At 43.2% G+C, this 134,499-nt stretch overlaps 4 protein-coding genes across 4 annotated transcripts; 2 read left to right on the forward strand and 2 right to left on the reverse strand.

Annotated features, from left to right (window-relative positions):
* The first annotated feature begins 1,686 nt into the window (after positions 1-1,686).
* Desi2 (desumoylating isopeptidase 2) lies at positions 1,687-51,517 on the forward strand. The gene is made up of 5 exons (XM_021643861.2): positions 1,687-1,946; positions 36,232-36,304; positions 39,996-40,089; positions 41,483-41,624; positions 48,165-51,517. Exons 1-5 carry the CDS (start codon positions 1,905-1,907, stop codon positions 48,396-48,398), a joined length of 585 nt encoding a protein of 194 aa, XP_021499536.1. The 5' UTR covers positions 1,687-1,904; the 3' UTR covers positions 48,399-51,517.
* A 13,435-nt stretch (positions 51,518-64,952) lies between these two features.
* On the reverse strand, positions 64,953-66,445 carry C11H1orf202 (chromosome 11 C1orf202 homolog). The gene has a single exon (XM_060364767.1). It carries the CDS (start codon positions 66,300-66,302, stop codon positions 65,838-65,840), a length of 465 nt encoding a protein of 154 aa, XP_060220750.1. The 5' UTR covers positions 66,303-66,445; the 3' UTR covers positions 64,953-65,837.
* Positions 66,446-91,360: 24,915 nt separating this feature from the next.
* LOC110552492 (cytochrome c oxidase assembly protein COX20, mitochondrial) lies at positions 91,361-97,797 on the forward strand. Its single transcript, XM_021643857.2, has 4 exons — positions 91,361-92,809; positions 95,515-95,629; positions 95,724-95,787; positions 96,295-97,797. The coding sequence occupies exons 1-4, from the start codon at positions 92,453-92,455 to the stop codon at positions 96,425-96,427; spliced, it is 669 nt and encodes a 222-aa protein (XP_021499532.1). The 5' UTR covers positions 91,361-92,452; the 3' UTR covers positions 96,428-97,797.
* A 5,097-nt stretch (positions 97,798-102,894) lies between these two features.
* Hnrnpu (heterogeneous nuclear ribonucleoprotein U) lies at positions 102,895-112,227 on the reverse strand. Its single transcript, XM_021643856.2, has 14 exons — positions 111,376-112,227; positions 110,377-110,488; positions 110,218-110,291; positions 108,264-108,403; positions 107,881-107,980; positions 107,254-107,366; positions 106,482-106,745; positions 106,229-106,348; positions 105,768-105,896; positions 105,504-105,672; positions 104,910-105,164; positions 104,476-104,657; positions 104,171-104,242; positions 102,895-103,721 (listed from the first exon to the last, which is right to left on the reverse strand). The coding sequence occupies exons 1-14, from the start codon at positions 111,986-111,988 to the stop codon at positions 103,668-103,670; spliced, it is 2,397 nt and encodes a 798-aa protein (XP_021499531.1). The 5' UTR covers positions 111,989-112,227; the 3' UTR covers positions 102,895-103,667.
* Between the last annotated feature and the right edge of the window lie 22,272 nt (positions 112,228-134,499).

The following is a 134,499-nucleotide window of genomic DNA, read 5'->3' on the forward strand; positions in this document are numbered from 1 at the left end:
TATAACATGACCAAACTATAACTCTACCGCCCTCTTTCTAACCTGCTCCTCCCTCAAATGTTTCATATATCATAAATAACATACTATCTACCCAAATGTGTCAAAAATCTAGAACCTATTCTTGAAACCATCCCCAACCCCTGCAACAAATTCAGTGTCCAAGTATCTTCATATAATGGTGATTACTACACTCCCAAAATCAGGAAGTAGAAAAAAAAAAAAGCCACAAATCCAAATAGCTTTTCAAGTCTCTTGCATTATATTTGTTAATGTCCTGTTGACCAAAACAAGTCAAGGCTTGCTAGATTCAGTAGAGAGAGACATCAAAGGTTATAATTTGAGATGCTATTTTTACAGCCTACCATGTTTATCTTCATGTTTCCATTTCCTTGGCCTCTTTAAAGTTCCACACGGAAACTCAAGCAATCTTTTTAAAAGACTTATGCGCATACTCATGTCAATCCGTGGCCCAAACCTCACCAAGTCTTCATTTAAAATCCCACCTCGGGGGCTGGAGAGATGGCTCACCCACTAAGAGCACTTGCTGCTCTTCCGAAGACCTGAGTTTGGTTCCCAGCACCCAGGCCAACATCTCACAGCTGCCTGTAACTTCAGGTCCAGAGCATCAGTGCCCTCTTTTGGTCTCCTTGGGCACGTGCATTCCCCTTGCTCATTGTATTCTAGCCACAGAGGACTTTTATTTTGCCTCTTGAATACAGAAAACTTTGTTATGTTATACCTATGCGCTTTCGTCTCCTCTAATTGGAATTCTTGGATCTCTTATATTTGACGACCTGACTTTCTGTCATTCAAACTAAATATAGCAGTCCTTCCCCACACATTTTAAGATAACTCACAATCATCTTAATTTTTGTACAAAACACACAATGCTGGAACTTTGTCCCCCATGTCTGTTCTATCACTACAGTCATTCCTCAGTCTTACCATATTGCATGGCACAAGGCAGGACCACAAAAAAATATCTGTTTTTGGGTGCACAAACGGTGTGCCCTAGGACTAAGCTAATCTATGAGCTGCTACACTCTTCAATGCCCAGGATATTCTCGCGAAATGTGAATTCCATCTTGAGGGTTAACTGAGTGCACCCTAACCTTTCTACAGTAACCTTCCTTCTTTTATTTCTTCACTCCTACGCTTGCAAAAGAAAAATAAGTAGAAGGGCTTTGGAAAACTTAGTCATCACTTCCTCACACTGCTTTTAATTCACATGTCACGCTACCAGTGCCAGAAACAGCACTGAAACCTAGAAGGTATAAGACTTCTTAGCTCGCCAAGGACGAACTGCGAAGGTTTCCCCTGACAAATCCATTGCAGGGCATGCTGGGAGCTGTAGTCTCCCAGGGAGACGTGAGGGCACACACGGTCCCGATGCATGCTGGGAGATGTAGTCAGATTGGCTGTACGCCCAATAGGAGCCTAGGATTCCCGCGTTCCATTCTGGGAAATGTAGTCTCTCTGCGACCTCGACTCTCCAGGGTGAAGAGGCACCCAGCCTGGCGCCATTTTAGGTCTCGAGGTGCGGCGCTTAAGAGTCAGCGCGCAGGCGGGCTCAGCCCTGGCTCCGGGCGGGCCCCGCCTCCAGGGTGCCTGGAGCCCGCCCCTCGCCCAGGCTCCGCCTTCCCCCACGTGTCTGCGGCCAAGGGGAGGCGCCTGAGCCGGAGCGGGCTCTCCACCGGTCTGGCCCGGTCCTCACACAGGTTTCTGTCAGCGGCTCCCGGGAGCGGCCCCGGCTGCCGGATGCTTCCGGCCCGGCTGCGGCGGGCCGGGCTGGACGCTTAGTGCCCGGCTCGAGCCCTGCGTGAGGCGCCCGCGGGGGAGGCGGCGGCCTCCGCCCCGTGGAGACCGAGCGGCTGGAGGACAAGGCGGCGGCCGCGGAGAAGAGGATGGGGGCTAACCAGTTAGTGGTGCTCAACGTGTACGACATGGTGAGTGCGGCCCCCGGCGGCCCGCCGTCGGGGACGGCCCCCGGCCCGCTGCTCCCCGCCTCGGGTCCCCGCCTCCAGCTTAGTTCTCGGGGTGGGGGGAGGGGACCGGCGCGCTGGCTTCTAAGCCCTAGACTGGCCGGCGCGCCTCCCGGAGGTGTCCGCTCGGCCCGGGGGAGGGCCCCGGCGTCCTCCCAGCCCTCGGCTCCCCTGGCTGTGGGCCCGACCCCCCGGGAGGAGCAGCGGCGGCCCCTCCGCGAGGCTTCCGTCGCCCGGCGACCTCCCCGCCGCCGCCTGGCCCCCGAGCCGCCCCTGCTCCCCGCTGCCCTGCCCCGGCTGACCCTTGCCCGGCTCCAGATGCTCGGGTCTTCCGCCAACTCCCGAGCCCCTCGAGTCGAGAGAGAAAGTCACAGCTGCGAGGCGGATGCTAGAGTCTTTCCCCCGAGGGAGAACAGGAGCCAACACACCCTCTCACCTCCGAGGCAGCCTCATTAAAATGAATGAAGCTAAAATTTATCTAGAAAAAGAGCGCCGCTGAATTATTTAGAGGGCACAGGGGGACTCCTTTCCTAGATTCTAGAAGACCACTTTCCAGGTGATGCAACAGGTGGATGACGTGACCACTAGAAAGGGAAGGGAAGCCTAGTTTATTATGTCACCTAACTTTGAAGAACTGTAAACACACCGGGGAGGGTTCAAAGACCCGGCCTCCTGCCGTTGCAGTTGCAGTACCCCTAGAAGAGCACTGGGTAGGGAATGGTCCCCTCAGTGAGATGCAGGTTTGGGTTTGTTCCCCTTGCCTTTGGTTACTTAATATTTCTTTTGTAAAGGATTACCTTTGCCTGAAAAGCCTGAAATTTCCTGTATGTGCGTTGACAGATGATAATTCTCCATCATTGGTTCCTTGTGTTTTTTGTTTGTTTGTTTGTTTGTTTGTTTGTTTTTGGCTTAAATACTTGGAAATTCAGCAGGAAGTAGTCTTGGTTCTTATTTACAGCTCTAATATCTTTATTCTTTGTATTGTTTATAAGCTTTTAATTGAACAGGGAACTATTAATAGAAAGGGATTCCTCCTGCCATATCTAGGAGTTAACGTTGCAGGTCTGCCTGTAAATAGAAGTGAGGCTTCCAGCAGATTCCAGTGTACGTCTGGAGGTGAAAGGATGTGAGTGAACAGACTAGGGGGTGTGAAAATCATGTGTATTATACTACAGCCTACATTACTGGTTAAGAAGTAATCTCGGTCATTACAGCTGAGAAATTCCAGGGGGATGGTCCTGACCAAAGTCCATCTTTTGATCAGTATTTAATGTTTAATAAATGCTTGCTTTAAGTTTGGGGGGGGCAGTTATTCTCTGGATTTAAACTTTTTTGTTCATGGAAATCCTTTCTAAGACTTAATATTGAGCCTATAATCCCAGCACTCAGGGAGGCAGAGGCAGGTGGATCTTCTGTGAGTTCAAGGCTAGCCTGGCCTACAAAGCAAGTCCAGGACAGCCAAGGCTACACAGGGAAACCCTGTCTCAAAGAGGGAGACACTCACGGACAGACTTACTATTGCCTCCCCTCCCCCTTCTTTGAGGCAGGGTTTCTCTGTGTAGCTCTGGCTGCTGTTATAAACTATTCCTTAGGATATGTTTTACTCTGGAGAATATATATTGAGATCATCTATATTTTTAATAAATTAGGATTATGCAATTACCAGTGGCTATAGTTTCAGAACCCAAAAGAAATTTGTAAAATAGTTTTGCTTTTTTGATTAAATTTCAAATACATTACACAGCATATAGTGTATTCTGTTGATTGAGAAAATCATTACTAATTTTGAAGTGGTAAGGGCTAGGGATGATATTCAAACCAATTTTTTTTAGGGGAAAAGTGTTTTGAATGATGTTAAAATATGAAGTAGTTAAAAAGGAACTTATTCTTCCTGCCATTCTATAGATGCAGGAAAAAAAAAAAAAAACAGAAAAAAAGAGCAAGTGACCTTCCCAGGTGACTAAAAAACAGAATCTAGAATTTCTAGATGGCAGTTTTGATTTAGTATTTTCTCTGTTGAATAATTCCCTTAATTTCTTACATATTGCTTAATTTCATCAACAGGAAGAGAAGCATTTGAATAAAATGTTTATTTGTTTAAGAAACTTGTGTGTTCTTTTGAAGGCCTTTGGTCTATGAATGTTTATATCTCTAATTCAGAAACTTATCATTACTTATTTAATTTTGACCTGTAGAAACCACAGGCAGGATCTATTATCTCTGCTTTAAGGAACTTGAGATATCATAAGGAAGATACAAGAGTTATAATTTAGAGCAAAAGAGGCTCCTGGAGATTATTTGGTGTTGTAGGATCGGGAAATGCTGAAAGAGAAAAGGGGTAAACTAGAAGCATTGTCTCAAGACCAGTCAGCATTACCAGAGAACAAGAGTAGGAAAGCACAGGCTGAGCGGGGATCTGAGCTGGTCCAGTTTAACTGGAGGGTAGGAGAGTGAGTGAAGGATTGTGGGGACTTTGTGAACCAGGGGGAAACACTTGTTTACCTCAAGGGGACAGTGTGATCACAGTTACATTTAAGGACAAAGCCAAGTAGATTAAGGTATACATTTTTTTCCTATTACACCCTTTTTTTTCTCTAATCAGTTTTACTTTTTGATGTAGTTTTGCTTGCTGTCCAGGGTAAATTCCTTTTATCTTTGGTTATAATTTCTGTTCTTTGTAGATGGCCTTTGATGATAATTGCTGTTTATAAGCCTCGTATATCAGCTGTCCCTAAACCAACCATTGGTTTTTCCTGTTGTCATGTATCCATTGTCTTTTCGTCACCTGCTTCAGCTATGACTGTATTTTCTTATTCACTAGATTGGATAGTTGTGGATCATTCCCCCTCATGTACACCTAGCACATATATGTAAATAACCAGAAGGGTTGCTGTGTTACCTTCCTTTTTGTGGAGGACTCACATCATCCTCAAAATGTTATTTATCATCTACAGAATTGCTAAATCATTACTTACTTTCTTTTTGCTAATTATAGTCTTCTGCATACTTTGGGACAATTTAATACCAATAAAATAGGGCCAGGAGTGATTCTCTGAATCTTGAGAATGAATATTCATACATTCCTAATTTACCTGTATATAGAGCAAGTCTGTGATTCAGATTTCTTTAAATTACTGGAATAAATCTCTGTTATAGTTGCGTTAACACGGTCTTTATTTTTCGTAGATCTATAATTTGTATAAGGCTATCTCAGCTACTTATGAATTTCTTAAACATTAAAATATACAAGTGTTTATGTTTTAATCAATTCATTCTAGAAACAAGTTTCTTCCTTTTTAAAAAATAATGCCTATTTATTTCAAAGTCTTTGAAAAATAGGAAAGAAACACCCTAGAACTCTTGAGTGGGCTGCATTGTTTTGGCCGGAATTTCAGATTCCTCCAAGAGAGTATGAAGTTAGTTGGGTGTGATAAGGTCGGACTTTTCATACATCTGTAGATTTAATTCAGACTTTCTAAATGAGTTCCATGTGCTTGACAGTTGGCTACCTGGTCTGGTCCAGCTCAGTTTTGGTTGATCTGTGTAAAAGTAACAGAACTTGACCATCATCAGTTTAAATTGGAAAGATGCTGTCTTAAATCCAGAGATTAAAAAGCTCCTCAGATAGTTCAGCAGCTCAGTCATGTCATTAGGATTCTGCAGCCTCCTACTTCTGTGCTCAGCTTGCTGGCGTTTGTCTTTGATTTGTGTCCTCTGAGTTGCAAAATTACTGCCAAAGCACTAAATTTGGTGTCATCATGTAACAGAATGTGGAGGTTAGCTATAGTAGGGTGGGAGGAGGGGGAGGGCTCTACCTGTACCTCTGTTTTAACAAAAAGGAAAGGCTTTGGCAATCCCTCCAGAGATTGTTCAGAACTGGCTCCCATGTAACTATGCTGAACCTGAATAAGTGGATCATGGGCTTTTCTAGCCTTTATAGGCAAATTGTAGGCAGCTAGCTTGGAACTTAGAGTGTCATGCATTTGACTTTCTGAATTCTGTGGTCACATGTGGATATGGATGTCAAACAACCTCCGGTGTTGCTTCTCAGGTGCCCTCTACCTTTTTTTTTTTTTTTTTTTTTTTTAAGTTGGGGTTTCTTACTGGTCTGGAACTCACCCAGTAAGGTAAATTGGCTGGCTGTGAGTCCCAGGAATACACCTATCTCTGTCTGTCCTGTGTTTATAATACAAATACTATCATGCTTGAGCCCAGAGAGATGGCTTAATTGTTAAGAGCACTGGCCGTTCTTCCAGAGGACCTGGATTCAATTCACAGCACCCCATGGCAGCTCACAACTGTGTGTAACTCCAGTTCCAGGGGGATCTAACACCCTCACACAGACATATATGCAGCCAAAACACCAATGCAGATAAAAATAAATATTTAGAAAACAACAACAAAAATCCAAATGCTATCATGCTTGGCTTTTTTTTTTTTTTTGGTGAGGGGCGTGCAGAGGGGGAATAAGTCTCTCACCGTGTATCACACCAAGGCGGCCTGGAACTCACAGAGAGCCTTCTGCCTCTGCCTCCTGAGTACTAAGATTAAAGGTGTGTGTGGCCATGGCCAGTGGCCAATGTTTTTGTTTTTGTTTTTTTTTTTTTTGACATGGGTCCTAGAGGTTGAACTCAGATCCTTATGCTTTCAAGGCAAGTACTTACCAAACGAGCTACCTGCTATCCCCAACTTTTGAATATTTAAAGTTTTTCAAATTAAATTTATTCAGTTTTCTTTATGTGTACTTACTTACATGTATGTAATTTTTGTTGTTGTTTGGTCGTTCCATTGTTTAATTGGTTGGTTAATTTTTAGACAATCTTTTTTTTCCTTTTACAATTTTATTTATTTATTACAGTTTATTTACTTTGTATCCCGGCTGTAGCCCCCTCTGTCTCCTCCCAGTCCCACCCTCCATCCCTCTTCTTCCCCAAACCCCTTCCTTAGTCCCCTGATAGGGGAGGACCTTTTACTTCTTCCCCTTCCATCTGACCCTAGCCTATCAGGTTTCATTAGGACTGGCTACATCATTGTCCTCTGTGGCCTGACAAGGCTGCACCCCCCAGGGGAGGTGATCAAAGAGCCGGCAACTGAGTTTATGCCACAGACAGCTCCTGCTCCCCTTACTAAGGAACCCACTTGGAAACTGAGAAGCCTATGAGCTTCCTCTGTTCAGGGTGTCTAGGTCCTCTCCATGCATGGTCCTTGGTTGGAATATCAGTGTCTGCAGGAACCCCTGGGTTCAGTTTTTTTGGCTTTGTTGATCAATCTGGCACTTTGTCAGAAAATTAGGAATAGTGCTACCTCAAGATCCAGCTATACCACTCCTGGGCCTATATCTGAAAGATGCTTAACCATATAAGAACATTTGCTCAACTATGTTCATAGCAGCTTTATTCGTAATAGCCAGAATCTGGAAACAACTAGATGTCCCTCAACTGAAGAATGGATATAGAAATTGTGGTACATTTGCACAATGGAATACTACTCAGCAATTAAAAACAAGGAAATCATGAAGTTTGCAGGCAAATGGTAGGGACTAGAAAAGATCATCTTGAGTGAGGTAACCCAGAAGCAGAAAGACACATATGGTATATACTCACTTATAGATGGATATTAGCCTTGTAATATAGGGAAACATACTAAAATCTTGAGACAGAATTTTATGTTGACCAAGCTTGCCCTGAATTCCTGGTCTCCATGCCTTTGCCTTCTGGGCCTTACCTCCTTAAGTTGGTGTGCCTTTTAAAGGCTCATCTCACTAAATGGGCCCATCCAGATATTTCAGTCACTTAACTAAAGACTTTTAGTTACATCTGTTAGTTACATTTTAGCCTTCTGCCATATAATATAGTCACAGATTCTGGGCATTAGGTTGTAGGATATCTTTGGGAGTCATTTTACCTAGCACACCATCAGTGAAAGATATAATTATAATCCCTCAAATACTCAAGAGTTCCCTCTTAGCAGCTCCTTGACTTTGCATAGAGTAACTGTTAACCTAATACCTAAAAATAGAAAATTTGAAGTATACAAATCAATTAAGTATAGAAATCTTTTATTATTGGGCAATACGCAGATGTCAATTGACCACAAGCATATTATTAACCAAAAGTGTAGGGATGTTGTATTAGTTACTTTTCTTGTTTCAGTAGTAAAATTCCTAAGAAAAGCAACTTGAGGGAAGGATTTATTTTGGTTCACTGCTTGAAGGTACAGTCCAGGCATGGTGGCAAATATGTGAGTGTCTAGGTCACAGCTCATCTTCAGAAAGCAGAGATGTGAATGCTGCTATTCCATTTGCTTCCTTTTGATTTGGTTCAGGAGCTCAGCCCAGGGAACGATGATGTCCACATTCAGAGTGGGGCTTCCCTCCTGGGTTCCACCTCTCTGGAAATGTCCTCAAAGACATGCACAGAGTTTTATCTCCTAGGTGATTCTAAATACTTATAGTCAAGCTTATAATCAAGATTAACTATTACACGTCTACTTTTTGTCAGCAGGACACCCAAACATATTTTTAAGTCATAAATTTCTGCCTCTGGACTCTATAGCCTCATGCCCACCTTAATGCAAAATGTGCTATTCTATTTCAGATGTCCTGTAGTCTTAACAGTTCCAATACTGTTAAAAATCCCAAACTCTTCTGAGACTGAGTATTCTGTGAACTCCATCAGAGTTAAAGAATAGTTTATATACTTCCAATGTACAATGGCACAGAATTTTGAAAATCCTTTCTAAAAGGATTTTAAAAGATCAGGTTAAAGCAAGACTGAAACCAGACACTAAGTTCTGAAGCTCTCTTCATGGTCTGGAGATCTTGAGATGATCACCCATATTTTGGACATTTGAATACTTGGTCCCCAGTTGGTAATGTTGTTTGGGAAGGTACAGGAGGTGTGGTCTTGTTGGAAGAGCTATGTCACTGGAGGTGGGCATCAAGAGTTTGAAGACTCATGGCAGTTTGAGTGTCCTTGCTGCCTACAGTTCAAGATATGAGCTCTCAACTGTTCCTGCCATCCTGTCGGCCTGCTGCCATGCTTTCCGCCTGTGATGGTGATAGCCTCTTATCCCTTTAGAACCATAAGCCCAAATAAACCCTCTTTCTGTAGGTTGCCTTGGTCATGGTATTCTATCAGAACAATAGAAAAGTATCTAATACAGAACAGAATTTGGTACCAGGAGTTGGCCTAGTACTGTGAAGAACCTGACCATGTGGGGTCTCAGTGGAGTGCGGAAAGCTTTGGGGACATTGTACTAGGCAAGCTGTAGAATGCTATAAGCAAGGCTTATCAGCTCATCCTAGTAGGAGCCTGGAAGGCAGTGCAGAGAACTGTTCAGTTTGTGGAGTTCCAGTCCAAAGGAAAGAGTGTTAACAACTGGGTTAGAAACACTTCCTGTGCTATTGGGGAGGCGGGAGATATGTGGCTTTTTTCTGCCTGTGTCCTAAGAACTTACTTGAGGCTAAATTTAAAAGTAATGGACTGATTTCCTTTGCAGAGAGTTTAATATTATCTTTGTCATGCAGTTATTAGTAATTACTCTTAAGCATATCTACAAAGAAAAAGAACAACTAGGTGAAAAGAAATACAAAACATACTTTAAGAAGAGGAAAAAGGCACCAGGAGACTTAATGTTTCAGCTTCTGCTGAGACAAATGAGATTAATGCCTGATCTGCATTGAAAAAAAGAGACGGGTACCAGCTTGTGAAAGGAGATGCCTAAGCAATTTTCTGCTCCTAGAAAATATATACAAAAGCTTCTGCATTTTAATGGACCACGTATCTATCTCAAACCAACAGCCAAACTTGGCATTGTCGTCCATGTAGGCACTGCCTTTACAGTCATGAAGGACGGAACCAGCTCAAGAGAGAAAAGAATGTTACAGGCAGCAAAACTGGAAGGGCAGAGTGATCTAAGCTCATTGACACCAGACATGGAGCTACAGGGTTTGGAGTTTGCCCTGCTGGCTTTCAGTTGGTCTTCTTTGGTCCAGTATTCTTTCTATGCCCTGATTCCTTCCTTTTGGGATGGTAGTGTACAGTCTGTGCCATTGTATTTTGGAAGTATGCAATTTGCTTTTTGATTTTACAGGGGGTTACAATTAAGAGATTGCCTGGAGTCTGAGAAGAGAATTTGGGCTTTTAAGCTGTGTTGAGATTATGGGTACTTTCACAGTTGGACTATCTTTTGTGTTATGATATGACCAGCTGCCATGCTTCTCCATTATGATGGAGATAAGAGTCTTATCCCTCTGGAACCATAAGCATGAAACAAACACTTCTATAAGTTATGGCTAAGACCATAACTTGGTCATGGTGTTTTATCACAACAATAGAAAAGTAACTAAGATAATGTATGTTTTAACAGCCTTCAGTAGTCCTTTCCCTCCAATTCTACCTGCAGCATATGCAACCGTGCTCTTGGACCACCAGCTGTACTCAGTGCCTATAGCTTCCTTTGGTGGGCATCCCATAGTTCTGGGGTTCCATGTTGTAACTGACTCCACCTTCACAGCTTTTACACTGTGACCTCTCAGGGCTACATTGAAAATACTTCAACCCTGCCACACAATTGCCTGGCTATAGTGGCTTTCTGGAACCATTGTGCTAGCCTCATGATGTTTTCTTGTTTTGTGTGCCTGCAAAACTGATACTGTTTGAATAATGATGCTGAATAGTTCTGCTGCAGGCTTCAGATGTAGTTTCTTCCCCTTCTATCACAGCTTTGGCTTCCATGTGCCTTAGCAGTTCAGCTTGGAAGCACACTTTTCTAGGCAGTTTGTTGTTGTTTTTAATCAAAGAACCTCTTTTCTCATTCTCAATTCAGGCACTCTCCTATTAAATTTTCATTTTCACAAGTCTTTAATAGGCAGAGATATTATTACTATTATTATTATTATTATTATTATTATTATTATTTTAATCAAAGATACCTTTCCTATTATATCATTACAGGGTGCAGGGTTTCTCTTTAAAGACACTAGTCTCTAACAATTGTAGCTGCAGTCTTCACATGTGCCTTTTCTGCATTTTTGTTTTTATTATGTGTATGCTGCATGGTAGGGGCCTGTTATGAGATCATGCCATGGCACACATTTAGAAGCCAGACGATAACTTTGTGAAGGCAGTTCTTTCCTTTTATCTTTACATGAGTTATGAGAACAAACTCAGATTTCAGGGTTGTGTGGCAAGCACATTTATGACATAGCCATCTCCCTGACCCCTTTTCTGCATCTTTAAACTAACAATCCTTTCCTTGCCAAACATTACCTTTCTCATATTTTCCTGCTGTCTTCTATAACTATACATCTTACTAAGAGCAGCGAGCACTAGTAACGAGGCCAATGCCTCAGTCCACTACTTTTGAATTACCATCACTTACATTTTCAAGAGAGAGGCAGAGTGCAGCTAGCTTCTCTACCAGGCTGTAATACAAGTGGCTTTTAGCCCAGATCTCAGTATGGTCCTTGTTTCCCTCTGAAACAAGGGCCTGGGCTTCCCACTGTCTGAATTTCTCTTGGCATTTTTATTAGCTACTTTTCTGTTGCTGTAATAGAACACTCTGACCAAAACAAGAAAGGGTTTATTTGGCTTAAACTTCCAGGCCACAATCATCATGGAAGGAAGTCAGGGCAGAAACTGTGGAGGAACACTACTTCCTGGCTCACTCTGTGGCTCATGGGCATGGGCAGCTAGCTGCCTTTCTTACACAGTCCTGCCTAGGGATAGTACCACTAACAGTGGGCTGGGCTCTCTTCAGTTAGCAATCAAACTAATGCTCCAGACGTGCCCACGGGCCAGTCTGATCAATGCAGTTTTTCAATTGAGATTCCCTCTTCCCAGGTGACTCTAGGTTCTATATTAAGTTAATAATAAAAACTAAGCAGCATAGTATCCTGTTCTTCTAAACTCCCACCAGAATGGTCTTTCTTCACTAAATTATGGTGTTGTCATTATGGAGTTTTTGCCAATACTAATTGCGTTACCACACTATTTTAATTATTGCAATTTCATAATATATTTAGTATTTGACTAAACCACCTTCCCTTCACTATTATGCAAAGGTTTTCTTGGTGTTACTTTCTTTTCTAAAAGTATTTTTTTTTTTAGTCTTAGAAGAGTAATTCTGTAGGGTTTTTTTTTTGTTTGTTTGTTTGTTTGTTTATGTTAAAATACAATGTAAAATTTACCATCATGCATTTTTGTTCGTTTGTTTTTCAAGGCAGGGCTTCTCTGTACAGCCTTGGCTGTTCTGGCACATTGTAGACCAGCCTGGCCTTGAACTCAGAGATCTACCTGCCTCTGCCTCCCTGAGTTCTGGAATTAAAGGTGTGAGCCACACTGCCCACTAACCATTTAGACATTTTAAACCTTGTGCAGTTAGTTAAATATACTCACATCATTTTGCAGTCAACTTCCAGAACTTCTTTTCATCTTGCAAAACAAACTGTCTTTTCTGTTTTCTGCCCTGTAAGTTTGAGTACTTCATGTAATTTTTTGCCTTTTTGTGACTAGCTTGTTACTCAGCATACCCTCCTTAGTGTCTCTGTGTATTGTAATATGTGTGAGAATTTCCCCCCCTTATGGCTGAGTTGTACTCATTGTACTTATGTAACAGTTTGTTTCTCTAGTCATCTGTTGGTCGTTACTTCTAATTTTAGTGTAGAGATCCCTGAATCCTAGCTTTTAATTATTTTGAATATATGCCCAGAAAGTCTATATAGTTTGCTTCTTTTTAAATTGGATGTTCACTCAACCCATAAGCTTGAGAAGAATAGAGTTTAATTTTTGTTTGTTTGTTTGTTTGTTTGCTTGCTTTTAAATTTTTATCTGGAAAATTTATACAAAAAAAAATTTAATAAGTAAATGCCAAGCTTCTATATCTAAGCCATCTTAGAATAAAATTTAATGAGTAAAGTGCTTGGTATATTGAATAACAATAAGTGCTAGAGAAGAAAACAAATAAGAAACAAAGGGACAGTGAAGGTCAGGCTGGTGTATTGTAAGTTATACTAGAGTGTCAAATAGAGTGATCAAGAGAGGCCTAAGAAACATTCCTGGAGCGTGGAAGAGTATGTTAGATTTCTATAGAAAGTGTTGCAAAGGGTGAGCAAATACAAGGGCCCTGAGTTGAGTGACATGCTGCCTTTAAGTAAATATACAGCAAGAAATGAGTTTTGAGAATATTTCTGACTTATGTTCTTAAGTAGACTCGTGAAAATCTTTGAAAATGGGTCAAGCAGTACCATATAGAAGCAGTCAGTTTTGGGGGTAGATGCCACAAATTTGAAAAAGCACCTTTGCCTAACAGAAGGACAATGATAGCTGGTGAAGAGCTGTTTGAAAAGTTAGAATACTAGAGTGCAGAGTTAAAAGTGAAAAAGGATCAGTGCTGGGCAAAAGTAAGTTAGGAAAACTCAAAGCCTGGTCTACCTTAAACTTTAAAATTAAAGTGGTTTATGAAGGCACGAAAAAGTTAGAGAAAACAAAAGTCAAGCTAATTTTATGCTTTTTCATGGCCTTACTAAATCCTCAAGTTATTTTAACCACTTTTATCTTTTACAGAAAAGATAAAAGCAGTGTAAAAGATAAAAGCAGTGAGCACATTTGCAGAGGAGGGTAATCAGCGGGTACAAGTGACTAACCTTGTTAGTACTGGAAAAATTATACTGAAATATTTGTGTAATTTTTTCATTTAAATATAACTATTTGGAAGCCAACAATCAGACCTGGTCTGATGAGAACAGGCAAAACATAGCCATGCTACATAAGAAAGAAAGCGAAAAGGGTGCAAAGTTAAATAAAAATATTAAGATAAACATGTTGTGTTAGGATTCTCGAGAGGAACATAACAGAGAGAGAGAGAGACAGAGAGAATGGAATTTATTATGACTTACAGGCTGTGGTCTCAGTGGAAGATCCAAGAATATAGTTGTTCAGTCCACAAGCCTGGATGTCTCAGCTGACCTTCAGAATATGCCGGAATCCTGAAGAAGTAGGGTCTAATGCCAGGGAAGGAATGGACTTACTAAGGAGACAGCAAACTTCCTTTCCTGTCCTTGATATAGGCTGCCAGCAGAAGGTGTGGTCCAGATTAAAGGTGAATCTTTCCAGATCTGGAATAAAGGTATATCTTTCCACCTCAAAGATCCAGGTTAGAAGTACGTCTTCCCACGTCAAATGATTTAATTAAAAAAAAAAAAAAGTGTGGGGGGAGGAGGAGAGGCAGAGGGGGCAGAAACAGGTAGATCTCTCTGAGTTCCAGGACAGCCAGAGAAAACCATATCTTGGGGAGGGAGGAATCCCTCACAGGTGTGCCCAGCCATTTAGGTTTTAGTTAATTCCAGCTTGACAACCAAGAATAGCATCGCAAATGATATGAAATAATATTAAAATCCCCTACTGAGTTTATTAGTTGTATTTATAATGTCCATTGCCTTATTGAAAATTTGAAAACCTATTGGCCTTTTATGGCCTTTAAGCTTTATGTCTTCCATTTGGAAGTTTTATTGTTACTTTTTAAATTTTTGTTTTTCTGTTTGCCTCTCTGCATAGCCTTGTCCCCCTGGAACTCACTGTATAAATCAGGTTGGCTTCAAATTCACAGAGAAATACCTGCCTGCCTCTGTCTCCCAAGTGCTAAAATTAATGTTTAATTTAAATTTAATTTTTTAATTTTTAGTTTGCCATAATCTGGAATCACCTCAACTAGGAATTGAAAGTGGAACATCTTCACATAAAATTTTATAAATCTGTGTTTGTTCTCAAGTACTACTTGTTTCAAACGGTTTATGAAATAATCCCATACTCCCTGTATTAACTTGGCAATAAGCTAACTGAAGAAGTTTGTAAAAAAAAAAAAAATTAAGTAATAACATTTAATAATTTGAGGAGGGAGATAATTGATAGACATAGGACATAGGAGTCTTTCTATTAAAAAGAGCTAACATTTTTAAGGGCTTTGTTTACCAGCCATTATGAGGAGAAAGGAAGCTACCTCTTAAGTTAAATTAAAGGCAAAAAAGAAAAGGAACTCAGAAGGGAAGGAAAGAGAAAGAGAGAAAGGAGAAAAATCTGCCCAAAATGGTAGAGCACAGATATAACTAAGAGCTCTTTACACTCAAACTGTACTCTAATCCAGCATATTTTCTCTCTGTAGGGTTGGGGGTGGCTTAGCAGTAGGTCTCAACCTTCTTAACGCTAGGACTGTTGTTATGGATATTAATGTAAATATCAGATATATGGGATAGCTAATATGCCACTGTGAGGGGTCATGACCCACAGGTTGAGAACCATCGAGCCATTTGCCCAGTATGTGCAAGTTCCTGGATTCCATCACTTTCAACTGAAAAAAAAAAAAAAAGAGAACTGTGTTTCTCTGCTTGTCCTGCTCTCACACTTCTTAACTGAACTTCAGTTTCCTCAGTGCTCTCTGTAACTCATGAATGGACAGTAAAAAAGAAAAAAGAAAGAAAAAAGAATACCGTATATCCTAAACTGTTTTTTGGTGATGGTTAAGTATAATTGTCAGCCTGTCTGGGCCATGGTAGCAGTCTATGTTGCTGCCCTAGGTCCTGGACTTGCTGGTCCCCACAAGTTATGTGGTCCCCACAGTCTTACGATCTAGTTCTTTAAACTAGCCATTCACACTTCCTCATTGTCTGGGGTTGGATTCCACAGCCTTCCATTAGTCGCTCTCTGCCACATAGCTAGCTGCTCCAATTCAAACGACTCTATCTACTCCACACCTCAGCAGCTCAGTGTGGCTCGAGAAAAGCACATAACCACTCTGACTGATCTCACTTAGAAATTGTGACCACATATCCCAAGAGGCCCTTAAATGCTCTCTGGCAGTGCTTCCTTTTTCTTCTAGTCAATCAACTTTCCCAGTCTCCAAGGCAGATACAGAGTATTTCATACCCTTTCCTACTCCTTATTCTCAGCTCACTTTCCAAGATGACCTCACAGCTTATTTCACTGAAGGTAGGGATTTTTAAAATGCAAGTGTTTTCCTCTCTTTCCACCACCACTGGCCTATTACTACCCTGTTTGCTCCATTGCATGAAGTGAACGGACACCCATGGCTCTCCTGTGGTCAGACATTCTACCATGTTGTTGTAGAGCCACCTCTCTTCTAGCCTGCCAGTGTAAGCACATCTCTCTCGGAGTAATTACTACTCTCCTGTGTCATTTCCCTCTCTACTGCATCATTTCAAGTATATGTGCTAAAATTTTTCCAGTGCAGAGCCAGTTAAATGAAATTTACCATTACATTTATTTAGCATCCGCTGTATTGTACAATGATGTCAGGATGGAGATTTGTCCTTTTTAAAAAAGATTCTTATTATTTTTAAGTTTGTATATGTGTGCATCGGTATCTGTGTGTCTGTGTCTGTATGAGTGTATGACACCTGCGTGCGGATATCCATGGAGAATAAATAAGGGCATCAGATCCCTTGGAGCTGGAGTTAACAAGCGGTTGTGAGCTGCTCAGTTTCAAGTGTTAGCAACTGAAATGTAGTCCTCTGGAAGAACAAACACACTCTTAACTGTAGAATCATGTCTCCAGCCTTGGACTGATCTTCTAAAATCAATTTCTCCAGAACTTTATCACTCTTATTTATAAAAGCGTTTTTCCTTTTTGAGGTAGAGTCTTGCTGTGTATGCTAGACTGGCCTTCAATTTACTATTGTTTTCCGTTTACTGCCTCGGTAGTGCTAAGACTAATAATAATAAGAACTAACCTGTTTATCTTTTATCTTTAAATACCAAACAGTGATGCAATGGCATAGATTTCAGGCTTCTCACAACAGGGTAGTGAACTTGAGGGCAGAAGCTAGTTGTTAGCTCATCCTTTTGTTGTTGTTTTGTCTCCTTAAAAAAAGGTTTGTTGGAGGCAGGTGTGGTGGTGCACCTGGAGGCAGGCGCAGGAGGATCTCTGATTTTCAGGCTAGCCAAGCAGCCAATGCTGTAATGTTTAGCTCCCTGTACAGAGAGAAGAGGGAGTGTGGGGAGAAGAGAGAGAGAGAATGAGAATAAAAGGGTTATTGGGCTTTCTTTAAAGCTTACAGAAGGTAAAGCTAGAGGCTTCTGGAGACAGGTAATGGTACTGTTCTCTACCCCCTCAGCTATCTACTGTCCTGATGGGTCTTCCTAATCCATCAGACTGGAAGCCGAAAGCTCTTGCCTATCGTTATTGATTTAGTGTAAGAGGCAGAACTGAGAACAAAACAGCAGATGGCTATATTTGATCTCCTTCTTGGTCAAGCTTGTTGTCTGAAGTCTGTTATCAGGGGCAGTATATTACCGTTCTTTATTTTTGTGATAAAGCCTAGAATCAGGGAACATGATTTTTATACCCTTAGGTATTATGGTTGTGTGGCCTTGGGCAAGTCAGCTTAACTTCTGTGACTGTGTTTCTCTCTGAAATGGGAATCACAGCAATGTCTACATCATGCAGTTATTGAAAGGATCATGAGTCAATTAAAATGCTTATAAAGATAGCTGATACCTAATAAGCATTAGAAAGTGCTAGCTGTTGTAAGTAGTATTATCATTTACAGGACTGTGTAAGCTAAGTGAGCTACTACCATTTATCTCCTTCAGCAGTTACTTAGTAACTGCAGGTTAGCTGTAGCTCAGTGATAGAGCACTTGCCTAGCATGCGTGAGGCCCTGTCTATGTTCAGTCTCCAATATTTGTGGAGCTTTGCTGGATTGGGTTGAAGTCTGACATCTCCGGATAGCCGTTTGTTTGTGCTCAGTCAATGATGGTGGACTCCCTTTTCTCAGCAGGGGTTCTAAAAGTCTCCCCTGATCTGGGACCCCAGGTTTTATAAGAAGTGTCACATAGCCTTCAAGGCAGATTACAGGCCAGACCCTTTACTGATAAGAAAACTGTTCCAACAAGCATCTGGGAATCCTAGAAATGCCCCACCCTGCTAAGGAAATCTTAGTCTTAAACAGTGCCTTCACTTGTACTTGGATATTCTCCCACTTACAGGATAATTAAGTACTATGTTCTCCTTTTTTTTTTTTTTTTTTGATAGGACCATGCTACTACATGGAAAATGAGGCATTGTACTACTACATGGAAAAATAAGTAGCCTTGACCCCAGTGAATCAAATAAATTCACCCTCAAAATCTCTCCCTCTGTCCAAGGTTTATAAATGCCTGGTTTCAAATACATGCTGACTGGTTGCATGCTGTGTGATACCAACAGCCTTCTACCATGGCCAACGCCTGAGATTCGTAATTTATCCCCTGCTTGGCCTTGTCTCTTTGGGCCCGCCCTCCAGCATGCTGGGCCTGGGATTCCCTAGGCATGTCTCAACTGCAGGCCCACCAGGCATGGGCTTTCTCTCGAATCTCTGCTGTGCCTACCACAGCAGCTTAACCAAGAACTGTAACACTTTGTTATGGCCATAGGCTTTGGAACACCCAAATTTCCACTACCACCAGCGGTATCATTCTAAATGAGCTAGCTAACTGTAACACTATGGAAAATTCTTTCCACAGCCTAGCTTAGCATCTGGGCCTTCATCTGCCCTAAGTCCTTCAGCCATTCCAGAGATCCAGGACCTTTGATGTCGTTCTCTGTCCAGAATCCAAAATCCAGGCCCCCACCGAACAGAGAACGACAAATAATGCCTGGAAAAAAAGCTTTAAGGTTCAGTTTAGGGGGCTGGAGAGATGACTCAGAAGTTATGAGCACTGGCTGCTCTTCCAGAGGTCCTGAGTTCAATTCCCAGCAACCACATGGTGGCTCACAACCATCTTTAATGAGATCTGGTGCCCTCTTCTGGCCTGCGGACATAAGTGCAGGCAGAAAACTGCATACATAATAAATAAATAAGTCTTAAAAAAAATAAAGTGCAGTTTAACTTTCCTCACACTATTTAAAGAAATGTTACACTATAAAGAACAGTGCTAACTGGCTTGAAGTATGATTGTTTTGTTGGACACTAGCTTCAAAGTCTCCATTATATATGTGCAAAGTTAGAATTAATTGGGCATTATAGTGCTCCCAGTGTTAGGAAGTTGTTTTAAAAAAGAGAGAGGGGGAGGAGAGGATTAGCAAAATCATTCAACGAGTACAATAGATCAGCCAGTAAAAGTGCTTGCTCACTATGCACACGGTGACCTGAGTTCAGTCGCCAGAACCATAGAGGAAGAAGAGAACTTACTTCCAAAATTGTCCCGACCTACATGTGCACCCTCACACTCATATACACAGTAATAAATATTTTTTAAAGGAAGATGAACTTAGCCTAAGATAAGTTCATAATACCGTAAGGCAATTAGAATTTCTAGCTTGTTCAAAAATGTGTTGTCTGCAGCAGGTCTCAGTATGCCTGAATTGTATGGCTCACATACATTTGAAATTCTAGTTTGCAAAAAGATGTCTTGTTGGTTTTTCCTGCCCTTCAAATTGGGGTTTAGGTACAGTCAGAATGTTGTTTCAGTAACAGAGGTTACTGAATTAATGGCAAAGGAAGCACATTGTATAATGTTCAAGCAGTAGGAGATCATAGCTTTTTTATTTGTGGTAGTGCCTGAAGGAGCACCATAATTTCATGTTTTAGGAGAGTGATAAATTAACCTCCTCCTTATTCTAAAGTTGTTAAACACATTTCAAGATCATATAGAAAAAAAAGTGGTGCCACATGAGGATAGTTACTAGGAAGTAGAGTTGTGTGACAGAAGGCTAACCACTGTGGGCAATACTTACAGCCACTCATTGGGTAAGTCATTTTCCCAACACAATTCACCTTCCTTTCTTCCTTTCTTTTTCTTTTTCTTTTTTTTTTTTAATTTCTTTTTGTTGCTGTTGTTGGGCCGGGGATTGGGGTAGGGATGTCTACATATTGAGCTCCAGGACAGCCAGGGCTACACAGGGTTTCTCTGGATATTCCTGGCTGTCCTGGAGCTCTGTAGACCAGGCTGGCAGCAAACTAGAGATCTGCCTGCCTCTGCCTCCCAAGTGCTGGGACCAAAGGCGTTTGCCACTACACCTGGCTTATACTTTACATGTTTCACATTGACTATTATCATGAAAGACAGAATAAGTGAAAGGATGTTTTAGAAGGACCTCACAAAATTTGTTCATGTTTCTATTTTAACACCAAATTGTAACTGATTTACATTGTTAATGAATTATTATGGATAGAGATAAAATTCATCGTCTTCCTGTCTCACGATTTAGCACAGTCCTTAGCACAACTAAGGAGATAGGCACATATTTTCTTGAAAAGTTGCCCTTTTTTATTACTCTACAAGTAGGTATGCATTTAAAGTAAAGTTTACAAATAGATGTGGTAGTTCATACTTATAATCACAGCTTTTAAGAGGCTACTGCTCACCCATGAATTCAAAGCCAACCTTCACTGCATTCTGAGTTCTGAGCTAGACTAAGCTAGAGTTGAGACCCTTATCTTGAAACAACACAGTGTAAAATAAAGGTTAAACTGAGACACAGTTTAGAGGTCTCTTCTAAAACAGTATTTCTCAAATTTATCCTGAATCAACAGAAAAATACTTTAATAGAATATCCTCTATGCACACCTGTAACTAAAACCACATATTTAGGAAGGACCTTATCACATGCCCTCAATGGCTACTACTATGTGGTGTTCATCCATTTAAAATGCTGCTGTAACCCATTGAAAAAAATCAGGACTAGGAACCTTCAGTTTAAAATATATTCTCAAGCCAGACAATGGTATGCTTGCCTTTAATTCCAGCACTCAAAAGACAGAGGCAGTCTCTGTGAGTTCAAGGCTAGCCTGGTATACAGAGTGAGTTAGAGGACAGCCAAAACTACACTTAGATAAACCCTGTTTTGAAACATCAAAAAAACATCCGTGCATGGTGGTGCACAACTTGAGTCCCAGCACTTGGGGAGGTAGAGGCAGACAGATCACTGTGAGTTCGAGGCCAGCTTGGTCCATAAGGCAAGTCCTGGACAGCCAAGGCTACACAGAGACACCCTATCTCAAAAAAAAAAAAAAACAGACAAAACAAAAAAAAAGTTATATTCTCAAAAGTAGGAAAAAAATACTTTATAGACTTTTTCAAAAACTTAAAATACTACAGAATTGCTAGCTAATCCATTATAATTAGGAATATAGTGCTTTTAAACTTCAAGGCAGCGGGCACAGTGGCACACACCTGGAATTCCAGCACTCAGGGAGGCAGAAGCAGGTGGATCTCTATAAATTTGAGGCAAGTCTAATCTACAAAGCAAATCCAGGACAGCTAAGGCTATATAGAGAAACCCTGTCTTGGGGAGAAAAGAGGAAAAAAAAAAAGGCTTTTTTTTTTTTTTAGTACTGACTGATACATAAATAATATTATAACGAAATGATTTTATGCAATAACTTTGTAAAATAATGCCGAATCACTAAGAACAGTTTATAGGAGACAGTACTATGGTAATTAATTAGCCTACAGTCTCCATTATTCATGGTTTACTTGAGGCTTTTAAATTCAATAAATGAAATACTTTGTATTCCCTGAGCACTCTTTTTTGGGAGGGAGGAAAGTCACACATTCCAGTCAACATTTTACATAAATACTTGCCATAGCTTTGGAGGAAAACAGCCATACTTTACACTTACTCAAATTGTTTAACACTGTTGTGTACAGAAGTTGTTTTCAAGTCTGAAGTGACTGTATTAAGTATTTTAAGTTCCAGACTGGGGAAACAGCATATGTCATTGTCAGTCTCAAACTGGAAGCATAGGGGTTCATTAAATTGATAAGGCAAGTCATTGAGTAAAGTGAAGTTTAATGAAAGGTCTGTGTCAGAAAAATTAAAAGGCAATAATTCAGCTCATTAGTGTATACAGTAACTTAAAATAATAAAAGAAGTATTTAGGTCAGTTTTTATACTGAAGCAAAACTGAGCCCAAAGTATTTATTGCCTTCTTACATATGTTTCCCATTGTTTCCTTTATATTTGTTAATACTGTGGAACGCTTTTAAGTTTTCTAGATGGGAATGATATCAGAGGAGGTAAAATGGTAAATGTCCATGTGTTCCATGTGTCCCTGTCTTGGCTCTTGTCTGTGTACTTACCATCTCCCTAGACTTTAGGGAAGATTTTGTACCAAAATGAGATTTGAGTCTCTAGCCTTCTCATGGATTTCACAGATACAAACAGCCTATAAAATACAGACTTACTTCAAGAGGCCTTGCACTCACCCTGTACTTCTCCAGAATATAAATAAATCTTGTAGGAGTCAGAAAGTAGAGTCAGATTAACTCTAACGTTGTTTGCACTTCAATTTAGTGAGTCACCACCCTTGGTAATTTGACTTCAGCTCTGAAAGTCTTAAGAATTCACAGATTGGCAGATAACCAGAACTGATCTCCTTGTTTACACATGCATCAGCTTTTCCTAGTATACTGAAAAATAACAGGCCTTTTTTTTTTCAGTAGATATATGCATTTGATACGTTTTTTGTTTGTTTGTTTTGTTTGTTTTTTTAGTATAAAAAGCATATCCCTATTCCTTTTTCTTTTTTTCTTAATCATTTTTTTTCCTGTGACTGGCTTTGTAGCCTCAATGATCTTAAATTCTCCTGAGTATTGTTACTACAGGTTTGTGCCAAGTTTGATATTTGACACTTAATGTTTACCAGGGGTCATTCATTTAAGACTCAGAGAAGCCTCTGTGGTGGCTTCTGTTTATCACCTCCTTGTGTATACACAGACATCTAGGAGCAGAGAAGTTAGTTATCTCCCAATTTGAATTAGTAAATACTAAAACCAGTATTTACACCAGGGTATTCTGGCTCCAGAATTTTGAATTAACATCACATTAACCTTTTATTTCTTTAAACAGATTGAGTACCTTTAGAGTTAGCAAATCCACTAACCAAGGCCAAACAGCTAGAACTTCACTGCACCCAGTGTCTTCTATGCTTTTCTGTTAGTTGTAATATTTAACTTGATTAGCTCAAATACAGTAGGAGAATTTCCCATGTGTTCCAAACTAGAATTTGAAGATTGTGGCCTTTCAGTGACCCTTGGGGTCAGAGGTTGTTAACATGCTGACTCCTCTGTTTTGTGGTTTCAGAGACAACTTGCTGTAGCCTCTGTGTGTCACTGTATTCTTTTGGTATGTTAAGGGTTTGAGAATAACCAAATTGTAAGCTTCAAATAAAAATGTTTGTACCTTTCCCCTACAATTATTGAGGAATCAAATTGAGCCAGCATAGCATAAATTTGAATATGGAGCCTCTTTTAGTTCATCTGCCACCTGAGTTCTGGTTTTTGTATAGCAACCCCTCTGTGATGGGATCTTCTCTGTAGAACTGGTCCCTGGTGTCCCATGTGACTCTATGGCAGTTATGTCAGAGCAAGATCTCTTAGTCCACTCAACTCTAGTTGAACCACACTCTGGGAATATAAGTGACCTTCCCCCGGTTCAGATAAAAAGCTGCCTTCTAAGACTTTGTTTAGATAAAATATCCTGGATAATCCATTTTTTTCTTGAGTGTGTTATGTTTAAACTTTTGGCATCTGTTACTATTTAGACAACAAAATCAATAAAGACATATTCAACACAAATTAACAGAAATCTTGCTAACATCCAGTCATAATCTAGTTCAGCAGCTTGTTTTGTTTTTCATAGATGCTTGTTCTTGGCTGTAATTTCATTTTTGCATATTTATAATATTTTCTGTTAGAAAAAAATGCTTCTAGTTTATAAAATGGATTTAAACAGATATATTTTACTTGTTCTACAGAAGCATGAATTTTCATATTGCAAGTTTAAGAAGCTCTGTGAGCTTTGTAGGGTGACTGTTCTAGATGCTGTGTAAAATAAGTTCTAGTGATAGCAATATAATTTTTCAGCTGGGCAGTGGTGGTGCACACCTTTAAACCCAGCACTTGAGAGGCAAAGGCAGGGGAATCTCTATAAGTTCGAGGCCAGCCTGATCTACAGAGTGAATTCCAGGACAGCCAGGGCTACACAGAGAAAAACCCTGTCTCAGGGGAGAAAATAATATTTTTTTAAAGTAATTTTGAAAGCTAGGCCTGATGGTACGTACTTCTAATCCTAACGCTCCTGAGGCTTTCTGGGCTGCCTAGTTAGTGCATTCAAGTCCATAGCAAGACTGTGACTCAGAAAAACAAAGAACCAAAAAGCGATGACAAGGAATAAACACCCAAGTTAGAGAAGCATTGGAAATCACTACTGCTAATTGTACAAATTTTACTTCAGCATGAGTAATTAGCAGGTATAAATCACTATGGGAGAATTTCACAACTGAGTCATTAAGTAAAAGGCTCAGTTGGCCTAGCTTGTTTGTTTACAGCTATCTCATTAAATCTCAAAACAGGGTCTCATCCTGTCTGTATAGCCGAGGCAGGACTTGATAAGGCATGCTGACCTTGAATTAAATTCCTGTCTTCCTCAGGCAGCCTGCCATTTATGTAAAGAGGGAGCCTTCCAGGCCCCTTCTCTAATAATAGATCTAGGAAGCCTAAACCAAAGCAGAAACGTTTGGAGGGCATCTCTCACTGACCAACACTCCTAAGGAAGGGCTTATCCTTCTGTGATGAATGTATTTCAGAAAAATGCTCACACAAAGAAAAAGCATCTACTTACACATTTTGTAATAAAAACTAACAGTGTTCAGAAACGTGCTGCTTTTGTATATGAAGAGGTGGCTGACTAGAATACATACTTGAGTCCTGTGCACCACCCCTCCTTGTTGAAGTGCTCCTTTTATATCCTGTTTTCCTTGTAACTAAAAGCACACGTTTAAAAGACAGCTTAGTTAGAATTAATTAGAAATGCAGTCTGTAATTTAAGAAGTCATCTATTTAAGGTTGACTAGGACTATAAAGATCAAGAACTAACTACTTCCTTTGGTGTTGCTAGAAAAAATTTTAGGGTATTATATTTTACATATTTTGCTTGTTTCCATTGAGAGTCATAGCCATAATCTGTATGGAGACATGTATCAATTAAGGCAGACCATGCATCAATTGCCTAGTTGTGTTAGTGTGTTAGATAATTGTTTTGTACATACTTTATAGCATATTTATACAAACGTACATGGTACAGTCCAGTCACCTCATGGCCTGGTGCTGTGGTTGAAACCCAGTGCACATAGTACATATGGCTGTGGATACAGTAAAAGGTGAAGTAAACATGAGATGCTTAAGACTCCTGCCCACATAACACATCTTATCTTTGGACTACTATATGTGCTATACTTATGTATTATATCTTTTACATACTTAGAGGTGTGTTTATACCAGCATCACTACAAACATGTCAGTGATGTGTTGCACCATTGCTTTAATGTGTCTACTGTGTCACAGCAATAGGAATTTTTTATCTCTTATAATCTTACGGGATCATCATATATGAGGACTGTCACTGACTAAAGCATCATTGTGGCATGTGACTGTTCCTTTTCTTGTAAAATTGTACTGGATAACATCTCATAATAAGAATAAAGAAAAAGAAAGTTATTTCCTCATGAATTTGTTTGTTTTCAGTTTGCTAAGAAGGAAAAATTGTATTGCCAATTAAAAAAATAAAATCTGTATCATACTTGGAAGAATTACTGCTGAGGGATTCATGGTATGTATAAAATAGTTTTTGTTTAGTCAAAACAGATAACTATAGTATGTATTTATGAAATAATATACTTAGCCAAGTATGGTGTCACACGTTGTAATCTCTGTGCTAAGGAGGCTGAGTAAGAAAGACTTGAGTTCCAGCTAGCCTGGGTTACATAGCAAGATGTTTCGAAATGTGCTTTTATATGTGTTCTTGTGCCATTTGTTAAAAATTAGTGGAGCCTTAATACATTGAGGTCTTTACAACATTTTTATTACCAAAAGCAGAAAACACATACCCATCAGCAGTCATTCTTCATACCCCAAACTTTGTAATCATAAGCGGTGTGTACGCTACTTTCTAACTTTTTCCTTATATAGATTTGCCTATTCTAAGCTTTTCATATGAGTCATGTAATGTGTTATTTGTTGTTTTTGCAAGCAGTGTGTGTAAGCAACAATATTAATTTCTGCCTTACTGCCTTATACACTATTAAAAGCCTACTCCCCCCCCCAAAAAAAAAGGTGTTAGGAATGAGAATTCTACTTGAGCTGTTTAATTCTGCCCAAAGGAATATTTTTGTCATTTTTTTAAAATATTCTTTTATAGCAATTTGGCTTTCTAGAACCTTGAGCAAAACCACCCTGATTGTGAAACTCTCCATCTAAAAATAATACTGCCACTTACAAAGAAAGCTATCTAGTATTCATTTTGTTGTTGTTGTTGTTTTTCATTGTGCTGCCTCAGCAGTTCTTCAGACACTATATAGGCCACGTGTCATTATTATGAATTCCCCAGTTCTGACCAGATTTTGAGGTAATACATGTTTCTTAAGAGTCTCTCATTTTATGGAAAACTGTGTCAAAATGTAGCTAGCCATTTATTTTTAGAATATAAAGACTTGAAGTTTAGACTGAAGTAATAGAGTTCACAAATATGTACTAGTTGTAAGCATGGAATCCTTAAGTATGGGAGAAATTATTTTCATTTGTGAAAAGGAAGAGACTAAAAGCTTTTCTGAGGTCAGGGGCCTTACTCTGCCAAGTGCATTCCAGTCTTACTATCTTGTCAGAAGTTATCATTTGAGTATAATCTTCACAAAATTGTTTTCCTTTTTAATGAAACACTTAGATTCCCACTGTAGAAATATATTACAAAGCACTTTTGGAAGACGATCTGTCTTGTAATTAACAATGAACATTAGATGAAAATAGTCCATTTAGTACTTACTTTAAATATTTTTGAGTGATACAAACACTACACACATATACACTAACATTTTTAGAAAATGTTCTGTATTTTGAAAGAAGTATATATGAAAGAAAGAAATACAGTTGCTTTAAAGTAGAGCTGTTTATACCCAGAATAAAGGCCTGTTGGTGCTTCTGTTAAAGGGTATCATTAGCACAGACCAAAGCATTGGTTCCAAGCTGTATAAACAATTCAGTGCTCAACTGGAAAAGACTAGTGGATAATCCTGAGACTTTGCAGTGTTTTTCCTTTCTTAATATGAAAAAGGGGCAAAAGAATAGGAGAACCGTAGGAAGGCATGTCTTGTTGCGAGGAGGCAAAGAACCAATCATTCTCATTAGTTAGTTTCTGCCTATCCACTCCCTTTTTGTTTTGTTGAACTCCTGCTCACAATCCTTCTGCCAGGGTCTCCTGAGTGCTAGGATTACGGCGTGTTCCACCATGCCTAGCCTTCCCCCTGCGCTTTGTTTTATTTTGATATTCAGAAAAGTTGAAAGAAGAGTATAGTACACATACCCGTTTGTCTAAACTGACCATTTTTAACGTTTATTTTCTATTTCCCATTCTCTGTCTTGCATAGGAAGTAGATGGCAAACATAGCAATTAATACTTAAATATTTATTTGTGTAAGTATGAAAAAAACACTACCTAACCTGGGTATCTTTATTATACCCAGGAAATTTTTTAATTGCTACCATAGTATTTAATTTAGTTTATATTCATATTTCCCCCAGCAATCCTGATAGTGTTCTTTTTAGCTTTTATGTGTTTGACTGTAAGACCCAGTCAGGGTTCATTTGTTAACATTTAGTTTTCCTAAGAATAGTTATTCGCCTTTTCCTGTCATACTTAAGAGACCAGGTCTTTCTCATATTTCACTATGTCCAGACTTAGATGCTTCTTCTTTGTTATTATTGTTCAACACATTTTCAAGAAAACCCAAAGGACACGTAGTATTTGTCCTGTATGCCCTATGGCAGCAGCTGGTCCCACTCTCAGTAGTTTAGTCACTTGAGTAAGGTAATACCATACTTTTCCATTACAAAGGTATCTTTTCTCTTTGTAACTTAAGGGGATGTGAGAGAAGAGGGAATACCTTGAGACAGTGTGATTGTCTGTTATCATCTATCTCTTTTTCCAGTGACTTTATCATCCATTTGTTGCCTGACTCAAATTAAGGCTGCAAAGTGGTGATTACCCAATTCTGCCTTACATCTACATTGCTGCCTCGTTTTCTTTCTTTTCCTCCTTTCCCTTTTTAAAAAAACTTTCTCTAGATTCAGAAAGTATCTTTTTATTCAGTACTCTTGTCTTAGTCACTGTTCTTTTGTTGTGAAGAGGCACCGTGACCACCACAACTCTTACTAAATAAAATATCTGATTGGGGCTTGCTTACAGTTTCAGTGGTTTAGACAATTGTCATCATGGGGGGACCATGGGGGCATGAAGGCAGATATGCTGCTGGAGAAATAGCTGAGAATGCTACTTCTGGGTAGACAGGCAACCAGCAGGAAGAGAGAGACACTGGATCTTGCTTGGGTTTATTAAAAACCTTGAAGTCCATCCCTGGTGACACACTTTCTGCAAGGCCACACCTGCTAGTGCCACCCCCCTGATGACTAAGCATTCAATTCATGAGCCTATGAGGGCCATTCTTATACAAACCACCATAACTATTTAGTTTATTAGAAAGAGGTTCTGATACTCAAGCTAGGAGGTGGTAGCTCACCTCTTTTTTTTTGTTTTGTTTTAAGATTTTTTTAATTTTTTACTTATATAGCATTCTGCCTGCATGTGTGCCTGTGCACCAGAAGAGGGCACCAGATCTCACTATAGATGGTTATGAGCCACCATATGGTTGCTGAGTATTAAACTCAGGACCTTTGGAAGAACAGCCAGTTCTTAACCTCTGAGCCATTTCTTCAGCCCAGTAGTGTACCTCTTTAATGCCAGTGCTCAGGAGGCAGAGTCAGATAGATCTCTTGAGTTGGAGACCAGCCTGGTCTAGAGACCCAAAAAAAAAAAAAAAAAGTTCTGATATTCAAAATTGTTCCACAGTTGGCCAATAGAAACCACTTATGGCTGACTTCTGTATCACTTTAACATGTCTTCATCAGACAGTTCCCCAGTCAGGCTGCTTCATCTCATTGAGTTTTTGAGTTCACAGCAGTACAAAACCATTGTGTAATCAGTAGTAACTAGATTTGAAATCTTGAATTTTGATTTTAGTGTGTTAGACAATTATAGTAAGCCAAAGTTCCAACCATTCAAATGAGCCACAGCCAGTCTGTGACTCTGGCTAAGCTATGATGTTCTGGAAGGTAGGAGTATTTGGTACATTATTAAATTATCAGAAATTGAATATTTGTAGTGTTCTACTTTAAAATACTTAGTTCTAAAGTTTAGAACTCTTTTCTAGTTTTTCCCCTGTGTTTGAGACAGGGCTTTCCTGTCCAACAGCCCTGGCTGCCCAGGAACTCACTTTGTATACCAGGCTGGCCTTGAACTCACAGAGATCCACCTGTCTCTGCCTCCAGAGTGCTAGAATTAAAGGCATGAGCCACTCCGCCAAGCCCTTTTTCTAATTGTTAAATGCATGACATGTAGAAAAACAGTCCTGGAATATAAAAGTGAAAGGATCCCTCTAAATACTACTCCTACCCTAGCCCTTTCTGTGTCCATCGCAGAACTCCTAACAATGTGATGTATTTCAGATCCTGTTTATTTTTGAGACAGGGTCTCAGATAGCCCAGAGTGCCCTCAAATTTATTATGTAGCCAAAGATGATCATGAACGTGATTCTCCTGCCTCTACTTACTGTTGCTGGGATTACATGCATGTGCCACCATGCCCATTGGTGCTTGGAATTAAACCCAGGGCTTTGTGTACATGCTATACTCTATCAACTGAGCTGCATCCTCAGTCCTCTCCCCCCCCCCCCCCGCTTTCTTTTGTTACAGTTGGTCAGTCACTTACAGATACTCTATAACTTGTTTTTTTTTTCCCATTTTATATGACTTTTTGGATTTTGATTTAATGTGTTGGAGCAAAAAGCTCCTAGCTTTGCAAATGAGCAATAGCCAATCTGTAACTGTATTTACTATATAAACCATTACCTCTTTCTTAGTAATTGTGTGATAATTAGTAATTCAGATTTTTATGGTTTCTTTAACATTTGTCTTAGTTTTCTATTGCTTTGATAAACACCATGACCAAAAGCAACCTAGTGAGGAAAGGGTTTATTTGACTGACACTTCTATCACAGTCCCTCATTGAGGGATGTCAGAATAGGAGTTCAAGGAAGGAACCTGGAAGCAGCAACTGAAGCAAAGACTACTTACTGGCTTGCTCAGCCTACTTTTTTTTTTTTTTTTTTTTTTTTTGTGGTGGTTGTTTCCAGTCATGGTTTCTCTGTATAGCCTTGGCTGTCCTGGATTCTCTTTGTAGACAGGTTGGCCTCGGAACTCTCAAACTCACAGCCATCTGCCTGCCTCTGCCTCCATGAGTGCTGAGATTTAAGGCCGTGCCACCATGACAGTATACTTTCTTACACAAGTCAGGACTACCTGCCCAGGTATAACATCATCCACAGTGATCTAGACCCTCCCATATCAGTCATTAATTGGGGGCGGGGGAGCTCCACAGACTAGTTTTGTGGAAGCATTTTCTCAATTGAGGTTCTCAAATAACTCTATAGCTTGTGTCAAGTTGACAAAAAACTAACTCAACACACATTGTTCTTCTACTGATACTTCTTATTTCAAGTTTTTTGTTTTTTGGCATTATGGACAATAATATTTTAAAACATGACTTTGTATATGTACAAGTATTTCTACAGAGTAGATTCTAAGAGGTAGAATAGTTACATATCTAAATTGATTCACAAATGTGCATTCTCCCTCATCCTTTTCCTAACACAAATTATTGATGCTCATATTCAAAACAGGATAGGTTATAATGAGTATTTTGCTGTTTAATTATTAGTTCATGTTGGTTATCTACAATTCATTTCTCTCTTTGCTTTCATGTCTTTGGGGATTCTTTTTTTAATGGAATGTTTGGAGATATATATATATATATACACACACACACACACACACACACACCTGGATGTCCTGAGATTTTGTTTACCAGGACCATAAGGATAGCTATGGTTTTGGTAATGTTTTGTGAAGTCCCTTACTGCATGTGTTTATGCTCCTCTCCTTCCCAAATTATATTGATTCAGTAAATTGCATCCCTCGTGTTGTTGCCTTCCAACTTCTGTCTGTCCAAAATAGGAACCAATCCAGTAGATTTGGGTAGAGAAGGATATTCAGAATGTCATATTAAACTTTTGTTATATGTATTGCATTTTCCCTATGTGTTTTTTTTAATCTTTTGATATTACCTATATAAGTATACATAATGTTTTGGTTTTTGGTTTTTTTGAGATAACGTTTCTCTGTGTAGCCCTGGCTGTCTTGGAACTATCTCTCTCTCTCCCTCCCTCCCTCTCTCCCTCTCTCTCTCTCCTCTTTCTTTCTCTCTGTAGACCAGGCTGGCTTTGAATGCAGAGATCCACCTGCTTCTACCTCCCAAATGCTTGGATTAAAGGCGTACATCACCATTAGAGTTTTCTTTTCTTCCTTTCTTTCTTTCTTTTTTTTTGTTAGATTAGCATACAATGCAATGAGTTTCGTCCTGACACCTTCATATGTTTCATTATTGTTGCTTCTCATTCATTACCTTCTCCCACTGCCCTCCCCTCTGTCTTCTGCCCAGCTCGTTACCTTCTCTTTTTTTTTTTTTTCCTTTTTCTTCTTCTTTTTCCTTTTTTGAAACAGGGCTTTGCTGTGCTGCTCATTCTGGTTTAATTTGCCACCCTTCTGCCTCAGCCTCTCAAATGCTGGGATTAACTACTATTAAGCCATTATTAAACCACTAGTTTAATAATTTATCCATTGTTACTGATTTTAAATAGTACCTTTGTCAAATAGCAACTCTTTATATGTATATAAAAACATCTGTTTCAGGATGTTCTGACTACATCCAGTATTGTTGTGATTAATTTTTCAGTGTTAGGAATCAAACACAGTGCCTGGCACATCTACAACCCACATCCTTGGCTGTAGTATTTCAATATCTAATTAGGAAGTGTTCTAGTTTTCTTTGTTGCTGTGATAAAATGCTATAACCAAGGCAACGTATAAAAGAAAGCATTTAATTGGAATTTCAGTTTCAGAGCATCTCATGCTGGAGCAGTTGAGAGCTCACATCTTGATCCACAGATTAGGAAGCAGAGAGAGAGAGAGCACTGGGAATCCTACCAGTCTTCTGAAACCTCAAAGCCTGCCCCCAATGCACTTCTTCTAACAAGGCCACACCTCCTAATTCTTCTTGTAATCCCAACAAGGGGGAGGATGCATTCTCATTCAAACCACCACAGATTTCTTATTTCTTAATTTTATTCCCAAGTATAATTGGGGGGAGGGGATGACTTGTCCGTTTATGCTTTTTCTAGTAGTATGTGAGAATGTATGTTTTCTAGTTAGGGTTGTAAAGCCAAGGCTAAGACCTGACTAATGTGATGGTATGAACCTGTAATCCCAGCACTGAGTGAATGGATGGGGGCTAAAGCAGGAAGATCTTGAGTTCAAGGGCAGCCTGGACTACATAGCAAAACTTGTCTGGAAATATTAATAGTGGCTAGGACAGTGCCCAGTGGCTCTGGTGGCAAGAGCTGATGCAGAAGCATGGAAGGATTCTGCTCACTGTCCTGTTCTTTATGACTTGCTCAGCCTCCTTTCTTATAGAACCCAGAATGGCTCCCACCCATAATGGGCTGTGCCCTCCTGCATCAATGACTAAGAAACTGCTCTTGCCTATAGCCAGATCTTATTAAGACTTTTGTTTTCCTTTTGAGTCAGGGTTTCTCTGTGTTGCCCTGGCTGTCCTAGAACTCACTCTGTAGACCAGGCTGGTCTCTAACTCAGAGATCTGCCTGCCTTTGCCTCCGGAATGCTGAGATTAAGTGTGTGCGCCACCGCTGCCTGGCAGCCTTTCCTTTTTTATTCATCACCAAAACCTCACTTCAGTAAGACCATCACAATATAAAGTATTTCAAAATTTAAAAGTCCCACAGTCTTTAAAAATTCAAACACTTAAAAATTTAGTCCCTTAAAAATAGCCAGTCTCAAGCAAGGTATGGTAGTATACATCTTTAATCCCAGCACTCAGGGATGCAGAGGCAGGTGGATTGCTGTGATTTTGAGGCCAGCCTGGTCTACAAAGTGAGCACAGGACAACCAGCGCTACATAGAGAAATCAAAATCATAATAATAATTTCTTTAAGAGGGAAGAACCACAGCACAGTCATTTCAAAGGGCTTGGGCCACTTTTTTGGCTCCATCCTCTGCAGCATACACAACTTGTCCTCTAGGCTCAGGCCAGCTCTACTCCATCACTGATGATGTTCTTCGTTGTCATTCCATAGTACTAGAATCTCCAGAATGCTGGGGTCTTCTGTTGCAGTGGGGCTGCACTTTCACTAATAGCCTCTCCTAGGCTTTCGTCATGGTGCTAAACCTCAACTTCTCTGCATGGCCCATTCAATCCTGGGGCTTCAGCTGCCACTGAAACTGCACCTGCATCAATGGACTCTCCTGGTCTCTCATAGTACCAAGCCTCAGTTGCTCTCCACGACCCCTTTCATGCCTTCAAAACCAAGTTTGGCTGCCAGCGTGAGGTACAACCTTGGCTGCCTCTGGAACACAGCTTCTGTATACTGACTCTTTGGAAGCACTTTTCAGAAGATTTCACCTCAGTGATGCTGGTCTCTTCTTAATCACCGTTAAGATCTCAGCCCCAGCTGACCAGCATCAATTATCCCAGAAAAGCAAAGGTTTTACTTTAGTGATTCTAGTCTGTTGTTAAACACAGGTGGTTCTTCAGCTTCAGCTGATCAGATGACACAGATTCTTCACACAGATGGCCCTGTAGAGTCTTTGCTTGCTTTTGAAATTTCATAACCCAGACCTCTATCTTCAGCATTTCTCTCAACGTTCTTACCTTAAAGCTCCAACAGAACATCCCACTAAAGCTCTCAACACTCAATGGCTCTTCTAGCCCACGGTTCCAAAGCCCTTCCATAACCCTCCCCAAAACCACATGGTCAGGGCTCACAGTAATATCCCACTATCCTGGTATCAATATTTGTCCTAGTCAGAGTTTCTAGTGCTCTGATAAACACTATGACCAAAAATAAGTTGGGGAGGAAAGAATTTATTTGGGTTTCACTTTCACATAGTTCATCATTGAGGAAAGTCAGGACAGAAACTCAAACAGGGCAGGAGCTGATACACAGGCCATGGTGGAGGGGACATGATGCTTGCTGGCTTGTTCATCATAGCTTGCTCAGCCTGCTTTCTTACAGACCCTAGGACCAGCAGCCCAGGGATGGTACCACCCTCAATGGGCTGGGCCCTTCCACATCAATTACTAAGTAAGATAATGTTCTACAGGCCTGCCTACAGCCCATCTTATTGAGTTTTTTTTGTTTGTTTTGTTGGTTTTTTGGTTTGGTTTGGTTTGGTTTTTGTTTTTTTGAGACAGGGTTTCTCTTTGTAGCCTTGGCTATCCTGGACCCACCTAGTAGACCAGGCTGGCCTCAAATTCATGTCAGTCTGATTGCTTCTGCCTCCCTGAGTACTGGGATTAAAGACATGCACCACCACACCCAGCTTTGAGGCATTTTCTTAATTGAAGTTCCATCCTTTCTAGCTTGTGTAAAGTTAACATAAAACTAGGTAGCTTGGTGGCTCAAGGGGTAAAGCCTGAGGACCTGAATTAGAATTCCCAGCACCCAAGTAAAAAGCCAGGAATCTTGATATCTGTCTGTGACTCCAGTGCCCAGAGGGTAGAGATAAGCAGATCTCCAGAGCTTGCTGACCAATCAGTCCAGCCAGTCAGTAAACTCCAGGTTGAGTGTGAGACCCTGTCTTACAATAGAATAAAATAAAATACAAGAGAGAAGCAATTGAGAGAGACTTAGTATTGATGTGTGACCTTGGCATGCATATGTACACACACGAACAGGTATATACCATATGCGCTACACTCACACAAAATAATAATTAAAAACTGCAGACAAATCATAGGTCATCTAACCCAGGAGAAGTCCAGTAGCTTTATAACACTAGTCTGTTTAATGCGCTATTAACTCATTTACCTCCTTCTAGGTAAGGCTTTCTGGTCCACCCTTTTAACCCCTTTTATAGTTATTCCCTATAGTTTCATACCATACTGCTAATGTACATCTCCTTTCCCCTTTCATGTTCCTAGATCTTTCTTCTCGTTTTCCCTCCCCTGCCAGTCTACTCTTTATAGCTGAGGAAATCTCATTTGTTCTTGTAGACCCATCTCATACTATCTACCTCCTCTAGGAAGTTTGTCTTTATGCTGATTGTAGGAAGGTTGTTCCTACCTCCTTAGTGTTCCTCTGTGCTTCATACTGCTTATTCCTAGCTTCAGACTTTAGGCTGAATTGGAATAGAAAACAAACCATAAATGTTTGTAAAGAATAAAGTGTCAGCTGAGCGTGGTGACACATGCCTATGGTCCCAGCACTCGGGAAGGTATCGGCAGACTGATCTCTGAGTTTGAGGCCAGCCTGGTCTACAAAGTGAGTCCAAGACAGATAAGGATATACAGAGAAGCCCTGTCTCAAAAAAAAAAACAACAAACAGTGTACCCACCATCAGAGAACTCACTAGAGTATGAAAAAAAAAAGTTTAGGGTAGAAGGAAAATAGATAGAAAACCATATGTGTGTCTGTCCATATGTGATGCTTTTTGGTTTTGTTGTTTATTTGGTTTGGTTTAGTTTGGTTTTATGAGATAGGGTCTCACTGTGTAGCTCTGGCTAAACTGGAACTCAATATAAAGACCAGGCTGGCCTGGAACTCATAGAGATCCACCTATCTAGGGGTTAGGGATTTAGCTCAGCGGTAGAGTGCTTGATAGAGCACAAGGCCCTGGGTTCGATCCTCAGCTCTGGAAAAAAAAAAAAAAAAAGAATGGAGATCCACCTGTCTGCCTCTTGAGTGCTGGGTTTAAAGGTGTGTGCCACCGTGCCCTGGGGACTCTGTGTATATTTTAATCATTAATGGCACTTTTATGTCAATGTTTGTTGCCAACCTAATCCAAATTTAGATTTCATTTCATTTACATTTTATTTATTGTGTGCTAAGCCTTTAATAATGTGCTGGACTCAAGATGAAACATTTATCTAGACACAGGACGGCCTTCCAGGTTAGATGTGGGAAAACTCTTAGTAGAGTTTTTAGTAGCAAGAATTGGGTTCTCTTCAGATCCTGTAGACTTGAGCTGTAAATGAATGGATATTCTAAAGTTGTTTTTTCTCTTCTTAGTACTGGATGAATGAATACACCTCATCTATTGGAATTGGAGTTTTTCATTCTGGAATTGAAGTATATGGCAGAGGTATGTGTGCACACTGTTTAAATATACAGAATTGCAATGTTAGGTCTTTTTCTTTGCCCCTTTTCTTTTAAGCACTTACATGTGTTATTGCAGAAAGTATAATAAAACTCCCACATTTGTTTACACTTGTTTTGAAAGAAATGTTTGTGATAGAGCACAAGAAGGGTACATTTGTTTCATTTTATCTTTTTTTTTTCCTAATTACTGTCTTCTAAGAATTTTCTTAACCAGATGTGGTGGCACACACCTTTATTCCCAGTACTCAGGAGGCAGAGGCAGGCAGATTTCTCTGAGTTTGAGGCCAGCCTGGTCTACAGAGTGAGTTCCAGGACAGCCAGGGCTACAGTGAAGCCCTATCTCCAAAAACCAAACACAAAGAAGCCCTTCTTTCTGAAGTTGTTAAACCATGATTGTTTTTCTCTAATATATATGAGCTTCAAAGAAACTTTTACATTTTGAAAACTGTATAACAAAAATAATCATTTTGTTTAGTAGTAGACAGTGTCAAATTTGAAATACCAGTGTCCTGAGGGTGTTTCGGTAGAACATTTGATTTTGCAGGCCTGTAAGTATCAATGAAGTCTAAAACATTGCTGAGCAAATCTCATCTTGGATAAAGTCTAGTATTTTTCTCAGAGTTATAGTAATAAATCATTATGAATTACAAGCTTATCTTTTAGCATATTTGCATAAGCTAGGCAGTCTTTGTAACCTAGAATACATTATCTAGTTTACGCGGGGTAAACTATATACCTACCTATTCACTAATTTACAGAAAAGTCTTCACTTACTTAAATGTTTCAATATGATGTTTCTGTTGTTTGTGTTTTGGGTGGGGAGGTGCTGATTATTGAATCTAGGGCCTGACACTTGCAAAGCTGGTGTTGTGCCTCTGGTCTATGTCCCTAGCCCCTGTCTATTTTTTTATATTAGTTACTTCTGGCTGAAATTTAGCATATTCAGTCTTGGTTATAAGTATTTGTCATTTAAACTCTTACTTGAAGCAGGTTCCCTTGCTAACCCCAAGAAACAATGAGGAGCTTCAGCTGAAATTTTCAATAATTAGAGTATTGCAGTGGATAGGTAGGATCATAGGCTATGGGTTTCCTCTCTGGCCTTTGCCTATATTGTATTACTGTCTTATGGTTAAATTCGAATAGCGTATGATCATACTCTAAGGTAAGAAAATGTGGCAGTTTTTTATAAAAAGAAATTGGGGCTCTATCTGCTACCATTTACACTGCTAATAACTAACAGAACTAAGACTTTTTTTTTAAAGATTTATTTATTATGTATACAGTGTTATGGCCGCAAATATTCCTGCATGCCAGAAGAGGGCACCAGATCTCACTATAGATGGTTGTGAGCCACCATGTGGTTGCTGGGAATTGAACTCAGGACCTTTGGAGGAACAGTCAGTGCTCTTAACCTCTGAGCCATCTCTCCAGACCTAGAACTAAGATTTTAACTCAGATGTTCTTACATGCCAGTCCAGTGCTTTATTACCTGTACAATCTTTACTTTCCTCATAAAATAATTTAAAAACAAAATATGTTCATGGAAACTCAGGGAAATTGTAATTGTTTCTTGTGGATGGATAGTTAGATGACTTGTGTTTTCCCTTACCATATTTTTATTTTTGCTATACTTATTTTTATAGTATTTTATACTATTACTTAGTATATTTACTTTCCTTACTATACTTATATTTACTATACTTATTTCCCTTACTATACTTATATTTTTTAAATAAAAATCCAAGTTTGAAGCCTGGGGGTGGTCGCCTTTAGTCCCAGCACTCAGGAGGCAGAGGCAGGCAGATCTCTGAATTTGAGGCCAACCTGCTCTACAGAATGAGTTCCAGGACAGCTGGAGATATGCAGAGAAACACTGTCTCCAAAAAAAAACAAAAACAATGTTTTGCCAAACCCAATCTCAGTATATACAATATTATAATAAAAGTTATATTAAAATTTTATTGAATCTTAAAGAGGAGCAGAGAGGGCATGGTGGTATGTATATGGTTTTATCTTAGTGCTTAGAAAGCTAAACTAGGATTGTGGGTTTTAGGCCAGAGTGAAACACCATCTCAAGACCAGAGAGACTAACAAAATTTAGGGCAGGCATAGAAGTGGATACCTATGATCTCAGCATTTAGGGAACAGAGAGTTCTGAGTTCAGAGCTAGCCTGGGTTAGCTAATAGTTAATCAGGTCACCTTAGGGTATGTAACCAAATCATTTATCTTAAAAAAAAAAAGTAGTTAGTTTATATTTCAAAATTAAGTGCTAAGCACCCTCCTCTCAATCATTTTTTAAAAAAAATTCCAGAATCTGAAATGAAAAGTTAATGTTGGAGCTCCATGATTAAGGCTACTTCCGGTGTCCCAGAGGACCAGCGTTCAGCTTTGTTGGGTGTGGAGATGAGGAGACTATAGTTAATAACTGTGACTCTAGCTTCAAGATATATGTTGTCTTCTGGCCTCTGTGGACTTCAGCACATACATGGTGACATACACACCTAGATATATACACACACTCAAATAAAATTTAAATGAAAATCTACCTTGTTCTTTCCTGTGCTTTGTCTTAAAACTTAAGACTGTATATTTAACAAATCTATTCATTTATTTAAGCATTTTGAGACATTCTTGCAATGTAGCCTTGACTGATATGGAACCCACATTGTAGACCAAACTGTCCTCAAGCTTACAGCAATTCTTTTTCCTCTCTATCCCTCAGATTATAGGCATACACTATCTTGCCTGGTTAACTCTTAAGTGATAGGATTAATTTAAACATTTATTTGGAATTTCTTATATTTACTAAGACTTTACCACTTAATATCTAAATGAGATACCATTGAAGCTAGAAATTTTGGTTCTTTCCTGATTTGAAGCTATCTGCATTTTTGTTATAGATGAGAGCATATAGCTGGAAATACATATATTAGAAGAATGTACAGATAGTGTCCTCCTAGCTACAAGACTTTCTGTGAAGAATATGAAAGTGGCTGTGTATTTAATAGTTGGCATCTTACTGTGTTTCAGGTTTGATGTTTTTGTTTTGTTTTAGCTAGGGTCTCAATTTTCATATAGTTCAGACCTGCTTGGAACTCACTAGGAGTATCCAGGTCTAAAATTCATGATTCTCCTTGCCTCCTGAAAGCTGAGATTACAGACATACACCACTATGCCTGGTGCTGGAATGTTTTTACTCCTAATCCAGTATAAATCCAGAGTTTTCCAGGCTGGGTAGATGCATACAGCCCAGGGGCAAAGCAGAGCAAAAGAAAACAATACTTATCTCGGGAACTAGGAAGACTCACTGTCATCAGGTGGTTTCTCCAGTGGAGTGCAAGCTCAAAAAGTGGCCAAGTCCCAAGCTGTTGGCCACTTGATATGATGCCACAGAGCCTGATCACCGTTGAATTCTGGTCACTCTCCTGCCAGTGAAAGCAGAGCAGTATACAGAGCAGTCACAAGCATTGGAGTGTCCAGAGCTGTTTACATTCCAGGCCTTTTAAAGACAGATATTCTGTACTGGTAATACATAAGCAGGACTTTCCAAAAAGTGCTTTCTAAGCTGGAAAGTATTCAGATGATACTCTCTTTGTAGTGTATTAAAGCTGATTCAGCATTCTGATACATTTTATGGAATATATACTAAAACTTTTTACTTTTATCTTTTCAGAATTTGCTTATGGAGGCCATCCTTACCCTTTTTCTGGAATATTTGAAATTTCCCCAGGAAATGCTTCTGAACTAGGAGAAACATTTAAATTTAAGTAAGTAGGGAGGGTAGTTTCTATTACACTGTAATAGGTAGCAGAGCTTGTTTTTCAGGTATAAAGAATTTATCTTGTAGATTAAAAATCCAAACATTTAAAGTAGTCCTAAATTTGGTTTAGTGGCTGACACTTGTTTTTAAATTGAATTAAGTTGTTATGTAAAAAGGGGAAATCAAATGTTGTCTGAAATAACCTGTCTTGCATTTATTCAGAATCTCTTAAGTTTCTTTCTGTCTGCTTCTCAAATATAGTTGCCTTTGTTTTGCTTACATTCTGTCTTAAGAAACTCCTTGCCTAATGATCTCCTGCCTAGTCTCCCTATTTCAGAGGGAGAGTGGACAAGGTAGAATTTTTATTATGAACTACTATAAAAATCTCCATTTCCTCAATGATAAAAAAAACACTTGTAGTAAATTCAGAATTAACTGAACTGATTAATGTCAGAACTTGTCGATAGCATTAGGGCATTGGTAACCCGAAAGCAAGTGGTTATCTCTGGACCTTCCCTTTGTTAATCAACTTTTTTATTCCTTAGTTGTTATATCTAAAGTGATATTTAGAGTCTTCTCAGGACTCTAAATATCAGGAAACTTTAAAGAAACTTCTGGGCCTATAGTAGTAAATTTGCTCAGGATAAAACAAATGATAAATTCAGAGTAGGGCGACAATACTTCTGAGTGTATAGTTCTCGTAACTCAGCACTGAATAAAATATTTGTATATAATGGTGCCTCTAAAGTTTCCATTTTTTTCCATTATTTTTTAAAGTAATTTTTAGATGTCTTTTACAACTAACTTATATCTAAATGTTGAGTAATATCTGTTACATTTTCCAGGAAATATTAAAGTGTTTTTATTTGATTTTTTTGTTTTGTTTGTTTTGTTTTTCAAGACGGGGTTTCTCTGTGTATCCCTGTCTATCCTGGACTTGCTTTGTAGACCAGGCTGGCCTGGAACTCACAGAGATCCACCTGCCTCTGTCTCCCTGAGTGCTGGGATCACAGGTATGCACCACCACTTTATTTGATGTTTTGAATAATCTGTTTTAAAATTTGGTCAAGTGTAATGGCTTATCTCACTGCAGCACAAGAGCCAAAGATTTTTTTTTCCTTAGTGAAAATATGGTCAGCCCCAGTACTTAGCAGGGGTATTTTTAGCTTGAATCTGATTCTCTAATAATACATATGTTTTATAAAGCAAAATAGAAACTAAAATCATTGATAATTTACCTTTGGTCTGAATATGTTAGCCATAATTTATTTCAATATGCCTGGAAATAAGCAAGTGTTTAATTATGCTTATTATAAATAACCTGAATGAAACTCACACAGCTTTGTTTTTTTGTTGTTGTTGCTTTTTGTTTTGTTTTGTTTTGTTTTTTGTTCTTTAAGAGAAGCTGTTGTTTTAGGAAGTACAGACTTTCTAGAAGATGATATAGAAAAAATTGTAGAAGAACTGGGGAAAGAATATAAAGGCAATGCCTACCATTTGATGCACAAAAACTGCAATCACTTTTCTTCAGCTTTATCAGAGGTAAATTCAATTTCATCCTAAAGTTCTGTGGATAATACTTTCCTGGTGTACTTTCTGTGGCATTATATTCAACCTTGGTATTTTTTTTCCTGATTCTTTATGTGCATACAATTACTGTATTTCTTTCCAATATGGGTGATTTTTTTTTTCCAGCATTCTCAAAGTTTTAAGTGATGATTCTGTTCATTTTTTTGTAGTGGGTAGAATGATTACAGATAATTGCCTCTTACTCATTTGATTGCATTCTTATGTTAATATCCTATAACTGTGACATATTTCCGTTCATAGTGGATTGCCATTGTTTGTGGCTGTGGCCACAGTATGTCTTGGTGGGGATTACACAGAAGAGCAAAGCAGCTTACCAATATGTCACCAAGAAAGAGAAGTGGAGGAAGGAGCTGGTATTACACCCAGCTTCCTTCCATTAGTTCCTACCCTTCAAAAGTCTGTACCTTCCAGTAGTACCTAAACTAGCAACCGCTTTTACTTAGTACATGAACCTTGGGAGACTGTTTAAGATTCAAACTATAATACACTAAAACTTTTAACTTAGAAAAAGGGAAGGTTAAAAAACTTCTTAGCTGCCAAGACTTTCTGATAAATTTTAGTTACCTTCCTGAATTTTTCTGGCTCTTGTAAATAGATAACTTGTTTTGTTTTCTGAGACCAGTTTTTCTGGGTAGCCGTGCTATGCTGGAACTCTTTAGAGGAGACTGGCCTTGAACTCATAGAGATCTACCTGCCTCTGCCTCCCAAGTGATTGGATGAAAGGCATGCACCACCACCTGGCTTGTATTGTATTTATTATATACATGATATATTAGTTATTTTTCTGTTGATGTGATAAAACACAATGATGAAGGCAACTTAGAAGGAAGGGTTTATACGGCTTATGGTTCCAAAGGGTAACAGTCCACCGAGGTAAGGAAGCACAGCAGCAAGTATGATGGCAGGAACTGGATGCTACAAGCTCACATCTTGAGCAACAAGTTTTAAGCAGGGAAAAAGTAGATTGGGAGTAGGTGAGGCCTTAAGCTTTAAACCCAACCCCAGTGGTGTATTTCCTCCAACAAGGCCACACCTCCTGAGCCTTGCACACTGTACCACCAACAGGACTAAGTTCAAATGCCTGAGACTATAAGGAACATTTCTCATTTGGACCACTACACATAAATAAAATTTAACAACAAAACAATATTATAACACTATGCTGTAATAGTTATTCAGATCTATCTTGTGTGTGTTTGTTTGTTTGTTTGTTTGTTTGTTTGTTTGTTTTTTGAGACAGGGTCTCTCTCTATATAGCCCAGGCTCTAACTGGAACTCACTCTGTAGACCAGACAGGCTTTCACCTCACAAAGATCTGCTTACCTCTGCCTCTCCCTTCCAATGCTGGGATTAATGGCAGGTGCCACCACGCCCAGCATAATGTAGTCTTTCTTACAAGTGTCTTTAGACTAAAGTTGACCAAGTATAACTGAAACTGCAACAGTAAAACCACAGGTAAGGGGGCCCACTTATGTCCTGGAGTTCACTCTGCTGCAGAATATAGAGATGCTTCTCAGCTGAGCCGTCCTCGTGTGATAGCATAATATTCAACTAATTTCTTATTGCTGGTACTTAGGTTAGTCTAGTCTTTTTGCTATTACACCAAGTATTGCAATGATACCCCTGTGCATACCCATTCATATTTTTGTCAGTATATCACTGACATAGATTCCTAGAAGGATTGGTAGATTCACATTTAAAAGCAAGATGATTCTTCTGTATACATTATTTATTGCTATGACAAGAGTAACTTTAAAAAGTAAGAGCTTCAGGATGTGGAGGCAGATAGATTTCTGTGAGTTTGCAGCCTGGCCTACACAGCCAGAAGTATGTAGAGAGACCCTATGTGATGGATGGATGGATGGATGGATGGATGGATGGATGGATGGATGGATGGATGGAATGAATTGGATGGATGGATGGATGGATGGATGGATGGATGGATGGATGGATGGAATGAATTAGAGTTTATTCTGATATACAGTGAAGGGCAAGGCCCTCATGTCAGGGAAGGCATGGCAGCAAGAGCTTGAGACTACTGATTACATTGTATCCATGATCAGGAAGCAGAGAGAAATGGGCCCTGGTACTCAGCTCAATTTTCTTCCTTTTATTCAATATCCTGGACTCCAGCTTGTGAATCATGCTATCCACATTTAGGGTAGTGGCGGGGGAAATCTTACTGCCTCAATAACTTAACCTAGATAATCCCTCAAAGACATGCCTGGGTGGTTATCTGTTTGCTTATCCTCAGTCTTATAAAGTTGACAGTATTAACCATCAAGTGTTCACTCCTTGTCGAGTTGATATACAAACGTAGTTTTAAGTCATAACTTCTATGCTTTGTCCCAAGAAGCTCATAGCATTTCATAATGCAAAATGCATTCAGTCCAATTTCAAAAGTCCCTGTAGTGTTTAGTAGTTCCAACACCGCTTAAAAGTGTAACTATGATCTCTTAACTGTGAGCTTTTCTCACATAAAACTAAGTTACCTATGTCCACAATATAGTTGCTCAGTAAACATTCTATTTTAAAAGAGAGAAATGAAGCCTAACAGGCAAGACCAAAAACCAGCAAGGAAAACACCAAATTCCACAGCTCCATATCTAACATTTGGGGCTCCTGTTAGACCCTTTTATGACTGACCTAAAGGGCTTGGCTAGCTCCACTCCCCCAGCTCTGTTCCTCAGCACATACACTTTCTCGCTTGTGCCAGTTCCACTTCACACAAGCACCTTTCCTTTGCAGACAACCATGATTCTGGCATCTCCAGGTAACTGGGGTCTCCCCGCAAACTCGGGTTCACCTTCACAGCTTCACACAGGTTGGCTTCTCGGGGACTCCAACCCTGCTATGCATTGCCTACCCTTGTCAGCTTTCTGAAACCGTAGTAGAAGATTCCATGAGTCACACAGTTTTACATCTTATGCCTGAGAAACCAGTTCTGTGTGGATGACACCACCGGTCTCTGCTGCCTGCTCAGGGTGTAGCCCCCCGGCCCACAGTTGTAGTAGCTTCAGTGTAGCAACCCTAGGGAGACACTTCCCTAGGCTGTTGCTTTCCAGGAGCAACGGCCCCCTTTAGTTACATTCTTGGCTTGCACTTTCTTCTGTCAAATGAGTAATAAAAAGGTTTCCTTTAATAATTATAGCTTCTTTTTCAACAAGGGCCTCAACTGCAACTTTAAACTTGTTCATGATCTTTCCAGGGCAAACTGCAAATTTTTAGTATCTTTTCCACACTTTTGGTTTTTCTCACTATAGATAAGTGGATGGCAGCAGAAATTGGTAGGCATGATCTAGCCTAAATGCTATCTGGCCTTGAAATTTCTTCCGTCAGACCAATTAGTCCATTACTTCTGTATTCAGCCTCATTCAATTTCTCATGACATGAGTAAAATGCAGCCAAATCCTTTGCTAGAATATGTGGATGGCTTCAAGCCTAGTTGTTGATAGTCTTTGTTCCCCTCTGTAACCTCATGAAACTCTACTATTACTATGTACATCCTTATCTTCCAAACTCTCACAGGAATGGCCCACTAAATTCTGCTTACAGTGTTCAAGGGTTTTTTTAGTCCAGAGTTCCAAACTCCTCAACATTCCTCCCATAAACCAGTTTCAGAGGCCTAAGAACCACAGGTTCATGTTTATCAGAGCAGCAGCCCTACTTCTGGTACCGATTTTTTTTATTCATTGTCTTATTGCTGTGACAGAATTCCTGACAAAGGGAACTTTAAGGGCCAGCAAGATGGCTTAGTAAGGAAAGGGACTTGTTGCAAATTCTGGCAACTTGAGTTTGATCCTGAGGACCCATATGGTAAACGGAGAAAACTGATTCCCAAAAGTTATTCTCTAGCCACACACACACACACACATCATGGTGTATGTGTAGTTATATACATATGTGTAACAAACACACTTTTTTTAAATTTACAAAATAAAACAGAGGGGTTGAGAGATACCTCAGCAGCTAAGAGGACTAGCTGTTCTTTCAGATGACCTGGGTTCAATTCCCAGCACCCACATGGCAGATCACAACTGTCTATAACTCCGGTTTCGGGGGATCCAATGCCTTTACACAGACATACATATAGGCAAAACACCAATGAATTTGAAATAAAAATAAATCAAATTTTTAAGAGAGATTTGGGGAAGAAAAGTTTCTTTAAAAACAAAATAAAACAAGGGAGGATTTATTTGGCTTATAGTTGAAGGGATCTCTTCACATTGCATTTACAGTCAGGAAACAGTAGCAAAGTCCTGGTGCTGAGCTTCCTTTCTCCTTTTTGTGCAGTATCTGGGACTCCAACCCAAATGGTGCTGTTGTCATTGAGGGTATCTCTCCTCACCTCAGCGACCTAACCCAGATAACCCCTCACAAACCTATCCAGGTGCTTATCTAGTTGGTGGTTGGTATAATTGACAAACATTATGCTTCATATAGTATAAGCCAAGTACTATTTGCTAAATAACCATAGTAAAAAACATTATTACCCCTTTTATACAGATGCATAGAAGACAACTATCACAGTTACCTCAGTATTAACAATCTATTTCATTTTTTTAAAAATTTGGTTACAGTGCTAAATAATCTACTAATAGGCTTTGACTCCAAGTTTTTAAACAAAGACCCAGGGTTGCTGGAGAGGTGGCTTAGCAGTTACAAGCACTGGCTGCTCTTTCAGGAGATCAAAGTTCAATTAGCAGCATCCACATGGTAATTCACACTCCAGTTTTAGGGAGTCTGAAGCTCTCTTCTGGATTCTGCAGGCACTAGATATAGACAGGGAATACAGATGTGCATGCAGCTAAAACACTCATAAAATAACTGTCTTTTAAAAGGAATTTTTTTTTAAAAAAATTGCACATCAGCCCAAGAATTGGTACACTTTTTGTAAAAGAGATAGCTAGTAGATGTTTTAGGCTTATGAACTGTTTATGACCTTAGTTTTGCCTCTTCTCTGCCAAGAACGGTAGTCAGTCCTTAAATAGACATGTCTGTATTCAAGTAAAATTCATATCCGTGAAAGCAGTCGGGTGAATATTACAGAGCTCTAGGTTAATCAGTCTCCCTAACTGCAAGAGCTTCCTTCCCTGAAACACAGTATATGTGGAGGAGAACAGATTGCTGAGTAGAACCCGAACTTGGTTAGGAGAATGTGAAATGGGCAGCAGTGGCTGCCATGCTAACCTAAATTTCTTCACCACTTCTTATGTGTTTTATCTCCATGCAGATAGTCCTGGGCCCATCTCAGGTTTAAGACACAATGTTTGCGACTTAGGAATAGGCAAATGGGAGTGGCTTAGCTTTCACCCACATTTGGCCACATACTATTCTTTAAAGATGTTTAAGTGCCCTCTGCCTTGCTTTACTCTTCGGCACTATGATAGGTGCTGGGTATTCAAAAACGCTAAGAACACACTACCTATCCCAAGCGAAACCACCTCATTTTCCTTTTAGTTTAGACAGAAAAAGGATTAAGGGATGTTGCTGAATCTTTAGGGAAAGTGTTGCATACTTGTTAACTTTCTACATGTTAACTGTCTCTTTGGTGTAAGCAACTTTGAAACCTTCCAAAGTCATCTAATATTTGCATATTTTAAGATATTAGTTTCAGATTACATGATCATAATCTTTAGCATGACTAGAGGCAAACCTTCAAAGTGCCAGTGGACCGTGGATTCAGTTGAGCCTTTTTTTTTTTTTATGTGTGTGAGAGGCAGAATGATAGAGGATAAAGTCAGTATTGCAATTGAGCACTTCTCACTATCTGAAATAAAAGGGAGAAGACTGCCAGTCCTCAGGACTCTGTAAGAATGAGAAGTGGGCAGAGAACTGTGGCAGGTCATCGGCCAAGAAGGATTCCAGCTGATACCCACTTCTACCCCCTTGAGTCCTCAGGCCAAAAGCTGGCCAGGCCTCCAGGCCTCCTTGTTCTCACTGTAGGCCCTCCTCTGCCAAGATATCTTGGAGTTAGTCTTCATTTCGGGACACTTCTTTTTGGACCATGTGAGCTGCCTTGAAACAAATAGGTCAGGGTTGAAAGCAGAGGCAGAGAATGCAGCCCAGGGGAAAGCAGAATGGCAGAAACTGGAAGAGAATAGAAAAGCTCCTGGAAAAAGAATTAACAGGAAAATACCCAAGACTGACTCTTCTAACAACCTGGGGCTTCTCTACTAATAATACATTGTACTGACAAAACTCCTTCCTTCTATAATGTTCAGAGTAATTCATGTTTCAAAATAGCTCAAGGATCCAAACAGACAGAAACCAAGAATCAGTCTGACTTCACAAATGTAAAAAGTGCGCAGCTGAAAGAAAGGACTGGGGCTGCAGAAGGGTCCAGCCCCTGAGTTAAGGTGCTGCTTCTCAGCAGCCTGGAGTAGCAGCACCATAAGCTGGTATGCAGAACATCTTCTCCTCAGCCACCCACCCTTAGTAGGGCAGTCAGCATTGATCTCTGTTCCCTAACCAGAGCTCTCTCCTCTTTAGATTCTTTGTGGGAAAGAGATTCCTCGCTGGATCAACCGACTGGCCTACTTCAGCTCCTGTATACCCTTTCTACAGAGTTGCCTCCCAAAGGAGTGGCTCACTCCTGCTGCACTGCAGTCTAGTGTCAGCCAAGAGCTCCAGGATGAACTGGAAGAAGCAGAGGATGCAGCTGCGTCCGCTGCCATGGCAAGTGCTGCAACTGGTGCCAGAACTGGGCGTCACACTAAACTATAAGATCTCCAAAGTCACGCCTTCAGAACTGTCTCTGGCAGTTGAGTACTAGAGAAAAAGAAAATAGAGTAAATGTCCTTTGGATATTTTGTATGCAAATATGGCTCTCCCCCAAATCCCAGTTTTTCAGCTCAGGATTATATTTGTAATCAAAAAACAAAAACAAAAAAGAAGAAGAAAAAAATCACTTGGCGCAGGAGGGAGAACTTTGTATGAAGCTGCCCTCTTTTCTTTTCTTTTTTAATCCACTTGTAAATTTGGATTCACTTCCTCTGTTTTATAACTTCTCTGTTAAATTACGTTTACAGTATTTTGTATCACTGTTTACAAATCTTGCATGGACTTCTGCCACCATGAAAGAAGAAACCTTCATCTTCAGAACCTAGGCAGTTCATCTTTGTACGTCCTGGCAGTTGCCAGAACCACAGCAGAAATAGGCACAGGAAAAGGCTTACCCGGCTACAGTTCCCACCACCTGCTTAAGAGCTGTCAGATTTGTATTTGTTTTGTTACCATTGTTGGCACCCAGATACAGGGATCCAAACTGGCCTGACATGAAGGAGCACACACACAGCCAGAGGGCTTGGGCCCTGGGTCAGTTCCTTTCCACATCCTTCCTGTTCTAAGTAGCACATTTCCCAAGGTGCCCATGGAACAGCTGGTTTTATCCAAATATGCCCACCTCAGCAGGGTGGTATTTTTGTATCTGCCTGGCTTGATGCCTCTGGTTCTATAATGAAGATGTTTTCATGGAAGATACTGTTGTAACTGACAAGTGTTTTTGCACATGTGTTGGGAAAGGAGCTTTGTTTTTGTTTTTATTTTAATTCATTCAACTCCTCCCTGCACAGGATGTTTTTGGTGGGATGAGAGTATCCTAACCTAGCTTCCTGAGCAGCAGTACAAACTGACATTAAATGGTTTTTTAACTCGTCAGGCTACCTTTTATACTAGACGTTGAAAACTAGAGTCTAAAACATCCCCCAAAGGTAACTCTTTAATATTTAATACTTTGTGTACACCATATCAGAAATGGCTTGTTGGAGTTTCTTAGTTCATGATGGGAGTAGTTTTGCCTCATAATAGAAATTCTATTTTCATTGATCTCTCATTGAAAAGTCATATTTTTGTGTGTCTTAAATCCATCTTTTTATGTTCTCTCAAACGTATATCTCTTCCATAACAATACTGTTAGGAATAAAGTTGTGCTACAGATAGTGTTCTTCAGTAAGGAAGCTATCTGCTAGTGTCCACCCCTAGTTGACCCTTGGATGTAAGATCCAATCATTACATGTCACAATCAATGTTCTGCCTTAAGAGTGAGTGTCCTATGGAAAGTAATGGATGCAGCATAGAAACATCCAAGGTACTGACTGCAGCTTTAGATACTTTGTTAGTGTGAAAGTCGCATCTCTATGCGAGGATACATGTCTTTGAGTAAATTACATCTTTAACTTTTCCATGAGCTGATTTTGATTGATACTCTTAACTTAAGCACACCCTCTTTATGGGGGAAATTAAACCTTGGGTTATAAACACTGGCCTGAGGAAAATGAAGCCACTTTGTGCTTTTTGACTGTTCTGTTTCCAGAGAGGAAAGCCACTGCAAGTCACTCTGCTCTGTGAGGGGCAGGGCGTTTGTTTCAGGAACCATGCAGCAAGACAGAATATGCTTTATGAAGAGTTGACTTGGTTCGGGTCTGAAACTGAGATTTAGGACAAAATAATGCTCTCTAAGAGGCTGTTCACTAAGGAAGAGCCCTAGCCCTCAAGCCAAGGTTAGTAGGAAATGCTTGGTGCAGTTGACTTGGGGTTTTGGTTGTTTTGTTTTGGTTTTTTGTTGTGGTGTTGTTGTGTTTTTTGTTTGTTTGTTTGTTTGTTTTAAGTTAATAATGTGGGTTGTGGTGTTTTCTAATCCGTTGAGACACAGAAGTTTTGAATCTGCTGTTGGCTCAAGAAAATGACCCCTCAAGTTAGACGTTGCTGGGTAAATAGCCAGGAACAGCTTCTTTGTGCTCACCCGCATTTCAGCAGCTCAGCACACAAGGGACATGCATATCTACAGACATCTGTCTGTAGCATTTGACATCTGAAGTGTGTAAAGTCTTCTAGGAAGTAAACAGCGCCCGTGCGGTTACCTAGAGTCAGCAGGCCAAATTCTGGACACAAGATTTCTTGCAATCTAGTGTGCCTGAGGTTGAGAGAAAGAAAATCTCATTTAGTGAGGATCTTCTCAACAATGCAAATTAAAAATGGGCTTAATAAGCTTTGCTTTTCTTGTCCTTGGAAGAAAGTAATCTTGTTCTCAACCTAACTCTGAGAAAAACCCCAAGTCAAAACTCTGGTCAGATAATGCTTTTGTTGTTGTAACCAAGTGAAACCGTTTCTTCTGGTAGGTAAGTTGAATAATACTATCAGTGAAAGATCAGACAGCTGGTTTCTAGTACTTGTTTTAAATATGCTTGGGCTTTTGAAAATCCTCACTGGGGCATCGGCTTTAGAAGTGTGACTTGTGGGGCTGTAGAAGGTGGTGATTGTCCTAGAGAGCCTCCAGGCCTGAACTCCAGCCAACTATTGCTCTGACTCACAGCAATAGCATACTACCCATCACCAGCATCTACAGAGCAGGGAATTGCAGGGTTATTCCATTGATAGCCTTGTGTGTGTATGGAGATTAGGCACCACGGACAGCTGCAGGGCTCTGTTTCCATGGCTTCTTCACCATAAGACGGGTAGAAACATGTTCACTGTGTCAGGGCTTTAACCCAGGAATTGTTTTATGCTCCATTATATATCTCCTATAGCTTTAGTGTATGCTAAGTTTAGTTTTCTTCAGCAGTTGGCCATCCTGCCATTACATGCCATTCTTGCTCAATTGTTAGACTTTCATTGTTTGTGCAATCTATATACACACATTTCCACTGTCAACAAGTGGGACAGCTGTCAACAAATCTTCATGGACTTGAAGAGAATTTCTTGTGAAGTTGAATGCAAGTGTACTGTCATTCACAGTGTTTATAAAACACCAGGAACCTTCACTTTTGCTACCTTGATATAGCATTGGGTTATCATGTAACAACATTGAAATACATCAATTTATTAAAAACTACTTTTATAAGAAATGTTTTATAGTTCTTTCTGACCTCTAAGACAATGCTGGTCTGTGTTTACGCTGGGAAGGGTTTTCTGTTCAATCCAAGAATCCCATCTGCTCTGCAGGGGTGTGGCCAGCCCCCTGTGTCACACCTTTCTTGTAGTCACAGCTTCTAGTACTCAAGTGATAGTTACTCTTGTACTCAGTCCCCAGGCCAACACATTGGCTGTCAATACACAGGCAGCAAGTAGTAGCTCAGAAGAATGGGTGCAGAGTGGGCTGCCTGGAAGGTTCTCCCTGTGCCCTTTCAGCAATTAAGTGGGAGCCTATGTGCTTATGTTCCTTGTTTCCCATTAGCTTCTACTGTTGGGTACCTCAAACCTGAACCTGAACCTGAACTTTTCACCTCCGTTTTGTACCTAGTGTAATGTTTTCTCCACTAATTTAAACTCTTCCCTAGAATTGTTACCAGCTAAATGGATAGTAGCTTTTCTGGTCTATCAAGGTTTGTCTACTCTTTGCCAAATAAGAGTGATCTATGTAACCAGGCTGTTCTCACCTCAGGGATTCTCCAAGAGACCCTTACCATAATTTCCTAATAGACTCAGATCTGCCAAAAACAACTCAAAAGTCTTCTCTGTAGTTTTTTTTGGTTTGGTTTGAGTTTGTTTTTCTTTTGATTGTCCCTAAGTTTACCCATGAATTTGTGTTCCTCTAACTTTTTGGAAGTCTGTGCTAAGGGAGATGAAATGACTTACTATATTCCTAAAAGGTAAATTAGTAGCAAACAACTACTTATTTTCTTACTGATAAAAAAAACAGGTAACTGTTAAGCACTCCCAAACCTGTCCTTAATTCCTCCCAGCTCATCTTGACTGAAACTGCAAATTTGAACAATTTCCTTCATCTCCAAACCAATGGAGCACTAAAAAAATGTTAGGAAGCTATCTCTCTACTACCTCAGTGACCAGATGAGCCTTGATGTGCTTTGAACCCTGTCCTGGCTGGGAAGAATTCATAGTCCCACTTGAGAGTGACCTCCTCTAAGATGTTGAGGACAGAAGTAATTAGGGCTGACATCGCAAAGCCCTTCCCTGGCCCCTCACATTGAGACACTATTTTAGTTAGGGTTTATTGCTAGACACCATGACCACAGCAACTCTTACAAAAGAAGACATTGAGTTGGGGCTGGCTTTACAGTTGCAGTGGTTTAGTTCATTATCATTGTGTCGAAAAGCACAGTAGCATGCAGACAGACTTGGTGGTTGGGGAGCCAGGATTTCTACGTGTTGATCTGCAGGCAACAGAAGGGGACTGTCTTCTGCAGGCAGTCAGGAGGAGCTCAAGCATAGGAAACCTCGAAGCCTACCCCCACCGTGACATACTTCCTCCAACAAGCATTCAAACATGAGTCTGTGGGGGCCAGCCCTATTCAAACCACCAAAGAAATACTCACTTTGATCTACCATGAGCCTCCAGAAGAAGAAAGACGTTAGCAGTTGCCTTATTTTCTATCATATTCCAAACTCAACAGGCAGGCAGTGGGATTTGGTACCAGGACAACCTCCATCTGCTTCCAGAGCCCTCACCGTATCTCAGGCTACCCATCAGCCCGCTGTGAGCTGGAGGGCTTATGTACAGTTACCCATGTTGCTAAGCCAGACTCCTCAAAGCAGCTTGAATGTGGCTTGCTTGACTGTTCTGACTACGCGTGTGCTGTGAATAATAAATTAAGAAAGGCAGTTTGGGGCTGGTGAGGTGGTTCAGTAGTTAAGAGCAATGGCTGCTCTTCCAGAGGCCCTGAGTTCAATTCCCAGCAACCACATGGTAGCTCACTACCATCTATAAAGGGATCTGATGCCCTCTTTCTGTCATGCAGGTGTACGTGCAGACAGAGTACTCATACTTTTAAAAAATAATTTAAAAAAAAAATTGAAGCTGGAACAGTGGCTTGGCAGTGAGGAGCTCTGGTAGCTCTTCAAAAGAATCCAGGATCCTGAAACTTGAGTACCAGGGGATCTGATGCCCTTTTCTGGACTTTGGGCTCACAAGGTGCAGGCATATATGCAAGCAAAACACTCATTTTATAGGCAGTTTAGTCTACCTGGGAGTGCTCAGTTGAGTAACCTATACTTATCCCTTCATATGGGCTAGAACTTTCTAATGGCAAAGCTGGAGTGTGGCCTGAGGGAGCAGAAGCTTCCAAACTTGGCCATAAGCAAGAGTAGAGAATATATACCCTCCTCTACTGCTCTCCACAAAAAAAATAAAAATAAAAATAAAGCTCCCTTAGACTGAAAAAAAAAGGGGGGGGAATCCTTTTGTTCTACGTATGTTTGGGTCTGTGCTAGGTCACTTAAATACATTTAATTTATTACAACATTCTGTGCTTCACAAAGACGGGAGAGCTCATTAGCCTGAAAACACACAGATTTCCTGGATAAAGTGACTGTCAGGCAGCCTGGAGAGGTGAACCATTGAAGGGCTTAAGTCATTGGTTTCCCTCCAAAATTCAGTGGGGGTAAGATATCCAAAGTTTTAATGGGTTTGAATCAACCCATACAAAGTAATCAAAATAACAACAAAATAAAACATGAATTTGAGGACTTCAGAGAGGAGTCTAGAAGCCTCTAGTCCATCGGCTAAGGCTGGCCTGTTCTATGCAAGAACCACCTCGCTCCATCAATCAGCCATCCAAGTTAATATCTGTCATCACTGAAGACCCAAACTGCTCAGACCTTCATCCCCAGGGACCCCTCCCGTAGACTCATCTGCTAACTGCTCATCCTTACTGTCCCCCCGAACACTTCCAGTGTGGCAGACTAAATTTGCTTTAGTGGGTGACACTTTGACTGTTTTGAGAAGTATCTCTCGGCCACACCCTGCCCCTTAAGACCTCTGAACCTTTGTGTTCCCCATTTCCATTTGCTGCTTCTGTCATTTTTCCCCTACAGAACCTCCAGCCAACTGAACCTGAGCCGTCCAGTTCTGAAAGGTGCCAACTGCTGCTTCTCTTCTGCTCTTGCTATCTTCCTCCCCGGCCTTTTCATGTCTTCATTCCCAGGACCCCGTCCACACAGATGGCCCATGCCATTTGCCTCTGTCATCTTGACACCCTGCCCCCTAGTTGCCAGCATGTCCACCCTCTGCTCAACCATCATGCTCATTGTTATTCTACCCCCCACGCATTTCAGCAGCCATCCCCAGTTAATGACAACCATCATTGTCCAGACCTTAGACCTGTCACTAGGAATGTTCTAGACCATTTCTGAATTTTTTGTTTCTTATGTCAAGAGAGGGTTTCTCTGTGTAGGCCTGGCTGTCCTGGACTCACTGTGTAGACCAGGCTAGCCTCGAACTCAGAGATCCGCCTGCCTCTGCCTGCCCGCGTGCTGGGATTAAAGCAGTATGCCACCAGTGCCTGGCCACTTCTAGAATCTTCATTCCAAGCATTTCTGGTCTTTTAACTTTGGGCTTACCCCAATCCACTGCACTACAAGAAATCATCAGCCTTTGCAAGATCCCAAAGCCATTAAATCTAGCACTTGCTAATGTTTTCTTCCTAACCTATCTCTTTCTCCTCTCACCCAAACCAAATCCCGTTTGCAGCAGCTAAGTCATTTCCTTTTCCGGTCCCTCTATTTAAAATTATTTGGCAAGCCAGCCCGACTTGGATCTAGACTCTGTTCTCACAGGGTCTGGCTGTAGCTGTGTGGCTTGACTCTGTTTCTGTCCACAAAGCCGCAGGCACTCACATGGCCTATGCTTGGTCCCTTGGCAGTCAACTTCCCCTTGTTGGAGGTCCCTCCATGCCTCCTCATGGCTCCAACATGCTCCTCATATATCTCAGTTGAGACCCTCACTTGAACCGAAAAAAGATGTCAAGTCAATTGGCCTCTCCTCTCCCAATCTACCAACTCACTTAGTTTGCATCCAGAGACGCCGCTGCCACGGGAGGTGCTTGCTATCTTGTCTAATGCCCCCACCTCTGCAGCCTTTGTCTTTAGCAGTTACTGCCCATGCTCCTCAACGCTGCCTTCCCTCCTTCCTGTCAGCCCATAGCACACGGGATCTCTAAGATGTTCCCCAGAGTCCTGCTACAACGAAACGGAACCTTGCCATCGCCGCAACCAGGATTTATTTGCCAACTCCGTGTCCCAGTCACTATTTTGAAAGTCACTTTGATTTTGAATGATGTATACAACAGAATTTAGGGCTTTAGGTGAAGCTCAGTGTGAGAGCAACTGCCTAGCGTGGCCAGAGCTCAGAGTTCCATCCTAGCACTGTTTGAAAACTACAGAGAAGAGGGGCGGAGGGGACCAGGTGGTGGTGGTGGTGGTGCACACTTTTAATCCTAGCACTCAGGAGGCAGAAGTAGGCGGATCTCTGTGAGTTTGAGGCAGCCTGGTCTACAGAGTGAGTTCCAGAACAGCCAAAGCTACACACAGAGAAACCTTTGTCTCAAAAAAAAAACAAAACAAAAAATAACAAGAGGGAAGGAATGGGTATATGTAATGTATATGTACAGTTTAGAGAATAATAACATGAATAGCAACCTTTTACCTACCACTCAGCTAAGTAATAGGCCTGGAGAACCTGTCCCCCCACACACACACCGCTTCCTCCTCTTCCCACCAGAAGAGGAACCATGAAGTTTGTGTACATTATCCTCTTGGTTTCTTTTTTCTTTATAGTTTTATCAACTGCATATGCCTATTTTTGAGCTTTGTATAAATGAAGTCACATATATCCCATGGTTTTAAATTCTCTATTTTTATAACTCATGCATATGAATATGTGTAGTTCTAATTCATTTCCACTACTGTATTATATTACACTGTATTATACAAACACGATTCTGTTTACATGTGTGCCGTTTGATGACATGTGACCTGTCCCAGCTTTCTCTCTGATGAGCGACGTGAATGCTTTGAGGCATGTCTGCAGCTATGAGGATCTCTCTAGGAGCTGCAAGGAATGTGTGTTCAAATTTATCAATGTAGAAAAGCAATATACTCTTTATTACACCTTTAATAAATAAAATCCTATTCAGCCTTCTCTCCATCTGCTAATCAAATAACTCCATGATCCAATTATTCTCTTATAATATCACATAATGAAATTTCTTAGAGCCTTGCCTTAATATTTTTCACAAGTAAAGGAATAGGAGATGAAAAATCATACCTCGCGTAAGCCAATGGGAAAGATAACACTCAACATGGAAAAAGTAGTTGAACTGGCCACAGTACTCATGCCTGTAATCCCGGTATTTGGGAGACCAAAGCAGGACCATGAGTTTGAGGCTGCAAGACATAGCAAGAGGTGTCTCAAAAGTTATAAATCAATAAACCAAGTGCACACCTAGGCACCTAGGACACTCGGGAACGTTATGATTCAAAACCTTGAGCAGCAGAGCCTGTTTAGACTGGCTGGCCTTGAACTTACAGAGCTCCACGTTTCTCTGCCTCCCGAGTGCTGGGATTAAAGGCCTGCGCCACCACCGCCCAGCTCCTGGTAGACTTTTAAAGCTTTAAGGAATAAGTTGAAAATAAAAGTATCTGTTGGGCCTGTGAGATGGCTCAGGTAAAGGAGCTTGCCACCACGCCAGACATCTTAGTTCAATCCCCTGGACCCACGTGATGGAAGGAGAGAACTGACTCCCACAAGCTGTCCTCTAACCTCTACGTATGCACTGTGGCACACGTGTGCCTCACACTCATGCACACAAATGAATGTCTTTGAAATCCGTTCAGATAATTGCAGAGAAGCCCGTATCATCGCGTGTCACCTGGGATAACTTGCAGGCTTGGCTGCGGTGTTGCGCCTGCGCAATAGTCCTAAAACTTGTACAAACTTGGGTCAGTTGAGGACTGGCTACTTCTCTTCTGCAGACAGGCTGGAAAGGTCAGAGCAGTTCGCATCCCGCAGGATATACGATTTATCGAAACAGCGGAGCCCATGCCTTACCCAAGCCACCTGAGGCGGTAAATGCTACCGTGGGCCTTTGCGGTTCCCACCACCCGGGGTTGCATCCTGTAGTTTGTATCTTTGTCAGGTGACACTGTACCCACTCTGGCTTTATGTGTCCCTGAGTAATAACGAGTGTGTGAGTTGCTTTTCTTGTAGATAAGATACACACCCGGCGGCTATTACTTCCGGCAGCGAGGCTCGGCCTCCACCTTGCCAGAACCTCCCTGCAAGACGGAGTCCCTTTTTGGTTAACCTCCCTCAGCCTCAACTGCAGCGGTACTGGTCTCTTGATGAGGATGTGGCTGTGTAGCTCTGGGAACAGCACTTACCATATCTACGTATCACCACGACTGGTTCTGGAAAGAATCGTAAGGGTGGCTCTCTCCGACAGGTTGGTGGGTTCTCTAATTCTGCAGTTACAGCCAACACTGCCCAGGTCTTCCTGGTGGTTCAGAGAGCTAAAGGGTTACACAGAGAACTCTCTGTGTAACGGGATCACCTCAGGAAACTATCCACTGCTCCCCATTCACCATTTGTGAGAGCTGAGTGACTCCATAGAAACTTATGCAACACTTCAGGAAAACTAGAGAATGATGCTGACTGATTGCTAGAAGAATAGAGAAATAAAGGAAATGTCTTAGTTGGGGTTTTACTGCTCTGAAGAGACACCGTGACCAGATTAACTCTTATAAAGAAAAACATTTAACTGGGGCTGGCTTACAGTTTCAGAGGTTTAGTCCACTGTGGTCATGGCAAGAAGCGCGGTGGCACACAGCCAGATGTGGTGCTGTAGGCGCTGAGAGTTTGCATCTTCATCTGCAGCAGCAGGAGACTGTGCCGCACTGGGCATAGCTTGAGCATGCCTCGAAGCCCGCCCCCACAGTGACACACTTCCTCCAACGAGGCCACACCTACTCCAACAAGGCCCCACCCTCTACCCCACCCTTCACCCCCAATGTTAGGCTGCCCTTCCCCCAGAGGCTCTTCCCAATATAATCCAGCCATTTTGCTTGCCTGCCTCCTCCTACCTTTTGCCCGATTGGCTGCTGCATCTGGTTGTGCTCTCCCCTCCTCCTCCCCCTTCTCCTCAAGACGGCTCAGGGTCATGTCCACTCTGTACTCTCGCAGGTGTAAGTCTCTACCTCTGGCTATGCTCTCCCTTTTATCTGCAATAAACCTCCTCCTCCACTGTACCTAGGAAGAGTCATGCCTTTTTATTTATTTTTTTTTCATTTATCAATGATAGCTATAAACCCAAATACAAAATCATAAACTTACTTAACTCATGAGATATTTTTTTGTGACGCTTTTGTGTAGACCAGGCTGGCCTCGAACTCCCAGAGATCTGCCTCCCTGAATGCTGGGATTACAGGCATGCGCCACCTCGCCCAGCTAGCAATGACATTCTTGCCCCTTATTGCCCATCTATCTTTGCCTCTACATCTCTAACCAGACTCCGGGCTAAACAGGCCCCTAGCAGGAAGGCACAGTGTGACCCACAGAGAGGTGCACTACACACCTAAAGAACTTCTGAGCTCGGGGGAATATACATAGGAATGATTTTAGAGGTGTGGGGCGATGGGTTTACACCATTGCTTGCTTGCTGCTGCTGCTGCTGCTTGCCATCTGCCTTTTCAGCATCCCCCTCTGGGATAATGCATCTCCCTCGTGCTGAGAATTTGGCGCCTGAGTGTGTCCTGTGCCAGCGCTGAGGGGGCTGCCCTCCCTTACACGGTGGTCCCCTGAGTCCATCCTTCGGCGGTGGCTTCCTCAGTCCCAAGATGCACCTGGGATGCACCTGGGACGCATAGACTTAGGAACAGGCAGGATGCCCACCTGGTTCCCTGATCTGTGGGGGGAGGGATGGATAAGACCGGAAGGAAACCGGTCAAGCTTCCTCCGCCCTGGAAAACGGAAGGAAAACTAGTAAGGCATCCCTGCAGGGATTCAGGAAACTAGTGCCGGGTAGAGATGCAAGTCTGGAGGCTGCTACCATATCTCTAACTTCGCCTCCCGCCTCCTCTTTGGCCGTGGATCCCGTGGAGACAGCGGTTATCATAAGTTTAATCAAGTGGCAATTCTGTTGCAGCTGCTAGCCCAGGTGGTTGTAAATTGTCGAACCTCCTAGCCCCCGGTACTGGTAATGGATCTCAAATGTTTTTCTCTCCATAATCTTGTCTAATGCATACGAGAAGCCATTTACTCTCGGCTAGCTAGTCCAGCACGATACCTTCACTGTCCTGCCTCAAGGGTATATTATTTTCCCAGCCCTATGGAACAACTCAGTTCAAAGAGATCTTGCTCGCTTGCCTTCTCCACAGTGCACAACACAGACCCATCCCACTGATGACAATTATGTTTGTTAGAACATGGGTCTGCCCCTTTAAGAAGCCAGTCACTGAAGAGGCTACATCTTCCAGACCGAAGAAATCAGTTAAGAGCACTGGCTGCTCTTCCTGAGGTCCTGACTTCAATTCCCAGCAACCACATGGTGGCTCACGACCACCTGTAATGGGATCTGATGTGCCGGAAGACAGAGCGCTCATAAGCATAAAATACACAAAATATAAAAAAGAGACATCTGACTTTGGGCTTTTGTCGCCGATGGTAGCATGAGTCCTCCAGGTCATGTCCTTCAGGTCTGGACCGTGGAAGCTCCCCACAGTGAGACCTGGAGGTGGTGTAGAGGGAGGGGCTCATGGAGGAGCTGGCCAGCTCCTTGGGGACCTCCTAGCTCCTTTCTTAAGGCTCCCGGCTCTGCAGCATTTGCCTCCGGGGAACCCAATGTTTACACAATGCCTCTAAAAGAGGAAGTTCTCCAGCCCTGTGCCCATAAGCTCATAGTTTCTGTTTGGGAAGCTAGGGCATAAGGATCCGAGTCTGGTGAGACGGCGTGTGCTGGCTAGTTTTCTGTCAACTTGGCACAAGGTAGGGTGGTTTTTGGAAAAGAAAACCTCAACTGAGAAAACGCACCAGACTGACCTGTGGGCGGTCCTGTGGTCCATCTTCTTGATTGGTGATTGATGGGTGAGCGCCCAGCTCACTAGGCAGTTCCCCACCTGGGCTGGTGCCACATAAAAAAGCAGGTATAGAGCAAACCATGAGGGGGCATCACTCTTCATGGCCTCTGCATCAGCTTCTGCCTCCAAGTTCCTGCCCTGCTTGAGTTCCTGCCCTGACTTTCCTCAGTAATGGACTGTGACATGGATGTGGAAACCAAATAAACCCTTTCCTCCCCAACTTGCTTTTGGTTATGGTGCTTTGCTGAGGTAATAGAACGTCTAACTAAGACAGTCTGGATCAAAATTAAAAGTGCTGTGGATATAGTTCTGTGGTAGAGCACTTGCCTAGAGTAAGTCTTGGTTTCCATTCCCGGTACTGACAGTAAACAATAAGCAAAGCTTTGCTAACACAAAAACCTAAGCTGGATTACCTCCTCAGGGCATGCAGTGCGTTTCTGGAGTATTTAAGTCAACAGAAAAATACCTGAACAATGAAATATTGCATTAAAAATGCCCCTGATTTTCTACTAGGAAGAAGATAGCTTTATCTTCTTGCCTTCTCCACAGTGCACAACACAGACCCATCCCACTGATGACAATTATGTTTGTTAGAACAGGGGTCTGCCCCTTTAAGAAGCCAGTCACTGAAGAGGCTCCCGTGTGGTGCCATTCAATGCCCAGAAGGTCACAGAAGTTGCCATTTTAGTTGGACATAATGGCGCACACCTATAAACCCAGCACTCGGGGAGATAAAGGCAGGCAGATCTCTTCAAGCTTGCGGCCAGCTTGGTCTACAAAGTGAGTCCAGGACAGCCAAGGCTATAGAGAGAAACCCTGTCTCAAAAAAAAGAAAAAAGAAATAGAAAGGAAGGAAGGAAAGAAAGAAGAAAGGGGGGAAAGGTTGCCATTATAAATCATGGGAAATGCTAGCCTTGAGCTAGTTGAGGAAAAGGAAATGCCACAAAGTCCTCATGTCCAAATTTCAGCTGACCTGTACCCAGGGTGACCATTGCTGCTGAGCTAGAGGTCTAGAGGGAGAAAACTAACAGTCAACAAACTTAATAGGTGTCCTTTCTGAGAGTTTGGTAGCCAGAAAGAGCCAGATGCGAGCTTGTAGCAACACAAAATACGCCAAGTTGGGTGTGGCGCATGAGTCAAAAGAGAAGGCAGAGGATGTCCCTTAAATCACTGCTCTAAGGGCTGGAGGAATGGCTGCTCTTGCACAGGTCCTGAGTTCAATTCCTCATGGCCATCTGTAATGGGATCCAATTCCCTCTTCTGGTGTGCATGAAGACAGATTACTCGTTTACATAAAATAAATATTAAAATCACTACAGTTGAGGGACCACCTGGGAATGAGAAAAAACAACTGTGATTCTTTGAATTGAAGCCAGGTGCAGAGAGCTCTTGAAGGGCGGGGTGAACTGTTCTGAGAAACAACCAGCTGTAAACTATCTACAACCAGCTGTAAACTCTCTACAACCAGCTGTAAACTAGCTACAACCAGCTGTAAACCATAGAGCAAAAGTGACCTGATTTTCAGGTATAAAAACCCTGTGCTTTGCATGTCCGGGGTTGTCTCCTATCTTTGGAGGGGCAACCCTATCGCAATAGCAATAAAACCTCTTGCTTTTGCATCGAGTGTAGTCTGTGAGAGTTCCTGAGCAGGGAGACTCCAGGTTCCTGGGTCCGCTGTTAAAATCATGGAAGGCTGCTATTTGAAACACAGCTCCTGCTCTAGGGCCAACAGATCGAAATGGAACCACCCACACTAAGTTCAAACAAACCAACAAACAAACGGTTAATGTTACTGAGAAGTTGGAAGGCTTGAAACAGCCTAATTGCGGGGGGGGGGGGGGAGAGGGGTGCGCCTCTTGGGGGGGGTCTCAGCACAGGATGCCCAAGTTCTTTGTGTCTCAAAAAATCAAGCAAGACAGGGAATTGGGGTTTCCTTTGCAGGTCGTCTTGTTAATAAAATAATTTTAAAATGAACTCTGAGGGACGCACAAGGACCATTAAATTAGAGTGTGGGAGGAAAAAACAGAGTAGGTCCACTGCAAATCCAAGGAGCTGCCGGGAGGAGGGGGGTGGGAAAGGGGAAGAAAGCCATGCCTTTTGAGTCAGTAAGCAATGAAGGACTGCAGGCCCGAGAAAGGGGTGGGGGGGGCTTCACAGAAGCAGCGAGAAGGCAGGGTGAACGAGTTCAGGAATGTCTAGCATTGTCCAAAGAAGAGACAAGAGGAGACCAGGAGAGGCTGAGGAGAGAGTTCAATGGGAGCCAGGTGTGGTAGTGAGCAGCCAGCACTCAGAGGAAGGAGACAGACAGATTGTATCGATTGTATCATTGTGTTGCAGAGTATTCACCAAAGAAGACAGATCAGACATGGGTTTGAGCCAATAGAAAGTTTTTATTAGCCCGCCAGAAACTACACTGCGTGCTCAGGATCCCAAACCTTTCCCAGGGTGAGCTTTTAAAGACAAAAACCATGTCCTGGCTTGACATAACTTCAGTTAACAAGAACATTTAGCCGGAAGTGGAGCTACAGAAGGCAAACAGCAAGATTAGCAGAATGGTATGGACGTTGATGGATTAGGCCTTCGTTTCAGTTTTGGCAGGTGGTGCTGTCTACATGCTGTTTTAAAACCTTAATAGTACTTCCATCATGGAGTCAGTGGTGCTAAGGTCTCAGGGCCCTACTAAGTCTGGGGCCGTTAGAGATCTCAAGGGTTCACTGGCTTGCTGAATAGCTAAAACAGCAAAAGACAGGTTCGATGATAAATGCTATCCCAAAATTAGGTTGGAAGAGCAGTAGGAAAAAAACAGACATTGGCCTCTGGCCTCCTTTAACAAGGCAAGTATGCCTACAAGGAGGCCAGAAGCCAATGCACTCATCCATGTATGTACACATCCACATATGAGCCACATAACACAAAAAAAAAAGTTTTCATTAAAAAAGTAATAACTAAAGTTAGGCTTTTGAGTTAGCAAAGCAGGCGTCAGCAAAGCAGGGAGATTTAGCATGGAAGACCTGCAAGCAGCTGCTTCAAGGGTGGGGCTCATTACTGGGCTAAGTCTCCCACTTCCTCATCAGGTCTTCAGAGGAATCAGCTTTACCTAGGGGTGATCTCCAGGGCAGGTGATTAGAAATGGCAACAGTGTTCTAATCATTAAGATCAAAATCCAGGCTCCACCTAGGGCCACAGGTAGAACTCAGAGTTCAAACTTTACGGTGTTTGGTGGGTTGGTTGGTTTTTTTTTTTTTTTTTTAAGTTTGTGAACCAGTGGTGGCACACACCTGTAAAATCCCAGCACATGGGGAGGCAGAGGCAAGCAGATTGCTGAGTTCAAGGCCAGCTTGGTCTACCAGGGACAGCTAAGACTACACGAAGAAATCTGCCTCAAAAAACCAAACCAAAACAACAAAAAAGGCATGTGCCACCACGCCCAGGGCCCATCGTCCAGTCTTTTTATCAAAAGGAAGTGGCTTTCCTCTAAGGGAAACCCTGGCGCCTCCACTCTGGTTTCGTGGTATTTTAAATTTTAAGGAAGGGCAACTGTGAAGCTTCCCTTTCTTAAAACTGGTGTAAGCAGGGAAATGGAGGTGGGGTGCAAAGCTGATCATGAGGGAGGAATCCGTTCTCGAAGCCCCCCCCAGCCTGCTGATGCCTTTCTGTCGAGCTAACAAGATGCCCCAAATAGGCCAGTTTCACTCAGCATGAAGTCCCCCTGCTGTTTGACTCATGACTGTACTGTTTTCCCTGTTTCAGTCCTTACTGCAGAAAACAACCGTGTTACCCAGTGCTTTCTCCCCTACCATGCAGTACAGGAAAGCCGCTTTGAAACGGGGAGTTTGGCGTGCTCTGTGTGCGTCAGCCCTTTTCCACCTCAAAGCCATCCTCAGCTCATCCTGTTTCCTACAGTAGTGTTGCCTGGCTCTAGAGCCGGAGAGACAGCTGGGTCCTTTCTGCGTGCTGGAGCTGTTGCCTGTTTGACCCTGCCTGCCCACCACGGCCCCTGCCCCTGGATGGTGTGGAATCACACCATGACCCTAGACTTTTCTCCCCAGATGGAGTCTCTAGGTCAGCGGTCCTCAGCCTTTGCAGGGAGGGGTTGAAGGACCCTTTCACAGGGGTCACACGTCAGATATCCTGCACTTCAGAAATTCACCTTGTGATTCATAACAGTAGCAAAATTAGTCATGAAGTAGCAAGGAAATCATTTCACGGCTGGGGTTCATGGCAACATTAGGAACTGTATTTAAAGGTCGAAGGTTAGGAAGGTTGAGAACGGATACTCTAGATCCTGAGCAGGGGACACTCCAAAGCCACGACAGAGACAGAGAGCTTGGGTCCGCTCCTGTCTGTGGAACCGTGAACAATGAGGATGAGGACGGAGGATGGGAGCTGCTGGGAGGAAAGACCGTTGAGAGCCTGTTAACCTCCCAGCCCTTGAGGGCGCCTCCAGCGCTTTCACTGGTGACATTTCACTTTCATCCTGACAGGTGAGTAGCGTTAGCAAGTTTTTATGGAGGAAGAGGAGTCAAAGGTCACCCCACCCCCAAGGGGTCTCTGGGTGGCCGCTCCCTTTCATTTCTCTCTCTCAGTTCTCTCGCACACACCTGCCAGTCCTGCTTCTAATGTTGGCTTTACCGGCTCATAATCCATACAGGTGAAAACAGGGCTTAGCATGAGACGGACTTGGGGAAAAGGAAGGATTCCAGAGAGGTAGAGGGAGAACGAGAGGGCAAAGGTTGGAGATATGATTAAGGTACGAGGTACGTGTGTGTGTGTGTGTGTGTGCGCGCGCGCGCGCGTGTATATGAAACTGTGAAAGAACGATGATTTTTACCTAGATTACTATTGCGGCGGTCAGAAGACAGCTCTGTGGAGTTGATTCTCCCCCTCCACCTTGACATGGGTTCAGGGGATTGAATCCCAGGTTTGCACCGCAGGCGCCTTTCACCCGCACAGCGGTCCCTAGGGCCCTAAACAATGAAACTTAAAAAGCAGGGCTCGCTCAACACGTGCATTTATAAACAACAAATACAAGCAAGGACGGCGACGCAGTTCTACACCGACCAGGCTCAGGGGTAGGGGAGTGTCAAGGCCGTGGTGTCCCGCTCCGAGTGACTTCCCCAACGCGCTCAAACAAACCTGCCGTCCGCGCCGCGGCGCCTGGGATTTTGAGCTCGGTCCCCGCGGGAGAGACACCCCCTCCAACCCCGCGCGCTTTGCCTTCATCCAGTGCGGAGTTTATTTTTCATTTCTCGCTCTCGTTTACAAAACCTAACCGACGCGGGGCCGAGCCGGGCCAGGCCGGGGCGGAGGGGGCGGGGCGGGAGGGGGCGGGGCGGGAGGGGGCGGGGCGCGGCGCCCCTACTCGGCGGCCCGCGCGCGGTCCAGCACCAGCAGCGGGATCTCCTCCAGGCCCTCGGGGCGCTCGCCTCGCCGCAGGTAGCGCCGCCGCCACGTCGCCAGCTTGTGCAGCAGCCTCTGCAGGCCGGGCGGTCCCCAGGCGCCGCGCTCCGGGGCCGCGGCCGAGCCGGGCCGCGCGAACTTGCTCTTCCTCCGGCGCGCCCCGCGGGCTCCGCGCGCGAACAGCCGCCGCCAGCACCAGAAGCCCGAGCCCGAGCCGCCGCTGCCCGTCGCCCTGCGCGTCGCCGCCTCGGGCTCCGGGTGTCGCGCGCCCCGCTGCAGGCGCGTCACCTTCTCCAGCAGCTCGTGCTGTGCGCCACCGCGCCGGGGGCGCAGCTCCTCCGCCATGGGCTGCCCCGGGGCGGACGGTTTGGGTAGCCACTGGCCGTGCGCCTCTGCGGTGGCCTCCAGGACACCAAAAGACATGCGTCCCTCCGTGGCTTTCAGGGAAATGTGTGCCCTCAGCCGCCCCCTCGGGTTAGGTTGCCAAGGAAACGTGGGGGATGACTCCACAATGCCCACCCGGCTCCGGAGGAAGCTCTGGAATCCAGAGGCCCCCCCCAAGCATCCTGCTGCCCAGGAGTCAGTGTGCCAAAGCCAGACACGGTGGCAGCGTGTGTAATACCAGCACGCAGGGGTTCGAGGCCAGCCTGGGGTATCTAGTGAGCCCCCATCTTAATTAAAAGAAGTAGAAGGGGTTTGGGACTGAGCTCTTTCCTTATGGAATGACTTCAGACATGATGAGAGAGGATCTTGAAGTGAAGGTCCTCTGCCTCTTAACTGTTAAGTCACACTGCTCAGAGCCTTGGGTCTCTGGCTACGCTGGCCTGGAGATTTAGGCCTTATGGGCATCTTGTCAATGTAGAGTATGTATATGATTCAGCATATGCTTGGCAAGATGCAAATTACTACACAGTCCTCACAAGAAGTGATTCAGATGAATTAAGAGAAAATCGAAACATTCTCAAGATAGGTAAAACCATTTACTGGGATAATATAGCATGTAGATGAGCAAGTTCAGAATGTGTCATCCCAAAATCTGGCCCTAGGCAAATTGGGTGTTTCGAGGTAAAAGAACCAGCTACTTCGGAAAAACCTTTTTAGTCCATCCCCCCTCCCCCAAATTACCTGAGATGAGTCGAGAACCTCCCGTTCTGTGGCATCAGCTGATATTCAGAAGGCCACTTCCTCTAAGGAAGGGGTAGGTACCAGGAAGTCCTTCTGGACACACACACACACTTAACTGTAATTACGAAAATAAACACCTCCTAAATCAGAGTGCACACTGAACCCAGCACCCAGAGGCTAAGGCTGGAGAGTAATGAATTCAAGGCCAGCCAGGACTACACAGCAAGGCCCTGCCAAAAACAAAACAAAAACTGAGTAAAATGGAGAACAGAAACTGTAAATACATCCACTTCTGGAATGGGGAGTCATGTGTGGTAGACAAATGCCACCCACACCCAAAAGCCCCGTGCCACGCTCCTCCAGGCCCTTTCTGCAATCACGTACCTCTGTGTGACTCCAGGTACAAACGTAATTAAGTTATTCTCCTGTTAGTCTGTCTTCAGTCAATCTAACTCAGAGATCCAATGAGAACCCCAAGGCCAGAAGAAATTTCTCTTCTATACGAAGGAGCTATGACTCAAACCCCAGACTTTTTGAACCCCCCGGATAGTACATTTCCATGCTTAGCCAAGTGTAAGCTCCGCCATTACAGTGTCTTCCAGGGTACCTACTCCCCCTAGGTGCTCACAGCACACCATGGTGGAAGTCATCTCCACCATGGAATCATGGAAGAGGCGGTGATTCCTCATCCCCTCCAAGGGCAAGCCCAAGACTTCCCACCAGGCCCCTCGGGGCTTTACCACAGAGGCAAGGAACCCAAACTGTAGGAGCCCGTGCAGACTTCCTGTAGGAAAGAGCAGCAGTGTAGTCTTGGGTTTCCAGAGCATCTCCTGTTCAGACTAATCTTTAAAACAGCTCAGACTGATCCTTATGCAAAAGAGGCGTGTTCAGGGAGGGCGTGTTTCACCTGTGGTCAGTGAGCAGTGGCCTTAGGGCACAAGCTGACCGTCCCTGGCTTATTCCTCACCCTGGTCCAACTTCACCTGCCTCTGCCTCCCCAGTGCCGGGGTTCAAGGTGTGCTCCACCATGTCTCACCTTCACCACCATAACTTTACCAGATAGGTTCCTCATGGCTTTGGAGGCTCCAGGTCTCTGGTGTCCCGCTGCGTTTCTTGTAGAGCTGGGCTTCTTTCCTGTGGCGCTTCTCAGTCCCACCGAATCAACGAAGATGGTCACAGATGGTAGGTTGGGTTGGGACGGGGTAGGAGGAGAAGCCGCTTCTGTTCAGGGCTTACAGAAAGCAGAGCGCGCTTGTCTTCTTTGGGTGCCTACCAAACTGACATAGAAATGACAAATACCAAAACCCTCCCAGCACTTACCTCTGTGCCGGCACAGAATTAGTAATTGAAAACATAAGGGCATACCTTCTCGATGTGTGGGAAGGTCATCCCAACAGAAAAGGCTCCAGCCGTCCCCAGCGTGCTCTCTGCTTGTTTGTGGGTCTTGTATGGGCTCTCATAAGCTGCTCCAGCACCAAGCCTGCCTGCCCACTGCCATGCTCTCAACCAGGATGGTCATGGGCGCCTGGAACTTGGAAGCCCCAAATAAACCCTTCCTTCCATAAGCTGCCTTGGTTGTATTCACAGCAACAGAAAAGAAACAAGTGTCAAAGTCCAGCTTTGACAAGGACAGGGGAAAGGCTGAGGAGGTGCATGCAAAGTTGGCCAGATAAATTACTCTTCAGACTTTTTTCTGAGGATTTAACACTTAATCATTTACACTAGCAAAAAAAAAAAAAAAAAAAAACTTTTGGCTCTTTTACCAGGGATGAACAGCAGAGCACCTACATGGGCTCAGAGGCTCAGAGGCTCGTTAACTCTTGATGAGCCATCCAGAGAAAGAGAAAGAGAGAAGGAAAATCATGTATTCCCACACATTCCATAGTATCAGTTCATACATTCATACAGCAAACAATCAGACATGTACACATTTATACACACATTCAAGGGGGCCTGCATCACACATGCACACCATACATATACATGGATATTTACACATTTGTACATATATATACATAGTTATATAGACATACAGCAATCAGACATTCATATATATAAGCATACACACAGACAAGCAGACAGACATACAGACGTGGTGGCTGGTGGCTGCAGGAAAACTCCAATTAACCAACAACTTTATTTCTGTCCTCGGTTTTATGCCCTGTAAGACAAAGGATTTCTATGTAAAAACAATTACCTCATTGAAGAAAGATACAATCGTTACACAATAGAGACAATCATTGCAGTAGAACTATTGATTGTAAGTTCTTTCATTAGAACTATATCTAACTAAATACTTTTGCCCATTATAATTTAAAAACAGTGGTTTTACTATATCCTCATTATGAGTGCAAAGCAGCTTTATCTTCTTCTTATTTCATATGTATATTGTGTGTTCAAAGGACAGTTTTCCTTCTTGGTGTAATTCACATGGAGGCTCATGGAGCACCTAACAGTTTTTGCTGTACTTCAGGAGGGCTTTTAAATTACTTGAACCAACTCAGGAATCATTATCAGGAGTTATAAAGTCATCTGTAGGAAATCTTCCCAACGGAGAGCGTAGCACCTCTAGGGGATTAATATTACGCTCTAGGCAGTGAGCGTCTGTCTAGTCGTGCTCAACTGCATTACAAAAGGCATATGAGACAAGCGTAGGAAGGCAGTAGAGCCCCAATAAACAATCAAGAGGCAAAATCCCTTGGGGCTTTGCCCCAACCAAATATGCACGCATTCATCAGCCGAGCCGAAGAGGAGCGAGCAGGCTGCCTCCAGGAAGCTCACTGGCTTGCTTTTGCCAATCCAGCATCATACGATTGCTCTCAGCAAACAAACACGGATATGATGGCTGGGTTTGGCCTTGAGTGTCTCCGACAGTCCTTCCCCAGAAACCTGCCTCATCCCTGGGAGTTCCTCCTTGGTGAATGCTCTGTCCCCCCTCTGCTGCTTCCTTCCTACGGTCAGATTAGGGATGCTGACCCAGTCCACGGGCTATGCTTCACAGAAGAGTCTCAGGGCTGGCCACACCCCTGCGGGTCCCTTCAGAGTTCTGTCCCCTCCCTGGGCAGCCCTTCCCAGTGCTCTGTACCATACCTGAAGTCTCTGTGAGAGTTCCCTTGTGTACTTTAATTTCCTGCCAGGTTTCCTGCTGGATGAGGTCTCACGGTATTTTGGTGGTCAGGTTTCAGCATGTGGTCCCATGACAGGTTGGTCTGTTTCCCCACAGCGCAGTTCACAGAGGCTCTTGGGCTGCTGGGGCAGCCGGCCTCTGCTCTGTGGATTGCCCAGCACTGAGCATCGAAAGGAGAGATTTCCCTGGCATTATCAGGAGACTTCGGACAGTGCTGCCGCCTTGGGAATGGCCTTACCCCAGCTCTTTTAGGGTCCGTAGCTCTTCAGGTAGATGTTTCTGTGCCTTCCCCGGTATCACTTCCTGAAGATCCTGGCAGGCCATGCAAGGTGTCACTGTTATCTTGAAACCTGCGCCGAAGCATTTAAGCATTGAAACACTGTAATGTCAGGAATTTAAAGTATCTCGGGTGGAAAAAGAAGGGACACAGATGAAAGCACTGCCCACACAGCTGACTGTTAGAGATGGGTGGTGGAAGGCCAATGCGAGTCCATATTCACTATCGTTACACATGTTTGGGAAGGTTTTTCTTTCTTTGAGACAGGCTCTCTCTCTAGCTTTGGCTGACCTGGAACTCACTATGCACACCAGGCTGAACCAGAGATTTGGCTGCCTCTTCCTCCCGAGTGCTGGGATTAAAGAAAGGAAACACCACACTTTCTTCCCTTTATAAAGGTTCTTGTGCCTAGGGGAGCCCAGTTCCATCTGCAGCAAAGAAACTCCGCAGGCTTCTCAGATCCCTCGGGGGATGGGAAGGGAGGTTGGCTTGTGGCCAATTCACTCTTCCTTGTCAAGGAGGGCCTGGCCCAGGTGTCACATTGTAATTTATAATTTCTCTTGCATTAATTTTGCATGCACATACACAGCACAGTGAAGTCGCAGTGAGGTCAAAGGATAACCCCTTCTACCACGTGGACCCCAAGGACTGAACCCAGGTCATCAGGCTTGGCAGTCGGTGCCACCCAGCCATCTTGCTAGCCCATCAGCTGTCATATTAAATAGCCAATTCCCACCCTAGGCCAAAGAAATGAGACAGAGAAGGCCTTTCTCACAGAAGCTGAGAATTGGAGCAGAGGTTCCAGCTAGGTAGGTGGGGCTACAGGACCTGGGAGGTCGTGTTGATTCAGAGATGAAGCTCCACTGAACCCAAGCTCTGTAGATGTGGGTCCCAGAACAGAAGAAGAAAGCAGAAGTGTATACATACTTATATAAATATGTATAAGATCCCCTCTAGACAACAGTAGCAAGCTACCCAGCATAGACAGGCAGACAGACAGACATAGAGACAGACAGATACACACACACACACACACACACACACACACACATTGCAACAGCATCTCTTCATTGTGCCCAAACCCTTTTCAGACAAGAACATCCATCCTCTTTGGTGAAACAAGTAAGGATGTAACAGTTTGTCAGGGTCATGCAATGATGGACAAGAAGTTTAACTGGAATTTACGTCTCTCAGATCCAAAGTTGGCTTATGCCATATGAATGAGAAAGAGCCGCTGCCTCTTTTTTGGTGAGTTTCATGATCAAGCCAGTCAGTGCTCTGTGTCTTGGCATTCTTGCTATGGAGTGAATCACCTCTAGATTTAAAAATACACATATTTTTTGTTGTCTGTGCTATGCATGCACAGCTTTTTTTTTTTTTACATTGCTCCCTAAGCAAATCATTGTAATGATTTAGGTAGCAAACACATTGTTGGAATCTTAAGTAAAACTCAGAAGTGATTTAAAGTACATGGGAGGTTTAGATTGAAGGCAAATAAGAAACCATTTTATATGTGACTTTAGAATTCACAGATTCTGGTTGACACGAGAGGGGTCCTGGAACCAGTCCTCCCCAGATGCTGAGGGGCAGCTGTGTCCAGCCTCAATCCCTGAGGTGCTGTGAGTGACAAGGCCTGCTGGTGCTAAGTGCTGAGCAGCCCTATCCCCAGAAGAATCCAGGGGGTTGTCAGCAGCGCTCAGCGAAAAACTGCCCTCCCTAGGACTCACAGTACATGACAGACCTTCTAAATCACTGTAGTTTTACCTGATGAACGTTATTTCCATCTCTATTTTTAGCTTTACATTCCTACAAAAGTATTTGCAAGAACAGAAAAGCACTCTGTCTTAGAGCCTATTAAGCGTAACCTACCCACCTGGCATGTCAGAGACAAAAAAGTACAGTCTCTCAGCTTGCTCCCTTTCCAATGCAGAATTTCTGGGAAGCAATCCACCCAAATCTATTATCTATCTATTTATCTATTATTTATTTGTTTGTTTGTTTGTTTTGAGGTGGGGGTCTCCTGTAGCCCAAAGCTGACCTTGATTTTACATAATCCTCCTGCCTCCACCTCCTGAGCTCTGGGATTATGGGTGTGCACTACTGTGGTTCAGGAGGTATTCGGCTATTGAACCCAGGGCTACCCGCATGTCAGGCAAGCACTCCATGAACAGAGCCACATCCCTGCCCCGGGCGTTACTTCTTTAACACAAAGTCTTAACACTTTGTAACTGGTACATTTCAGGGTGTGAATTAAGTCATTAGCACAGTCTTTTTTCAAGTACGGAAGTTGCAGAGATCCCAAAAAGATAGGATTTGGTTTTCCTAGACATCCAAATTTAAAAAGCATAGGAGGATCAGTTTGCGACAAAGCATGGTGTCGGCAGCTTGGATTTCTACAGGGAAAGCATCTCATTTGCATTCCAATTTCCAGGTAAGTGATAGGATCCATCTCACCCGTGAGTCTCCTTAAACTCAACAGGCCCCAGGCTCCACGCTAGCAAGATCAGCACAGACATCCCATCTACAAAAGCCGTCACTGAGATCTCAAGGCTCAGGAAAATTAAAATCCCACTTAGAAGGTTAATTGACAAGCAGAAGGAATTGAGGGAATCCGTTAAGACAGCTTCTTATCACTGTAATAAAATAGCCAAGGAAAATCCACTTATAATGAAGAAAGGTTTATTTTGGCTCATAGGTTTGAAGATCGCAAACAAATAAATAATATAATAAAATTAGGATTACTGTAATATCCACAGTCAACTGGTCTTGTTGCTTTGGGCCTGCGGTGAAAGCATATAAAAGAGTAATCTGGCCTTGTGACCAGAAAAGAACAAGACATTAGGTCCCATAATTCCCTTCAAAGACATGCACTCCAGTGACCTAAGACTTACCAGAGCCCCACCTCCTAAAGGTCCCTCTGTCTCCCTATGGGGGCCACCCTAGGGATCAAGATTTTAATACACAGGTCTTCGGAAGACAGTCAAAATCCAAACTGCAGCACTCTGTGAGATTTTGCCCTAGACAGAGGCTAGAGAAATGGGCGTCCTCCATCGTGATGCCCTCTCTGGAGACCATGGCTGCCTCCCCAGACCTTGGGGTGTCAGTGGGCACTGGTCTAGGATAGTAACTTCACAGACAGTCTAAGGATTTCTTTCTGCAGAGGGCATGATGTAGATCATTCTCAGAAAAGCATGGAAGAGCACACCTCGCCGGTCCCCTTGTGGTGACTGCCACCATCACTTCCGACCCTGGGCCACTCAGAGAAGCTGGAGCCAGGGTGAGAAGGCCACAGGCCATCCCCATGTTCCGTCCTCTTCATCAGGGTATGCCGCTGGCCTGGCCGCAGGGAGGCCAGTCAGAGAAGCCGTCCCAGCAGCAGATCAAAGGGGAGAGCAGCAACAAGTCCCCGGACCCACAGAAACAACAGCATAGGTCGAATTTTCAAGCCCTCGCGCGCGCACCGTGAGTCACAAACTGCTGTGGGGCAGGCCAAACAAGGTTCCTCCCTTTCCTGAGCCTCAATCTCCTCAGTTACAAAACTGGGATTATGAGAGCACCAACTTCAAAGGCACGAAGATTGAACGGGAAGTATGAAAGAACTTGGGTAGCTGCCATGGAGATGCTATAGTGGAATTGTGAGGAACCTTACGTGTGCTGGCTAGTTTTATGTCAACTTGACACAAGCTAGAGTCATCAGAAAGGAGGGAGCCTTACTTAAGAAAATACCTCCATAAGATCCAGCTGTAGGCAGGCCTGTGCGCGATAGGGGAGGGTCCAGCACATTGTGGGTGGGGCCATCCTTGGGCTGGTGGTCCTGGGTTCTACCAGGCTGAGCAAACCATAAGGAGCAAGTCAGTTAAGCATCACCCCTCCATGGCCTCTGCATCAGCTCCTGCCTCCCTGTTTGAGTTCATTGCCCTCAACCTTCTATGGGCCATCCCATGCTTTCTTTCCTTATTTTAAAAGAAGTGACTAGCAGAGGGTGAAAGCACATGGCTGTAATCCCAGCACTCAGGGAGGTAGAGGCAGTCGGATAGCTGTGAGTTCAAGGCCAGCCTGGTCTACAAAGCCAGTCCAGGAACAGCCAAGGCTACACAGAGAAACTCTGTCTCATAAAAATGGAAAGAACGTTACAATTTCACTGGGCTTTAGTTTCCCAGCAACCATGTTCCATTGAGTCTCCTGTGTTTTGACAATCTTTTGATGTGTGAGTCACATTAACAGAGTATTGAAAAAAACTTCCTGCAAAGAAATGCAGCGTTGGAACAAACTGATGGTATCTTGGTGCCTTTCTTAACTTTCTTTGGCAGTCTGGTGATGTCTAGGGTCTATTTGTTTTCAGACAGGGTTGCCAGATGTTGACAGACTGAGCCTCTGGCTTCAGCTTCCTAAAGAGCTGGAACTACAGTCATGTATCACCGTACCAGCTATGGGCCCCCTCTCAGAGCAAATGCCTTTACAGTTTTGGTTGTGAGCCTAGCCTTTGAGGGGCTGAGCCATCTCTCCAGCCCCGGATCATGCTTTTATATGTATTTAAAAAAATAAAATTCAGAGTTCTATAAGCAGCACAGTGGTAAGCCATGTGAAATTCTAGTTCAGTCCCAGCACTGAGGGAAAAAAAAATACCTAGACTCATAAAGGAAACAAATCACATCAAATACTGTGAATATTTTGCCTTAGTTTATTATTTTGGAAGATTTGTTTTTAAATTATGTTTGTGTGTGTATCTGTACCTGTGTGTGCCCCAGGGAGGGCAGAGGTATCAGAACGCTGTGGAGCTGGGGTTACAGGGGGTTGTGAGGCACTGGGCCTGTGTGCTGAGAACCAAACTCAGGTCCTCTGCAAGAGCAGTAGGTGCCCTTTGTTTGCTTTTTCCAGACAGCAAGTCTCTGTGTAGCCCTGGCTGTCCTGGATCTCACTCCGCAGACCAGGCTGGCCTCCAACGCAGAGATCCCCCTGCCTCTGCCTCCCCAGTGCTGGGATTAAAGGCATGTGCTGCCTACACCACCAGCCACAATATGTGCTCTTAGCCGCTGTATCATCTTTGCCGCCCTCAAATACTCTTAGATATGTGATTAACTCACATTCAATGACACTACTGGACGGTAAATGTAACTATCAATATTGTCAAGGAGGGATGAGCAGGAGATGGCTCACAATCCTGAAGCCAGCAGCATGTGAGAAAGCAGCAGCTGTGGTGAAGCTGGTGAGGCGGCTCAGCGGGCTGCTGTGCACGCCTGGGCACGTGACTTCAAGACCCAGAAGCCATGTTTTAAAAAGCCACGGTGGCTCTTGTTGGTGATCACAGAGCTGGCGAGACGGAAAGGAAGTGACGTCAGGGCTTGCTGGCCGGCCAGCTAGTCTAATTGTTGAGCTCCAGGGTCACCGAGAGATCCTGTCTCAAGAAACACGTGGGTGCCCCCATGCTTGCACGTGCACAGATGCCTGAGTGGCCTGTGTGGGTGACGACAGTCACGGGGACTGCTGTGGCCACCTTTCCGGGCTGGTCAGAGCGCCTGCTTTGGAATCCGAGCCTCAGCTCCGTTCAGCCCCTCGGGATGCTCAAGAGGAATGACGGAAGCCGGTGAGGTGGAGGCCAGCCAGGGCGACACAGCAAGACCACGTCCCCAGCGCCCAGGAGTCCGAGCGTGGGTAACCTACCCTCGTTACCTCGTGCCCTGTGCTTAAATGTTTGCTACTGGCGACAAGGCTTGTAACACAGGTCGCGGCTCGTGAATCACATCGGACGGCTGGCCGGGGAGGCCGAGTTTCCGTCCTTTCCCCGCCTGTGGGAGCCCACCAGCCCCCACACGGACTTCCCAAAACAGTGGTCCTTGGCAGGGACCTTTGACCTGGTTTCTGTACGCCTTTCTTCTCGGCTCGGTTTCTACCCGAGGCTGGCCTAGGGAGGCTGGCTCCGCCAAGGTGCTGCCCGCTCTCCCGGGCCTTCCCTCCTCAGCTAACCCCTTCCAGTGCCCTCACAGGCATGCCGAGAGGTAGGTTTCCATCCTGTGAGGGTGACAGCCAAGGGTGACCACCACACGTCAGGGACAGCACCAGCCTGGCGGGGTGTCACACTGGGAAGGTGGCGAGGCAGACAGAAACACGGTAACAGACTCAGGGACGGCACAGACAGCTCCTTTCAAGGCAAAGGACACAGACGCGCTTGCACCACGCAGGGGACAGCTGAGCCAACACCCAGGAGCTGGAGCTACCAGGTATGAGCAGGTCTCCAGGAGGGGACAGCCTTGGAGGGCAAGTTAAGGATTCCGATGGGTATAGAACTCACTCTCAGATGATGTGGGGTTGTAGCTGACATCTCTGAGCCCTCCTAACACACACACACACACACACGTGCACACACGTGACCACGCACATACGCACATACACTCATGCTTCTATCTCCCCTGCCTCCCTACCCTGGTACAAATTTCCTGCCTCTCTTCTCCCACGCTGTAGGACTAAACAAATTCCCGTGAATGTTGACCAGGCAGAGTCCTGCAACCCGGCTGCCCGCACAGCTGTGGACTTGGATGGCACACCTGCACCAGGTGTGCGGTATTCCCACAGCGGACCCACCCCGGGGTGAATCGTCCGTCCTCCCCGCTCACTCACCTCTTGCTGACACAGTATGAGACTCAGGCAAGCTGCGAAACCACAAGCCAAGCCCTCACGGTGAAAACTTCTCCACTCTCTCCGCTCTTACCTGCACAGCTGGAGAGAGAGATGGCTCGGCCGCTAAGAGCACTGGGTTTTCTTCCGGAGGCCCTGAGTTCAATTCCCAGGAACCACGTGGTTGCCCACTACCATCCAATGGGGATCCGATGCCCTGTTCTGTCATGCAGGCACACACGCAAAGCTTATAGAGTACCCATTAACGTAAAACGGACAACTCTTACTTTAAAAAAAAAAAAAATCTTCAATCAATAACATTTGAAAATCATGATAGTGCCTCTGGCAGAGGATGGTGAAGAAGAAAACCAACTCGTCTTGGCATATGTAAGTGGACCTTCAAATAAAGCAGCGGAAGAACCCCCCTCCCTGGGACCCCATTTCCTGTGGCTTTCCTGTGGCTCCCTCGTCACCTGATCAATGTTTTTATGTCTTTTCTTTTTAATCTTCATTATATTCTCCAGGCTGTTTTGGGTTTGGGGATGCAACTAAAAGCAAGGGTTTTGTTCGTTTGTTTTCAAGTAACTGAACTTGCCTGGGTCAGAAAAGGAGGAATTCACGGATGAACAGACCTTGGGTAAGTGTGATGTGGTGACACCTGGTGGCGAAACGGAGGACCTTCCTGGAACAGAAGTGACTCCAGAATAAAATTCAAGAGTAGAGCAGAGGAGGGGCTTAGGGGAGCAAACAAAAACCAAGACTATAGGAGATGCCCCTGCGCCCACGGGACTCAGGAGCAAGCAGGTTTCTGTGAGTTTGAGGCCAGCCAGGGCTACACAGTGAGACCCTGTATCAAAACAAAGATAAAACAAGATAATAACAATGAACTCCAGCAAAAAGCCCTATGGAATCCTAACATTGTATAAGATAATTTAAATATATAACTTTAAAAATAGAAGGAGTCTGCTGAGGGGGGTCACATGTCTTTCTTTAATCCTGGCCCTCAGGGGGCAGAATCGGGCAGATCTCTGAGTTCAAGGCCAGGGCTACACGGAGAAACTACATTGAAAAAACCAAACAAACAAAAAAAGGAGTTTCCTGGATATGGTGGTACACACCTTTATGTCCAGCACTTGGGGAGCAGAGGCAGGAGGATCTCTGTGAGTTTGAGGCCAGCCTGGTCTACAGAGTAAGTTGCAGGACAGCCAGGGCTGTTATACAGTTAGTTAGTTAGTTAGTTAAACTAAAAGAGAGGACAAGAATGGGGAGGGGCCTATTGGGGGCACTTGGTAGAAATAGACAAGCTGAGGGTCCCAGGCAGGAGCTGGAGGCATACATAATCAGAATGCATCATTTGCATGTATGAAATTACTGAAGAACAAATAAAAGCTATGCTACTTAAATATTAAAGTATAGAAATTCTGAGAGCCATTCTAAAGAGTTAGCAGCAAGTAGAGACCATCCTTGTGATCACATTGTAAGCATGTGTTTCATCCTGTGAATAAAAGCACAGTTTCGCTACTCACTGTGCTGACCTCAGACAAGCTTAGCCACTTAGGACCTCAGAATCCTCTATTAAATAGAAAGATCTAAGCCAGGTGCAGTGGCACAAGCCTGGAATCCCAGCACTCAGGAGGCAGAGGCAGGTGGACCTCCCTGAGTCCAGAACAGCCAAGGCTACACAGAGAAACCCTGTCTCAAAACAAACAAACAAACAAACAAACAAAAAGGAAGATCTCAGAAATGGGGAGGGGGTGCGAGGCTTTTTGATTTTGTTTTGTATTTTTATGAAAAGTATGTTTTATTTTAAAACAAGGCTAAAACTTTGAAGGTGCACACAAAACTGCAGAATACTTTAGCACGTTGGTTAAATAGGCTTCGGCTGACCTAGGGAAAGGAAGTGTGACAGGGGTGAGTATCTGGAAGTCAGTCCAACCTGACGCCACCTCTCACCCTCCCCATCACCAATACGTAGCCAGCGATTTCACTGCGTTTGTTTTCCCTGCTAAGATATGGGGGGTAAACATTTCCTCTCAACTATTTCAAACTGGCCTCGAGGTCTGAGAAGGTGAAGACACTTCATATTTTGTGTCTCACATTACATTTTTTTAATTGTGTCATTTATTTTGTGTGTGTTCGCACAAGTGTGTGGAGGTCAGGGGACAATTAGCTGGGTCAGTTCTCTGTTTCCACCATGTGGTTCCTGGAGATTGAACTCACATCATCAGGCTTGACAATAAAGGCCTTTTCCTGCTGAGCCATCTCACCAGCCAACATTAAAGTTTTTGTTAAAAAAAAAAAAAAGTTAAAAAGGAGATGGTTTAGTTACTTCTCTATTGTTGTGATAAAATGCCATATGGGACCTCAAGAAGGCAGGGGGAGCAAATGAAGAGTAGCTCACCTCCAGTGACATCCTTCCTCCAGAAAGGTCACACAAGCCTAAACCTCCCCAAACAGTCCCGCTAACTGGGTACCGAGCATTCAAATTACACTGGGCCCGTGGGACACTCAAACCACAATAGGAATGAATGATAGCTTTGGGTTGTTTCAAACTGATTTTTAATAGGAGGTCACTGACTTAAATCTAGCTCTTTTGTATGTGTGCAATCTTTAAGAAAAATAATCTGATCTTTTTCTATGTACCAATTTTTTTTTGTGTTTTTGTTTTGTTTTGTTTTATTTTTAAGTAACCCAAAGAAATGCCTAGGGGTCTGAAGAGATGGCTCAGCAGTTAAGAACGTGCCTGCTTTTGCAGAGGACCCATGTATGATTCCCAGCACCCCCATGGCGGCTCACGACCATCTGTAACTCCAGTTCCAAAGGGTCCGATGCCCTCTTCTGGTCTCTATGGGCACTGTGTATGCATGTACACACACAGATACTTAAAAAGGAATAAAAAAGGAAGAAGGAAGGAAAGAAGGGAGGGAGGGAGGGAGGAAGGGAGGAAGGAAGGAAGGAAGGAAGGCATGTCTGACTGGCTGGTGAGTTGGCTAATGGGGCAAAGGGACACGCTGCCAAACCTGATGACCTGAATTTGAACCACAGGACCCACACACTGTAAGAACTGACTCAGAAGCTGTCCTCCAACCTTCAAATCAGAAAATAAATAGAAGTCCCGGAGCTCAGAACGTGGCTCAGCAGATAAATATTTGACAGCCTGAGTTCAATCCCCAGAACCTCTATAAGGGCGGCGGGAGAGACCCAGCTCCTGAAGGTGGGGGTAGAGGGATGCCTGCGCTGTGCTGCACACGTGGAGGTCAGAGAATGACTTTCAGGAGTCGGTTGGACTTCGGTCATGAGACCTAGTGACAAGTTCCTTTACCCACTGAGCATTTGCTGGCCCCGAAATAACAGTGTTCATGTGTCTTGTTATTTAATTTGTCATCACAGCGGTTGTTTTGACTCGGTGTGTCTCCTTTATTCAGAGACACAGCTTCCCTCATTTCTTGCCGTTATTTCAAGAGTGAAAGATCCTATTTTGCCAGCAATCCCCAAACATGTTTTATTATTAAAGAGGTTCGATACCTGAGTCTTTACAATTTCTGAGTGCACAGCCAGTGCCTCCTGCTCTGAGGCTGCCTGGAACAGCTCCTGCTTCCTGTGTGTGGCTGACGTGAAGAATGAGCAGCTCCTTCTGGGGCAGTCTGGGTCTAAACAACCTGAGCAGTTAGGATCACTGCGAGTCACCACCTTAAAGGGATTTTAAAATGCTTGACTCTGGCGTAGCATAAAAATAATCTCAGTGTTAAAGGGACAGTGTCAGCTCGAATCCTGCCTTCCAGCTTTCCAAAAACAGTTCTGATCAGCAAATTGCCATCCTCCTAAATCAAAGCAACCCACTCGAAAAGCTCATTACACACACACAAGCATGCAGGACGCACAAATGAGGTGCAAGTCAGAAATGCAGTTAGGCTTCCTTGCCTAATGCAGAATTCTGGAACCTAAAGCTCAAAAGGCCGCTTCAGATTAACCCTGCTTAGAAAAGAGCATCTTGCAGGGTGGTGGTAGCAGTGCACACCTTTAATCCAGCACTTGGGAAGCACAGGCAGGAAGGTCTCTGAGTTTAAGGCCAGCCTGGTCTACAGGTCGAGTTCCAAGACAGCCAGGGCTACACAGAGAAACCCTGTCTCAAAAGAAAGGAAGGAAGGAAGGAAGGAAGGAAGGAAGGAAGGAAGGAAGGAAGGAAAGGAAAATCATGTCTTGATTCTTCAAGCCCTATACCATTTCTGTATCTCTTTCTCTGGGATTAAAGGCACATGCCACCATGATTGACTTAAATATTATTTTGGAATTATAGGATTTCCGAAGACCTAAAACTTGGGCTTGTAAGGGCACACATAACACTGACAGGAAAGACTGTCCTCTTGTTCAGAAAGCAGCACTCCAGTGGCTGGGGAGATGGTTCAAGCAACAGGGCGCCCAACACACAAGCATCAAGATCTGGGCTCCACCCCCAACTTGGGCCACAGCACCAAACCAGCAGCCTCAGTATGGAGGGGGCAGGGACACTAATGTGCAGGGTTCACGGGCCAGCCAGCCAGCTCCGTGAACTCCAGGCTCTGTGAGAAGCTTTGTCTAAAAACCAAGATGGAAAGCAATCAAGAAAAACGCCCAGTGTCAAGTTCTGGCCCACACACGTACACACATGCACACAGAGTTCTCCCCCTTGGATGCTTCCCTAAGAACACGCCAGTGAAGGTTAAGGAAAAGCCAGTTATAAAAGTATCCAAGCGCTCCTATCAACTGTAATCCTTCCTGTGTTTGCTCCATGAGCAGAGGAGACCACACCCTGCACAAATACACCCTAGACAACCAGCTTTTGCAGAGTGTGCATTCAACACCCCAGAGCTCCTGGCTCATCTTGGCGCCAAAGTTGGCCTGGGCATAATGGTTTAACAGGAGCAATGGGGGGGCATCGGGCATGATCCCAGTGTGAAAATTTCTCCAAGTTCAAGCCGAGTTTGGACAGTGTCATAGCGTTTGCCGCACGATGAACGTTGCACATTGCACGCTGGGCTTGGAGAAGTCCAGAGAGCAGTCTGTATTAGTTAGCATTCTGCAGCTCTGAAAACACCATGACCAAGGCGACTTATGGGAAAGTTTCTTTTTCCTTACAGTTTCGGGGGTTTAGAGTGGGGACAGCATGACAGTTCTGGAGCAGGAAGCCAGGAGAGCGTATCTTTGGCCTCAAGCAGGAAGCAAGGAGAGCTGACTGGAAGCTGGACAAGGCTATGGACTCTCAGTGAACTCTCAAAACCTGCCCTAAATCACATACTTCCTCCAGCAAGGCTGTACCACCTCCCCAAACACCAACTGAGAACCAAGTGTTCAAATTCCTGAGCATATAGAGGGCTCGGACAAGTCAGCACACAGTCAGAATCCTTAGCGTAAAGCTGAGGTGGACAGCATTGGGGCATCTTCTAACTAAGGCAGAGGCATCTGAAATCTGGAGATGCTTCCGGTGGCCGCTGAGATCTATCTGGGCTACGTTCTCTGACACGTGGGGAAAGGCCACTTGCAGGTGCTCTGTGGTAGAGTCAGAGCACTGGGTGGGAGAGGTTCAGCCATCCAGTCTGAAGCAGCGCTTAGCGAGCTCCTCAAGGTGAATCTGGAAAACGCACAACATCCAAGTTCAGAGTCACTGAGTTTTCATTCTGTGCCGGATTAGTAACAATGGTATCTGAAAGCTGCTGTCCACCGGGTGTGGCCTGCTTGGAGAACTAAGACAAAGCTGTGAAGGGCTGGCACATTTCTAAGCCAGTTCAGCAGATCCGCGCATGAAAAGGCATGAAAGGTTTTGCCAAGGCAAGCAATCATACCTGGATGAGGTCTAAGGTCTGCCACAGAGACCCAGCAAACCCACTCCACTGCCCTCCTCTCTCCTCACCCTCCTCCTTCTCCTCTCCCTGTGCCTGACAGCAGTTCAGAGGTCTTGCTGGATTCCCAAAGCCGCTGGTGGCTTCCAGTCCTGAGTCTCTGGGAGCTAGCTGCTCCTTATGTATGGTGACCACTGGTTCGGAAGATTTATATGTTATTATTATTGTTGTTGTTGCTGCTGTTGTTTTCAAAACAGGGTTTTCTCTTGTGTATCTCTGTGTACTCTGAAACTCACTTTGCAGACCAGGCTAGCCTCAAAATCACAGAGATTCACCTGCCTTTGCCTTCCAAGTACTGGGGTCAAAGGCGTGCACCACCACGCCTGGAAGCTTTACACACATTCATTAACTACGTAGCTCTCTACCTGTGGTTGGACGGGGCACGTGTCCTTTTAGGGCCTGGCAAATTATATTTCTTGACCCCGACAGTAATTACAAGTGTGTTTTCCTTAAGAGGACCCATTAAGCTATACACTTGGTTTCGTGCACTTATCTGCACCTGTGTATTATTTTAAGACAAAACAAAGCTTCAACAACAACAACAAAAAAACTTGACAAAAATTTGCAGAACCTGGGACCAATGGGATGTCTAGTGGGTAAAGGCACACACTGCCAAGCATGACAACTTGAGTTCTATCTTTGGGACCCAGAAGGAGGAAGAGAACTGTCTCAAATTGTTATTGTTCTCCGACCTCTGCCTTTCCACCTTGTCACACTAGCACTCGAATACCACAACACACACACACACACACACACACACACACACACACACACACACACCCGCAAAAGCATTTAATTGTAGAATCTTTTGGTAACGCAACGACTCAGTGGAGTTTTGTAGCCGGTTTTGCAGGGTTCCCAGCTAATGGTGTCATTAAAACATTGGCCACTAGGGCGCGCAATTTGTTGCCATTACATCTGCGCTCTCCCTGGTAATTAAGAGGGATTTTCAGTGCTTGCGGGCGGATTCCCTCCCTTTGACAGTAACCTTCAGAAGTCAGTTCGGGTGCTGGTAAATCTTACTTGGAAAGTGAGACCCTATATGTAAACGCAGAAAGGAAAGAAAATAAGGGAGCTTTCTCCTCCTTTAAGCTTGAGGTCTGCGGTTGCAGCTAACAGTCATCTCCTTAACAAGCGCTGAGACCGCTTTGATTCTCAGCACCAAAAAAACCTAAGGTAAAACAGATTGTTTTTTGTTTTTGTTTTTTTAGAACGGGCATCGGGTAGTTCAGGCTGGCCTCAAATTCACTATGTAACAAAGGATGACCCTGACCTTCTGAATCTCCTGCCTCCACTCTCAGGCGCAGGGATCTCGAGCAGGCACCATCACTCCCGGCTAATTGGTGCCGCAGATGTAACCCTGCGAGCTAGGCAAGCCTCCAGCCCCACCTACATCTCCAGCCCGGGCTGACGATCAGTTATTACAACAAAACCTCATAAGGCTTCGTAACAAATCTCAAACAAATGGACACGGGAAGGAGAAGAGCTTAGGGAATATTTTTTTTTTTTGTTTGTTTGTTTGTTTGTTTTGAGACAGGGTTTCTCTGTCTTGGCTACATCCTGGAACTCACTCTGTAGATCAGGATGGCATCGAACTCACAGAGATCCTCCTGCCTCTGCCTGCCTGAGTGCTGGGATCACAAGTGTGCACCACCACCGCCCTGCTAGTAAATGTGATTTTTTTAAAAGAACTGAGGACTGAGGGAACAGCTCTTGCCTAACATGCTCATACATTCATGCTGATGTATCGCTGCTCCCCTTAACCCAGAGTATCCTCCCTTTCTGGAAGTTGTTGCGTTCCTCATAACCCCAGTTCTCCAGTGCAGCCTCCAGTTAATCGGTCTGGAAGGAACGGAGGTGGCTACGGAAGAAATCATGCCTTTGGCTGACGCTGTCAACAGCTGCTCAGAACACAGGTACTGACAGGGTCCGGCTGACCCCACCGGTCTCCAAAGGCTACAGCCCCACTCATCTCTCAAAGTGAGAGACAGAAGCCCACAGCCTCTGAAGCTGAAGCCAGGGAAGCTGCTGCAGCTCCACAGGAGTGAGGGAGATGGGCAAGCAACTCACACAACACTGCAGCAGTCAGTCAGCCTGCCCCAGCAGAGAGGAGGTGACACGGAAAATAACCTGTCTCCTTCAAAAGGCCAGTGCAAAATAGCAGGCAAGGGGGTGACAAAAATATCCTGAAAGGGGGCTGGAGAGATGGTTCAGTGGTTAAGAGCACTGGCTGTTCTTCCAGAGGTCCTGAGTTCAAGTCCCAGCAACCACAGGGTGGCTCACAACCATCTATAATGTGATCTGGTGCCTTTTTGTTGGTGTGCAGGTGTACATGCAGGCAGAACACTGTGTAAATTAATTAATTAATAATATCCTGAAAGTGTGGCAGCAAAGCTGGCGAGGCGCTGACTTGAACAACTGTGAAGGAGACGCGCCAACATAAAGTGGCACGTTGGCAGGACTGGCAACGTATTAGGTGGACAATCCATTCACATTATTTACCAAGACTTGAGGCCCGTCCCTCCAGAAATTGCTACAGGACATTGCTCAATGAAGGGGGCGTCACTTAAGACTCCCCATGTAAACCTAAGGCCTCCAGTGCTTGCGCACATATGTAAGCACTAGGGGGACCTGGAATGTGGCACACAGGGACAAATAACCTGTCACGTGGCCAGCAGGCTGAGGGTGGATGTGGTTGATGGCCTGGTGACCTTTATGCTGTGTGGCGCAGATCACTCCTTAGAGGTTGTGTGCGTGTGTGCGTGTGGTTTTTTTTGAGACAGGGTTTGTGTAGACCAGGCCGCTGCCTGCCTCTGCTTCCCAAGGGCTGAGTTTAAAGGTCTGTGCCACTAGCTTCCCCAGCCCCTTGTCTTCCTCAGCGTGTGAACCATCTTTATGGAGGGAGTCACACGTATTTTCAGGGTTTCAGGGTAGCTAGTCGCAACCAGTCCTTACTTCGCTTTCTTTGTGCTTTCTTGTGCCCACAGGACTGAGTTACCACCAGGAACTATGCCTAAAATAAAGCACTGAGGCTCACTCTCCCACAGCGTGAACCAACGCTGGCTGCTTCACGTAGCTGACCCAAACCGCCTTCTTGCTGGCTGTGGTGTCACAGACTCCCCACCCGACTGCACACATGCACACCTGCACACCTGCACCTTTCTCACAGACGCCGAAGAGACAGCTGGAGACAGATGAAATAAAACGGGCCCAGTGGTGATGGCTGAAGCTGGATGGATATTCCATCAACTTGGAGCATCTGTGAATTTTCTGAAATAAAAGTATCTGGAATTAATAACATTTAAATACCATTTCAGCTAATGAAAATGGAAGCTAATCTATCTCTTAAAGTTACATTTCTAATTTTACTTTATTGATCTGCTTATTTACTTTTTGCTTCTAGAATCCAATCCATGTTAATACCTCGTTCTCTACCCTAAATTACACCCACACAGTCCTCAGTCCTAATTTTAGGAAAATCTTGTTTCCTTTTAACACACTGTATTTTTAGTATAATTTTTCACAAGTCTTAGATTAGGAATTTTTTTAATGATATGCAAGTAAAATTCCTATTATTGTATCCAGATTTTTGTTTGTTTGTGAAGGGTTCTTGCTATGTAGCACAGGCCAGTCTCAAATTTAGGGTGATCTTCCTGCAGGCTCCTAAGTGCTGGGATTCAGACGTAAGCCACCATGCCTGGCCTGTGTTCAGGTCTTAAACAAAGGTGTTTTCATTTGTTCATCACTGCCAACGTTCCTCACAGCTCATGCTCTGTCGGCCTAATAGTTGAGAAGAGGAACCAAGATTTCTTTATTTTATGAGTGCTCTATCTGCATGCACACCTGCAGGCCAGCAGAGGGCATCAGATCACATTATAGATAGTTATGGGCCCCCGTGTAGTTGTTGGGAATTAAAGCACACACCTTTAATCCCAGCACTGGGGAGGCAGAGGCAGGTGGATCTCTGTGAGTTTGAGGCTGGTCTACAAAGCAAGTCCAGGAGAGCCAAGGCTACATAGAGAAACCCTGTCTCCAAAAGCCAAAAAAAAAAAAAAAAAAAAAAAAAAGTACCAAGGTACTATACTTGGTTCATTGAGACACTGGCTCACCTAACCCGGTATTAAGGTGGCATGGGAAGGGAAACCAGCCCCTCATCCCAGAATCTAATTTTAAGTTGTGCCTGTAGAGAGACCCAAGAATTTCTACATAACTAACAAAGTGTGAAGATGACTGCATAGACGACATTTTCTCAGCCTTCACTTCTGAGAGGTAAGAGTAGTAGCAATGCTAAGGTATAGAAGCATGACACTTTCTCACCTGTGAGTGCTTTTCTGAGACTATCACACAAGACTAATGCCTTGGCCTCCTCGCGATCCTAGGTGCCGTAAGGATGCCTTTGATTTTTCTTTGGCATTCACTTTGACCTTGTCAGCCTATAAATCTGTACTGTGCACTTCATAAACAACTTTATGGTCTCATTTACTACATAAAAGCTTCTGAGATAAACATAAGCATACTAAAACATTTTACTCAATCATTAAGTGATATGAACCATATAACTTAAGTCACCAAAATCATAGGTAGCTATTGTTCAGTTACTTAACTCTTGTGTGCCCATGCCCTTTTTCTCTGCTCAAACTTACTCTTTTTGGGTGTGTGCTACCATCCTTTTCTTAATAGCTGTGACCCTCTTAATTCCTGTATTTAAATCTACATTAAAACCTTTTGTTTTCAATTTCTTTTTTCTTTTTTTGAAGACAGAGACTCCCTGTACAGCCCAGGTTGGCCTAAACCTTATTCTGTAGTCCAGACTTCCCTCAGTCTCAGTAATCCTTCTGCCTCTGTCTCCTGAATGCTGGTATTATAGGAATGTCCAGCCTTGTCTGGGCTACACATACATGTGTTAGCACATAAACAGACATACTCAGAATAAAACAAAGGACTCAGAAAAAAACCCACATAATTTCCCACAGATATTTCAAAAGATTATCTTTATTTTTATTTATGTATCTGTGGAGGCCAGAGGAAGGTATCAGATCTTGAGAACAGCATGTGCTTTTAAATGCTAAGTCATCTCTCTAGCCCCAGTTATCTTATTTTTTTACTCTGGAGGTAAAAAAGCCTCTTCGACAAATAGAACAGGAAAACTAAATAGCCACATGTAAAAGAATGACAGTAAATTCCTGTTTGTCACATGTATAAAATTCAGTTCAAAATGGATCAATGATTGAATATAAGGGCTGAAATTCTAAAGCTGTTAAAAGGAAAATTTAGGGGAACTGCTTCAAGATCTAGGTACAGGGAAGGACTCTCTGAAAAGGACATCAATAAGCCAGGAAATAAGCCCAGATGACAAATGTGATCAATACAATCAAAAAGTTTCTACAATCTAAGCTGACACACCTTTACATCCATGGATCTCAACGAGTTCAAGGCCAGTTTGATCTACCAAAACTATTTAGTGGGACTTTGTCTCAAAAAAACAAACAATAAATAGGCCACTGACCCAAACAGACAGTAAACTGAGTGGAAAGCATAATCCATAGACTCAACCGAGAATAAAATATATCAGTGGGTGAAAAACAATGTTGATAAAACACTGCATTCAATATCAACAAGGAGGCAGGCAGCTGTGGCGCACACCTTTAATCCCAGCACTTGAAGGTAGAGGCAGGTAGACCTCCCTGAGTTTGAGGCCAGCCGGGTCTACAGTGAGAGTTCCAGGACAGCCAAAGGTACACAATGAAACCCTATCTTAAAAAAAAGGAAAAAAATTACAAGAAAAAAGTAAATAATGAGCATGACCACAAGGCTTAAGCATTCTCTGCTATAACCAAGAGAGCTAAAGAACGGCCAACCAGTGTTCCATCTAGCAACATTGTCTTTAAAAAAACTACACAGAGGGCCAGCCAGATGGCTCAGCTGGTAGAAGAGCTTGCTGCTACAAGCCTGCTAACCCGGGTTCAATCCTCAGAACACAAATGGTGCAGGGAAAGGACCGACTCCCACAAGCTGTCCTCTGACTTCAAACACACACCATGGTATGTGTACTAATATACACAAAGCTTACAAGGCTGAAAATAACTAAGGAAATAAATTGTTTTTAAAAAGAACTCTGAGGGCTGGAGAGATGGCTCGGAGGTTAAGAGCACTGGCTGCTCTTCCAGAGGTCCTGAGTTCAATTCCCAGCAACCACATGGTGGCTCACACGGCCTTCAGGCATGTATGCATAATAAATATGTATACATAAATAATAAATAAATAAACCTTAAAAAAAAAAAACTATGAGAGAATACATTGGCAGATGTGACCCTCCATGAAAGTTAAATATTTGAAAACTGAAAAATGCCATAAGAAAGATTAGCAAAGCAAGTGACCTGGAAGATTGCTCTACAGAGTTGGATAGAGCAATTGTGAATTAAGAAGAAAATCATCACAATTATTATTCATCTTTTCATCATTGAGGATGGAACCCAAGACTTCACTCATGTTAAGCTCATGCTCTATCACTGAGCTACACCCCCTTTTGTTTAAGCACATAAAAACTATTTGAAGTTGGTTCCTATGAAAGGAGTAAGAAGGAGTTGGCAAGACAGCTCAGCAGTGTGTTGCCTGGCCTGAACACCTGAATTGGGTTCCTAAGACTCACATGGCAGAAACACAGTAAGCTACTGAATCCATATATAGTTCTGCCACCTCATCAAAATATTCCTAAGAATACTTTTAAGTGTGTTAAAACTATCTTTGATAAAACTGGTCTCTGGACCAGCCCTAAATTCCTGTACAATGGGACTCTGAGCAAAAGGTTAACTGCCTGACCCTTATACCTGTCATCTTTCCGCTTCTGTAAACAATGCTTGCTTTCTGTGTATGTCACAATTGCTTTTTTTTTCCCCCTTAAAAGCTCAAACCAACTAGAGGTCTGGGCTGCTTCCCAATAATCTGCTTGGGGGAGTCCTGCCTGAGGTTAGCAGAGTCTGTTCAACTTATTCAGGTCTTTGGGAGTTCTCTTCAGGCAATCCATAAAAAGACAGAAGGGGACATGGTGGTGCACACCTGGAATCCCAGCACTCAGAGAGGCAGAGCCTGTCTACAAATCGAGTCCAGGACAGCCAAGGCTACACAAAGAAACTCGCATAAAAATACAAAACAAATAAAAACCTGAGCTTAATCTTAAAAAAAAAAAAAAAAAAGACAGAAGGACCCTTACAAGTTATCTTCTGACCTCCTTATCTCCACACACCCACATACATATATGTAATAAAAAGACTAAAACACAAACTAACATTTGAAAGAATACTCAATCATACTGGTAATATGGAAGTTTAAAGCAAGCAGTAAGATGACTTTTCTTCCATGAGATTCAGCAAACTGTCAATGTGATTCTAATAGGTGGTTATAAGACAGCAGTCAGCTCTCATGTCAAGTCACTGGAATTGAGAGGTAATATTTCTTAGAGGACAACCACCAGAACCTAACAACATGCTACCATGTCTAAGCCTTTGAGTCAGCTTCCTCATGCACAAATCTATTCCATAGAAAATTTTTAGCATATGCTCAAAGATGGTCACTGAAGCTTTTTGGTTTTGGATCAGCAGAAAAATTTGCAACTTTCTAAAAGAACTGTTATCCAGCAGCAAAAAGGTTAAAGTGTTCCTGAGCAACCACTGAAATGAGTAAATGTACAGGTGGTTACAGGCAAAAAAAGTCTTAACCTGAGTGTTAGGCTTTATGAGTCAAGATACCTGCATCCGATGTTATTTTAAACGACTGCAAATTATATGTATTTGAGTAATAATTTTAATTAAGAAAAAAGAAAAGTTTGGAAAAGCAAAACAAACTGCTCTTTTCCTTTGTGAAGGGTAGTTCTCAGGGAAAAAAAAGCCACACACCCGCACTCACACCCCTCCTGAGTTCAAAATTCTACAGGGTGATTGATTCAGCTGTGACAGTAGACCTGGAATGCTGCAGGCCTGGAGCCAAATGATCTTAGACTATCCTCAGCCTCCTCAGCCATTCATTGCCCACTTCTCTATTTAGCCTAGCAACTATCCTTGTGACTATCCTTCCAGAATGTACAAACAGAACTCTGGTTTGCACCAATCCCGAAGACCAAGAATGTCATCAGATAAAATCAAGGACTGATAGCCAGAGACATCCTGTAAAAGGCCTACCTGATGTTATCAATGTATGCTCGAAGTGTCTTATCGAAATTGTTACCATATAAAAGTCATTAAAACTCTTACTATGTTGAATGTGGTTTGGGGCAGTATGAATCATGTTCTTGGGTCATGGTCATTCCTGCTTGACTCCAGAATATAAACTCTATTCCCTTTGAAGTGAAATGGGTTTTTTTCATCCTTCAGGAAGGAGAGGGGCGACAGCGAGCTTACTTTTCAGTATTCACTGTTAAAAACAGCAAAAACCTGAAACACATTCCATTCTGTTCAATTAAGAAACTTTATCAGAGCAAAGCCGTGAGAACATTTTTCAAACACAGCTGAAATGGACTCCAACTCGGTATACTCTAGCAGCTTCTCAGTCACAAAAAATGGCAACGTTATTTCCTTGGTACTTTTCCAGTTACGTCCTTTACACTGCAATTAAGAATTCAAAATGTCTCTCCTTTATGGAATATTACTACCTCAACTACCTTCTAGACAAGAACTCAAAGCCTGGCTGGCCAAGAATTTCAGCAGTCTCCCAAACTGTCAAGATACCGTTCCCTTTAAATTCTCTAGGACTATTACAGCAGTATGCTCTTTGTAACTGGTCAGTTTCCTTAAAAAAACAAACAAAAAAATCCACCACGCATAAACACAGAAATAAAAATCTTTTACACCCTGGGATTGGCAGGAAGCAGTTAAGGGGCGTAAAAAACGAGAGAGTGAAGCAGCCGGCGTGGTATTTTAGGATGACCCCCTGCCAGCCAGCACTGCCGGGCGCGGACGGCGCGTCAAAGGTGGCATGACTCTGCACAACGACAAGGCCTGACCCTTTTCCGGGGACCAAACAACGTAAGAGGCCCAGCCGGGGCCCTCGGAGGGAAACAAAGAGAGTGACATCGGGCCGGATCTGAGCCATTAAACCGGCCACCGAGTCGCTAGCGCCCGAACTGGCGGGACGCGCAGGCCCCGGGCTCATCCCCGCTGTCACCGCCGCGTTCAGCCCACGGCCTCCCTCCCCGGCGGAAGACGCGCGCGGCTTGACGCATGTCCCCCGGCGGCGGCCGCCTCCATTTTGTCCTGGGTCTCCTCCGCGGGAGCGGCCTGCGCTATTTTTAACCTCCGACATGTGAAGCCGGGAGGGGGAGGGGCGTGGGTATGCCCGGCGCCGGGAGGGAGGCTGCCGGGAGGACCGAGCGTGGAGAAGCGGGAGGCGGCCAAGGTCACCGAAGCCAGGACAAAGGACACGTAGGGGACGAGGCCCGCGGAAACAGCGCCAGGCGACTTCCGGCCGTCACACCCGGAGGACAAAGCTGCGGCGGGCGCGCGGCCCCGGCCCCGCCCTCGGCGCGCGGCCGGCGCCCGCACGGGGGCGCGCACGACGGTTGGAAATGGCGGTTAGGGGGAGGCGGGGCCGGGGGAGGCCAGGTTCCTCGGCTCTCCCCGCCTCAGGCCACCCCGCCTGCGAGACCGGAGCCGGTGACGCTCCTCTAGGCGGCCTCCTCTCGCGACCCGTTCCTGATGGCCGGTTGCGGGGCTGGAGAAACAGTGGGTCGGGCCCCACGGAACAAAAGAGGGGGCAACCGCGGGCATCGGCGCGGCCACAGGAACGCTCCCTAAGATGGCCGCCGCCGCCGCGCGGGCCTGGGGGCGGAGCCAGCGCCGCTGCCGTCGCGGGCCGGGCCGCGCCGGGCGGACGACTGGCCCCCATGGCTGCCGCGCCAGAGCCGCACGAGCCGGAGAAAAAGGTAATGCTCGCAATGGAGCGCGCGGGGGAGGGCGACCCGGCTCCCTAGCTCTATCCCCACGGCCACGAGGTAGCCCAGCGGTCTCGTCCTCATATCCCGGATGTGTCCAAATTGCCATTGACTGGAACTAGCAAGGACAGACGCAGGATCAGAAAGAAAACGCCGACGGCATTGCGCTTGGGTAGAACGGCTAAGAGGGGTCAGGAGAAATCTCTCGTGGTGGCCTATGCCAGGAACCTCAGCACTTTTAAGGCCGAGGCAGAGGCAGCATGAGTTCTGAGCCAGCTATTGTCAGTCTCCATTCCAGACACACGGGTGCACACTCACGTGGTAAGGAAGATTCGCTAGTCCTTTGGGTTCTATTATCAGAAGGGACAAAGTCCTTGCTCTTCATGAAGCCGACATAGTGGGGTAACTGAACACTCGAATTTCATTCATTAAGCAGCCGGGAGAAAACTGCCGCGTTACTTTAATAAAATGATTACTAGCAGGTGTGCCCAGAGTCCATGGCAGAGAATATGGGGCCTTTGTAGCATTAGTTCGGAGCGCATATTATTCCAAGTAAAATTTAAAAAACCATGATGTCATCAGATGCATTTTTACGAATTAAACAGAATTAAGACACCACTGATCAAATGAAAACTTGTTAGCACTACAGTAAAGGTCAGGCGTAGTGGTTTGCTGCAAGGTATTGCTGTAATAAATGCACGTGTATTTGACTCGGGTTCTGGTCTGGAAAATGGTTGAGAGGAAAGGCTAGTAAGATTAGATTTGGGCTGGGTAGGTGGGGTGTCCAACACCGTTAGTACCAGCACAGAGACAGGTATGGATCTGAATTGGAGGCCAGTTTGGCCTACAGAGTTCTACGACAGCCAGGGCCACAAACCAACCCTGTCTTGAGAAAACGGAGTAAGATTTGGAAGTTGAAAAACTATCAGCTTTACAAAATGAGTAAGCAGATGACAATTCTCACAAATATGGAATCATTTAAGTGGTATTTAACTGATAAAACTTGAGCCAAAGGAAGACAACTAAATCCAATAAAAGGAGGGCGCTTCTGATTTTTAACAAAGCTGCCAGATCGCTAGGCCTCGGGACAGGTCATTACTGTTAAATTGCTCCCAACTCATGTGCCCCATTGCTGAGATTCCCAGTGAGATGAATTCTATTGTTTACCTTGGCATTCCCTGCCATGTGGGTGCTGACTGCTTAAGTGATTACAAAGAATGGGAGTTCATTAGTAACCAGAAAAGTTGTGGTTTGCATGGGGATATTCTGACTTTAGGGATACTAAGCCAGCTCAGGGGTAAAGGTGACTATCATTTTGTGTTCAATCTCTAGCACAACAGCCATCAAGCGGTCTTCTGACCTCTACAGGCTCCCACATAAATGTTTTAGAACTTAGTCCTTCAGTTGGGAGACCTCTGCAAGCACAAAACCGGCTTTTTGTGAATGCTGATTGGTGACTCAACATGACCAGTTCAATTTGTAAAGACAAAAGGTACTGCTTCCCGAATGTCAACTGAAGCAGCCTTGATGTTTCCCTAATAGGCTCGAAGTTCCATCTTTGCCTTGTATTAAATGTCCACAGGGCTGGGATGACTGGGCCCTCTACAAGAGCAGCCAACAGTTGAGCCAGCCCAAGCATATTTTAACTGCAGAGTCCTCATAGTCTTAACTTGTGTTCATTTCCCACCATTCACAAGGAGCCCAACCAGAGGTCTGAATTGGCAAGGGTGTAGGTGCTGCATATTTTCACTGTTGCCTTCAGCACTCAGTGTGCATTTCATCATTCACTGGCATCACTACATCAAGTCCTTCCAACTACAGCAAGCCATTTACAGGGCAGAGAATTCCCCCAATTCAACTATTTCATGTGATCTTGGCGGTGAGCAGGAGTTTCCATGGGAAGGTCTGCAACAGCCCGCCCTGTATGAGGTGTGTTGATACAAACAAGACAAACAAGTCATCTGGGAGAGCACAATTTTACTTTAGTAAGAAACAGGTTGTCACATTTTTTTATCTTCAAGCAGATCCTTGAGCCAAAGAAGGAAAAGTTGCAGCTCTTACAGGCTCTGCCTCGCTCTTTTTACTCCAATTCCCCACCCTCATCACGCTTTTCACTTCCAGTGTAAGATGCCATCTCTTATGCAATCATCCTCTAGCTGCATAGAGTGGCATTGTAGAAAACATTTAAGTTTTCCAGTGCTGGGATCCAACACAAGGTGGCTAAGTTACCAAGTTGCAGTCTTGCTTCTCAGACTTTTCATCCTGGAGCACAGACTGACCTCCTCCAATTCACAGCTATCTTCTGGCTGCAGTTTCCTGATTGCAGGCATTATAATCAAACCACCATGTCTGGCTAAGATTTATATTAACAGAATGTCAAACTTAACATCTGTTTGGACTCCCACCCCCAAGCCAGTGTTGAGCGACAGGTGTCCTATAAGACTATGAAAGCTGTTTGGTCACTTTATCCTACAGGTCATTTCAAGTGCAACCCTTTGACTTATTGTATTTAATAAAAGTCACAGCTGGAGTAGATTCCCAAAATAGTGGAATAGAACACCCATTTAGTACTAAGTACTAAGTCAGCCGTCTAATAAATGGTTATGTTTATAGTGCTATTTTAATTCAAAATTGAATGGAAATGTAAGTTATTTCTCTTGTTCAATTCGGGCTTTTTTTCCCCCATTTTATCCTAGCCCTTTAAGCTCCTGGGCATTTTAGATGTTGAGAATATTCCATGTGCACGAGAATCTGTGCTATATGGCTCATTAGGGTCTGTTGTGGCTGGACTTGGACACTTCTTGGTGACCAGTAAGTATTTCTTTTTAAGTATTAAAACATTTCTATTGTGACACATTTTCTGCAGAACATAATTATGCTGACTGGCCATCCTTGTCATTGACAGGTAGAATTAGAAGATCATGTGATGTTGGCGTAGGAGGCTTTATCCTGGTGACTTTAGGATGCTGGTATGTTAACTGGGTATTCCAGGCAAGTCAGGATAAGGAACAGCATTCAGAGACATGAACTAACAATCACTTTTTAAAGGACGGATGGTGAAGTGGTACATACTCGACACAGGGTCTCTCTGTGGACTAGGCCGGCATCTGCCTAGTGAGTGTTGGAATTAATAGTATAAACCACCAGTTTTTGTTTTTGCTGGCAATCTGCCCTGTGGCAAGGCATAACATACACTATCATCCATTGAATGTTTTAACAGATGAGTACAATTCCATTTTGAGTAAGTAAAGTGAAACAGATCCAGATTCCTACAATATTGTTTTACAACAAGCACATTAATCTAAGGTGACAGAAATTTACATTTTATGCAGTTACTTAATTTGTATTCTGGTAGAACACCTTTAAATCTGTTTTGGGGTAGTCATTTTTATGTTAGAAATCTGTAATTGAAACCCCTTAGGTTGTTCAGAAAGGAACTAGTCATTATTCATATTTTTCATATTCTTTCTTTCAAGGTGCCATTGTAGGTATAATTTTGCTAAGCAAAGAATCCAGGAAAGAATTGCCAGAGAAGGAATTAAAAATAAGATTTTATATGAAAGCACCCACCTTGATCCTGAAAGAAAAATCAAGAGTAACAGCGGCTGAACAATCTTGAGCTTTAAACTCAAGCAGAACTACTCCTTGGGAATCAACCACAAATGAATGCTGTACAATAATTTAAAAACGCTCTCAATAAAGTTTCTGGACTGTATGTCTTACACAAAAACCTTTTGTTCTTTACTGCCAGTACAGTATGTTTATTATACATCATAGAACTGCCATGCCAAAAACCATGGAGTAAAACCTTTCTGAATATCAGCTTAATTATCTGTGGATGCAATAAAGCAAGTGGGACTGAAGGAGAAATTATACCTGAACAAGGATATATCCATTATTGGTTGGTCCTGTGACTGTGTGTCAAAGGAAGAATGCCTGAAACTATTTTCTCCATCTGTCCTTTAACAGAAAAGACTGCTTTCACCATGAAGGCCAGAGTGTAGAGACCTGTGTAACTAAGTTTTCACCTGGCAGAAACCTAAGGATTCAGCCATTGATAAAGATGAAGTCTGCAGTATTTGTCAACGGCTGTGGACTGTGTAGTTATGCTGTCAGATTTAACTTACTGACAATGAATTGATCTGTGTTCCTCCTAGCTTTATCATACTGCAAATTATATCTTACCGTGAAAGAGAAACCTCTTGGCTGGTAACATCTTCACTACTTACAAAGTTCATTTTCGCAGCAGTGCAACTGGATAAAAAGAGTCACAAAGCATTTAGTTTCCTTGACTTGCCCAGAACATACCATTATATATGTGTATATTATACACACACACACACACGCACACGCTTTATCTTATACTTTGACAGTTTCACCGTAGCCCAGGCTACCTCTGTATCCCAGGTGCCAACTACTAATGTTCCACTAATGCAACCTATCATCCCATCCCAACAGTATAACAGCTGAATAACACAAATCTCTTTGCTTGTCAGAAATCTTTGCAAACTTTTCATTTTCCTTGGGAATGTCTGGTGTGTCTCCTGTACTAGGTGACACTTTCATTTGTCAGGCCTGCTATGTATTTACTAAGTAAAAAAAGGCAAGACAGCATGCCCACCCCAACCCCAACTTTCACACTGAAAATTTTAAACTCTACCTACCTTCTATGCCCTCTGTGTACACTGCTTCCTTCATTGTTCCGATAATCCCGAAATTTCATACTAGGTGATATAGCAGTAGGTACCAGCTAAATAGCTGATTAAAATAGAATTGTAGTGTTAGTGGTTTTGAAGCTTCAGAGTAGCTTTTCTACCACTCCTAGGCTGTATTCCTTTTCCCCCTTCCCTCAAACCCTCCCCTTTGTTTTTCCATCTCAGTAAAAGGACCTTGGGGAATTTAACAGGAACAGCTTTTTTCTGGACTTGTGACTTACTGACTGAATTTGTCAACAATAAATCTCAACTATGCTAAAACCAGTATTTGATTTGCAAGCATCTTTTTAGTCTACGTACCTCTAACTCCATCGGTGGTTTCCCTTTGCTTCGATTATATAATGCGGAGGTCTATATAATAAATTCAGGATTCCTGTTTATGCACTTTTCAGCAAAGAGCTAAAGGATCAAATAGGGTTTGAATCCTTCTATTCCTAGATAAAAATCTGACAGGTGTCAAAGCACCCCTTTAAAAGTCATGTTACATATACTATTCTTTGGGTACGCAGACCTTAGTAAGTAGGAAAATTAACAGTTTCTATAATTCTGACTTGTAACAGTCCTCTAAAATCAATTGTAAAGCAGCTTAATGGTCTAGTAATTATATCAGGTCACTACAGCCAGTATCCACTATTACCACCCAAATACTGGTACTGTATACATCTTAACATTAACTTCAATTTTTAAGTATTTTAAAGTATGAGAACAAAGCTGTTGCAGCAAGGAAATATTAGGAAGATACTTTTCAATGTATTACAGTTTTAGCATAAGCACTGCTAGAGAAAAAGTTGTATTTTTACTTTGGGTAAAGTTGAACACTGTATACTCTTCCAGTTTCTAACGAGGAAGACAATGTCTAAAATTTTAAAGTGGCCACCCTGTTAGACAGACATTTCTGTTGTTCACTTTTAAAGTGTAGATCAATGTAACCTTTAATTAGTCTCTAAAACACCTGTTTATGGCACTCCACTGCAGGCCTAATCTGCATGTACTAGAAAGATATTCCCAAGCAAAGGTTCCTATGCCCTCAAGTTATGTGAAAACATGCCTTATCACTGAAACCTCTTTAAAGTCATTAGGGTGCCTTTGGAGGGCACAGCCATTCTTACTCACAAACTAGGTGCTATCAAAACTGAAAACCAGTCTTCTCATTAACCTCCCCTAGACAGTATTCTAGCTTTACAGTAGTAAATGCCCCAGGTGACAACGAAGCTCAAATCAAGTCTCCCATTAATTTCAGCATCATTTGTGTTTTAGTTTATTTTGTATCTAATTTTAACTTCCAAGAATGTATTCACTTCAATACTCAGAAAAGACCTTCCTAAAGCTGATCAACACAGGGGAAAAAAAAAATCTGTTAAACAAGGGCAAAAAAGCACCCTAAAGGTCAGTTTTGTAATAAAAGTAAGCTTCTGAGGGTAAATGTCTTCAAAACTTTAAGGCTTAGTTAAAGCCTTTACATGTATTCCTGTAAACCTATATAAAAATCATCAAATTGCCAGCTAGTTCACTTCTGATATACAAAAGGCAAGGTTAGAAAAGCTTTTAGGGGATGATTGTGTCCTGTTCATTTGGTTGTAAACAGCTTTGTGTTAAGGTGATCCTGGAAACCTAGCATGACTGGTAAACATACAAGCAGCAATTAATTTGAATACCTATTAGAATCACTGGAACACATTTAGTTGGGCCCCTTTTACTCTTCACACAGCACATTCACATGGACAGACTAAGAAAAAGGAGATGAAATTTAAATCAACACATTGCTTTTATTACTAAGCTACAAGAAAATGAAGTATGTTGGAACTCTTGAATTCTTGTTACTTGTCCAGGATTCTCCCACCTCAGCTAGCTAGGTACTAAGCTGACAAACTTTAAGCATATCTAGGTATGCTTTTAATACTTGAATTCACAACACAATTTTTTTCTGTGGTTTCAATTTTTGGCCAAATGTTTCAGGTAGGTGTTTAGGTGTAGGTTTTAAGTGGGTAAACTATTCACTGTAGTCTCACCCAATGGCATGGGTCAAAGGGAAAGCAGGCCAACTAATAACCAAAAGCAGTTTGGCTGTTGCTCAGACTGAAACCCAATTCCACAGGTAAATTTATATTAGAAAGTTGAACATGGCATTATGCCACTGTCACACAAGGTGTTCATCAGTTGTCCAAAGAAATGCCCAGAACCTCCTAAAGAACTTTTTTACAAAACACCATATGCTAAAACTGTCATTAATGACATTAAACAGAGTAAGTTCCCCATATGCAGGTTCTGTGATTTTAAAAAGCAACCACTACTACATACTAAATTGTCATAAAGACCGAACTCCCAAGCTTGTATTGAAGCAGATGGGGGACTACAAACTAATGTCCTCGTAACAGATTAGTGGCCTAACACCTATCTTCAACACCTATTAGCCTATCTATACCAGCAATGGGTTTGAAATGACTCATTTTGTTAAATGTTTCACTTTGTAATAATTATAGTTTAACCTTCTGGATTACACCTTACAAACTAAGTGTAATTCTAGGGCATTTCAATATTCAATCACCTATACTTTTTTTTTTACACTCAGTGAGGAAAGACTGGAGTATGTCAAGAACACCATTCCTTTGTTCTTACTTTCAACCTGTTAGGCATGAGACTGGCCCATGTATTTACAAATAAACCAGCACACATTTAGTAAAATATTTAAAGGTCCCTGGTTCTAACCACTATTCTACAATCAACACTGCATCTTCCTTCCATCAGCACTACAACTCACTTCCAAATTTCCAAGGGCTTTGGGGAAAAAAGGTTAGTGACAAGAATTAGAAAGTTCTTTGAATATACCAAGTACTAAGAAAGTAAAAAACAAAAACAAAAAAACCGTAGGGACTAAAAACTGAAAAACACAACTGGCTACAATTTCCCATCTTCATCTTAGATCTTCTCCTCTGTCCAAATGCCAAGCTAAGAATCACACATGAAAAGGCTCCCCAGGAGAAATAACTGTTTTGGACAAGCCACAAAGCTAATTGCTCCAACATTTGTGGTTTGCTTGTGTGAAGTTACTCCCTTCAAGTGACCTTGGCCTAAGTATTCCTCACTGCATAACTAATCATACTGGCTTATTAACTATTACTAAAAAAAGTTACAATTTAGCAGTTTCCAAGTATCATCTCTAATACCCATGCAATATTTAATATAGAAAAAAATTAGACTCAAAGCATCTTACAATGTTTACCCCAAAGCCACTTTTGGTCAAGTATTGTTGTTCATCTTGCTAGGGAAAACTGAATGAATACTAGAGTGTAATTATCTGCTACAAACTTTGTTTACTTTAATAAAAAAATATATTACATTTATGTAAAGAGGGAATTATGGATTTTAAGCTTATTCTACATTTTTCCAAAAAAAAAATCAAATATATTTACACTGATGTACATATAACTAGGCTTTTACATCCAAGTGCATACACTACCTAAAAAGCTATTCAAATACTTTTGTGCAGTGTAATGTAGAGTTGTAATTATATTAACGAGCAAGCTTATAGGAAAGTCTTAACAAGAAATATTATGTACAAAACACTAACCACAAATGTGTTAAAAATACTAATTTTGCTTTCTAGAATAAATCTAAGAAAATTGATTTTGAGCTAATGAGTTCTCTTAGGTCACAGCCAAGGTCCTCATCAAGTATTGCGATTCTACTAGAAACTTTAATTTGTTGTACGGTGTATACTTTCCCGTTTGTTTTCTTTGCTATTAATCTACACTATTCTCTAACGGTGTTGACCAACTCCACTGCCATCAAGCATCGCTAAGCACGAGCTCCACCAGCAGAGAGTTGTGGCTCCCTTCCTCAGCTTTTGTGCTTAGCCGGCACTGGATTATGTAAGCTGTTCCAGCAGAAGTAATCAGGGATAGGGGAATCTCACTAATATGTAGCCAAGGCTAGTCTCCAGCTTGTAATTTTTCTGCCTTTCTGTAGTTTACAGACCTGTGCTACCATGCCCAGCATGACTGAAAACATGCCTTGAACCAACAGCAATCTCCTGTAAGTTTTCTCTGGTCAACTTTTGTCTCAATGTTGTTCAGTTTGCTTACCACTGGGCATTATTAAGCCAATTCTTTCCTTCAGGTAAGATTCAGTCAGTATTTGGAATTTTTTTTTTTTACTAAACAAGTCATTTCTCCCTTTGAAAGGCACAGAGTAAAACATTAGGATCAACACTAATCTGAATTAAAGTTTGAACTGTTCCCCAGGATAGGACTATATAGTCCTAATAATGTATATATATATATACACATACAGCAATTAACCATACCAATGGTTGCTAACAAAGTTAACTGCAAAGTAAAAAGCCAAAGATACTACCTTGTAGTGTTATTTCTATGGCAATCTGTCTGAACTAGCCTGCAGCAATTCCCAGAGTAGAGTATAATAATGTAGTATCTAAAAAATCCGATTTAAATTACCTAAAACAACAGCAAAAAAAAAAAAAAAAAATACTACAGCTATAGCAATCAGTAATATAGGAAACCTGAACTTACCAGAAGCGGGTTAAAAAAACACTTGACACACTAAATTCTAATTTTAGTTCTACAGTTTGACTCCTGATTCCTCACTTCACAGTGAGGCTCCTTTATAAGATTTAAGTGTTCTGTGCAAACCCAATAAAATTACAATTAGGGGATCTGATGTTATCACATAGCTAGTTAAGTTAGCAGGCACTGTGTAGTAGTGAAATCAATGACTGGCTTGCATGATGGCTTCTAAAAGCATCTGTTCCCAAAGTTTCATGTATCATATTATGTATAATATCAGGTGAGGACAGCCATTCACATTTGTAAACATGATCAACTGAGCGTTAACTTCTCCCAGCCAGTACCTTTGCCCCTCATAAATGTTAAAAGCCGTCTTGGGGGGGAGGGGAAGGGAAAATTCAACTTTATATTATAAATCGTCAGTATACATTTAAGTTTTTAAAACCTAAATGTTACAAAGTAACATAGTAAAAGAATAAGCTGTCCAGAAAGCACACACTTAAATTTTCTCCTCTTGGGAGATGTAGTATAAAGGGATTTAGACCTTGATGGCGAGAATCCCAAACGAGAGTAAAATGAATTTTTTATTGCAAACAAACTTCTAAATTAATTTCTCCACCCACTTTCTTTAGAAAGAAAAAGAAATCAGCAGGCTAAGGAGATACCCATTCAAGAACTGACATGATTAAAAATTAAGATAAAAATGGGTGACTCACAATTTCATTAGCTTACAGAGGTGGTGGAGTAAACTACTACAAGCACACTAGTTATACAGTATTTGTGGGAGAAGGGCATACAGACATAGCTAACTTCATATAGATCCCATTAGACAACTGGATTTACAACAAGTTTTTTTAATAAGAAATGGGCAAAGCCAGCTTTCTTTTCAGAATCAAAATGCAGAACAAATGGAAAATATGGTATTTAACCTTCACAAGTTTGAGCCTCCACATATAATGCAACCAAGTTTACATTTTTAACAGCCCTTCTACATACACTCCATCTTCTCAATCTCGGTTCCAAATTTTATCTTCATTCCCAATTATGCCAATTCTATTGTTAAACAGAAAAAAATAGCCTTCCCGGTTTTTGTCAGAAATGATCCCTCCACCGTTACCCAGCAGTCTAGAGAGGATGGAGTGTATTATGAGCAGTACAGAATCTTATGCAATTCATGAGGACCACTTAGTCCTTCCATGAATCTGGTTGCTAACATTGCTATTTTATTGTGACAATGACTCCCGACTGTTATTCTCTGTGAGAAATGGGGGAGTAAATGCTTAATAAAAGACACCAGGTACAAAGCAACATTTTACTTTTGTTGTGATAAAAAAAAAAGTCACATTTTACAGATAAAATGTAGAACCCTGAAATACTGACACATTCTCTTATCGTGCACAATGCTGAGGTTCTCTTACGATTCACTTTAAAACTGCAATTAAAAATGTACAAAAAAGAAAAGAAAAAAAATCAACCCACAAAGCTTCTAAAAAAGGAACCCGCAGGCACTTCCTCTTGTGGAATGTTTAAAAAGTTAGCCTACTAAAGAAAACAGTCGACTTCTTGTGAAGGTTTTGGAGAAATATGTATCAGTTCGTTTTATTTGGGTATTCAATAATATCCTTGGTGATAATGCTGACTCCATGGCTTCTGACCCCAGAATTGCTGTAAGAGAAAATTTTGTTTTTAAAGAAAAAAACATCAATAAGCCACTCAACTTGTTTTTAGGAAATGACAATGATCTAATTCAGAGTAATTGCTGGAAACAAATTTATACTTATCACGTTTAATTTCTACATCAGACCAGAACTTAATTTTAATTTACCAATTACCCATATTATTTACCAATACACATTACAAAAGGAAACAGGAGACCTGGGTTAGTTTATATACTTAAAACTATTGAAAAGGACCATGTAATAAAACAACCATATGTAGTAAATACTCTTACTTTAAACTGTTAAAATCCAGCTTACCCATGGTTACAATTTAGAACATAGTATCAATACCTTGTGCTGCTATTAATATAAACACTTCAATCCCTAGATAACTTCCACCTGAATCTTGTAAGTAAACACTATATAACGTATGTAGTCATTTAAGAAACTACTTACACCCTGCTGCCACTGGTTGTAGCCCTGAGATTGATTTTTGTAGCCACGATTGTTTCCTCGTCCTCTGAAATTCTATGAAAGGAAAAAAAATCTGTAAATAAAGAGCTCCTAAGTCAACAGCTGGCCGATTTCAGGATCTCGCAGAAGGAACCTTTATACCCCAAGCTCACTGCTGTTACTAGTTAGTGTAGCTGAAAAGCAAAGTCCAGTAAACTCAAAATCACTTCACAACTATGTCACCCCTCCAGCGAGGACTCCAACACACACCCATCTACAACTTTCTAGGCCAAGTTATAAGTCAATACCTGGTTATAGTTCCCTCTGTTGGGCATTCCACCTCTGTTATAATTCCCTCTGTTTGAGTAACCACCTCTTCCAGGGAAAACAGGGCCACGAGGATATGGATAGCCAATTCCACCACTTCCACCACCACCACCTCTCTGTGGCATGTTGCCTCTCCTATTATATCCGCCACGATTCCCAGGAGCTAAATAAATGCAAGGAGAGTTGAGTCTTAATAACACACTAAGTCAGAGTTCACAGTCAAGTTTGATCATTAATGAAAAATAAGCAATGTCATTTAAATCCTGGTATGCCTAGCATGAAATTTTTTTCTATTATGTATTAAACATGGCAGTATAGAATTAGCTAGGAAACCAACTTCCTATTTCGCTTAAAAGTTAAAAACCTAACCTCTCTGCTCATTTCCAAATAAGCTTAACACTCAAAATTAACTTGCCTCCTCCTCTGAAATTGCCACCTCGCATATTGAATCCTCCACGCCCTCTATGGCCACCACCTCTGTTGAACTGGTTCTTGCCACTCTTATTTTTATTGCTCTTCTTTGAGCCAGTGTTTTGCTTCTTTTCTGGTGGGAGTGCCTTTTTGCTTTCTTCTTTATATTGCTCCAAAAGCTTTTGGGCTTCTTCCTTCTGAAGTTCAACATAGGTTATTTCATCAAAACATTCAGCCACCTCAGGCAGGGTGAAGTTTCCTACAGGAAATAAAGGCAAATTATAATTATAAATATATATATAAATTGTATAATTTTTAATTATCTTTTCTCATTTGGTTTCTGTGTAGCTGTGGCTGCCATGGAACTCGCTCAGTAGACCAGGCTGGGTTAGAACTCCACCTGCCTCTGTCCCGATGCTAGGATTACACTTGTGTGCCACCACTATTACAGTATCTGGCCATGGCTTTGTAAATAAACCAAACACACTGCTATTTACCAAGATTAGTACAATCCCTAAGTTATCAGTGCTAAGACACTATTTCTAGATAAATTACAAAAACAGACTTAAGACAGTATAAGTAAAGTAAGATTTCATGCCTTTCATCTTAAGGACAGCATGTTCTGGTAGGTCTTTCCCCTCTACTTCTGCTTTCTTCTGTGTCCTCTGTTTATAGTCTTCGTCTTTTGGGCAAACTACAACAGCTTTTCGCTGAAAGCCTGCAAACAGGCACATTTTTCTCCTCTGGGCAGCAGCAGACACATTTGTCTTGAGGGGAAAAAAATTAAAGAGTTACAGTCATTAATCTTATATAGTATCAATTATTAGCTAACTTTTTTTTTAACTCCAAAGCTACTGCTTACCTGATCCAGAATAAAATTTCGCTTCTTGCGGGCAGCAATCTCAATAAACTTTCCAAGACACTGTGGGGCTCTCTGCAACAGTGTGTTCAGTTTCCCAGTATCTGCCATTTGCTTCTTAAAACCTGCCACCTACCAAAAATTTTTAATATGCTTAATTTGTTACACATTTTGTAAAAGTTTGTGACTATAGGAACGAGGTAACATTTTATAAATATTCAATTGCATCTTTTCAATAGTTATCCACCCCAAAATGGAGTTTTGATCTTGCTCTTTAAACTGCTAAGGATTACTTTATGGAAAAGCAGGCACTGGAAGATGATTTATTCCAGATAGATTACCCAAATTTTGTTTTAGGTAAAATCCTATTCACTATGATATGAAGACAAGATTAACCTACAAGTATCTCCCCTGAACTATGCCCCACTCTCTTCTTGACACTTTATTTTCATTCTTTTACTTACCATCATTTTGTCCATAATGGTATTTGTTCCAAGAATGTTATACTTCCCAGGGTTTTCAGCTGCATGCTTAGTAACCCAGGTAGTTTTTCCAGCTCCTGGCAAGCCAATCATCATTACAACCTACAGTAAAAGGGGAAAAAAAAAAAACCAAAACGCTATTTCACTTCCTCACACATCAGCAGTCAATATCCGTTATTTAGCCTTGTTCAATGTCATCTCCAAACCATCTATAAACACATTAAAAACAACTTACTTCACAATCCTTCTTCTCTTCAGGTCCCTTTGGCCCTCTAACTCGGTCCTCTAAGGGGACATTTTGGATAAACGTACAGTCTTCAGGTATTGGAAAGTATGGCTTTTCCTTCTGACCAAAATTAAATTCAACTGCACAGTTATGACAGAGAACATGCGGGAAAAGTGGCCGGTCAGCAAGAACTTCCTTACTGATCTTGAAGGCAACACCAAGATCTTGTCCATTCTTTGCATAGGAGAGTTCAACTTCATCAGTTTCAAAGTTCTGTTGAAGGAAATTTTTAAAAACCAGTTTCAAACTATTTCCTATAAGGCTCCTCAACTCGTCCAGATAACAGAAGCTAATACACTCAGGCCAATTGCTACGAATTAATGGTTGTATACAATAAAACACAAGATTCAGGCCTTAGAGGATAGGCTTTTCAGGCCAATCTCGTTTTTCTGACAAAATGTATCAGTGATTCTTCAAACAATAGTCTTTTATTTTCCCAGTTTCAACTGCTCTTGTATGTGTGGCCAGAGTTCCATGTCAGATGTCTTCCTGTCCCTGAGGCTTTAGCCACACTGGCTGCTGCCTCTCCCCTCTCACCAGCTGCATCTCAGTTCTTCACTTACATGGGCATTAAGGTACCCAAACTCAGCTCCCCTCACTTACAGCAAGAACCTTAACCCCAGAGCCTCCTTCCCACACACCTATTTCAGAACTAGCTGCATTATGTTCGGTCATATTGATAAGAAATTCTTCTATATACACACAGTAACATTTAACTTACAGCAAAACATGTAATCACATCATTTTCATCAAACTTCTCTCCATAATCCTCTGTCTCGCAGTTGCAGGTTTTTATTCCTTTCAGAGAATAGCCGTAGGAAAATTCTTCTTCACCTAAAGAAAAAAAAAAGCAAAACAAAACCAAAAATATTAAACCCATCTAAGCAGTCCCAAGACCCATCTAACTTATTTAAAATGTATGCTCAAAGAATTAGTGAGCAAATCCCACCCAACAGTTGTCAAATCTATCTTTATAAAGAACAAATGCCCAAGTGACAGAGTAGGACACCAACTGACAATTTACATGTCAAAAGCAGTCTATCTAGTTTAACCATCTTTAAAACTACAAAAGGACTCAGGAAGCAGATAGGTCTCTGTGAGTTTGAGGCCAGCCTGGTCTACAAAGTGAGTGCAGCATATCTAGGACTGTTACAGAGAAACCTTGTCTCAAAAAAACAAAAACACAAAAACCTAAAAACAAAAACCCTATCCATGCCTGCACATGCTAGCTGTAAAATAGCCAACACTAAATGGATAAAATCAGGTCAAGGCTTACAATGCATTCTAGGTCTCATTTAATACTGTAACCAGATCCTAAATTAATGCAGTACTCAAATATAAACTTTACCAAGCAACATTCCACTTGTGGTTAGTGACCAGCCAATCCGAACTTCATGGATGTCAATATCTTTTGTATATAAATGCCTGACTGGGATCTTCTCCGTTACCTGAAAATCAAGCAACTACATGATTAAGCTGTAAAATAAGACAATCCCTTGAACTCAATTTCATCAGGGCGATGGGCCAATTTCTTCCCCTGCTATTAATACAGAAAGTGCTCTAAATCTTTAGCTATATACAGCCCCCAACTTGGAAGATCTAGTAAGTCTAAATGGTACATGGGCTAGCTCTGTATATTGATAGGAAAACCTGAGGCTCTCTCATTTCAGGAGTTCCTTCTGACCTAGACACAGACCAATACAAATAGGTTCCTTAAGCCACAAGATTTACCTTCATCTCAAAACAGACTTTGCCCTTTGACACACCGTAAGATGCTCTTCCTCCAGCCCAAAGAAAAGCAAAACTCTCCATAGTAAGAGAAGAAGCACTGAGGCGGTCTCTTGATATTTTAAAATGCAGATCACAATTATCTGAAATTATATCAAATGCCAAATTATTCTTTTGACACCCAATGTATTTCAGCTATGTTGACAAAATTTAGTCTGTTTTTCATCTAATATATTACTGCAAAACTGTTTTTACACCATGCTCTTGCTCCTATTCACATTTTAAGCCCCACTCCCACCAAGGCAGTCTTAAATTGATTATGTACTAAGCAGTCAACTGCCAATTTTAATGCCGAAGTCTGAAATGTACATAATGATTGAGACAATGCAACATTGATACATACCTGCTCTGCTCTTTACCTTGACTTAAGAGGCAAGCAGTAGAGGACAGCAGGATATCAAAGGGAAGCATGCCAGAACCAGGTAGAATTTACCAGTGACAATAAAAACTGAAGGGAAGCCACCACCAAATATTTTAAGAAAACTGCTGATCCTGTGATGTGCAGACTAACACCAAGGTTCTAGAACTTTAACTCATCTCTGAAAACATGTGACTACGCCAGCTTCAAACCCACAAGCCCGGCAGTCTAAGCGTTAATTTGTAACCTTTCAGGCTCTTTTACCCAACCTAATAAGGTATCACAACTAGGAATTAACTACTGCCTGGATTATACAAATCCAGTCTTTAACCTAGCTATCTTTGGATGAGAAGAGCTTATTAATCCACAGCTTCTCAGAATTCTCACCTGACAACCAATGTTAAATTAGAAAGCCGTTTATTGTTTTATTGAACTCATCTGCAGTTTGAAATTCTCAAGCTTTTCCTGACTGCTGACAGAACTAAATTTGTGTCTAAACAGTCTGATTGATCTAACTCTAAGTAGTAATATTAACCATTCTCTTGGAAAATATTTTACATTTCAGTAAACAGCAAAACTTCCAAATCAGTTGTTTTCTCTTTCAAGACTTATCTGACTGTAAAAGGTATGAAGTTTGAAACCAGCCACTTTAACTCTCAAGCCTCTGAAAATAATTTGTACAAGGAAATGTGAGAATCCAAGCTTTTAGCCACCAAGTGAAACCTTGTAACTACTCAAGCACTTAATTTTTTTTTGTTCTGCTCACACCAAGTTATACATTCTTATTAAATACTTATTAAACTAACCAACTTCTTTAAAAGATAAAAATACAAATCTGACAGCTAAAGCCCATTTCATGGTTTGCAATACTTCATACTCAATTGCAACCCAACTGGGTAAAGTAGCATATTTACAGCGCTGCCATTGATACCATTCGCTGCTGAAGAAAGCTAGTGGCTCAGATAGCCCACTGCTGCTGCCCCAGGTCTTTGGAAGAAATCAACTTATGTTAAAGCAGCAGCTACTGAACTGGAATTGAGAACAAAAGAGCAGTTATTGAAAGGTAATATTACAATCCTTAGAATAGGGAATATACGTGTGTGCTAATGGGGAAAATCATTAGTAAGTATTCAACTAGCCCAAATAGCTCACTTACTATAGTTCCACATGAAAAATTAAACCATATCACCTATCTAAGGACAAGTTACAGGCAGGATTTAAAAAAAAAAAACAAAAAACTACAATAAGATTCTGGTAGCTGAACAAAAATGGATTAGTTTTACATCCCTAAGTACTGAGAAGTTCCAAGCCATAAAAATATTACCATTTAGTAAAATTTGTAAAAAATATCAATACAACTGAAGTGGCACTAAATATTAAACTACTGTAACCTGAACAAAAGCTTATTATCTTCCTGCTTTAAAACAAATCCCTTAACGGGTTTTCTCCACTTTCAGATCAACACATTTTCCTAACACTTAAAACCAATTTAACACTACACTTGAAAATGAGAAGAGCGGGAAATTCCGCCTCACTTACAAGTATCAAGACAAACCACTGTGTCATCGAAGTGTTCGTCTTCTTCTTCAACAGGTGGCTGAGGAGACTTGGCTCTGAAAAACAGAATTGTCTCCTGATAAAGCTCTTCTCCCCATGCACAAGGAATGGGTGACAAGTGAAAACTAGGTTAGTATCTACCTGCTGTACTTGTTTTCTTCAATATACTCAAAATATCCTCGGCCATGATCTTCTCGAGGTCTTTTGACACCTCTCTTTTTATCTCCGCCTTTCTGTTCTGTTTTGCCGTCTCCTATAACGACACAGAACACCGCCTTAAAAACCCCAGGCCACGAGCTAAATAACGGAGAAAAACACCTTCCTTGTTTCCCAGCCTCAAGAGAGGCTACTGACTTTTCCAGACCGGGTCTGTGACTTTTTAGCCCACGAAACAAATGCGAAGTAAAGACAGCAAGAACAAACAAATAAATAAAAAACCCATCAGAAAGGAACGGGACTGGGGACAGTGACGCAGTCTAAAGACGCTGATTTTGCCTGCTCTGCCGTAACCTTCCAGGAAGCTTTTTAAAAAAAATTTAAAAAATTAAAAAAAAAGAAAGCGCGACGCCGCCCGAGTCCACGTGCGCCGCGCCGCGCTCCGGCGGGGAGGGGGAGCGTGGGCCCGCCGCCCCTCCCCCACCCGCGCCCGCGTGCCCCGCCGCCGCATTGTACTGGGCTTCCGCCCCGCTCTCCGCGCCCGGCGCCTCCCGCCGGAAGTGACGTCACACCGAGCCCCTGCGCTCCTTGCACAATACCGCGGCGAGGAGCCGCCAAAACCCGCCCGCCCCGGGACCTTCGGGCCTCCCCCTCCCCTCCCCCGCCCAGACATGTGCCCGAACCGCGCGCACGCAGCGCCCCAGCGGCCGGCGCTCCCGCCCGCCCGTCCTCCCCCCCCACCCACCCAGCACAACCCCCACCGCGGCAGCTGCAGCTCTCCCCCCCTCCCCGGCGCCCGACACACATAATGGAGGCGCCGCCGGCACGCCGAGCGGAGCCTCCCGGCGGCCCCGGGCTCCCCCGCCCCCCGCGGCGCCCGCCCCCGGGGGGGCCCCCGCCAGGCCTGGGGCACGGTCCCCGCGCGGGCCTCCCGCCGCGCGCACCCACAACGCAACACTCACCCGCCGCCTTCCGCCTTCTTACCTCCCGCCTGCTGTTGGCCCTGCCTCGCCCCGGGCGGCGCCACCGTCACCGCGAAGAGCGAGGTGGGGCCGCTGCTCTTGCCCGCGGCCTCCTTGCCAGCCCCGCGCTGCTGGGCGGGCTGCTGCGCCGCCGCCGGCGGTTGGGGCTGCTGCTCCCCGTGGCCGTTCTCGTCGCCCGCGCCCTCCTCCTCGTCGCCGAGCTCGTCCTCCCCCTCCTGGAAGCCCTGGTCGTCGCCGTTTTCGTCCTCCGACGCCGCCTCCTCCTCCTCCATCGCGCCCGCGTCGGCCGCCCCCTCCGCCCCGTTCTCCTCGCCCAGATCCATCTGGTCGCCGTCCAGCGCGGCGATGCCCTCCTCCTCCTCCTCGTCCTCGGCGCCGGCCGCGGCCTCCTGCTCTAGGCCTGCTCCCGAGCGCCCGGCCGCATCGCCACCCAGGTCGAGGCTGCCGTTCCCGGGCTCCATGGCGGGGCGGCCTCCCGCCTCGTTGTCCAGCGCGGCCTGGAGGCGATCCATGAGGTCGGCCTTGAGGCCCTTGTCGGAGAGGCGCCGCTTCTTGAGCTCCTCCTTCAGCTCCGACACCTTCAGCTTCTTGACATTAACAGGCGAAGAACTCATGGTGAGGGCCCCGGTTCACCGCTGGCTGCTGGCTCCCTCGGCCTCTGGCGGCGGCTGCTGGTCGGCCCGGGCGGCGGCTGCGGCTGGAGAGGGCTGAGGGCTGCTGCAGAGCGGACCCGCCTGGTGTCGAACGGCGCCAATTCCTTTCACCGAGTTCGCGAGGCAAGACGCGGAGACTCGCCTGGCGCGAGCGAGCACGCAACGTCCTCTCGCAGGGGCGGCGCCGCGCACGTAATATAGGCGCCCCGCCCCCTGCCGGGGCGAGGCGCGCCAGGGCGCCTGCGCGCGCAGGCCCCGCCCCGCCCCCCCCGCGCCACGGCCTCCGCGCTGGGCCCCGCCGCGCAAATGGAGGCGCAGGAAGCCGCCTTTCGGTTAAACCGACCGGCCGCAGCGGCCGCCGGCCTTTCCGGCCCCTCGGTGGCCGCGCTCCATGGGCGCCCTGGCCCCTCGTAGCCCGGAGGAGGCTCTCCTCCACCCGCCCTCGGTCCTCACCTGGCATTTCCCGCTCGAGTACAGCCTCCTTTCTTCCATCTTAGTTTGGGTTTTTTTGTTTTTTGTTTTTTGTCTGTCCCTCCGGCTCTGGGTTTCAAACTTCTAGTCTCCACTGCTGCCCCTTAGAGCACAAATAGGCGATTGTTATGCAGAGATGGTTATTGTTTGCCTGTTTTTCGTCCTCTTAATTGCGGTCTGATTTTTTTCATAAGTCCTTCGCTAGTGGGACTTTTTAAGTTGCGCAAGGGCGAGGCCAGAGCCTTTCTTTTGTCTCTTCAACAATCAGTGGTGCAAGGCCTGGGAAACAGGCTTGCTCTGCCGCTCCGTGCCGCACAGCAGACGGAGAGGGCCTTGTGCGCTGCTCGCCGTATTTACTAGTGACCCTTGAGTAAGCTTTAGAATTGCATGAAGTTTCTCCTGGACGTACTGTAAAAACAGGCCTCTTGCAGGACGTCTGTCTGGCGTCGGATCTGGTCCACCAGTTTAGAGATCCCTTCATGATGAAAGGGACACCCAGCTAGATTATTCACTTTATTACTTTTTTCGGACACATTCTAAACATGCTCGTATACATACTGACTTGTCTACAAAGTCGGAATAATAAAAAGCTGGGATTTAGTAAAAAAGAATACACTTACCTGTAGTCCAATCACTTGGCAGACTGGGGCACAAGTTAAAAGCTACATAGTAAATTCTACGTTGGGCTTCACAGCTCAAAAAAAAGATTATTGCGCTTGAAATCCATTATGATTCAGTTCTCTCTGTAAAACGTGTTTTTGAAACTTTTGGTAGAAATAGAATTTAATTCCCACACAGCAACCATAGATTGCACCTAAATTAGGCCTGGTGGCATGTAATTCCAGCATTTGGGAGATGATCAAGAAGTCAGTGTCAGCCTGGTGGGCTGTGGTAGTGCAGGTCTTTAATCCCAACACTCAGGAGATGGAGACAGGCACAGCTAAGCGTGAGTCCAGGACAGCCAAGGCTACACAGAGAAACCTGTCTCGACAAAATAAATTGTAATGGAAGTTTTGGTTTCTTTGTATGTTATGAAAATATGTTTTTGTTTTAATCCTAAGTATGGGATTTTAGTTGGGCTATAGTTTGCCCATACCTGTTAATTGTCACATGAGGGGTATGATCTTTGTCAGCTGGTAACCGCCTTCCTTGTGCCACACAGAAAGGGTCGTTGTCGTCTAGGACTCGCAGAGTATAAGTAAGAGGCAGAGAAAGAGACTGTGGAGTTTGGTGTTGGCATGTGGCAATTTGGAGCTGACAGACAGAAATACTTCGGGGCGCAGCAGTACGGAGAAGCCTGCTAGCTGCATCTTCAGTTGATGGAGATTGGTGTAGAGCCCTAAAAGAACCCCTTGATCCCAACTAGCCAGAAGTAAAGGGGTCTGAGCTCCCTCTCCCCACTAACCTTTTCTCTTTCCTGCTTAAGGTTGGGGGTTAGTGGAAGGGAGAGGCCTAAACACCCCAAATAAAGTAGAGTTTTAAATAAGAGTACCACCAGTGGCTTTCCACTACAATAAACCAATGAATAAAATTCAGTGTCGTCCTTGGCTACTGAGGAGTTCAAAGCCAATGTGAACTACCTGAGACCCCGTCTCTACGTTAAGGTATACCTACTGTTTGGTGCTCTGGCAATAAAGCTGTGGTCCCTGGCTTCTTCCCATGCATCAGAAACTTGGAGATAAAGAAATGAAGTCCTATTTGGCCAATATAATTCAACCTGTTAATAAAATAATTTGTTGTTTGTTCTTTTGAGGGGCTCTCTATGTAGCCCAGGCTGGCAGAGATCCTCCTGCCTCTGCCTTCTGTGTACTGGGATTAAAGACATGCACCACCACAACCCTACTGCAATCATTTTTAAAAAGCTTTTTACCTTACTATGGAGTCATGAATAAACATGAAATATTAATATCTGTGAGAGGATTTGAGTTTAAATCAATGAAGTAATACAGTCTGGTAATTCTCTAGTTAATGGAGATGGTGGGGGCAGACACCAAAATGGCTCCAAAACTCACTTTATCTTTAGACTATAATGTCTCTGAAGCTTATAGATAAACCACAAACTAGAATTTGAATTCTTGTCCAAAAATGGAAGCTAACACAGGGGGCTTACAAGTTCATAAACTGGATTGTTAGTCCCTTAAATCGGGCAGCATCAAATTTTATTATTAGGGTTCTGTGTGCTCTCAGATCCTCACATTTTTAAATACCAGTGACGTGAACAATCTCTAACTCTGTAAAGATTAAACTATAGCTGGGCATGGTGGTGCACACATTTAATCCTAGTACTCAGGAGACAGGCCGGCAGATCTCCGTGAGTGTGAAGTCACTCAGTGGTAAGTAGCTACAAAACCCCACTAAACTGGAAAGGGTTATGTAACTAATAATACTGGATTTATAACAGGCATTCTTCGAACATTGTCGATTGCAGTAATGAGTGTGAACTATAATTTTAGATGCACAGGAGGAGGATCCGCAGTTTTATAGTCAAATGCAGATTTGTGGATCTCAGTCAGGCAGCCTGTTTCCCCTATGGCCCAAGAGACCTTCATGTGCACGCTCGCCTCCCTGTTCCTTTGTGCTGCCTTAGACAGAACTGGAAAGAAAAACAGTTTTTCGCAGCTCAGAGAACCATCATCTTCTTTTTAAAAATAGTCTTCACTCCCTATTTTATTTTACCACTTAAAAAGTCTAAATGGTTACACCTTTAATCCCAGCACTTAGGAGGCAGAGTGAAGGGGATCTCTGTGAGTTTGAAGCCATCCTGGTCGACAGAGCAAGTCCTGGACAGCCAGGGCTGCACAGAGAAACCTTGTCTAAAACAAACAAACAAACAAAAGTTAAATGGTGACTTGATTATAGTGATTTATGTTTTACTTTCACTTTATGTATTTACACAAATGAATAACATATGCACGCACATATTTAAATTGATGTATATGTAATGTATATGACATGAGAGGGCAAACGTAGGGCCCTGTAGGCCTTCCCACTGAACTACATCCTAGCCCCACTTCATATGTGTGTGTGCTCAAATATATATATATATATATATATAGTTTGTTTGTTTGCTTTTCAGACAGAATTTCACTGTGTAATTAATTGTGGTTGGTCAGGAACTAGTTCTCTACCTAGCCCAGGGTGGCCTTTAACTCGTAGAAATTCACCTGCCTCTGGCTCCCAAGTGCCGGAGAGAGAATTTGGTGGAGATATCTCAGCAGTATGAGCAATTGCTGCTCCTCCGGAGGACCCAAGTTCAACTCCCAGAACCCACATTGCACAGCTCACAGCTGCTTGCAACTCCAGCTCCAGAGCATCTGAAATCCTCTCCTGGCCTCTACAGGCACTCACATACATGGCATACATGCACACACAGGCACATAAAAATACATCATTGAAATGGATTATTTTTAAAAGGTGATATAAGACTGCTAGAGAAGCCTTCCAACTATAACCACCGTCAAAAGTGTTGTCTGTCATCTACCAAATGATTGAAATGTAGAAAAGCACAAGAGGAAGGCTGGAGGGATAGCTCAAGAGCACCGCCTGTCCTTCCAAAGGACCTGGGTTCAATTCCCAGCACCCACATGGCAGCTCTATCTGTAATGCCAATTCCAAAGGAGCTGACACCTTCACACTAATGTACATAAAATAAAACCTAACTGTTTTTTTAAAAAGCACAAGAGGTGGCCAATGTAAGAGACTAGAACCAGGTAGGGTGCCACACATGCACAATCCCAGCCACTGAGGCAGGAGGAACAAAAGCTTATGGCAGCCTCTGATACATAGTGAGTTTAAGGCTAGTCTGGGCTAAGAGAGACTATAGGCTAGAGTTGGCCAATACACTAGTCACATATAGCAACTTAAATCTAAGTGAAAACAAATTCCAAATTTCACTCTTCAGTCACTCTAGGCATTTTTCAATATCCCTCATAGCCAGTAGCCTTGTACTGTATAATATGTAATAGCATATTTCCATCACAGACTTCATCAGGACAGAAGTTAGACCAAGGCTCCAGCTATATATAGTCTAGTTGTGACTCAACACTTGATTTTAGCCAAAAGGCTGGGCAGCAATTAGATATGACTCAATTGACAGGCAACATGGAAAATTGGCCCCAGGAATGAGGATAAAAGTGTGTCAGATACATAGATAGACAAGTGCGTCTGTGTCTCTGCAATGTATTTATTCACGCAGCATATATTTACTGAACATTTGCTGCGTGTCCAATATCATACAGTATGCAGCCAAAACAGATGTGCGCAACACAGTGCCAGCCCGTAGCGTGGAGAGAGACATGCTGTAACTAAGACGCTGTGAGACCTGAGGACAGCCACACAGGAGCTAGGCATCCTCACCAGCTGCTTTGTTCCTATGGTGTAGGTTTGTACACACACACCCACACACTCCACACCAAAAACCGATCAAACCCCCTCCCACACCCTCATGGAGCCAGTCGTATGACATTCACTAGGAAGCAGTAATTAGCCAGATCATATCATATATTCATTATTTTATATTCAGGCTTCTGCTAGCTGGTTGTTAAGTAAGTCCTTCGTCAAAAGCTGGGAAGAAAGGCTAGTGGTGTTTGTTGCTCAGGGGTTGATCATGCTGAGTGCAGTCGCACAGAAAAGCTGCTTGGGGTTTAGGGGGTAAAACCGAGCTCTGTCCTAATTGCCAAGACATTGTGTACGCTCTGCCCTGTGTGATTCCTTCTTTCCATGCTCCATCCAAGCCCACCAGTAACACACTACATAAATGACTTCTAAGTGCTTTGTCCTAGTTGATTAATTTGTGGTTATTACCTGGTATAATTGAGTACCTGCTGGGTACTAGCCTCTGTGCCAGGCATTTAGTACAAAGTGGCTCTGGTTTTCATGGCAATCTTGTAAGATGGGAAATATTAACCTCAATTTACAGAAATCGAAACAGAATCAGAGTGATTTAAATATTGACCCAAGGTTATTAAGTGATGAAGCTGCCATGTTAATTCAGGTGCTCAAGTTCTATTTCCTGTATCAAAAGTTCAATTCCTGGGCCGGAGGTGCAGTTCAATTGGTGGAGTGCTCTGCCTCCAATGCCTAAAGTCTTAAATTTAATCCCAGGTACCCAAGGGTTGAATTAACTGGACATGGCGGTAGGCACCTGTAATCCCAGTACTTGGGAGCTAGAAAGAGGGAGAAGCAGAAGTTCAAGGTCATTCTTGGCTATCTAGAGAGTCTGAAGACAGCCTGGGATCATGGGACCCTGTCTCAAAAAAAAAAAAAAGAAAAAGAAAAAGAAAAGAAAAGTAGACAGGCTAGAAAAGATTGCTACTGAAAGGGAAAGACCCACCCTAAATGTAGGCATTACCAGCCAACAGGCTGATAGCCTGGATGAAATAAAGCAGGAGAGAAAAACTCAGCCAACAAGTGTGGGCTCAGCTTCTCCTGAGAATATTGCTGCTGCTGTCATCTGTGACCAAAGCTTCCTCAGCCTTTCCACTGAACTCACAAAAGCGACTCCAGGGGTTTTCAGTATCGGACTGGGCTGCATTAATGGGTCCTCTTTCCTTTAGGGTTCCAGCTTTTTAAAAAATTATTACATTTTATGTTGTGTGCACGTATGTATATATGTGTGGGCTCATGTGTACCACAGCATATGGAGGGCTCACGTGTACTACAACGTGTGTATGTGTGTGTGTGTGTGTGTGTGTGTGTGCTCATGTATACCATGGCATTTGTGTACAGAGCAGAAAAGAACTCGAGAGAGCTGGCTTTCTCCTTCCGTGACTTGAGACTGGGGGATCAAACCCAGGTTGTCAGGCTTCATGGCAAGAGTCTTTACCAGGTAAGCCATCTCGCTGGTGCTGCTTGCAGCTCCCAGAACTAAGAAGCTACTGTGTCTTCTGCCTTCCCTTCATACAGCCACCAACCTAATCGATCCCCTTTATGATTATGCATACATGTAATATACATACGTATATATAGTTTTTCATAGATTCTTATCCTCTAGAGAACGATAGCATACTCAAGAAGCTATTTAACATGTGAGTGCGAAGGCCACAGTGACAGGACAAACAGATCAATCAGGTAATCCTAACAGAGGTTAAGGGGCTATGAAGAAAAATTGCTTAAGATCTCAGGGTTTCTCTGGCCTCAAACTCAAAGATCCACCTACCTCTGCCTGCTGAGTGCTGGGATTGTGCAACACCTTGCCTGGCCCTTTAGAACGTTTTCTTGTTTAAGGATTGATGTGGACTGACTCTCCCCACAGCAGTGTGGGCTAGGCGTGGAGATTGGTGGATGGTCCTGTCTTATATAAGAATGCAGGCTCCAAAAAACATTTTGAGCAAGCCCTTAGTAGCCGTACCCCTTCTTGGCCTCTGCTTCAATTCCTGCATCTAGGTTCCTCCTACCTGTGAATTCTTGCCTGACTTTCCTTCCTCCTGGAAGCTGAAGCAAACCCTTTTCTCCCCAAGTTGCTTTTGGTCGTGGTGTTGTATCAGGGTAATAGAAACCCTAACAAAGACACTAGCTGTATTGTCTGTTAAATCCTTAGCTAGTATAGATATGAATAGAATCTTATATCAGCTTCTGAGCAGTTCTGAGGTTAGGCCTCACAATGCCTTTATGTTTGGTGTCGTCCCTTCCTCCAGAAAGATTCTCCCTGCCCCAACTTACATCCCACCCTCACTGCGTCAGCTATGCCTCCTCCGAGTCTCCATAATCTCCCTAATATCCTCCATCCATAGTTTTGTAATTATTTGTGCCCATGTCTGTCTTTCTCTCTGACTGGCCTTCTCATAGTGGGTAACTGCTAGAAGGAAGGGTTCCAGACCCCAGATGTGGGAAATGATGGGTCCCTTCCCTATGTCTCAGAGGTCATTCAGCCAATGGCTCCACCCGGCACTACCAGGTAACCTCAGGCAAACTTGTTTCCAGCCTCAGTCTTTTTTTTTTTTTTATTAATTAACTAATTTTAATTCTTTCTTTTAAATGAGGGCCTGTGAGATGATAGCTCACTGGGTAAGAGTACTTGTCACCTCAAGACCAGTGACCTTAGCTTGATCCCTGGAACCTACGTGGTGGAAGGAAAAAACTGACTTGTGGAGACTATCCTCTAATTCCACACTCCAGCTGTGGCCACACCCCTAGCCCCTCCAACAACAGCAGCAAAAAAAAAGAAAGAATTGTAGAAAACTAAATTTCATTGTGCATATTCATTGTTATGTAAGGACACTAGCACATAAGGACATGGGGATGTCCTTATGCTCTGAGCCCATCTCCCTTTCTCTTCTCCCCCACCCCACTTCCCATTAATTCCCTTTGTTAAAAGTCACAAATGGGAAAATTCTAAACTATAAAATGGTACTGAAAGGAATTCTAGTCACCCAATTGTCATCTGTTTATTAAACCTAGACTCTGGGAGTAAAAAGAGATGGAAAAGTTTTGTTTACCAATCCCAAAATTGAGTGGACATATAGAATTTATTAAAAGGCTTTGCAACTTCGTTTTGATAGCTTTAGGAAGGCAGTATCAACATTTACTGTTTAATAAACAACACTTCTTTCGATTAGAGAGCAACACCAAGCTCCATTCTTCTGTGTTCTGGAGACAGCATATCTCTGTGTAGCTCTGGCCGACCTGGAATTTGTTTTGTAGTGGAAGCTAGCCTTGAACTCAAAGATCTGCCTGTCTCTGCCTTCTGAGTGTTGGGATCAAAGGCATGCTCCAAGGAGCTCAGCTAGAAGTTCTTGACTCTTGAGTTCTATATTTTGCATTGTATTCAAACGGGATTGCTTGACTCTTGGTTTCTGTGTTTTGCATAGGCTTCAAAAACTGTTGTTGTTGTTTTGTTTTGTTTGTTTGTTTAAAGCAGATAGCCAGGTTCCCTATTCAGGTTACTTCTGCAGAAGCATTGTAACTATTTTAGATAAAAAAAAAAAAAAATTAAAACTGGGGCAAGCAAGATGTCTCAGTGGGTAAATACACACCAAAGCCAGGCGTGGTGGCACATGCCTGTAATCCCAGCACTCTAGGAGATCTCTGTGAGGTGGATCTCTGTGAGTTTGAGGTGGGCCTGGCCTACAAAGTGAGTCCAGGACAGCCAAGAGTTACACAGAAAAACTGTGTCTCAAAAAAAAAAAAAAAAAAAAATCAAAACCTAAACAAACAAACGTACTCATCAAGATATGTAATGAAATTTTATTTTTAAATATAAAGGAATGGGCTAGGTGTGGCGTCACACATCTTCAGTTCCCGAACCCTGGAGACGGAGGCAGATGGATCTTTGGGAGTTCTAGGCCAGTCTGGTCTACATAGTGCCCTCCATGACAACCATGGTTACATAGTAAGACCCTGTCTCAATAAAGAAATAACTGATAGAGTTCTAAAAACAATGTAATGTTTTGAGACTTATTTTCTGGCAGGTCGGAAAGAGGGCTCAATGGAGAAGAGCTCTTGCTACTCTTACAGAGGAGCAAGGTTCAGTTCCCAGCACCCACAGGATGCCTCCCGACTGTGTGTAACGCCAGGGGTCTGATACCTCTTCTGACTTCATGGTGCACTAACACAATCAGGCAGAATACTGCATGCACATAAATTTAAAATAAAATGTTGTTACCAGGTGTGGTGGCGCACTTCTTTAATCCTGGCCCTTGAGAGGCAGAGACAGGAGAATCTCAGTGAGTAAGAGGCCAGGCTGGTGTAGATAATGAATTTCAGGCCAGCCAGGGCTGTGTAGAGAGACACTGCCTCAAAAAACAAATAAACTATCACATTGCGTAAGAGTACAAATGCCTGTGGAGAGCAGAGGTGTCAAATTACCTGGAGCTGGAGTTGCCAGCAGTTGTGAACCTTCTAATGTGGGTACTGAGTCCTGTGGAAGAACAGTCTATATCCTTAACTACTGAGCCATTTCTCTAGCCTTAGTGTAATGTTTTAAAATAGGAAGATAACATCACTAGCTATCCATCAAAGAAGACCATTTCTTTCTGGCAAAGTGGATAAATTGGCATGATTGTCCACTCCTGCCTGGATAGTGAAATGACCAACAGAAAAGCTCTTTGGGCAGCAAGTGATGGGCATGAGGACATAGAGTGCAATTTCACTTGGGAAGAGTTTAGTTGATCTATTCTTCCCCATCAGAAACTGAACTCTGGGTAGACCAGTAGTCCTATAGCAGATGAGTTTGAAGCTAATTCTTTCAAATTAAGATGAGTAATATCACCAGCTAATTAAGTACTTTGTAAACAGAATCTTCATTCCTGCCTGCCTGGGAGGAGCAGAGGGAATTCATCTTTTTGCCTCTAGGGAAAACAAGAAGTAACAAGTTGAGAGATGGAGGCCAGTTAAGCTTTAAGCAGAGACTTAAGTCTTTCGGAGATCAGCTGTGATTTCTTCCATTCCTGGGAAAGATTTGATGGGCAGCAAAATGGACTCACTTCTCATTTATTTTTCCTTTGTCATGTCTTCACAGTCTGTTTATACTATTTTCTTAAAGAAATATGGCTGGACATGGTGACATGAGCCTATGATCCTAGCACTTGAGAGGTAGATGTGAATGCACCAAGATCAGCCCAGTTTAAGAGTATCTTGAGCTATATGCAACACATTTTCAAAAATGCAACAATGGGAGAGGGAGAGGGATGGAGGGGGGAAAGGAAAGAGGATGCAAACATGAATGCATTCTTGGAACTGGAAACTGGAATTTCTTCCTTTTCTTCATCTCTCTCTTTCTTTCTGTATATGTATATATATATATACATATACTTTATATATATATATATATACACACACACATACTTGATATATATATATGTACTTGTTTTTCATGACAGGGTTTCTCTGCTCTGTGTGACCCTGGTTCTGAAACTTACTCTGTAGACCAGTCTGGCCTCAAACTCAGAAATCTACCTGCCTCTGCCTTCTGAGTGCTGGGGTTAAAGGTGTGTGCCACCATGCCCAGCCCAACCTGAATTTCAAATATAAAAGCTGAGAGATATTTAAGGTCCACATTAGCAGCGCTTTCCATCACCATGGTAATAAAGAGGCGTTGAGAAAGGAATCGGTTAAGTAGAGTGATTTTTAAACAAACAAACAAAAAAAAATGTTTTTCTGAGACAAGATCTCTTGGAGCCTAGATTAGCCTCCAACTCACTTCTCAGCTGAAGGTGACCTTGAATTCCTCTTCCTCCTGCCCTTATTTCCCAAGTACAAAAATTACAGGCCTGTGTCCCCATACCGTGCTGTCATTCAGAGAATCGAGTTGGGGTTTTGGTCATCGGTAGAACACGTGCTGTGTTTGTCTGTGCATCTGTCTGTGTGTCTGTGTGTCTGCTGGGGTATGGACATGTGAGGGCAGGTGCCCGGGGATACCAGGAGGGCACATCAGATCCCTTAGATCTGGAGTTACAGTTATGAGTGACCCGGTGTGTGTGCTGAGAGCTGAGCTCGGGTCCACTGTGAGAGCAGCACACGCTCTTAACTGCTGAGCCATCTCTCCACTCCCACAACCCCGGCTTCCAGTGGCAGGCAAAGTAGAAAGGGACAGAAAGGTCGCAATCTTTGGACAAGAAGCTGTAGATACCCTTTGGCCTCCATGTGCCCGAGGCCCTTGACTTTTGCACAGAGGTTTCACTCGAGCAGCAGTCAAGAGAACTTACTGGATTTGAAAACTGACAAAAAGTTTCTGAACCTTGAAAAAAAAAAGAACTGGCCTTCTAACCCAACTCTTCAGAGGTTGAGGCAGGAGGACTGCTGTGACTTTAAAACCAGCCTGGATTACAAAACGAGACCTTGACTCAATCAATGTCCTGTCACACAGTGTTTCTCTACCCCTCTATGCCTCAGTTTCACCATCCACAAAAATGGAAAAATGTATTTACATAAACTTAGAGCATGGTGCACACACCTTTGATCCCAGCACTCAGGAGGCAGAGGCAGGTGGATATTTACATCAGAGTTTTTATATTAAGTAAATCCTTGCAAAGTAGTGTCCTTGGCTAGGAAGGATCATATCACTAATTGGCAAATACAGCTGTTTTATGTCTTAACATCATACAAGTGTAAAAATTCCCTTTGGTGTTCATTTCTTCATCACAGGTCTTGGATAATTCCACTGTATTGGCTTTTCCCCCAAAGCCACTAACTTTATGGAACATTTTTAAGTTAATAGCTTTGGGGAATCGTTGGTCAGAAAGAATATTTATTTATTTAGGCAACCTGAAATCAGGGTTTTCTTTTCCTTGTTCTTCTGGCACTGCTGGGACTTGAACCTGAGACTTCACACATGATAGCTTTATGTTGTTCCACTGAACTACAGCCCCAGCCTCTAGTCAGAAAGGAAAATGAACAATTCATATCATTTCATTTGTGACTATTTCTTTTTTGAGGGTGAGGGAACACCTCTCCTACTCCTGCTTCTAAGAGCATGGTAGGTAGTCACTTGTGTTTATAGATTTATTTTTATTTTATGTGTATGGGTTGTTTGGGCTGCATGTGTGTCTGTGCACATGAAGGTCATGTTTGAGGAGGCCAGAAGTGGGGGTCAGATTCCCTGCAACTGGAGTTGCAGATTGGTTGTAAGCTAACACGTGAGTGTAGGGAACTGAACCTAGGTTCTCCTAGAGAGCAGCAAGTGTTCCTAATTGCTGAGGCATCTCTCCAGCCCTGCTTGTTATTTGATTACTATGAAAATGAGTAGAATACCATCCAGAGGAGGAAACCACAGTTTGTGTATGCACATTAGTAACATATAGTATATGTGTGTTTCTCTCCTAAGCATGGTTGCCTATTTTAGGACCATCGGGCGGTCTTGATCTCATATCTATTAGCCGTCCTGGTGCCTGTTACCCTGTGCCTTCTATGATAGTTCAGGCAGTAGGCCTTCTGAGGAGCTCGGGTGCACTCTGGATTGAGTCTCTCCCATTTCCTCTAGGAGTTAGGAAGCACTTTACTTTTGGTTTTACAGTAATTGACATTTTCAATTTCACATAGGATCCTGTTGGGTGAGTACACCTTCTTTCTTGGGTTCTAGAAAGTGCAAAAGTGCCTTTACAGGTCCAGGAGTGATGACTAGACTGCACTGGGTCTTAGCTGTACTTTTTCTTTTTAGCTCTGTGTCTTTAGGCAAACAGTTAAAGGCTCTACGTTTTCTCTTTTGTAACACGGACGTACAGATAGTGACTTTGTGGGGCGGTTGAGAGACCTGCTAATTCATGGACAGCAATCAGAACAGGCATGGGACACGGCGAGCATCCAGCAGGCGTCAGCTCTGTGAGCTGGGCCTAGCGGCACAAGCCTGTAATACCAGATACATCAAAGGCTGAGGCAGGGGTGTCAGAAGTTCAAGGCCTATCTAGACAATTAGTGAAATCCTGTCTGAAAACGAAAGACCTGGTGATGTGGTTCAATTGTAGGAGGGTTGCTTAGCCTGGCTCAGTGGTTAAGAGCACTTGCCGCTCTTGCAAAGAACCCAGGTTCAGTTTCCAGTACTCACATGGTAGCTCACGATTGCCAGTAACTCTAGCTCCAGGAGATCTGAATCCCCATCTACACATAGACACATACACATAATTAAAATTAATAAAACATAAATCTTCAAAAAAATGAATTAGAGTTTCACCAGTATTCACACCCTTACTGCTTTGTACTTTAATTTTCATTTCCCTTTTAAAGAAAAGGGAAAACCTATTAAAATGAGTCTTTTGATAGACAGGATAACAGCTCCCTAAGATGTCCAGGCTCAAAGTCCTCAGAACATGTGAGTACTAATGTCTTGTTGTGGCAAAGTGAACTTTGCGGTGAAATGAATGTTATTGACCCGGAAATGTGAAGATTCTCTAATCCTGAGTCCCTAAACATGAAGTGCTATGACGGTATCTAAAAACCAAAACTAGACAGAATGCCAAAGAGCAGGGAAGCTTTCTGGATACGATCAGAGGACAAGATGTGACATGGAAGAGAAGTCAAGGGTGCTCAACATGTCACCGCTGACTTTGAATATGGAGGAAGGAGGTCAAGAGCCAAGGGACATGGGCAGTCTTTAAAAGCCGGAAAAAATGCGAAAAAGCACATCCTTGGGCTGGAGATGCAGCTCGGTGGTAGAGCATTACGTAGCATGGTAATGATCCCCGGCACTGGAAAAATCATCAGCAAGAACGCCATGCACAATCCACCATGGCCTGGACATAACCCAGGAGAGTGACCTGACCCCTGGAGCTGTTAGTTAATGAATTTGTGCCAAGATACTAGAACGTGGTACTTTGTTACAGCAGCAATAGAAAGCCAAAATTTTCCTAATAATAAAAATGAATGATTCCCTCTACCAGAAACCTTGGCTTTTCTAGTAATAGCACTTCCTGTCGCCTGGCCTCCAATTAACCACCCAATTCTTCTGCTTCTACTTCTGAGCATCTCTGGAAAGAGCCATGTTTTCCTTGTTTCGTAGCTCCTGTCCTCGTTTGGAGCGCCGACTGGCCTAAACTTACAGTGTTGCCAAAGACAACCTTGAGTTTCTAACCATCCTTCCTGGTGGGCTTACAGACGTCTGGATTAACGTGGTGCTGGGGGATGGCCGGGGTATCACACAGCTGGGCTGTCCTCGACTCTATCGGCTCTACATTCTATTTCTTTCACTTCTGAATTTCTTTCTCATATGCTCAATTTCCTGTGTCATTGTCGCTATTTATCTCCACACTCTCCAGCTGAATTGCAAAACTCTCTGCAGGAGATTCTCTACTCCAGCAAACACCAATAGATGACTGCTGAATTCTCCTTCTCCCTCCAGGAGTATCCTGGCCCGGTCCTTTCTGGACTGGTGCTGTCTAGTGAAGTCCTGGCCTGAGCCCCTCCCCACCCCACCCCACACCCCCAGGCTCCCATTCCTCTTATGTCCCATTTTCTCTCTCCTGACTCTGGAATGCATCCTACTCTTTCTGGCATTCATCTGGGTAGGACAGGGCCCTTGATGACCCCCGAGGAACGCACATGGGAATAATAGTGTACTTTCACTCAGTTAAAAGCGAAATAGAGTTTTAGGTCGAAAAATTATTTCCTCAAACTATTGAAGACCTGTGTACCATTTTTGTTCCACTGTCTTTGTGCTTCTTTTTTATTTGTCTGTTTGCTTGTGTTTTGGTTTTTCAAGACAGAGTTTCTGTATGTAGCCTTGGCTGTCCTGGACCTCACTCTGTAGACCAGGCTGGCCTTGAACTCACAGAGATCTGCCTGCCTCTGCCTTCCAAATGCTGGGATTAAAGGAATGAACTATCACTAACCGTGTAATTTCTGACATTATTTTAAGTTTCTCTTTCTCCGTCTGTCTGTCCCTCTGTGTATGGGGGTGGGGGTGGCTGGAGAGGCGGGAATTGGACGGTGAATCCCCTGGACTTGGACCTACATGTGTGCGAGCCACCTGGTACAGGTGCTGGGAACTGAACTCCAGTCCTCAGCAGGAGCAATACGTGCCCCTAACTGCTGAGCCACCTCTCTGGTCCCTCTAATGTTCTTGAGGACCTGCACACTTGGTCCTCTATGCCCTTGGGTTCACCTGCAGGTTCGCCCAAGAACAGATTGAAAAAGATTTTTTTTTTTTTTTAAAATGGCATGTGTTCTGAACTCGTACAGACTTTTTGGGGTCACTACTCCCTAAGAAGTTCAGTGTAACAATTACTGATAAAGCACAGATCCTAAGAAATCTAGAGGTAAGGCCTATGGGAAGAGTCAGGCACCGCACTGCTCTACCCTGTGTGAGGGATTTGACTCTGGCTTTTGGTATCCTCAGGGGTCCCAGGACGAACCCCCACTGCTACCAAAGGATGGCTGTATACATGGGGCCCTCTGGCCCATTCAAAGAACGTTTGATAAAATTACTCTTTATCTCTAGTGCTAAGAACTGTGATGAGAGATAAATTAGTCAAATGTGCTCAACCATTTTCCTACATAGGCCCTTTGAGCCTGAATTTCTGGACTTTTATTCCAGGAGCTTTTTTTTTTTTTTTCTTTCTTCTATTATTGCATTTATACTTTTCTCCTCCTGGTGCTTGGCTTCTTAAGTTTCTACTGATTGTTTATGAGACTACCAGGATTAATCCTTTATTTTAAAAATTTTCTTTCTGTTGCTTTTTTTTTTTTTTATTAAGGGCAATTTCCTCATGAAAGATTGTTTTGCTCTTATTTGATCCTTTTGAGGAGACTGTTCAATTTCATTTATTACTGAAACTTTCTGTCCGTTTCGTACCTTGTCTTTGTCATCTCAATTTTTCTCCCCAGTTGCTTGGTTTCTGCCTTTCACGTAGGAGGCCCTCCTTACATGGCTATTCACACTGAACAGTGGTGACTCACAGCACGGCTGAGGGAAACACGGCAAGGCTTGGTAATGTCAACTCCGAGTTAAGAAGATAGGGCCACCGTGCCCCAGCCAACTATTCAGAATTTTAATGGAACAATTCCCTCAAGGAAGGCTCATTCTTCTATTGGAGAGCAGACAGGACTATTAAATTCTTAACGTCAGCACTTCGGGAGCATGGTGATGGGTTGAAATGTACTTCCTCTGGCTATTAGCCCTTCCAGAATGTCACCCATCCCTGAGTCTCATCATCATCATCACTCACAGTGTGTGTGTGTAAGACACTAGGTGTCTTGCTTTCCATCTCTTTAAAAAATTATCTTATGTTTATGAGTGTTTTGCCTGCGTGCCTGCCTGGGCTTGAGGAGCCCAGAAGGTATTGGATCAGCTCCCCTGAAACTGGATTTGCATGTGGTTATGAGCCACTGTGTGGGTGCTGAGAATGGAACTGAGGGTCTCTAGAAGAGCAGACAATGCTCTTAACCGCTGGGACATCTCTTAAGCCTGTTTCACCTTATTTCTCCCTGAACCCAGAACTCAACAAACCAGCTAGAATGAAAAGCCAGCAAGCTCTAGGGCTCCTCCTTTCTCTGCCTCTCTGGCACTGGGAGCACAAATATGAGATACCTCTTCCAGCTTTTCCATGAGGCCTGGGGATCTGAACCCAAGTTCTCACGCTTGCATGGTTTGGTGCTTTGAGTAGGTCTGGCCCCCACAGACTCATGTGTGTGAATGCTTGGCCCATAGGCAGTGGCACTATTAGGAAGTGTGACCTTGTTGGAATAGGTATGGCCTTGCTGAAGGAGGTGTGTCACAGTGGGGATGGGCTTTGAGATCTCCTAAGCTCAAGCTAGCCCAGTGAGGCCCACAGTCTCCTCCTGGAGAACTCTCGGCTCCCTCCCCAACGTCATGTCAGCCTGTATGCTGCCATACTTCCTGTCATGACGACGGACCAAACCTCTGAAGCTGTAAGCCGGCCCCAATTAAACGTTTTCCTTTGTAAGAGCTGCTGTGGTCATGTTGTCCCTTCCCAGCAATGAAACTAACTAAGACCCATGGTCAGTCACCTCCCCAGCACATGCCTGAGTCTTGACCTATTCAGTCACTTGCTCTAGAAACCAGCTTCTGGATCCAGGGCTGGGATAGGCATTTTTCTTCTGGCTATGTAGACAAGAGAAAGGTAAATGGCGGGAATTCTATTGCAGGCTTCAAACCAGCTCATGTCCCACCACACTCAGCAGAAGTTGGTCCCTTTCATCTCTGAGCATCCAAGGTAGCCTCTTCTCTCCTGGTACCACTAACCCACTCTCTTCATAAGCCACACCCTTTGCCTGAGTCCACACTCACAAAGCACAGAGTCGTATTCGTATGGTTTTGTTGCTTTTGGCCAGGCTTGGTGGCACACGCCTGTAATCCTAGCACTCAGGGAGGCAGAGGTAGGCGGATCTCTGTGAGTTTGAGGCCAGCCTGGTCCACAAAGTGAGTCCAGGACATCCAAGGCAACACAGAGAAACCCTATCTCGAAAAAAATTTTTTTTTGAAAAACTGGTTTTGTTTTTTTCTATAGTATTTTTATTCATTCTTTGATTGCAAACGTGCCCATTCTTCCCTCTAACTCCTCTTAGGCCCACTGTTAGCCCAACCCTCAACGACGATCCTTCTTAAATGTGTTATTATTTACTGGTTTGCTCTTTTGTCTTTCTTTGACTCTGTATGTTTAGATCCACCTCTCTCTGCGTGTCATTTTGGCAGAACTTCAGGAAGCCACTGAAAGAGACACACGCTTGGCTCTGACTCTGTCGTGTCTTCTTGTTGGTTTGAAACAAGCTCGAATGCAGTAGCTCAAGCTGGCCTCAAACTCTCTAAGTACCCCAAGACGAGACCTTGAACTTCTGATCTCCTCTTCCTGGGTGCTGGGATTACAGGCATGTGCCACTCTGGCCACTGTATGCCATGCTATGGATGGAAAACTGATTTTTGGGCATTCTAGTCAAGCACTCTGCCAGCTGAGCTACAATCTTAGTTATTTGTATTTATGACTCTTCCTTTCCTCCTCCTCCTTTTTCTATTTTGAAACAGGTTTTCTCTGTGTAGCCCTGGCTATTCTGAATCTCACTATGTAGACCAGGCTGGACTCCAATTTACAGTGATCTGCCTGCCTCTGCCTCCCACATGCTGGAATTAAAGGCCTCATGCTTCTCAAACTGGCCTCAAACTTGCTAAGTAGCAGAGCCTGGCCTTGAACTCCTGATCTTCCTGCCATTACTTCCCAAATCATGGGATTATTTGTTCTCCACTCCCTACATTGGTACCGGCACCTATTTCAGTAAGTATTTCAGTACTAAGTTATACTTCCAGCCCACTTGGCCATCATTTTAAAAAAGACTTTTAAAAAATTACTATATGTGTGTGTGTATACACATACATGTATGTATGTCATGGCATATGTGCAGACATCAGAGGACAACTTGTGGGAGTCCATTTTTTCCTTCTACCATGTGGAACCTGGGTTATGATGTCTGTTTTGGTTGTCAGTATCTGGAATTAACTAAAACCCAAGAATGGCTTAACCTCATGGTTAAATCATTTGAAGTGAGAAGATCACATCTAATCTGGATCTTTAAATTAGGAAGACACACCTTTAATCCAGATCTTTTGAGGTGGGAAGAAGGGCCTCTGCTCTGGGCTGTAAATTCTGCTGGAAGCCTATTTAAGGACATGGCCGAAGGAAGCTTTTGCTCTTTGCCTGCTTGCTCTTGCCCTCACTAGCAAGTTCATTCTTTCACTGGCATTAGGGCCTACTTACTTCTTCAGGATGGCAGGATATACTGAAGACTATCTGAGACATCCAGCCTCGTGGACTGAACTACTACTGGATTCTTGGATCTTCTGTTCATAGGCCGTTGTTGGATAAGCTGGACTACAGCCTGTAATCCAGCCGGAACCTTGTAAGTGTTCCATTCTAATAAATCCCCCCCACCCTGTCTCAACAGAAAGCTCTACACAGTATTTTAGGAATCAAGGAACTATATGGCACTTCCTGACCCTTCAGAGTCAGCAGAGCACTGTAGCTTCATATATTGACTGGTACTGACAATAATCTTAAAAACTAAGTAGGAAGACAGCCCAAGTGAGGGATTGGGAGATAATCATATACATGGTATATGTTTTCTAGAGTAGCTGAATTTATAGAGTCTCTCTCTATATATATATGTATACATATATATATGTATACATGTATATATATTTGTGTGTATATATATATATATATAGAGAGAGAGAGAGAGAGAGAAAGAGAACCCTGCTGATACAAACTCAGGTTATTAGGCTTGGTGATAAGGACCTTTACCCACTGGACCATCTCCTAGGCCCTTACTTGTTCTCTCCTCTTTTCCTTTCCTGTTTTTCTTTTTTGATAGGGTCTCAATATAGTACCCAGATTGGTTTCAAGATCCCGGGCTCAGACTGGTCTCTTGCCTCAGCCTCTTAAAGTGTCTGGGACCAGAGGCATGCGTCCCTCTGCCTGACTCTACATATGAAGGGGGCAAAAAAAAAAGACTGGGGAGTCTTTCTCCTCTGTGAAGTCCAAGAAGCAAGCTGCATGTCTTTCTGACAGATTCTGTGTCTTCTCTGTTTTAAAAAAATAATGTTTATAGTGTGTATGTATGTGGGGTGCTCATGGAGGTCGGAAGACATCTTGTCGCAGTCAATTTTCCTTCCACCACGTGAGTTCTGAGGACCATACTCAGGTCATCAGGCTTGTGGCAAGAGCCTTTACCTTCCTCACCATCTTGCCAGCCTCAAGAGTCTTCGTCCTCATGCAATGAGAAAGGAAGGCTCAGGAAAGAGAATACCAGCCCAGGCAGCAGCCCCAGACAGCACAAAGGAAAGGCAGCGTGGGTCCTGGCAGCACTACTGTTCCATGAAAACACCTGCTCCACTGGCAGCCGGCAAGAAGAGACCCAGAATAGCACGGCCCACCCACTCACAAAAACATAGGAACTCCCTTGACTGTAGGCAAGGGCGGGGATGTCAGGAGACTGGTTTAGAGGAGCTTGCTTAGAAAATGTACCCGACACCATTACAAAGGTCTCGTGTTTGCTCTGCAATAGGAAGAGAACGAAAGTCAATTCTTTTCTTTGTGGAGAGAGCAAGGCTTGCTCAGAGCTTCTTCTAGCCGCTTGTTCACACAGAAGTGACTCCAAAGGGACTACCGGTATTCAAAGGGCAGAGGAAGCTCCCTTAGCCCCCAGGATGGAGTTGCCCAGGGACACACCACATTGAATGCAGCTCTCCGGGTAAACAAGGCAAGCCTGAAGATGGCAGCGCAGAAGGCAGAAACTGCAACGCCATTAACAGGCAAGCAGGGAGGCCTTTGGGTAAGGAAGCAAGGAACAGATGTGAAACCTGAGCTGTGAAGAACACATCAAAAGTGACCTTGAATGACTTTCCTGAACGCTCTCCAAGGGTGTCCAAAATACTCCCTTGAGTCCTGGCTGGCCTGGAACTTGCTGATCTCAAGGCCAAAGAGCTCTGTAAGCCTCTGCTTCCCAAGTGCTGGGAACAAAGGTGTGTCCCATGACAGGGCTCCTTGGAATGTTCTTAAGAAAAAGCACCAATGAGCCTGGAATGGTGGTTGTGCATGCCTATAATCCAAGCACCTGGGAGGTAGAGGTAGAAGGATCAGGTGTTCAAAGTCAGCCTTAGTTACACAGCGAGTTTAAGGCTACCTTGGGATCCATCAAACCCTGTCAAAAAGGAGAGAGACAAAGGGAGAGAGGAAGAAAGGGAATAAGAAGAGACCTATGATCATAGAAGTTGGGGAATGCTGGGCTGAAGAGATGGCTCAGGGGTTAAGAGCACCTGGCTATTCTTCCAAAGGTCCTAAGTTCAATTCTCAGCAACTACATGATGGCTGATGACCACCTATAATGAGATCTGGTGCCCTCTTCTGGCCTGCAGACAGAATATTGTATACATAATAAAACTGTTTTTTTTAAAAAAAAGAAGTTTGGGAAGGCTAACTCCAGTCAAACCTTTCGGCAATGAACTTGAGTCTCTGGGAAGAGCTCCAAGGAGTGCTTCAAGAAAAGAAGAAATGACCCTTCTCCCTGAATTTCCCAGCTAATATCTACCGAATCCTTGGAGCAGATCTTCCTTGATCTTGATTCTTGGCTTCAGTTATTACACAGACTCTAGGACTTTATTGTGAAAGATTTGGTTCCAATAATACAGCTTTAGTCATAAAAATAGATGTTATGTGATTGTTTACTTATTTATTTTTGAGACCAGGTCTCACTATGTAGTCCTGGCTGGTCTTAAACTCAGAGATCCACCTGCCTCTGCTTCCCAAGTGCTGGGATTAAAGGAATGTGCCGCTACACACACACAGTAAATGTTTAAAAAAAAATTTTTTTAAATGGTGCTGGAGATGGAACCAAGGGTTTAGAGCAGGCTAGGCAGCTGCTGGCTAGTATTCCTAGCTTCCACTCACTATCTGTGAAAACCATCTCCTGAAGTGACAGTGCTCAGTGCTAGCTAAGTGCAAAGAGCCTTGGTCAGAAAGGGACACAAAAACTTCAGAAAGCCTTAAGACTGCTTACGTGTAAATATTTACTTCTAACAAGACTTTGATTGCCTAATATCTTAGTGCATATGTGAAAAACACATTGTTAGGTGTGGTGGTGCATGCCTGTAATTTTGGCACTTAGGAGGTAGATGTAGGGGGATCAAGACTTTGAGGCCAGCCTAAGTCACATGAGGCCTTGTTTCAAACAACAATTGATCCAAAACTGATCTAATAAACAAATAAGCAAGCAAACCAAAAAACACCCAAGCAAAAAAACAGATAGCCATTGTTGGGTTGAGCATGTAGCTCAGCCAGGACTACACGTCTCAAAAAAGAAAAAAAGAAGAAAAAAAGGTTCTAACATCGTTAGTCAGGGAAATGCAAATCAAAAGCACCGCACCGACTAGGATGGCTAGAAGAAAAGGGGATAGGAAAGAAAAGGAGTGCTGGCAAGGACATGGAGTAATCAGAACCCTTTTGCTTGTGGAAATGCAAAATGATGCAGCTGCTGTGGAAACAGCTTGGCAGCTCTTCAGAAACTAAACCTAAAGTTACTGCATGATACAGGAAGTCAGCTCGGAGGAGGTCTAAAGAGAGTCGAAAACATAACCATAACCCCAAATGTTCACAGTCTCCTTAGGCTTATTCAAAAAAGCCTCATTTGTTGTCTGCTTTGTCAAACTATCCAACAGAAGCAACATAAGAGAGGAATGGTCTATTTTATAGGGCTCACAATTCCAAGGTACAAGCCATCATTTAGGGGCAGTCAAGGTCAAAGAGAGAACAGATCCATGGATCCTCGCTGAGGCTTGCCTTCTCTACTGTCATACAGCCCAGGGCCCCCAACCAGGGAATGGTCTCACCTGCAGTGAGCAGATACCACTCACATCAATTGGCAATCGAGACAACCTCCCACAACCTGATCTAGATAATTCTTCAACTGAGACTCCATCTTGGATGATTTTAGACTGCGGCAAGCTGATGTTTAAAACCAACATCACAGTAGGCCACATGTCCCGAGGGATCTACCTCCCAAACGGCTTCACTACTGAGCGCACACGAGCCAGCAGAAGACACTTCAAACATAAACCATAATAGAGCCAG

Source organism: Meriones unguiculatus, chromosome 11, assembly GCF_030254825.1.
Source record: "Meriones unguiculatus strain TT.TT164.6M chromosome 11, Bangor_MerUng_6.1, whole genome shotgun sequence".
NCBI classification, from domain to species: Eukaryota; Metazoa; Chordata; class Mammalia; order Rodentia; family Muridae; genus Meriones; species Meriones unguiculatus.

Bases quoted from the DNA above. Each gene is read 5' to 3' on its own strand.
- Desi2 (XM_021643861.2), top strand. From the start codon at position 1,905: ATGGGGGCTAACCAGTTAGTGGTGCTCAACGTGTACGACATG. The intron at 1,947-36,231 runs GTGAGTGCGGCC...TTCTCTTCTTAG, and splicing joins TGCTCAACGTGTACGACATG to TACTGGATGAATGAATACAC. The intron at 40,090-41,482 runs GTAAGTAGGGAG...TTGTTCTTTAAG, and splicing joins GGAGAAACATTTAAATTTAA to AGAAGCTGTTGTTTTAGGAA.
- Hnrnpu (XM_021643856.2), bottom strand. From the start codon at position 111,988: ATGAGTTCTTCGCCTGTTAATGTCAAGAAGCTGAAGGTGTCGGAGCTG. The intron at 105,673-105,767 runs GTAAGCAGTAGC...TTTCCCCTCAAG, and splicing joins GAAATTTTATTCTGGATCAG to ACAAATGTGTCTGCTGCTGC. The intron at 104,243-104,475 runs GTATTGACTTAT...TTCCTTTCATAG, and splicing joins ACAGAGGGAACTATAACCAG to AATTTCAGAGGACGAGGAAA.
- LOC110552492 (XM_021643857.2), top strand. From the start codon at position 92,453: ATGGCGGTTAGGGGGAGGCGGGGCCGGGGGAGGCCAGGTTCCTCGGCT. The intron at 92,810-95,514 runs GTAATGCTCGCA...ATTTTATCCTAG, and splicing joins CGCACGAGCCGGAGAAAAAG to CCCTTTAAGCTCCTGGGCAT. The intron at 95,630-95,723 runs GTAAGTATTTCT...TGTCATTGACAG, and splicing joins TGGACACTTCTTGGTGACCA to GTAGAATTAGAAGATCATGT.
- C11H1orf202 (XM_060364767.1), bottom strand. From the start codon at position 66,302: ATGTCTTTTGGTGTCCTGGAGGCCACCGCAGAGGCGCACGGCCAGTGG.